This window comes from Cygnus atratus, chromosome 4 (genome assembly GCF_013377495.2).
Source record: "Cygnus atratus isolate AKBS03 ecotype Queensland, Australia chromosome 4, CAtr_DNAZoo_HiC_assembly, whole genome shotgun sequence".
Classification (NCBI taxonomy): Eukaryota; Metazoa; Chordata; class Aves; order Anseriformes; family Anatidae; genus Cygnus; species Cygnus atratus.
The window spans coordinates 51,096,773-51,239,419 of NC_066365.1; the positions used below are offsets into that span (position 1 = coordinate 51,096,773).

Here is a 142,647-nt window from a genome sequence, read left to right on the forward strand (position 1 = left end):
AACTCAGTGTGTTACATCCTTATATAAGCAGGATTTCTTTTTTTTTTTTTTTTAAATTGACTCACATTTTTGCTTACCGTGTGTGCTTGAGTGCTCTTGCGGGCATGACTCTTGTGGCAAGTCAAAATGTATAAGATTAAGAGGGTGATATAAGATGTCCCAGAGAGGTTGCAGAGATTAGTTTAAGATTCTTAATAAGCTAATCACAGTCCACCAGTATTGGTGAAGGTATTCATGCAGATGGTTCTAAAATGAAATTCATCATAAAAGTGGATATATTTTTGGTTTTCTGATTTCATTGCTTGTGGCCAGTTTAAAACTGACATAAATTCTCTGAAATGGTTCCTGAATTATTATATCCCTTTGACATATTTTAAAGCAGCTATTACATGCCATTTATGAGTCAAGTAATTTGTCTACTGGATTTCATTGTTCATCTCCAGCCACTAACAATCTCTTAAAAAAAGAAAAAAAAAAGAAAAAAAAGATATTTCCTGTGTGAGTAAAAAATTAATTGATTTATACATGTATAACTTACTTATATACATTTGTGTGTCAGAACAAATTAAAGAATTTAATCTGCATAGAACTTATGCTTTTTAAATTTTGTTTAATGTTCCCAGAGTTGCTTTCTATTCAGATTGGAGTTTGAATGTTTTGCTTTATCCAAATGCCAGTGCTTAGTGTGAAGGTTTTATATGTCATGTAAGTATCCCATCAGAAATAAATGCTTATTGTGGAAAGGCAGTGTCAGGAAGGTACGGATGTGCTGTGACTCCAAGTGAGTTACAGGCATTAGCCCCAGGTAGGCGTGGCACTGCTACCAGATGCAATTTAGCCAAGCAGTAGTGCAAAGCAACTTGTTTCCCTCTCACATATTATGGCTTTGCAATAAACTTTTGCCACAAAACTAAATATTTCCTTGCATGCCTTGAAATGAGAAGTTTTTCTACATGGCAACACTTCCTTTCATTGCTACTTTACTGTAGAAAATAGAAGTAAGGTGACACACAAAAATTGAATACAGCAATTTTAAACAGCCAAATAATCCACTATTGAAGATAATACGAAGTTTTTTCTTAATTAACAGCTATTTATGCTGATAGTTGCCTTGTTAGAACATCATTTCTTTATACAAGCATGTCAGATCTGTCTCAGTAATTTCAAAGTTGGTATGTCTGCCAGACAGGGGTCATTAAGCACTCCAGAAGTTTAAGAAAAAATTAAGAGAATACTCTTTATATCCATCCTGATTATAAGGATTAGCTGTATGCATACTTTTCTTTATCTCCTGCAGTCATGTTGCTTTGATGTGTGTTGTATGGATTAGCAAAACATCAGAGTCTCAGACGAACTGTGAGTTTTAGGTGAAACACATACAGTGTTCTGTACTGTTTGCATCCTTTCTGTTGTTTGTACTGAGGTGAAATGAAGCACCCAAATGGTCTCTGGTGATTGCCCAATGTTAGGGCGGCCACTCTTGATTTGTGCCAGATAACACCATTGCTTTCGAGTATTTTTTTAGTTTTATTTTTTCCTTTCTCTGGCAAAAACAGAGAAAACCCAAGTGAGGGAACTTTGTGAAGCTTCCTCGTAGAGGCTAGTTCAAAGTAGTCCAAAAGCTGTGAGTGCATTTGTGGTAAAACACACCACCCTGAGGGACTCCTGGGCACTGGTTTGTTTTCCAGACTTCTAGAGTGCATAGGCTTAGTCCATTGGAAAAGAATGGTGTTAACACTGAAGTTTTAAAGGACTGACTTAAAAGGACATTTAAAAGATGGGGAAAGGGAAGTGACACCGGGTAATGATCCATCCTACTTAAAGGAGCTGTGGTGATTTGTGTTGTATAAATATTTATATATAAAGAATGGAGAGAAAATGATAAATGCAATGGCCTATATAGTAAATGCTAAATAAATCAGTGGCTGATGAGTTTGTTTAGAGGAATAATAAAATATCAGTGATTACTTTGGTTAAAAGACATTCAAAGGTTCTCTAATGCATTTGAGGAGTAAAAGAGCCTCTGCAAGGCACATAGCTATTATTATAAATAAATAATACTGCAGAGAGGCAAATTATTCAGTAGCAGATCCTCTTCTGAAGCAGGCCAATATCTCCATCATATGTGGTGTTTTAGGTAGATTACCATTTGTAGTAAGGGGATCTGTGAGGAATTATCTATTAAAGCTGGTCATTTTCAAATGACAGATCATACATATTCCTTTTAAAGGAACTCATTAAGGGTATATTTCTTTTTCCAAACTACATTTCTTCAACCACAAACTCAAAGTATGTTAAAACAACTAACTAGTTAATTAACTAGATAATATTTAAAAACAAACAAGAAATAAAAGGTTGTATTCACATAGTGAAATAATACTTAGAATCCTCTGCTAGATGTCCTTGTATGCTCAGGGTCACAATGTTCATCACCTGAGGTTTTGTGTAGCTGGTTTCTTTAGGTTTCACTGGCAGGGTCTTCGTCTTGGACCTGAAGGGAGTGGGGCTTTGGGAAATGTCTCATTATTTCTTTGCCTTAGGCATCAATATCTCTTATTTGTTGCCACAAATATCTGATTATTCACCTGAGAAATGAAAAACTTCTAAGTCAAGTAGCAAGATTCTATGTAGGTGTGTCTGCAGGAAATTACAATGGTCCGTGACAGTTATTTATCCAAGTTTTGAACATGTACGTATCACTGAAGGTTTAGATCTGCTTGTACTCTACCATGAAAGTCATAAACAAACGATGAATTTGTACATTTCATTGTTTAGTGTGCTGTGCATCTAATCAGCACTGACCCGAAGGCCATACTCTCAATATAGGTAATGTAGTTGCTTCAACTTTGTTTAAGCTTTGTGAACTTGGTATGAATTCAGAGTTTTCTGTATTTTGTGTAGTCACTTAGTTGACTGTTTTCTACTCCTCTTTCAGTCATCTTTGCTACTTATCACTGCAAGAGCCTTCTGTGTAGATAACTAAACTAACATTAGTAAGAAAATTTGCTGATCATTGACATTCTTTCCAATGCACTTGTTAGTATTCTTTGAGAGGAAAGAAGTGTCTTCCTCAAACAAATTCATTTAGTTTCTTTACATCTTATAGAAGAAGTAGTACTGAAACATCTTTGATAATAAGGGTTCAGTTTTTACTTAGCAGAAGACTGTGTGTGGGAAGGCATTGAGAAATATTTATTGCCTGAAAGATGAGAAAATACAGGAAAAGCTGTGATCTAGTGCAAGAACAGAGAAAATGAATCATGCTTTCTTTCTTTCCTTTTTTTTTTTTCTTTCCTAAATTTAGTATGAAAAAAGAGAAACCAGATAAACTTATTGTTAGTCTTTGGATAAAATTCTGAATGCCAGGCTTCCAATTAGTTTTATAAAAATTACTATGACTCCAGGAGAGTTTATATATTTCATTTAACCCAGGATGGAAAGTTATCCCAGAATGACTTCTCATCAACTAGTGTTTATCGAGACATTTTCCAGTTTAAAATGGTAAGTTAAAAAAAAAAAAAAAAAAAGGGCTTGTCATCTTTAAGTAAATAAATAAATAAAATTGTCCTTTCTTATTACTTTCACTCTTCACTGAAGCATGTTTAAGCTTTTTTTTTTTTTTTCCTGTTGAAGGTGGTATTTTACATACTAAAATTATGCAACTGATCTTTAAACGATGTGATTAAGTGTTTTGTAAAAGTAAGTCTGCCAACTGTGTACAGGCTATTTTATCTTGCATGCTTGATTCAGATACATTTTAATTTACGTAGAGCCAAAGGTAACTGCTTGACTACATATACTCTAATTAACTGATACATGTACTTGTATTCCTGGATCACTGATAAAGGGTAGTTAATCAGCAGAACCAAAGTCCTGCTTAATTTGAGTCTGAGATCCTAAAATGTGTTATGACGGCAGCCCTGCCCTCTGCTGTGCCTGTTCTACTGTCTGTGAAGCTTATGGGAAGGATTCTGTCACGGTATCATAGTACGAGAACTGTTATGGTAGTGTTTAAGTCAGGAGTCTCTTACAGTCCCAATGCAATAACTGTAGTGGTGTAGTTTTTGGACTCATCAGTAATGAAGCCCACTATGTAAATCTGACTTCTTCATAAAATAGTGAGATACCTCACCTTTGGCAACATGGCCACAGCCGTCAAACTTCACTGAACACAGGGAAAAGCAGAGCTTTGTTGTTCGGAGCTCCTTCAGAAGTTTGCCTTGTACTCTTCACCAGCAGATTTAATTTTAAAGAAAATATCTGTTGCAAATGCAAATTTATCTGCTCTGTTTTTAATCACCATAAAAGTAATACGGAGGAAAAATAAGTTCAATTAACGTTACATGTTTGATTGAATTTGGGAAATGAAGGGGTAAGACTCAAAACAATTCTTGTTTTTATGCTGAACCATTGTACCTCATTTAGTGTGCAAGATTTCCCTTTCTGACAGACCATAACGGCTGCAGTAACAACTTTTAATGAGATAAGGACTGTTTCAGCCTTGACTATAAATGCTTCTTATTCAGTTTATGCTCTCCTGCATTGGTTATATCCTTGATATGTGTCCTTTCATGTAAAAGAGTTTTAGAGAGTAGATTGAAAAAGAGTACGTACATTTTATAGTTTGTTAAGAGGTCTTTGAATTTCAGCCTTAACTGTTTTGCTAGTATCATGGATCATGGAAAATTACACTTGAGCACTCTTTCATTGCAAATGTGGTTTCTGACTAAATGAAGATAGGTGCTTTCCCAAGGAGGAGAGGCTGATCTACAAAGGACACACAAACTATAAGGCACACAAACTTTCCTGGAAATGCTGTTACAGTTTTTTTCCAAACCGAGACCAGAATATCTGGATTTTTTTCATTCTCTGTATATAATCCAATGCTTTGGTTATGGTCATAACCTACAGAATGAATTCAGATTCACTGGAGAACCTAAGAAAGAAATACAAGAATACATATGCATCATCAGAAAACAGGTAGCAATGAATTGCACCAGCAGTGAACAAAGTGGCTGTTGGAGAGTGGATTAGATTTGTTAGTGAAAAACTGGAAGTGCTCTGAGTGCTGAAGCTATCTAGCGTGAGAATGAAATTCTTGGGTTTGTGTATGGGTCTGATTAATAAATGGAACTGGAATAAGAAACTTATTGCTGCAGGATTTGTGATTTGCCACAGACTTCTTTTTGCTTCAGTACAAATATATGGGGAAACTGGCTCAGACTTTCCTGGTAACTCACTCAGGGCTTGTTCATCTTGTTAGATGAGTAAGAAATGTTAGCATGTCCTTGGTGTTGAATAGGTTTTGACCAGGCAAGCCAGCTTTAATCCCAAATACATTTGAATGGGACTATGCTGAAGACAATAGCCAGTTGTTTTTTTTTTTTTTTTATCATTTTTATTATTACCTTTGTATTTTGCTTAACCTCCCCAACAGATTTTTCTGGGAAGATTTTTACTCTTCTTGAAGACAAACCTGTCCTTCTGGTATTCTCTTGTAGAAAAGCCAGCATAATTTTTTCTGGATGTAGATTAAGAAAAAAAAAAAAGAGCTAACATTATACTTAATGACAGTCAGGAATCATGGAATGTCACTGATAGTATAGGAATAAGTGAAATGATTTACTGGAATGGTCCACTTTGTCAATAATAAGCCTAATGGGCATTATTTGAAACTTACAAAATTAAAGATATATATTTTTTTTTAAATTAAAAAAGGATTTTTTTATCCAGTCAAGTTTGTTCACTATACATAACTTAAAAATGAAAATTCACAATCTATGGAATCATTCTAGTTGGGGGTAAGTTGTATTTATGCCTCATGGACCTCTGAGAAGTAGCTTAATCTAGAGAATTTCATGGGATCTCTATTACTCCTTCATGGTCACAGTTCATGGGTGCTGAGAGCAAGAGAGAATTCAGTCAGTTTAAACATGAAACTGAGTAAAAAATACATATATTTTTACAATGTATAATTAGCCTTCATCATGCATTGCCCCGCAATGTCATTGCAGACAGAAGGTAAATGGAAGTCACAATCTTAAACTTTTATATATCTCTGCTTGATATTTACAGTTGCATTAGAAGTGGGAATGATGGAAGGTGTATAAACATTTATGCATCTACTTGTTTACAAAATGGGAAGAAGAAACAAAATTGGTTAGTTTCAAACTTTTTTTTTTTTTTTTAAGAAAGCCATGCATTGTTGTATATGAAACAAATGCTCCAGATTGGTGTGCCAAATTCTGTACTCCTTAATTGAGTGATGGCTTTTGCCTGACAAAGGCCTGTGGAATTGAGCCCAGTTATGTTATTTTAGTTTCATGCCATGCTGTGTGGAGTAAATTAGGATGCAGTACTATGACAGTGCAAATCCAAAAAATTCATCTCTTTTCATGGGTACCAAATTATATCTCTTGCCCATCATTAACCAGCAAACAGCTACCCCTGTTCAGTATTTGAATCACCACTGAACAGTTTGACACATCTTTAAACAGACATTTTAGTGTGTCGAGCTTAAAAATCTTGTTGCTGGCTGAGCAGTTGCACAGCTGGCTGGCTGGCTGTACTTGAAGCAGTAATGTAGCCGGTGCACAGCTGTGGTGAAATAAGTCATGCAAAATACTGACTTTTAGGGTTGACTTGGTTTCTAATTGAGTGAGGAATATGTTCTAATAAGTTCAGGAAGAGGGGGATTTTTATTAGTGTGGTAATAATACGGCACTAGGTTTCATGAAAGATCTACATTTTTTTTTCCCTGTGATGAATGGTTTCAAACAATCAGTTCTGCATGTGGTTGCTTTACACTATTGAAATGAACAAAAGTAGAGTTGTCTTGTATATATGCACTCCATAGTTCACCTGTGTACTGCACATGCTGAGTACCAAATTCCACCAGAAATCCTAGTGCGCTGTTTCTCAGTGAAATGCTTTGTATTGAGGTTAACCCACACTGCTGAGAGAAGGATTGTTGTTGTAAGGAAACTGTTGGGACAAATTGGATGGGAGAAAGCATGAATTTTTAGCCTAAGTTTTATAGTAAAGAAAAAAGGAGTCAACTGTTTCTTAATGTACTGCTTTGCAATAGAATATACAATCGGCTTTAGGCTTAAATAACTTTGTATTTTCCAAAGCGTGTGATAGTTTTGGTGATTTTAATGTTTTCCTAGGGTTTAGGTAACTAAATTGGTATAATTTTTTTAAGCTCCCAGGGCTATTCCATCAATTTAGTGACTATTCCATGAATCAGTCAGGGAATGTGTAAAAATATACCCAGATTTTTGAACAGAGAGAAGATCCTGCTAATTTCAGAAACAACTTTCAGATCTTGAGAAAGGTTCTTAAGTCTAAACAAATTCTTTTTTTTTTTCATTTTCATATGATGTTTGAACTTTCAATAATTGTTGTAGATGACCTAAAAGGAATAGAAATGCAAAGAAATCTGTTATGAGGATGACACATGCCTCATCATGCTGAGGATGGCATGCCACTTAAATCTGGTTAAAAAGCAGAAAAGTGCCATGGAGGGCTCTAAACAGGTAAGAAAATAATTATTTCTTAAAGTGGAGAAGAAGTTTGTGTTGAACTTTTAAGCTTCTGTAGGAGTAGTTCAGCTGTAGAAAATATGGATAAGCTTCTGTGGTTATTAGCCCAGAGAGAGCTGTCAATCATGTTGACTCCCTTGAACTACTCACTGCAGACCCAATTACAGTAGTTGCTGGTGTTGTTGCCTGTACTTTGGGGACATGAAAGGGCTTTGACTTAAAATTTATTTCAAAAAATAATTCTTTTCAGTAATAACCACCCCCAAGACAAAAAGGAATAGGAGGAAAACACTGTGTGCATACAAATTCTGGAGTGCGAAGAGCTCCACAAAACCATGCTCAGCAAATGCTTCTGTAACTTCAGTTGTGGGGCATCTTCTCTCCTAGCTGTGCCAATATAAAATGAAAATATTACAAATAAAGAAACAGATTACCACAAACGTGGTAGTGAGAGCAGAGCCAGAGAGCAGAGGAGACAGGAAAACTTCAGGAGGGTCAAGAAAGAAGAATGGACTCAAAGTAGGGAGCAAACTAAGGTTACCGACAGGGCTGGAACATCTTTTAGCTATTCAGTTCAATATTTGGCTTTCTGCAGCTTGGCTTCTCACCAGTGACACACAATCTTCCATTCCTATTGATGACTGGAGACTCAGCAAGGTCTTCTTTTTTCTCAGTCTGTTGTGAGAACTTGTTGTTCTGCCCTTTGCTCCCAAGTGCAACAGGACTGAAAATGCTCCTGCTCCATTGAGGGGGTGTTGAGCATGTTTTTGGGTCTTGCTTTTGAAACCTGCTCAAAGAGAAATACAAGCAAGATATGAGTTTCAGTAACTGGCAGTGCTGAAGGAATAGAGGAACTGTCATCTATTATTAGTTATTGTAATTATTACAATTAACTATATTAGTCACCAAAACTCCGGTCTTTTGGCTACCAAAGGAGAAAGTCCTTCCTGGGCTTTCATAAGGGAACTGTTCTAAGATATTGATGGATTTTCTTCATTTACCCTACCTTCATGAGCTAACAACATACTGTGCTTAGTTCAGCAGTGTTTATAAAGCACTGGAATCCTGGGATGAATAACCAGATAAACTTTACAGATATTTCTGAAAGAGCTAAGTATTTCCATTTGAAAAGGATGGTGTTCAGAGCTTTGTAATCTGTTGAGAATGTGACTGGGACAAATATTGGCAAAATAAGGGGGTGAGTCACCTTTGACAAGGGTGGCAAGAAACACGTCTAAACATAACTAAGATTTTCTATGTTTATGTGGCAAACATATCAGAAGGTAGGTTGGCATAGCATAGCACAGCTCCGCTATACCTGACTTTGTAAGAGATGGCAGCCAGTGCCTGTATTTATATTTATATATAAATGTTTTCCCTTTGTCTTAGTTGCAAAAACATATCCATGAACCTTACCCATAATTTGTTTCTGTAGCTTGTCTGTAGGCAAATGAGTTTTTGTAGATTAATGTAGATTAAATAATAAAATTAACAGTAGTGAACACTACCTGATGAAGAATAGTTTCACTGTTAGCTATATGGGTTTATTAGTACTGATAATTCAATGGTATTAGATCTACTTGCATAAAGAGTCATTAGTACCAAGAATTAATTATTAAAGTACTCAAAGCCTGAATTAGATTTACTAGGAGAGGACTAGAATAATATATCATTAGTGAAGATGGTGAGAGGTTAATACTTGTAGTACTGCAGCTTGCTAGAAAGAAAGGGAAAATTTGTCCCTAGAGATGGAAAACTCCCCAAATTTGATGAAGTTAAATGAGTAAGAATTTTCTTGCTATTCAGATGAAATAAAGCTCCTTACAAAATTAATGCTTGACACCTCACTGGCTGAAAAATATCCAAGAAATTTAGACCTATCTTCTTGCATGTAGTAGGACTTAATATAATGTCCTTAAGTATCTTTTTCTAATTCATTATTTCATAAAAATAATCATTTCAACAATAAACTTAAATGGCATTTGAGCTTAAAATTGTAAGGAGTATATATATATATATATTTTTGCCTGAAGACATGATTGTAAAAAGACTAGTTGTCTTACAGAACTTAATAATTACTCTAGAAAGATGAAGACCTCTTTCAAAATTAACGCTTAAGATCCCGAATTATATATGCTTAAGGTTTTGGGAATACGAGCAGTATAATAAAAACACAATTAAAAAGTACTTTTTTAGTTTGAAATTTATTAAGGTAGAATAGAAAGCAAGCATCTATTTTAATTTAAATGCTTTAATACTTTCAGAAACCTTTTTTTGGACTATGTCAAGCTATTGAAGAACTGGATGAATGGCCTTGAAACTGTGCAGCCATAAAAAGACCATCAATGGCATTTTCAAAATGTGACATGAAGCTTTATTCTTGTTATACAGCATGCACACAACTCCCAGAAGTTGTGAGACGCAGAGATGATCCTGTTCCAGCTTATCCATACTACCTTACTAGGAGAACAGGGTGGGAAATGAATTATATGTTTCTTCAGCTACGGTGTCTTAATTAGATACATGTGAGGAATTGATTTATAATGAGGAAAACATAAAATGCTGACTTGTTCGACTTATAAAGCATTAGCAGTTCATGTAGTATTTTCACATTTAATATTTTTGGTTAAACTAACTATATTTTCAGAGATCCCTACTGAATTTCTTTAACTACAGTATGGAAGAAAAATAAGAATGTTACTTCGGAAAACTGATAAAGCACTACTGTTTGGTTCAGGTTTGAATCTTTTCATCTAGGAACAATGAAATTTGTTTAGCCACCATGTAATTGGACTTTGTTCTGGTAACAAACAGTACTTGGCAGGAAAACGCTGCCATTATCCTAGCAATGTGTGGTACACAAATGCTGTCCTTTCTTGGCTGCTTTCTGAAGCAGTAAGTAGCAAATTGTCCTTGTGTCTGATGATTTTGCTGCTAGGTCTATATAACCTCAAACCAGTGGCTATTTCCATGCTCTTTTCTTGACTTGTCCAAAAATGGAGAAGAAATAGAGGCACTGAATTAGTTGCAATGGCCACACAAAGCTTGAGGGACCTTCAATAGAAGGCTATGAGGAAGGTAGTCTGTGAGTATCACATGAACAGGAATAGGAGGAAGGATAATTTTAATTGTTTTCTTTCACAGACAGCAAATGTGGGAAAGCAGCCTGCTTATGAGATATTTCAAGTGCAGTCTATAGAAATAGTTTCAGTTATTGTGTTTACTCTAATTTATTGGGAACAGGTTCTAGCCCATGGATTTTAATCTTTGAATGAGAACTTCAAAAGAAAAAATGCATCTCAACATTAGATAAGAAACTTATTGATCTCAAGTTAGAGAAGAATTTGTGGGAACTGAACAGGGTGCAATACTGACAACAGGACCAACTTTTTGCTGTTCAATGTGCTTCTTTTGTCAGTTCCTTGAATTTTAACACAATTTAAAATGCTTTGCTGGAACGTGTATTCTCAAGGTAACCTTTTAACTCTGTGGTAGGAAATTATGCTTCAGGTTGTTTTTTGTTTGAAGGCTTGGCATTTTACAATGTATACTCAAGGATACATTAACTGGTAGCACTTAGTGTATGTTGAAATACAGGAAAGTTTTAATTCCATGCTTGATGTATAGAGAAATTTGCAAAATGTAAGTGGCTGAGAACCAGCTAGACTTGGTAAGAGAGACTGTAACGTAGGTAGCAAGTGACATAGTTTTTGAAACAGCTGGTACAAGTCTGGTGGAATTATGAGAATGCCAGTCTTGAATATTATTTTTGTTAATGACCATCAATGTTGCAGTTTGATTAAATATACATTTACATTTGAAATAACCTAATCTATATAGAGTTCATAAACTTGATGTAGGTGGGTTTCTGATTTCTTGCTTCCATAAAATTTTATGGAAGATATCTGTTATCATGGATGCCAAAAAAAGTGCTGGGTTCTGGAGTATCAGATCCTCAAAAACTAATTAATGTTGCAGGAAACAAGGTATTGCAATTTTATGTCCTTGATTTTCTACAGGAATGGACACACTTTCCACAATATATATATATTTTTTTCCTTTCATGAGTTCAACACTGATGGAATAACTAAATTTTTTCATATATTTTAACACATTTAATGATTTATCTGCTATTGGTAGATAATATTAAAGACTCATTCATGATTATAGATATAAATTGACTCAGATCTTAATACAATTCTAATTTAAAATTTGGATTTTAGGATCCAAAAACTTGTTTCCTTACCAATAGTGGCTGTGATCTCTCCTTTACAGCTTGTGTTTGTATATGGAAATACAATGCAAACCTTCAGAAATGAACCCCAAACCTTCTGAAGAAATCGGAACGTATTTAGATGACTTGAATCATACCCAACTCTGAATATAGCTGCAGCAGTCTGCTCTTATGCAGCTGACTTTGATTATAACTCTGATTCCATCCTCACCTACTCTCCCTCCTGCATTAATATGTCAATTCAAGTACTCTTTACTCTCGTCCTACATTTCATTAAAAAAAAAAAAGGAAGGAAAAAAAAGAAAAATCTAGGCTACATAATTTTAGAATAGTCTTCATTAATAATGATGACCTTGGTTGACCTTATTTTTGGTTTGAGAAATGTGCGTGCCACACATTTGAGTAAGCTAAAGACCTATTTTCTAAAAGAACATAAAAATGAGAAAGTAATATTAGGAAAAGAAAATTGAGAACCTCCGAAATCAATTTGTAACGTTCAATCAGAGAAGAGGGCAGAGAAAACATGAGGCATGTGAAATCCAACAGTTCTGCCTAGAGACATGCCACATTGAAAAACATGTCTGCAAGTAGAATAGATTATTTTCACTTACCCCCATTTCCCCTTACCTTGCAACCTTATGTTACCAGTTGGAAGCAACCTTCAATGTAATGGTGAGACAGTATTGTGGAGAATTCAGATACATAAAATGATTCAGGAAAGTGCAAATAAGCAAGGTCCTCACACTTGTCCACAATGAAAACTGCAGGCAAACAAAGAACCCTGTGTCCCCAAGGAAGGGTCTTGAAAGGATGATCTCTGTCAGGGGGAAAGGTGATCCAAACCTGAACAACCATGCTGCTCCAATGTGGGAAACATTGCACCGGGTCAGACAGTCTGCTCTGTCTTTATAATGCCTAAATTAGACCCTTGAAACACAGAGCTTCCAATTTCAGGATGTTCATGACCATAAAAGGTATTTTGTTGTCAACTGCAAACAACTGTTTTCCTGGTCTTGGGAAGATAAATACTAGCCCCAGATGTAAAGGTGGGAGGCACATTGTTAGAAGCTGTGAAAAAGATTTTATCTGAAGATGATTATAGCAAAATGGTTGAGGTTTTCCTTTCCTTTTCTTTTCCTCCCCTTAAGGATCTAATCAGACTTAGAGGATTTAGAAAGAGGCAAACAAAAAATCCCAGAGGAGTGCCAAGTCCCAACTTTCCTAAATATACAATTGTTGTTGTTTATTGTTTTAGTTTGTGGACCTTTCTAGGCAGTGGGCCCCCAGAAGACCCTTCTTTACTAATGTGATGGAGACCTTCATGTACTGCAAAACTTCTCTTTTTTTTCCTTTTCTAGTAACTTTAACATTAGCAAGAAATTAGTTCATTAATAAATGAAGAGGAGTGAATTAATTATGAATTTAAAATGGCAAAGATTGAGATTCTCTGCAAAATTTCTTTATTATATGTGCACACACAAATGAGAAAGAGGAAAGGGTCATCCAGAAATAATTTTGGGGGTTGAGGGAAGGAGGGAGTATGTGAGGAAAAGCTAGGTGTAGCAGAGCCCAGGGGAATTGCTGCTCTAGAGAATTTATGGTGTGTGGTTTTGGAGAACCAGGTAACCAAATATACAAATCATGGGCTACTTTTGAAGGGTTTCCATGTGCAAATTCAAATGTCCATTGAAGATGAACTGCTCATTTTGATTCCTCCTTTGTCTTCTTCCACACCTGTATCTCTTCCATCCTGCTGTGGGATGGTGTGCACCAAACCTATTGCCTGTGCGTGACACTAGGATGCCAGAGTATGGGAGCTGAAGTAGCTCTGCAACTACAATAAGGTTTTGCAGCCCCTGTCACTTGGTTAGAAATGGGAAAAACCACATTTAGCTGTACTGATTTGTGAGATGGATATGAAAAGGAAAGTGGGAAAAAAGATAGTAATAGGGCTTCCTTGTATTTAACTTCTGTTTCCAGAAGCAGAATAGAATAGTAAGGAAAAATATCTCTCTAAGCATATAAAAAGATTCTGAGCAGGAATTATCCTGATTCTTAGAGAAGTTATTTTTTACCAAGCATGTTTTTATTGTTCTTTTATATTGAAAGTACAATAGAAAATCAGTGGCTGTATAGATTGCAGCAGATGAAATGTCTTTGGATTTCATTTCAAAACTTTATCTCATCCTATGGAATAAACTGAGAAAATTAATTCACATTTGCTTGAACAAAAGTAGTACCACTTGTTCAAAAAGTGCTGAAAGAATACCACATATATTAAAAATAACAATACGTCAAGAGAGATAGGAGATGTCCCAAGAGTTCTCTTAAGGGATGGATAATTTGGTTGCTAAAGTAACATAATTCTGGAAAAGATAAAACATATCCATGATTTTCAAACAGACAATTCATATGTTGGAGAAATACATTGATTTAGAATCAAAAGAGTGGATATATAGAAAAAAATACAATAAGAGTGCCAATGTAGAAATTTGACTGTTAAAATGGGTGAAATAATTCTGTAGTTGCTTTAGACATGATGAAATACAACCTACCCTCCTCAAGATTATCTTTAAAAAGGAATAAATGCACAAGGGAATATTGCACAAAAGAAAACATGTCCAGAAACAGGTTTCTCTGTGCAATTTTGGCCTTAGGGACTATTCTATTTATTATGCTAATTCCACAGGATTTAGACAGTGTTCTCCTAGAAGTGGAACGCTTTGGAAAAATGTCCTTAGGGGAAACTGTGAAGTTCTCCTATTCCCAACTGTCTCTCCTGCACATTTCATCATGGAGTTTGTCCTTACATGGTTACAGATGAATCAGGCTTCACTGGAGAGTGAATTACAAGATATATAATCGGCTTACAGGTGAAGAAGAGCAACAGAAATAGAAGGAATGACATATGGAAAAAGATAAAATGGCATTAAAAATGCATAGCTTGGCTTAAGAAATGACTTAGGCTGTGACAGGCTCTGATGATAGCTTGCAGTTATTGAAAAAGTGTGAAACAAAAAGGAGGAAAAGAAATTGTGTGATACTTAGAGTATTTTTGTTTATACCAAGATTGAATTCAGCCATATGTTTTCTGTAGAGGTGGCTGTACATTCCTTTCAACCTATACCCATGAGATTTTAAACCAGACAGCTTGCATTCTGAAAATAAAGAGGATATATGTACCTAATATTTCACTAGCTCTTTGCTGTAGTATCTCTGTCCTGTTCCCACCTTTATAGGATAAGGAAGGTCATTATCTTCATTTCACAGATAAGAATGCTTTCAATGTGAGTACAGGAGCATGCATGCATTGTGAAGGCTCGCACATCACCTGCAGAGCTCAGTGGAAAGCCACAGCAAGGCTCTGAACCATCATCTTACTGGAAGGAGCAGACTTGCTTAGTGACCTACAAAAAGTTACTCCAAAAGTGTGTGGCAAGTCAGGGAACGGAACCTGCTTGGCTTCTCACATCCCAGGCCAATGATGCAACATTTGGGTCACTCTTACTTCCCCCTTCTATTCAGTTAGATGCACAATTTTATCTGGGACTAGGAATGATAGGAAATACTGCCAGGGTGTGAATGGGATCTTGTCCTATGAAATGGGTAACCAGTTAGTCAGAACTGGTAAGTAATTCTGTTCCTGTGAAGATGATACCTCACATTCTCCAATATGAGCATAGATTTTCCAGCACCTGGAAATCACTCAATTTCATTCTGAATGCTTCATTACAACTGTGTGAGGCTGCAGTCAAAATTGAGTTAGTTTCAATTGATGTCTGCAGTGTGGCCAAGATCTTCCGGCAGCTTTAGCTTCAGGCTTTTTCTCTTGCTGCTTTTTCCACTCAATAATTCTAGTAATTTTGTTGGTATGTACAATAGGCTATTGTTTTCTTTTCAGTGGCGCCAGGTGGTCACCTTTGCTTTGTGGTAGTTTCATTCCAGGTAGTTGGCTTCCTTGATAGCAAGACATCTTTTCCCATTAGCTGGCTGTTTCATAATGATTGAGCTGCTGGTTCTTGTTTACCATTTTCTTTTCACAGCTCTCAGCTTGTTGCTTCAGTTGACATGTCAGTAGACTCCCTGACAACATCAAGCATCTCCTTCTGTTACCTCTCTTCCCCCTGCCGCTTCTGCTTTTTGCTGTGCCTGGCATTCTGCTTCTTGCTCACCAAGACTATTTTTTGGAATAAAAATCAGCATTCCCTCAACAAATTTCCCTTCCCTTCCCTTCCCTTCCCTTCCCTTCCCTTCCCTTCCCTTCCCTTCCCTTCCCTTCCCTTCCCTTCCCTTCCCTTCCCTTCCCTTCCCTTCCCTTCCCTTCCCTTCCCTTCCCTTCCCTTCCCTTCCCTTCCCTTCCCTTCCCTTCCCTTCCCTTCCCTTCCCTTCCCTTCCCTTCCCTTCCCTTCCCTTCCCTTCCCTTCCCTTCCCTTCCCTTCCCTTCCCTTCCCTTCCCGATCTATTGTTGTGTTTTCCATTGTATTGTTGGCCTCAAACTCTAGAATTTTACTCAAGGGAGTACTATTTAGAGTTCTTTTATTGCATATTTATTGTACCCACTTAGACATCAGATAATTCTAGATAGGCTATGGTGATTATCTTCTGCAAGTTCATTGAACAAATGCTTTGCAAATTTGTAGAGTTTCTGTTCCTAACCATCTCTCTCTTAAGTATATTGGTTTGTGGTGTTGACAAAGACTTAAATTTGAGACTGGACTTTATTACCTACTCCAGAAATTCAATATAGGTAACATAATTAAGCATCTTGTTAGGGAACCAAGATATCTTTTTAATTGAAAGATATAGGTTAATTAGTGTGGAATGTGGGTCAGAGACACTGAACAGCAAGACTTTTGTTTTGTTTTTCAGACTCTGATCTTCAGAAGTCATTTATTTATTTATTTATTTATTTAACTATGTCAGTGAATGGATGGGTGGGATGTTTTACTTTAAAGACTTTAAAGAACCTGTATGCAGTGTTTGAACTTTATGAGACAAAGTTGAACCCAGAGTATTTACCTTGGTGTGGAGGATTACTTATGCATTAGTGTTCTAATCTAGTCTTTAAAATTTTGTATCCGCATTATGTGGTTCCATTTTTGTTGAAAAAGGCTCAGAAAGAACTTTGCCTACCTTTTGTCTGTGAGAAAGATTTCATGAAACTGAGACTACTTCATCTTTGCTTATCATTATTTCTATTCAAAGAAAGACTTAATGTATGTTCTTAGGCCACTAAACTGCGGCCTAACATGCTTTAAACATGTTTGTGACATAAAATTTATTTATAAACAGAAGGACATGATATAATGTTCTGGGATATAGCACTATTAAAAAAATGGTTTGAATTTCATTAATACTGTACATGTATTTCATTGTATTGCCACTGTTTATAGCAATGATATGTCAGCAATGGCTTATATTAAATCATTACAAAACCTAGATCTAGAAGGTGATCTCCAGCAGCAGTTTAATATGAAAGACTGTACATTCTCCATTGCCTTCCTGATCACCATGTGCATGACTAAAAGGGATTAAGGACATGAATCATCTGACATGAAATATTCATAACCTGTGCAGCTTGTAGGACCTGGATGACAAGGAAATCTCTCAACAGCCAAGTCTCAATTTTAAATTAACCGCTAAGCCAGTAAGTGTGTTGCAACTTAACCAGCAGCAGAATGTTTTTTAACTTGAGTCAGTGGGTACCAACCCACCATCTGGACTATGGATGGTTGAGTCCTTCTTGCCCTTTTCCATCCATTCTCATGCTCCAGACTGCTTAGCTCTTCCCACCCTATGAAAGTAAATTCTCAGCTACTCCTTTGTGCTGTTCCAGAGCTTTACCAGGACACAGGAGCTGTCAGATCTGTCTGCAGTCATTTGCGTGGGAGGTGTGTGAGGGGACTTATGCATTAACTGTGCTGAAATAATTACTGTATTTGACTTGACTAATAATCAAGTGGTATTTGTTGCCCCAAAAAAAAAATCTGGACAAGGGATAGAGGAATATTTTACTCATTAAGCTCTGTACTCAATAATTTCACAGAAATGAAAATATAAAATGCTTTGAAAAGAAGCAATTACTTCTAAAAGGCGTAGGAAGCACTATTTATGAAATAGGCACCATTTGTTATGATTTTTCATTCAATTTTAAACTCAGAATACCAGAGTCATCGGGGAATAAAATGTTAAGTAATTCTGCAGTCTTAATTTTTTTTTAGATGCTGCAGTTTCCCTGTGTTGTCATGGTAACATACTTTCCGTATAATTGCCAGGCTTCCTTACAGTGATGAAAATAAGTAAAGAAGTTGTCATACAGCATGACCCAGGCTTATATTCTGAGTGGAGATTTATTGCCCACAGAGCAGCAATACCACCCAGGATATCTGTCACCTGCAGAATAAGGAATTGCATGGCACTGAAGTGCTGTAGAAACACATGGCAGCAAGTGTGAAGTGCTGGACCTGGATGTTATGCAGGTCGACAAAGAGCCCTCCCCCGGGCCTACTCATGCTGAGATTATTTTTACTTATGCTTTACATGAGAATCAGAACTTCTCCAGCTATCAGCAGCCCTAAGCAAGTTATTTAGGAGTTTCATTTGTCTTGGAAATGCAAGAAGTCTGGAGGAAAGAGATGGTTACTCATACAGCCATCAGCCTCCTGTTCACAAAGGAGATTTGTAAAGCAAGAGAGTCATAATTGACACAAACAAAAGTTTTCCCTATCTCCAGAGGAATTACTGCTGGGATCTAGACAACCCCTTCCCTAAAATAAAATAAAATAAAATAAAACAGAAACATTAAAGTTTTCTTTAGTTTCCGTTTGAAGGATGCAGCTCTTACACCCCATGTGTTTCTTAAGGATATTTTTTATGTGAACCTGGGAATACACATTGCAGAAATCCTTCGCACAACCATGTTTTGCCCTCAGTCCTCACTGTATTTTGATGTATTGCTCCAGAGGAAAGGAAGTGCCTTGGGTAATTTTTTAATGATGATCCCTGGGCACCTCCTGCATAACATCTAGGCACCTGAGAGCTCTCATCACCACATTTAGTTCAGGCTGAAAATGAGATAAGTTTCTTGAATTATAAAATTAAAAAAATAGATGTCAGGCAAGTGAAAAGAAGAAGAAGGAAAAATAAATAGTTCTGTCTCAGTCTTGGCACAGCAAAGATTTTCCTTTGTTGCTCCAAATTACCCAGTCTGGGGACATGACAGTTGGCTCAGCTGTTACGTATACCACTTGCTCTGAGGTGTTCCTCTCCTGTATGTCATCTTTATTCCTTTGTTAAAGATAGATTCTGCTTAAAGCTCCCTCTGTCACTGTTTCGGCATCTCAGCTGGAATAGGTTTTGGGGGGTGACCCTGTTCTTCCTCATAAGACGATTTGAGTGTGTTTTGTTTGTTTGTTTCTTTAGCAGCAAGAAGTTTTTGTCTTTATTAAAGGTAAAGCTTCTCTATTTCTAACTTTTTTCTCAGTGGACTTTCATTGTCGGTTTTCTTAAGCATGGCTATGATGTTACTTCCTCCCTTGTGAAGCAACTTGGACACTTGTAATAAGCAGGATAGTTTCTCCTCCCTTGCTACTTGGGTTTTTTTTTCCTACCCTTTCCATCCAAATTCACTTAAAATTAATTAGAATTTAAATAACCTCACACAGATATTTCCACTGTGTTCCTTAACTAGTCCTTCTGGCTCTTTCTGAAAATTGATATAAGGCTTTAACAGAATTTCATCTTCCTAGATTAGGAGGACGATTCATTACTCTCGTGCAATGAAGGGCTTATGACTTCCAGCTTACCATTAATTTATTTCTTAAAGACCATATGTGTTGAAATGGTAAAAATAAAAAAATCTCATATTCAAAGTCTTGTTTTTCCAAAGTTAGTCTCCCTTGCTCGCTCTCTATCTGGAAATGTCCTGTCATTAGAATATGTAGCATTATAAATTGTGAGTTAGCATGGACAAATCATGACTATTATCTCTGTATGGGAAGCACTGTAGAATAAAAATATGACTAACAGAGAATACTGCTAATTTTTTCAAAAGAGAAGTTCACCAAAAAGCCTTTCACAAAGCCTTACAAGGGTAAGAAGAATATTCTAGTCATGAGCAGTCTATAGAAGAATGGGGAAAAGGGGATCTCTATCCATTTAAGAACTCAAACTGCGGGAACTGCTACACAAAAACCTACAATATATATTTAAATTAAATATAGCTTATAATAAGACAGGAACCACAGTTCCCTTCCCTTCCCTTCCCTTCCCTTCCCTTCCCTTCCCTTCCCTTCCCTTCCCTTCCCTTCCCTTCCCTTCCCTTCCCTTCCCTTCCCTTCCCTTCCCTTCCCTTCCCTTCCCTTCCCTTCCCTTCCCTTCCCTTCCCTTCCCTTCCCTTCCCTTCCCTTCCCTTCCCTTCCCTTCCCTTCCCTTCCCTTCCCTTCCCTTCCCTTCCCTTCCCTTCCCCTTTTCTTCTTTTTCTTCTTTTTTTCCCTTTTTTTTCTTTTTTTCTTTTCTTTTTTTTTTTTTTCCAGAAGACAAAAGTGTGGAAAGTGAGCGGCCATATTTCACATCATGATTGGATTTCAAGAATCACTTTTTGCCTTTGCAGGATAGTAGCTTTTTGTTCTACCTTTCCTGCAGGAATGGACTGTCAGATGGAACTATAGGATAAAAAAAAAAGCAATGCCTGAGCATATCTGATAGAAAATATTACCCCAGAAAAGCTGTTATTCATTGCTCCTGTGCCGAAACAGTGAAAGGATCACTGTAAACTTCTGCAGCATGCAAGGTGAAGTGCGTAGACTTATGACCAAAAAAAAAAAAAAAAAAAAGTTGTCTTTGTGGAAGGTATAGTATCTTCAACTGGGAAAATCACTGCAATTCAGAATGGTTCTCGTTATAACATTTTACGCATCCCATTAAAAAAACATGTAAGTTGTTTCCAGGAGGAATGATTTTGTTGTTGTCTGTATAATGACATTTTGGTCTATTACTCCTACCCAATGCTAGTATTAAAATAATAGTCTATAATTGGGATGTACAATAAAATGCTTTTAGATTGGAACACATAAAATTATTGTGTGAAGACAATAATCTTCATAAGGTAGATGAATGCTTCCTTATATGAGTCTGTTGGGACGAAAAGGAAAATATGTTGAATATATGTGATACAGGAATATAAAATTAGAAATAAGTTAATTTCCTTCCCTTTCTGATTATATTTTGCTTTATTCTCTTTCACATTCTCTCCATTTTGTTTTCAATTCTTTGTTGCTCAAATGAACCACTGATACTGAAAAAAAAAAAAAGTAAAGAAAATGAGACTTTTTCAATTCATGCCAGCTCTCTTGTCTCACCCTCAATACATAAGCAAACAAATATACTTCTCTCTCACTATTTCTGAAAACAAAAGAATTTGTTACTCTTCCTACTTTGTGAAATCAGCCTAAATTGCCATTGGTCATAGCACTGAAAATCGTGAAAGAAAACTACAGACTTACACCCTTATCTTTTCAGATATCTTTCTATGGGACTTCAGGATGTGATATCCACTCTGTTAGACTACAGAACTCCAAGACACAGACATGCACAAAATGTGTTGTTTTTTTTTTTTTTTTTTTTTTTTTTGTGCTTTTCTCCTACATAACTCTGTTCTGCCACTTTTGACAATGTGGACCCAGAAGAGAAATCCATAACCTCAGGAGTCCTTGCCCTGTCAATACTATCCAATTGCAATTTAGTTTGGGACATGTTAAAATGACAGCCTTTTTCCACTCTTGTTGGGCCTTCTGTAAGCTGACCTGGAGACTATTTCTTACCAAGTCATCTCCCTGGGATGTCTTAAGGATTAATTACTGTAAGTGCAGTTCCTGGAACACATAAAGTTCTCTATAAGTATCCATTATTAAATGTTATATCCCCTCAAGTACTTTTTCACATTAGTTTTCCTTACTTAAGTAGCCTCAGTGACATCTGTTTCTATTAATTATTTTTACTGTCTGCCACTCTTAAACACAAGCTAAATGACTTTGGCTGTGAGAAAGCAAATTTGCCAGACATCTGCTTTCTTCTGTATTTAAAGTATACACAGTACAGAGTTTTTCAGTTGCTTTATTCACTTCATTTGTCTTTGTCAACAATTTTATATAAATATATATATATATATATATACATATATATGTTTACTCTTGTGGTTTTCTGACTTATTTTTCCCATTAGGTGAAGTACTTAAGAATACTGGAATTAAAACCAAAACAAACCAACACCAATAACAGAGAAATAAAGCAGAGAATCAAGAAGCATCATAAACCTTTGCAACTTGAAGAAGTCTTATAATGCAACTTGAAGTCTCATAATTTTCATAACAGACTGAAACAAACGTTTACCTTTTTTTTTTTCTTTTCTTTTTTTCTCTAGGACTGAAAAAAGGCCAATGTATTAAAACAGAAAACAATACATGGTGCACAATGAGAAAAGAGAAAGTGACTGAAGATTTTGGAAAAGTCTAACTTCGTCTGTCATGCAAAAATAGGTATGTTTTTAAAGGAAATTTTATTAATTTTTAAGTAGTTTGGTATTCAGTTAAAAAACATCAAACAAACAAACAGCAACAAAAAATGCTCAGAAGGGTGTTCTTAAAGCTCATATTCCTTATCTGCCATTTATCCACTCCTTCCTTTCACTGAACCAGCCTCCTCTCTCCATGTATAGTTTTTAGCATGAAGACATAGAATTTGTCTGTTCTGCAGTTCTTTAGGCAGAGGGCTCATTTTTTCTGATTTCCTAATAGCATCTCTAGTGTATTAACAAAGGTGTCTAAACATAATTAATAAAAATAGAGTTGACAAAAGCAAGTCAACTTTTCTTCTTCTCTCCACCACTTTTTTCAATAAACAAATGTAATGACTGCCTCCATTAAGTAAATAGAATTTAAGCTACTCGTTCAGTTTAATCTATAAGAACAAATAAGTAGTGAGACCTAATGTAACGACCTAAATGAATTCTTCACCAACAGTGAAGTTTTTTCCATAGTGCCACCTTAGATTTAATTTGAGAACATAAATAGCAGTACTCCTCAGCCAATCTCACTTGCATGAAATGTACTTGAGCCCAAAGTGGTCTTTAAAGCAAAGGCTCTTGAGTGTGCTTTCACCCTGAGGGAAATTGTATAAACAAAACTTTTACTGTATGTATTTCCAGTCTCCATGCTGTGTGCATATTACTGTGCATGCAGCCTCTGCTTTGCTGTGGAGATACTCGTGTGGAATAAGGGAAGGTTTATACTTACATCCTTTCTCTGCATTTAAAGTGTGGATACTTGCTGGATCAGTAGTGTGATCAATGACATGTAGCCACAAATAACAGAATTTTTGTCTAAAAGACAGACACTATACCTGCATCACAGCTGGCTAATTAGAACATGCCAGCATTAAATTATGACCACATTTTTTTCCCAACGTCTATAACTAATTTTTGCGCCCTCCTATTTTGCCTTCCTTCTTTGCAACCAGAGGATCAGTTTTCTGGTAAATCATATGCACTTTGAATGCATTCGAATATAAAATTCTACCAGAATTATGTCTGTAGCATTAAATTGGTATAAAACTAGTAAATATAGCCTCTGCAGTTAATATTTTTCCTCTCCCCTCCCTTTTTTCCCCTCCTCATATCCCCTTCTTCTCTGCCCCATATTCATAGACGTAGATCATACACCTCTTCCTCTCTCTCCCATCACCCTCAACCCAGTGACCACACTCTGATCTAGAGATCATCTTAGTGCATTTGTCTTTACCGCCACAAGTTGGTACCTAGAGGTCTGTGAAAGAAACTGCAATGGGTCCTGGCTCTTTCACCCTGCAGCCTCAAGACCTAGCACAGCACTCAGATGATGCTTCCTGTAGTTGTGGCTGTGTACTCTTGTCCTGATGGTTTTCTTTGTTTTGTTTTCTCTTACGCTTAATGTCGAAACATTGTGTCAGGTTACCTCTAAGTTTAAGAGTCGTGTCCCTCTCCTTACTTAAAGTAAGTAAATACATAAATAAGCATCATCATGAACTTAGTTAATTACTTAGGACATTCATGTCCAGGCCAAGAAAGGATTCATCATTGTTCCCAAACACGTTCCTTAGCTGGGAGGCACAAGCAGTTCTACTGACTCCATGTACTTATTTGTAGACTTGAATCTGAGTACCTTGTTGAATTGGAACCTACTACAAAGGTAGTAAAAGGAAAAAAAAATGTTTGCTCTAAAGGAAAGGATAAACAACAAGTATTTTAATTTCAGAAAAAATATGCAGTCCTCTTCCACTCTGCTGAAAAAAGCCCCAAAGTATTAAGCTTGCCAACTACAAAAGTAATATTAAGGGCTCAATACTTTTAAATTTTAAATCTACCTTTGACTTATCTTAGTTCATAGCCCTGGAGCTGTAATAAATTTTTGAATGCTCTTATCTGGCCTCTGATATGTCCTTGACAAGGACACATACACTAATGAAATTCAAATCTTTTTTAAGGAGAACTCTTATCCTGGGAATCCTTAAATGAGAATTTTGTATGGGCATTTAAACTATTCTATACTCATGCATCAACTTGTTAATGTGCCAGATCTGACAAAATAGTGAGCACATGAAGCTGCACAGAAACTGAAACTATGGGTTTTTGCAACACCAGGAATCACAATGCACATTTTTCTCTTAAATGGTGATATGCAATTATGCAGCCAATTTTCTAAAGCAGACATAAAACCTCTCCACCCAAAATATAGCAGAAAGTAATCAGATGTTTTCAACAGTCTTCCCAATGCTCCATTTGCTGCATTATGCACAGCACCTGCATTCCCTCCCTTTTCTCCAGGCAAGAGTGTCCCTTACTGAGGCAAGGACAGCCATCATCTGGCTCCCAGCAGTAAAGAACACAAAGCAGATGGAAGCCAGCAAGCTACCAAGGCCAGCAAACACTGACCTGGGTGAGAATAGCCATGGTGTCTCATTTACTACATGCTAAGATGGCCGTGCCAAGAAGGCACTAATTACAGATGTGCAAGATGGAAATAATCCCAGTGCCCTTGATGCTTTTTGGAAATCTTATACTTTTCCTTGTTCTGACCCTTCTCCTTCTGCCTACCCCATGCCCCTGATGACTGACACAAGACCCTGAAATTAATCTTTCAAGTTAATCCCTTATTATTCCATGAAAGCTTTAAAATTGCCCTGTCTATGCAATTTTACTGCTCTCAGATCACCTTGTTTGAGAGTGGATGTGGTTCTTTTGTGATAGGCTAGTGCTAAGCCAAAAGAGCATGCACTTCATAGTTCTCTGACAAGATCTTAAGGTAGAGGTTTAGTGGCAATTCTGGGATCTCTGGTTAAATTAGTATTTCCAGTAGGAACCTCTACACACTCCACATATGTTCATGTATACTATCAGAGGTGAAAGATATAAGATAAAGATTTTAGAATCATAAATTAGAATTATTGTTACATCATTTTTGAGTTTGCAGTTTAAGCCTGTGCCAGTTAAATAGCTGTATGCAAATTTATTAAAGCGTTTGCCGCTGATTGTGAAGGGCTATTGTAAAAGGGTGGTCTGTTCTCTGTACATGTAATGGCATCTGGAACCAGCTGAATTTGTTCCAGACCTGGCATTTCTAAGAAAAGGAATTCTGGGAAGGATTGCCAGACTAGGCTGATGAAAGGAAAGACAAGTGTATTAAAAGTGGAATTAACTGAATGCAGAAAAACATGTTTTTAGAACAGAAGGTAGTTTAAGATCAGGAGAAAACTGGTGATGACTTTCCCTTTAAAGTACTTCATGCTTTAACCACAGAAAAGTTGGGTTTATAGATGATGACATATCAAGACTCTGCCTAATGGGCTATTTTTGATTTTTTTTTTTAAAGATTTATAAATTTTGTTATTATAAACTTACTTTCCTTTCAGCCTTTATGACTTCCTCATCCCCGTAGTTCATTAACTGATGACAATGATCATATGTCACCCTTTAGGTACTGAGCTACTCTGTCTGTAAATGTGGGTTTCCTGGCTTTTTCTCAACAGAACAATTAATTAAAAAAGCCAAATAGAAAAGATATGGTAAGAGCACCTAACAGTATAGTTCTTCTGATATCAGCACAAGAGAAATTATGACTGTGAAACTTGGGTTTGCATCCCAAGTAACTTTATCTTCGAGCAATATTAACCCCGTCTCTGAACATCTCCCTCTGGGGCAGTGATGACTGGTAGGAGTCCTAGATACTCCTGTGATCAGCTTGACAACCTTAACAAGCCCAGTAAACTCCATGATTGATATTAACAAAGAGCTGTAGACAGATTACAAGTGATTTTCCATTAGGCTAAAAATTTCTGAAACCTAGAAAAACACCAGGTGCCTGATGCTTTTTAGTAACTAATAAATAGAGTGTGGACCATGATGGTCAGGCTATGGTTAAACTAGTTACTAAGTCTAAAAAAAGTGTATGTCATGGTACCTTTGGGGCACACATTCCCTTTTGTTTTTTGCTTTTGGATATGCTGCATCTTCCCTTCTGGCAATAGATAAAAGAAACACTAATCACTTTATTTTTTTTATTTATTTTTTTTTTTCTGGTAGTTGTGAAAGAATGGATTCACTACCTGTATCTTGACATACAGCTTTCCTAAGTCTTGGACTCCATTCACAAAAGAGTTTCCTGAGCCTAATAAATTCAACATAGGATAAACAAAGCCAGCAATGTACACATTCAGATTATGAATGAATCATGTTCCTGCAAGGTATGGAGTCTTTTCTCCAAGCTGCCAGAAGCAGATGAATCATGGAAATATAGGATCTTTCTAGCTGAGACTCTGTCCTGATACCAGGTTTTTACTTATCGTTTGCAAGAGAAAGTTGATTGTGGCTAGCAATCAGTTAATGAGAAACAGATTCTCCAGACAAAAAAGTAAAAAAAATATGGTAGGTATGTTCCTTTTTAGACAACAGTTTGTGAACACGTAATTAAACATTTATTCAACTAGGGCTTGATTTATGGTAGACCATAAGTTCCAGTCTTGCCTATTTAATTGATCGATGGGAAAGTAACTTGCTGGAATTTAATAAAACTGAAAGCATCAAGGGTTTTCAGAGTGTTGTTATTTATCTTGGGAGATTGATCATAAAATATGCAAGGAGACTGTCATTACTTGCTGGTTCCATAGGTACAAGCTGCTTTTTATGCTTGTCTTTTAGTATATATATTTTTTTTCCCATAGCATTTCTGAAGGCCATGTCTTGCTTTCTCTTTCAGCATAGAGGCTTAACACTTTCAGGCCTGAAGTTATATGCTGTGAGCACTCAAGCTGCTTTAACGTTTTTTTTTTCTTCCCCTAGGATTCCCATCACCTTTATCTTTTCCCCTAAGAAAATATGCATCTCCTTGCTCTGTCTCTGAGAATCTATTATTGTTATATATAATATTATATATCAATATATAATTGATATTCAATATATATATGAATATCAATATATAATATTATATATCAATATATATATTGATATATATTATCTATTATTGTTACTTGCTCTTGGAATCCCAATACCCACTGCTTCCCATATCCATTATTCATAGCATTTTTTTAATGAAAAAAGTGGCAAAGAGAAAAATCATTACATTTCTTAAGAGTTAAAAGTTAACTTAAATCATTTGTGCAAGCATTTAATTCTTTGTATATATTCTTCTTTTTAATTCTTTGTATAATTCTTTGTATATATAAGGCTGACTAACAAAGAAGTCATTCAGCCAAAGGAAGCCTCAGAGCAGAAAACATAGATCCTTTGGTGTCACAAAACTCATTTTGTTTCTTAAGTGAACATAATGCAGTATCATTAGGTCATTATTGCAAAGTGTGGATGTAAGTTGTTCAATGACAGAGAAGGAATGTAAATATTGCATCTAGAGAGAAGTAGCTGAAGGCAAAGAGAAATAAGTTTGTCACTTTTGAAAGTTATTTTGTGCTGAGCCTTTTTTTTTTTTTTTTTTTTTCCTCAGCAAATTTCTTCTTTAGAATAGAGTTCACTGTTATAAAAACACTTGGTGGTAGAGGACAGCCCCCATGCCGACAGCTCTCTCAGATTAGAAGGGGCTTTGTGCTTTACATATCTTGGTGGTGAGGATAACATGCAATATATGCTAAGGCTCAATGGGAAATTAGCAGCATCTGTGGTGAGAGGTGATAGAAGTGAAAAGGTATGACTAGGGAAATGCAACAGGACAATTTCCAGATGAACTTAAATACTTTTTTAGGGAAAGATCCAAACAAGGGTGACAATAACATCTCCACCATGACAGTAGGGAGGATTAGCATTGCCCAGAAGCTATTTGTTTTGATATTATAGAGATATGGGAATTATGGCTGCATGGCAAGCTGCACAGACAGCAATTAGTGCTGAAGGACAAAAATAGCATATATCCAAGAAAGGTGGTTGGAATCCAGTCTTATCTTAGAAGCTGTTCTTCATCTAACTAGCTAAATTGAATCAATTATTTATAGTGCTTTGACCTGCTGAGAGACTCAACCCATAGATGTGGTTTACTCTCAATGTATCCAGAAAGAAATGTTCCAAAAGGTTAAGCAAAAGTTTCAGACTACAGGTTTTTGGCTACTTATGCACTTATAGATTCTTCACTGGAAGCAGGGAGCAGGTATATGTTGGGATCCTACTTTGATATGAGATTCAGGATGATCCTGGATATACATTGTATCCTGGAAAGTAGAAATCACTCCAGTTTCAAATTGACTCATGTGTTCGAGTCTATTTATTAATCATGTTTTCCTTTTTGGGGTCCAGCACAGGCTCTTTATGATGGGGTCCTGTTCAATGGTAATTTTTTTCAGGGATCTGAGCCCACAGAAATTAGGGTACAGTTACTATAGCTAGTTTAGTGCTTGGGACAGGTTCGCTGCAAGTCAGATGAGTGATAGTACTAGCATGAGGACAATGGTGGGAGCACCTGTTTGCACATCGGGGAGGGATTTCCTTAGCTGAAAAAACGAAACTGTGTGTTAATTGCTTATACACATATATATTGATACAAAACTACTAACAGGCTTTAAGGAAACAGCTGTATCAGTAGAAGTGGCCATTAGATGGACTTAGTTTCTCTGATTTTTTTACAGTCATTTCCCTTTTGCTATTTTCTTCCTCTTCTTCCCTGTGGCTGACACATTTCTCAGTGGTATGACTGAATCATTAGTTCCGTGTCCTGAGCCAGGTCTGGGGAAAAAGAGGTAGTCCTGTGTCAACCCTAGCAGATGAGGTTGTAGCAGAAAGGCAACCATTTGAAGGCTGCGACTTTAGTCACAGTCTTGTGCAGGGGATGGTACCAAAGTAGCCTGATTTTATTGGAGTCAGTACTGAATAAGCCTTGGGGAAATGTTCTGGCACCCGTGCGTACTAGTTACCTCTGTGTTTGACAATCAATCCTACAACAACTAGATAAGTAATGAGGACATGACCCCAAGGAAACTACAAACATCTGAGTTCTCATGAGTCTTTGGACATGCAGTTCTTTGAGATAAAAGCACCTCTAAAAAGTAAAAGTGCTAAAACTTTGATACGGTATTAGAGTTAGTATACTGTCTCTTGTTCCTTTTGTAAAGCAGCTGGGTAGGTTTGCATGAAAAAGCTGACTTTATTTTAATTGAGACATAGCAGAAGGCAGTGTTCCTCTGATGTTACTTTAATTACAGCAAAAGGAAAAATAGCAATAACAGAAAGTACTTGAGTAGTAATTTTAGCAGGTGCATCAGGAGTAATATGAAATATCTTTCTTGCTTACCATTGTCAACAGGGGGAAAATTGTTCCTTCAGCCCTTTGCAGTGAATCACCAGATTACCACAAATCAGTCCCTAAGTGCTATTTTGATAACATGAATTTGGGAGACCAGCAATTTTCTGATGCACTTTCTTTCTCTTCTCTTAAAAATGGTCTTTTCCAATGGATAATTTGGAGAAATTAACTTCCTACATCCCTGTGGTACCACCATCGACATATTATTCGTGGGGAGCAATATCTCCGTATGTACACAATGAAGTGATGTTCAACCACTAATGTCATCATGAAGACTATAATGCTAGCCATACTAATTCCTGTGCAACAGTGAAAGGCAAACAAGAAACTTGAGATGAATTGAGAGGTCAGAAATGTTAATTAATTGTCCATGTTAAAGGTTGTTCATCTAGAATGGATAGATGTTGTAGATGATTGAGAGATGTATGAAAGAAAGTATCTCTTCAAACGTCATTTGCTTATTGTTTTTCATTAAGATGCCAAAACATATGTCCTTGATGAGAGGGAGCACAGCATGGTCACCAGAGCTGAGCATTAAATAATGAAGGCATGTTCCAGGTTCATACCAGAGCTAAGTACAATTTAAGCTCAAAATGTCTTTAGTGGCTTTTCTGATTCTTCCAAGAGATGAAATTAAAATTTCAAAGGATAGAATTAATTTTGTTTTTCAAACTCTAGTAGTAAAACAAGCAACCAAAACCAAACCAAACCAAAAAACATCCCCAAAATATTCTCAAGTGAGAAAAAGAAAAGCTTTTCTCTCAGAGTATCCTGTCAAAACATACAGGGTGGAAACTATTAGAGCCATAGACTTCTGCATAGTATTTCCTGTGTCAGAGCTGTCTAATAACTCTTTGAAGAATCTGCTATGAAGTAGAGCCTTTTTTTTTTTTTTTTTTTTTTTTAGGCTTTGAAAAAGGTTTCATTTCTTTCTTTCTGAGGTAAAGCAGTTTCTCTGAAGGCAAGAAATGATTGCTAATGTCAATAATTCCTATGTTCCCACCTTTTTTCTGGTATTGAAGCTAACATCATATTTTACAGAAAAGGTAGTGACTTCTGAGTAGGACAAGGACAGTGAGTGAGCTATTGAGATATTTCATGGAGCAACTGATATTGCAGAAAAAAGACAAACTCCTGCTCATTCAGATGAATTCCCCTTCCTCCCTTGTTTTGATACCCAAACATTTAACGACTCAGCTGTAGGTATTTTGACGTGTCAATCAAAAATGTTAAAATTAATTTATTGGAAATTTTCTTTTAAATCTCTTGAATACTGGGCAAAATAACCCAGACTACACTTTTATAACATGGTATAGTGTTAAAACTATTTTACCCATAACTCACTTTTCTCTAACCTGTATAATTAGTTTGGTCTTTGCACAAAAAGCAGTGATTTATTTGTTCATTGCTACTTGTGTGATGGAAATAAATATTACATACCAGGGCTGAAATGTGCAGTCCATAGCACAAAAGTTCACTGGCAAAGATACCCATTAGATGGAATAGCTGTCATCCCTCTTGAAATCAAAGAGATAAAAGATTCCTGCTGGACCATGATGGCTGAATTTACTATATTACTTTTTATTCTACTTAAATGAATGACCTTTAAATAGTAAGAAACGCCCCAAACTAATGCACTTTACTGATGTACCTGATCTGAAAGAGAACTCGATATATTTGTGTCTTTGACTTCATAAAATTTCAGACTTGTTTTAACTCTATTTGTCTAAGATTTCTAAGCCTTTATATGTGTTAAAAAACTTATTGAAAAAAAGTCTTATTTATTTTTCCCTCACCTTAAAAATTCTATATCATGAATGCACCACAAAAAACTTAGAGGTAAATAAGAGAATCAGATATATAAGGTCAGAGCAATAAGAGCACAACAAATGCTTAGTTTGTCTCTTCTCATACTGATTTTAAAGACTGGTTATTTAACACACCCATTTAACATTATTAGGCATATTAAAACTTTACATAAAATCATAGGCACAGCAGCTTAACTTAATGTATTAAATTAACAAGGGATTAAATCTGTTTGAAATGGCTGGAGAGACATTTGCTTTATATTCTGAAATGAATTTTTATGTAAGTCCTACATGGGAATGAGGAGTTGGGTTAATGGCTCTTTTAAGTGCAATAGTGAACTACTTTTAAAATCTAGTGCTTACATTGCAATCACCTCTGCATAGCACAGTTTGTATTCTCATGCAACACCCTCCTGTGTCATGTTGCATAAGACACTGGAGTTTGCACTTTTTCTCCAAAAATGTTTTGTGTGACTTGGGTATTATACGCTTTTTGGTGATAGATAGAGAATAATATTTTCCTGCAGCACAAGAAATTCAGACATAAAGGCTTTATTTTATAGTATATATTAATTTGAAGTAATGCATTGATGGAAAAGATTTGCAGCAATGGGGACTAGAGTCTATCATCTGTAGGGAGAAGCTTGAAGATTAAGTTTAGTTAAACATTTACAGATGTTCATGTTTCCAGTTTTCTAGCTACTTACATGTTTTCTGTTCTGCTGAAAATAAAATAGATGCTGAGCTTTCACCTGCAATTGGAGCAGCTGTTCCTGAACATCCACACCCACTACTCTTCATCCAAATTAAACAATTCTGAAACATATAAGGGAAAAAATAGTAACCTAAATTTTCTCTATTATTATTTATTATTATTAAGCAATTTCTTCAGGAATATGAGTGAGAATTACAGAGAATACATTTTTTTTTTCCTTTTTCTCCAGATCACATCTTTTTGAGATAAAATGTACAAGTTTCTCCAGGCTGACTCCCCAGCTTGTCTTAATCTCAATACTCAGGAATTTTCTCATACTCTCTATCCCCAGGTGGTCATTCATTCTGCTTCTACATAACAGCATTGGTTTCTATAGTTGGAATGAGGTTTGTCTTCTTTTTATATGGTGATAGACAAATTTCTCTGGCACCACAAGTAAAAAGCTTAGTAACTGGTGTGCCATCATGGGAGAGGTGAATCAGAATGTCTTTGGCAGATCTGGCCAGCGGGTAAGATTCAAGTGCCAAGTGCACATGCAGAGGGGGAATTTGCTCTTCAGAACAGTACTCATCTTGCCCTAAAGAAAGTGAAACAGATTAACTTGATTTTTTGACTTTTTTATGTCTTCCCTTTCCTGATAAGAATAACGAGACTCTAGCTTACTGAAGGAAGATATTGTTTATGCATTTCATTTTAAAATGAATCACCACTGACAAAGATCTGATGATGAAATACACAGTTCTGTTCAATAAATGTAGCCCAGTTCTCACCAATTTCACGCTGTTTAAGTGGGAATTATGCCGCTCTCTGATTCTGTGTGATTCTGTGATTCTGCCTCCAGGCAGACCTGTGAAATCAAGCAATGCAATTAGAGCTACAGGACACATTCACTGGTTGGTTACAATCAAAATAAGGCTTGGATATTATGATGGTTTTTAATTTGTAAAATCTATGGATGTCTAATGGTCTGAGAAATGGAACCATGAAATGTAATTTTTTTAGTAGGTTTAAATTCACCTCATATTTCCACTGAGAGGTTTTTAGAGGTCTGCAAATTGAAAAAGGTTGAAACCAAACTGCACTAGTTTATTATACAAAAGGAATGACAGAAGGATGATAAAAGGATATATTTCAAAGCTGTACTTGTAAAATCTGGCCCTTTAATGGAAACACAAAATTATACAGATGATCGTTGTGTTTTCACAGGTATCAGAAGATCTAGTGGTTCAGTGTGCTTTTGTTAAATGAAATGGGGAGTTTTTAGAGAGGACCAAAGGCCTGCCTGGAGGGTATCAGAGGTAGAGGGAGGGAGAGGAAAGCTGGCAACGGGCTGGCAACTGGTGTCAGCCTACCTACAAATAACCTGCTTACTGTTGAGATTCAACTGTATGGTAATTGCAGCATAACCAATTCATTCAAGTCTTGGAGAAGTGCTTTTTGTCATTTTTAGTCTAAATAAATCCCTTCAACTGTTAGGGGAAAATGCAGCATTGTTTTGGGGTGTGTATTTTTTGAAAATTTGTGCACTTTTTTGAATCTCCAGGTGGATTGCTTTACCTCTGCGGTTCATTAACAAAAGCAAACCTTTTTAACTGGCAGCAGCACTGCCCTGGAGGTGCCTCTTCTGCGGAACTAACACAGTTTCTACCGGGCAGAACATGACTCGCTCAGGCTTCAGCAGTCCCTCTTCTGGTGAGTGTGTGAACAGCTATTTCAGGAGCTCGGGTAGACATTCCTTTAATTTTATCCCGATACTCTTTGTTGGATTGATTGATTTCTGCTGCAATGCATGCATTTTATCTCCAAGCTTTATGAGCACCGTAACACATTTATCTCTGCATTTTCTTCTTTAAATGAAGGGTGTCGTGTTTTATAAAATCACAGAAGAGTATTTTGCACAAACTTTTCTGAATTTCTAGTACTTAATTCTGGGTGAGGAACTGGAAGTGAGTTGGTAGTGGTTTCAAGCTACTCCATTTACTAAATCCCATATAAATAGCAGCCCAAAGTCATTGCAACCTTTTTTTGTTTTCTCTATTTAGTCTTATCACTAGATATTTTAACTAATAAAGATTGAAAAAGAAGGCTCTAGAGTTAATATAGGGGAATATACTTCCTTGTAAGAAAGGAGGAGGAGGAAGATTCCTGAACATTGAGAATGGCTTTGTCAGATGATCACACTGTAGAAACATGTGAATGTTAAATCTAGTTTTAATATAGCAAAAAAACAGTACCCAACACACCTAATAAGCAAACTTTTTCAGTAAATACTTCTGTCCTTCTTCCACCTCTGTACAACTGATGTGTCTGTACTATAAAGCATTTGTGTTCTACATTTTGTTGTTTCAGTGACATACAGTTCTATGTCCAGGTATCTCTGAACCTCCGGTTTCTACTTTTAGCCTTAGATATCAAAGTTCCTAACTGAATTCATGAGATAATTTTCTTTCCTTATTATGGTCTTCTTTTAACCTTTCTCATTTCTCTGAGATTTATTATCTATCCTTTGCTTGCCAGTGGTTGGAATACATTTGCCATTTGCTCTTGAAAGGTCTGGTACAGTAAGAGGGGTATGACTACTACTCCCATTAATTCTTCAATGACTTTACTAACCTTTTTCATTCATTTTTTACTTTCCTGATCCTTTTTAAGATGGAGATGAATTATGCATATCAGCTTAATCAAAATCAAGCCTAATCAATCATAGTTTTGTAGTGTATATAGACGATACACATAACAAAAAAAAAAAAATCATGCCTCGCTATCTGTGAGGGAGAAAGAAAAACCATGAAGAGTAACATTTTAAACATTGTAGTGATATAGTAAGTATAGTTTTACTATACAGTAAAACTATACAGTAAAACTGTAATAAGATGTTATATTATTAAAATATTATGTTGAAAATAGACTCTGTCTGTCATTTTCATAGAAAATGCTCTCCTATTTAGGAGAAAATCTCCACACTTGTTCTTGACCCATACATGCATTTTCATGAAACCAGAGAAACCCAAATTATTTCTGATTTATGTAAGCACGTAGTATACTCTTCTGAGGCATTCAGAACAAATACATATATATTTAGAAGATATAAAACTGCAATGTTACTGAATCCATATTGAGCACTATAGGAAAAATCCTAAGCTTATTAAACAAAGGAATGAGCTGTACTCTGTTTCCTATGTCCTTTGGAAGAAGGTAGTTCATCTCAACTAGCTAAAAAATCTTGAAAAAAAAAAAGTCATTGTACATTTAAAAACTGTAGGGTAGATAAGGTAAATGTTTAGCATAATAGAGATGTTTAACCAAGACATGGAAGGTTTTTTTTTGTTGTTGTTTTTTTCCTTAACCATAACCAGCAGACAGTGTGAGTTTTCATGCACACAGAGTGTGAAGTGAAATCAATATACTAATATGCTAATATAGTAATATACTAATATACAACCACCTGCAAGGACAACTCTGTCCAAGAACTGCTCTGTAGTGGTATTTAAATATTTGTGCAATATTAGTTATTATTGTTGGCAAAGTCTGACACTCTTCAAAAGTGTTTGTAGACTCTTACGATAAGATGTGCTCCTCAATTTTTTTCCAGGTATACTATAAAGATACTGCTATCAAAGTTGGCATTTTTTTTCTTCTACCACCAGGAAATAGTGCCAAAATGTTCAAGATGTATAGAGGTAAAACACTTTACTCTGTTCCTGCCAAAAGCTTTCCTAGTCAATGTTCTCTTTCAGTAGACCATTCTCCTGAAGATAATGAAAGAAAGGTTTCCAATCAATATTTGCAAAGTTTGAGCAAAGAATGAGAAACATGTCCAAAAATAGCAAATGGCCAGGGAAGGGAGATCTCTGTTTAAACTGCTGCTTTGCTCCCTTTTCCTTACTGGCTGTTTGTACCTCACACACTCTCCTGCTGCTGGTGTTCCACTCTGCTGGAAACCTTTTATTTTCTGAACTGCATGTATTCAGGACCTGTGGATACCCACTCTTGCTCTCCTGCTTTTGTCCTTCAACAGAAATATGTCTTTTTATTTTTATTTTTATTTTGGTGTTTTCTAGTGACACTTTATCATATCTTCCTTTCTCTCTTCACACCTCATTCTTCAGTTTTCATTATAGTAGGCACAAGAAGGCAAGTCCTGTCTTTCTTTTGCAATACCAGTAACCTCGCCATTTCAGCATCTCCTTTGGACATATTCCAAATTTTCCTTCCTCCTTCCCAAACAGCAGTTTAAAAACTGATCCTTATTATTCCTGATAGGGTCATACATGAATCTTGCACAAAGGTACTGAAGTTTTCTTTCTTCTGAAAAAACTTCCTGGTGTGCCTTAGGATCACATTTGGTTTTCGGTGCCACCTTACAACAGTGATGTAAAAACATCTTTCTTCTCTATTTCTGATTACTGAATAATGAATTTAGCAACAGTTTAAAAGAAGATATTTACAAATGAGGGACACACTAGACTTAGGACTCTGACAGAGTGGAGCAGCTACCTGGCACACCACCTAAGAGCAACCCAGCATCCCTGACTCCTGTACATGTTCCTTCGACAATCTCACCCATTCATGCCTCTGTTCATACTGCAGCAGTAGTGGTCTCTGTCTCCTGAGTAGTCTTTGAGGATCATAAGAGATCTTGCCCTTCTACAAATACAACGAAAGATTTTTTCTTTCCTATCACTTTGTACACAGAAATTTATTTTCACTCCCCTTGCCTTTGAAGTTTGCCTTCAAAATGCCTGCCGAAAAGAATGTAGTCATTCACAAGGTCTTAACTACTCAAGGCCATAAATGCTGCATTTTAAAGTGTTACCGTTGAAGTCTTTGAACTACCTCCAACTCAACATTAATTTTCCTGGGTTACTCGCCTTGAGTTAATTAGTTCTCTGTACTGTCTGCCCACACCTTTGATTTGTTTTAGAGGTTTCCTTACTTGCACGGAAAAAGATTTCTTCTTTCTGCATGTGAGTGAAGTGAAATAATGGTCTGCAGTATTCTGCAAGATTATTAATTCAGGAAGTTGAAAATCATATTGTCATTCTCCATGGGGAAACCTATTATTATTATCACCATTAAGTACTGATTAAATATACATTGTCCTTGTATAAATATATTATGTTAATAGTCCTTCCATGATCTTATAATACTTCAGGATAATTCCAAAACCAATACATGTAGAAAATCCCATTTTAAAAATTGATAACGTACTAATTTTCCTCTACATATACCACCAGATAACGGGTATAAGAGAGATTGTGGAACAAAGGCCAAACTTTGGTCTTGCAGTATGTTTCATAAAAACTGTATGAACATCAAACATTTTTTGTGGGAGGGATTCATCTCGATACAACCAATATAGTGTAATCTGCAGAAAAACCTGAATTAATAGTACTAAAAGTAAGGTTAGCTAATGCCACCTCCTGTCATATATTCATCCTGACATCTCAAAAGTGCCCATTTTATTGAACAATTTTTATAGCTCATATTGCCAAAGTCTACATTGTTAGCAGAGCCTGAGCTACTTTGAAACTTTCTCACATTTCTTGGTACCTCCCAAATAATTGCAAGATATGGATGGTCTTATTCAGGCATAACTCATTCAAATATCGTTCGGGTATTTGGGTGGAATAATGTGATAGTCCCTGCCATTCTTCTGTGAAACATATCCAGAGGACTCACCTTCAAATCAATCTCTGGAATAATAAGAGTCTTGGAAAGAATAATGAGCCTTGTGGAAGTCAAGAGGATTGATTTTGCTGTGATGACTGAGATTTTAACACTACAGCTTGGTTTGCTGGATGACTGGAATGCAGTGATACAAACAACTTGAGGAGATGTAGTAACAATGTGCAATTAAGATTAACATTTTAAAAAGAGACAGAAGTGTTGTGCATTTTTATGAGAGTTGAAGTGCAAAACATATAGTCATGAAAACTGCAAGCAAGCAGAGATTCTTTAAATAATATGTGGGAATAGTATCCAGGATCAATTTATATCTACTCTTTCTTTTTCAGCCAAATAGCATCATGTTGTGTCATTTGAGGAGAGTTACGTGGCTTTACATGTACTATTCACTGCTTTTGAGACATATGTTTTCAACACTGTTGGTGTATTAGTGAAGTGCAAAATTCTTCATTGCAAGAATATTTTTTCAGTTTCTTTTCAGTGATGGAACATCAAAGACTCATTTTCCATTTAAAATAATGTACACAGAATGAAATGAAAAGTACAGAATAACATTTAACTTTGAAATATTCATTTTTCCAAACTATTTACGGTATAACAGAGAAGCATATTGAAGCCTATGATTTTTTTTTTTTTTCCTTTAAGATGGAACAGACTGGTAGAAAACTCAGGAAGCTGAGAATAAAGTCACCCAGAAGAATGAAGGCAGTTGGGTAAGAGATATGTAGTTAAAGAAGAAAAAATATTTATGGTCTCTTTGTGCAATTTGATCCATTTGGTTTTTAGTTTTGCTAAGAAGAAGTTTGAGGAACCCTATGCTTAAACCTGAATTAAAGACAGACCTGCTGCTAAATATCTGTGGGTGAATTCGTTCTGGACAAATATATAATTAAAAAAATGCACAAATAGTCAAGGATATGAAGTTCCTGTTAAACCACTGCCTGTAACAAATGGGAAACAAACAAAAGAAGGGAGTGAGAGTGTGGAGTAAAAAGTTGGAGTTATGTGGCTTGACAAATAAAAATAATAATAATAAAAAAAAACTTTTTTCCTCTCAGTTTTTCCAGTCTCTTGCATCCTAGGTGACTGCCCTCTTCCTTTGGTGTTTGTGCAAACAGATTCAAGCTTTTAGTGAGAGCCAGCACTAGGGAGGAGCCTGCTCTTGCTAAAAGGTGTGTTTGAGACTTCTTCTATTCATACTTGCTTCACGATACAGTGGCAATTCAGGCTGAGCTAAAATACCCCTTCATCAGAGGCAGTGCTGTATTCCTGAGGATGGGATGAGGAGCTGCTGGAGCTGCCCCTGTGCTACAGCATCCCTTGGGTCTTGCCAGCAAAAACAAGGGACATGCAATGTGCCAGAGCAAGCCTCTGTAGCAGGATGGTGCACAGAGATTCTTGCTTTGTTGGCCATGAAGGAAGAGAGCCTGTTGTTGTGTTCCCAAAAGCTGGTGTGCAACTTTGACCCCCCACACCAGGGACTTGTCAGTCTGAGGTGAGGCTCTTGTCCAGGGTCTTCAGCAGCAGTGTCTTCAGCACTCCAGGTCTTGTCCAGGGTCTTCAGCAGTAGCGAAACTGCAGAGCACAGAGCTCAGAATCAATTAAAAAGGGCATAACAAGTTCCCTCTTTTCATAGTCTTGATGTTTCATAAAATCTTGCCCATGGCACACTTTTTATGTGGTGGATTTGAATAGCACTGTCCAGAGCTTTTGGGTAACACAGAACTTGCTTTGTAGATAGCAGCACAATATTCTGCTAGCAGCTGCTCATTTGCGCTCTCCTGTCAAGCAGTTGCTACCCAGATGCTTGCAAGTACAATGCTGTGTTGACACAACCTAATTATCTGCCATGTGCAACTATTTATACATTCTCACTATGTTAGTGAGATATGAGGGCAGCTCTATTTTTCCTTAAAAATCCCTTTGCACTCACAGGCAGTATTGACTCAGTGTTGTGGAAATGAATATTAAAATGTAGCCTAGTTTTCTCCCCATTTAGAGCATGGAAGGCTGCTGCAAACTTGCATGTGAAAGAGAAGGCATGCTTTGGGTTCCCTTAGGGAGTCATCTCTGTTTCATTGGTGATTCATTTCTTGAAAGGAGAGGAAGGAAGATATAGCCTGCTAACACCAAATGCCATCTTTTTATCTTTTTATTTATTTATTTCAGTCCAGGGCACTCTCAAAGCATGTAACTACTGGAGTGTGGCTGGACTGAGGGATGCTGAAATCTGCTTTTTTTTGGGTTGTGCTTGGCACTCACTTGCACTGAAACATGGGGAGGTGGGGGGTGGTAGGGGTAAAGGGGGATAGGATCCATACTGCCAGCTTGCTAGGAGCATTTTCGATTTGTGCAGCATTGTGTACTTTAACCTCCTCCCATAGAGCTGGTTAAGAACCCCCCTAACCATCTCCTCAGGAGCCACCTACCCAGCTACCTACCCAGAGTTTCCTTACCTCTGTATCTGTTGATGCAGCAAGTGACCCTCTAGGAAACTGCAGTATGTGGAGAGGGTATTGAAATTGATCAGTTCGTTAATGCAAATGTCTTCACCATCATCTAATTTTCATCCTGTGTAATGTCATCTGCAGCGTGCAGAAAAGCTGAATTCTTCTTTTAAATGCATAAAAATACTATAATGGCAATTACTTAACCCAGATATGTTTATAAATAGCTCAATGTTTTTGCAAATTGTGAGCAAGCTGTCACAGGCTAGAGCTACATCCACAAGCAATTATGTGGTTTATATTTTTTTTAACAAACACGGGACATAGCACAGCATTCATTTTTTCCTCTTAAATCTTACAATCTAGTCTCCATAGGCTAAGAAGCTACATTTGTGTAGTATGGAGCAATGCTTTTGTTGCTGAATTTAGGCAAGACACTTCATGTTAGAACTGTCTTTGGATTGTTTGTGGTTAGTGATAGAAGAAGACATTCACCTGTGTTTTAGCTAACACTAATCAAAGATAGCAGGAAATTCTTTGAAGTTCCAGGAGGCAGAATCATTTTTAAAATGCAGATTTTTGCCACCCAAGATAAGGTAATCTCAGTTCAGCAACAAATGTTTTCCTGACTAGGAGCAGTTATTGGGCTGTTAAGTGGATTCTGGCCTTTCTTTTAAGCATTACTAAAATTAGGGTGAGGGCTGAATTTTTTATCAGGACTCCAGAGTAAAGACTCTTTACCCAGAGTAAAGGTTGTGTTTTTTTGTAAAATCACTTTCAGCCTGCTGTGATATGTGAGCTCCCCATAGATGTGAAAACAAGAATATGTAGCTGAAGAAAACTATCGTTCTTTATAAAAGCAGATCTCCTCTTCCATTCACTCAGACCAAGAGTTATGAGCCAGTTTTATTCATCTGAGCGTTCCTGTCCCAGTGGGTGCATGCGTTGCTTTGCCCTCTGCTGCTTGCCTTATGTTTGTCCTGTCAAGGAAGATCTACTCTAAAAAGATGATGCAGGTCTCGCTGCTCCTGATAGATGGCAAAGACTCTCTGCTCATTCCCTGTGTTGATCTCGGTGTGTTTGGAGAAGACTGAAAATCCTGATATGTGTTTTAAGGTTCAAATATAGGGGATGTATAGTCCTGGAAAAGAAAAAAAGAAAAAAACACTCATCAACATGTAAGATGAGAATCTGGGAAAGCTCAGATTAGTTTCCTGATCTTCTGAACTTCTCAGTGTGCTTTGGCAAGTAACTTAAAGCCAGTCACAAATAGTTGAATTAAAGATGGCAATGGCCATTTACTTCTGCTCTTCATCCGGTACCCTAGCTGAAGATTGTATGATAGTTAGGCCTTTTGAATAAGCACAGAAAATGTTCCCGGTCTTGGAGTTTCATAGATAAACAGAATATCCCAAAGATTAAATTTGTTCAGGCACTTACAAGACTGGGCACCACATAAAGCCATAAGATTTGGCTTGCTGTCTTGCTTGTTATACTAGCCTTTATTGCTGAATGGTGCATTTCAAAATGATATCACCTCTCTGAGGGGTTTGTGGAACTTTCTTGCAGAAAGTCAGTGACTGGAGGGGTGTTGGAGACCTGCGTCTTCTTTTCTTACAGATTTCTTATTTCAAATTGTCAGTTCAATGTGGCATAACACAGAGATGATCCTGGAAGAAAGGGAAAGAAGCGACACCTTTCTGCTGCAATTAGCATCCATGTAGATATGTGAGGAACCAGTCTAGGGACTGACTCGGTTGAAAACTAATTTCCCCCTTTGACTTTTTATTTTGTCATGATTCATATAGATAAAATTAAATAGCATATTTTTTTTAAATTGCATAGCCAATTGTACCTTGATTACATATACAAATTTAAGATATGTAAAACAGTCTTTCTAGTTATGAATACCATATTGATTGACAGATGTGTATTATGCCTTTTAACAGATTAAAACATTTATAAAAAAGCATGCCTCATACTAAAAAAAAAATAAAAAAAGTCTGCTGCTATGTTACACCTAAAAAATTCTGACATATTGCTTCGATTTTCATATATATGCATCACTTTAACTGAATCCCAATGATTATTTTTTTTATCCTTACAGGTAAGACTCTAGCTGGCCTAGATATAAGGCTGAAGATTATTCTCAGGCAACACAAAGTATATGATGATTACCTCAATCTGCCAAAAATTTTGTCTGGAGGTAGTGTACTCTTGAACATACCCCAGATCTTCATGCTGTGTTAATCACTGCTTGGCATTACTTGATTATGTCCACAACTGAAGATGTTTACTGCCACCTCTCTAATGGCTACAAAAGTGAGGTACTGTTTTTCTGTAATTTTTTCTCCCCAAAGGATGGAATAACTTTGTCATCTCATTTAAATGATTCTTACAAGCAAAGGAAGCAGTCAAGTTAGTGTTTTGCAATCCAGAAAATGACTAACCTGGGCTTCACCTCCCCTGTGCTTCTATTACCTCTAAGCTGGAAGAAGTACTTACAAAATGTCACATACCTGCACTGCTATTCAATTTGTCCTCACAGGGGAAGTGTTTCTAATCTCAGAGAGGTATTGTGAAACACCATTTATCAGCGTGTGCAGGGCTTTGAGATCCTTGGTAAGTGGATAATATAATGTAAGGTCCTATTATAAGATACTTTAAAATATCAAAATAGGGATTGAATTCTAGTCATATGTACCAGCAAATAAAGCAGAAAATATATAAAGCCCTTTAAGTAAAATAGTTAACAAATTACAAATAATTAAAATTTAAAATAAATGCTGGAAATAACTCTTTGTGGGCCTACAGTTTCCAGCAGATGCATTCAAATCTTCAGTTCAGTGGCATGACTCTCTGCCTCCTAGGGTGCTTGCATCAGGGCTCAGGAGAGTCTCACCAACCCAGATGATGTGCTGGATGCTGCGTATGACTCATGGCTAACTAAAATTCAATAATAAGAAATAGCATTCAATACCACTTGGCAAATAATAAGGCAGAAAGGAAGAAAGAGTTCCCTGTTGACCGTGGATCTGAGCGGGCCCAAGTGCTCTGCTGCTAACCGAGTCGTAACATATCTGGTGTTTGTGAAACCTGAGGCAGGCAGGCACGTCACCCAACAAAACACAGCAGTACCACTCTTTTATCTTCCAATGCTTTCCAGTTCATCAGCATCGTGGGTTATAAGTGTGTGCGTCTATCATAAAGATCCTTCTCTCTGGTTGTAATTATATTGCCTCTGATATCTTATGTACTGCCTCAGTAACCTGCCCCTGCACTCAGCTTCACTGCAACTTGAGATGCCCCATAGCTCTGTCCAAATTGGCTGAGAATAGGAATAAGGAGTTATTTTCAAGTTTCTAATCCTTTTAAGGTATGTGCTTTATCTGAAGTGTGACTTCAATTTATAAAACTATGTTTAAATCTCTAGGAATATCACCAGTAAGTAAGTGTAATCAGAGCCTAAAACCCAGCACATATTTCTGGGGGAAGGCTTTGAGCACTATCTCGTTATAAATACATACCTTGCCCCATGTGGCTTTTGAAGAATGACAATATGCTATCATAGCAACAAGAAGCCACTGTGACTGCTTTCCTTAATAAATATGTTTTTCTATTTTTTGATGCAAATCACATACAAAAACCAGAATCCAATTTTGTGTTATGGTTAATTGAAATTACTTTTGGGAAGGAATGCCATGAATACCTGTGGGGAAAAAAAGATTCTGCTTTTATTATGTAACATATTTCAAATTAATCAGAAAGGGTCTTTACTTTTGATGATGTTTTCTTTCTGCTTATTGATATTTGTGAAGTCACCCTGTCTTAGGATGAGTAATTCAAGCTAGTTTTCTTTACTGCGAGGGTTGATGTTTCCTTCAGTATCAGCTCTTAATTCTGCAGAATCATTTACAACCAGGTTTTTCTGTTCTTTCTGCTAAGATGTGAGGACTTACAGGCAGATCCAAAGAAAGCTTGAGATTGACTGCAGAGGTGATCAGATACCTGATCAGATAATGAGGAAATGAGAGCATTTTCACATCAGGGGAGATGAGGCTGTGGGATCTTAGGCCCAGGGTGAGAAGGCTGCTGAATGAATGATCTTCAGATTGCAGTTTTTGCATTCGTGTCCTTACCATTGTCATTTTACTGGTTATTTAATATCAAAGAAAAACAGCTTGTTCCCTCTCTTGTCCCATTCTTGCTGCAGATTATGAAAAAAGCTCAGAGCCGGAAGAAACAGAACAACCTGACAGCCCAAGCACTTCTCTTCCTTCTTTTGTCTCAGGCTCTGCTGTGGAGTCGCTCAGCCACTAGAGGAGAAGGAAAACAGGAGGACCTCTGGTTGCAACCAGCAACAATTAGGAAGCAAGAAACTGAGGGAAAACAGCAGAGAGTAGGAAAAGGAATCCCCAGGTTTTTGCAGTTGATTCGATAGATAACTGAAAAAAAGTAGCAATTCTTCCTTTTGCTCCTCCCCCCACACACCATGTCTGTGCACGCAATTTCACATGTTCATTCGGGAACTGGTCATGATTCAGAAGCAAGCAAAAAGCCTTCACTCTAAATGCAACAGACAGGTAGGCCAGCGATGTTAAGAGGGTAACTGAAAACTGTTTTCTGCAACTAATGGTTCGAAAGGAAAGGAGATAGACATTGGCTTAAAAAAAATAACGCAATGTTATTGCTGGTGCTGTTTTCAAGTTAACAACGCAAAATGAGGGCACACTAAATATAAACCCTTATATTTGTCAAGACTGTCCTCATCCACTTGCACTGGAAAGCCTAAAATTCATGGGAAGGGATCCTAGCATAGGGCCAGCTACTACTGAAGGAGCACCGCGCGTTACCAAGGAGGGCAGCGCGACTGAAAAGACAACACAACAGAAACTAATAAAAAAAAAAAAAAAAAAGGAAAGAAAAAGCCAGGTTCGTTTCGTTGTCTTGGCTGCCTGCACCCTCCGCTCACTTGCAATGACAGACTTTTCTTCTTTCCGCATCTCAATTAGGCTGTGCCAACGGGCGGGGAAGGGAATGGCGATGAGAGGGGGCCGGGGGGCGGCCACTTGCCCGCACCACACCGCAGGCCATACCCACGGCGCGCTCAACAAGCGGCGACCGAAAGGCCGAGGAGGGCCACCCAAAGCGCTGTTTGTCGTTTATTTATTTATTTATTTTGGGGTGGCGGCGTTCCGTTGCGGACGCGAGGCCACCGCAGCCCCCCTGTCAGGAGCGGCCGTTTCAGCAGGGTGACTTGCATCTTCCCTGCCCCCGCGCCGGCACCGGGGCCGGGGGGGGCCCGTTCCCTCACCCTCCCCATCTGAAGCCCCCCCTTCCCACCCCGGCTGCTCCCAGGTAGGGTCCGTGGGGGTCGCCGCCGGCCGCGGGTAGCCCTATGGCCGCTAACGGTCGCTGCAGGGCCACTAACGGGGGCTGCCCCCCCCCGGCGGTGGGCGCTCGGCTGGGGGCGGCTCGACCGCGGTCCCTTCGCCGAGCCCTGTGACACCCCCGTGGCCCCCCTCCCTCGGCTGCGGTGTGCCGTAGAGAGGCGAGGAATGGTTAAACCCCGGTCTTTTTATACATGCGTCTTTTTTTTTTTTTTTTTTTTTTTTCGTCTTGGGGCTTTCAGCTTACGGAAAAGGAAAGCATCTGATGCGTCTGCTCACATGCCACTTTTGGTCATACGTTGCCTCTTTGCACAGAGCAGGATCGCTGGGAAAGATGGAGATACAATAAGTTGCTAGTAGTGAAAAGTGCTGCAGAAATAACCCGGCGGTTTCCCTTCTCCACCGAAGTGACATATTTTTTTCTTTGGGTTAAGTTGAAACCGCTGCCTGGCGGAGCCTGACTGTAGCTGAGAGTGGGTTTGTGTTTTTCTTGCACCGTTAGGTTTTGCAAAGAGCGGCGATGAAGAGGAAGCTGGCACTCTCCAAGATGCAGTTGGTTCTTCTCGTTTTATTGGTGTGGCTACCAACAAGGTGAGGGGATGTTTAATTGTGTCGTTCGGTGCAAACATATATGTTGTGATCTTCTAAGGGTAAGCTTGTGTGAGAGGTTATAGAAGTGGAGTGTATAAATCTCTCTTAGCTGTTCGAATGCAGTATTACATAGTTTCCAGAGCAAATGTCGTGGGAGAAGGCAGTCCGGGGATCATATAAATGTTAACGACTTGTCCTTAAACAGTTTGTGAATTGATGCTTTATTTCATTGTGTCAAAGAAGAACTAAATTTTAAATGCCTTATTGTAAAATCTGATTCTTAAAGATATATTGGAGTTACCCTATCACAATGATTCTGTACCATACAGAACAGTTAAGATGTAGAAACAGATTATTGTGGTCAAATAGCAAATCATAGTCTAAAATAATGCTGGCTTTTTTTTTTTTTTTTTTAAATACGGGCATGTCTTTTTTTTTTTTGGTCTCTTTTTTGGTCAACATAACAGAATTTAGAATGATACTTAAGCTTTACACCTCTAGGTGGAGATAGCATACAACTTCACAATCGCATATAATAAAACAATAGCTTCATTTATTAATCAACTTTTTTATTTTGTTTGAAGTTCCCCATTTCTAAAGTGACAACGTAAGAGAAAGTAATTTTAATCATACAATTAGTTTTGTGTTTCCCACGGTCCCTAAACATCCCTAAATTGTAGTTTTTAACTTTGGTTTACTTGCTGTGGTTCTCACTGCAGTAGGTCTTGACCTAATACGGTACTGGTCATAAGCTAAACAATGCAAGTTTCAGATGATTTAAAATGTCTACATTCATCTTTGTCTATTTCCTAGTGAACAAAATATTTCCTGAAACTATATTTCTTATTTCACTTTATACCTAACAATGGTGCAGTATTAGTTGAGTCACAGTGGGCCAGATCCTGCAAGCCCTACTCAAGTGAGTAATCGCACTGACGTCAAAGAGGCTACATGCGTAATTAAGGAGTTTATGCCTGAGTAAAGTTTGCAGGATGAAACCCTAATTTGATACAATTGTATGATCTAGTTTTTTTCATGGTATCCTGACTTCAAAAAACTGTGATATCTGAAAAAGAAGCTTAAAAATGGCAGATACTTAAAGCACAGAAATACATTAAAAAATAAAATAAAATGTGAATCATCCAGTAATTAAGAATAAACTCACACATCAGTAATATCACACATGATATTTTGGTATTTGTTTTATAAGTTATCTGATTTGGGTTGATTATGTGGTTTGTATAATGGAAAGCACAGACTGCAATGATTTACATGTAAATACTTCCTCCATGCTGTTGAATTGGGGACCAACAAAAAGCCATGTCTTTAGTCATTTTATATCTTGCTTGAAAGAAAATGTCACCTAAACCCACTTCTGGTTTAGAGTAGGAAGAAAACATGTTCGTTTTTATGGTGTAATTAGTCATTCAGAATGCCTTGAACAGTAGTTTATTTAGGGATGATAACTACCCAAAATTTCAGATTAAACATGTAGATGGCTAAAAAAGCTATAAATAATAGTGCATGTAGCAAATGATGCTTTGCTTCCTTAATACCTAATGCTCTGGTATTAAGTAGGTACAATAGATGAGCTCGTGCATTTCACATGCATGGTACTTAAAATTGTTGGTACAGTAACATTTGCATGTGTAAGGGTTTCTGCAAGGTAGGGTTTTCCTAGTGTGCAAAACCTTTGGTTTGGGTGTCCAGGTCTGGGAGGACTGTTCCTAACCACCCCTGTCTGGGCAGCAGGTTCATGCTCCAGCCCCTAGTCTATTCCACAAATATATGACCCATAAATACTGGAACATCTCTTTCTTTGTTGGGAAAGTTTGAAGCAATTGATGACCTATAGATTCTTCTTGACACTACATATATGTTTTTTTCTATCTAACTTTTGTAAGGTTTGTCTGCATCTAGTGGAACCTCAGATAGTGTGCTTTTTATAACAAAACAGCATTTAGAAACAGGAAGGCTAACCGCAGCTATCCTGCAGCTTGCTAGTCAGCATCGTTGTTCCCACCCACCAAATACTGACATCAGAGGACTCCCTGAGCATGATTGCTGGAGTTTTCCCTCGTTAGTTCTTCTGGTCATGTACTTAACATGACCATTGGGTGGAGGCATATCCACAGGATTTATCCAGAGAGTGCACTTAGGTGCGGACTGATAGGATGGAGCTTGAAGGAGACGGTTTTGTGTGTGGGAACTCAGGTTATCAGTCTGGGAGTGACATGCCACTGGGACCTGGGAAGCTCTTTCACGTTTTTGTACCTGGACAGCCAAATGTGTTAGTGCAGCCTCACTGTGATGTAATACTGGATAGAAGTAGAGGCTACTGGAGAATCACTACCAGGAAATTTTAAGTGATATGCCATAGACTGTTATGTTTCTGACCATGTTATACATAAATTGTGTATTTGTAGACTCTTAATTGCACTCTTCATGTTAGAAGGCAAAAAGGTAAATATTCAAGGCCAGCCGGCAAAAACTGCATGTTGAGTGTACATAAAAACATATCTAGCACTTTCTAAAATGTAAAATGTCCATTTAGATCAGTGCTGGCTGACTCCCTGGAAGACGAAGCTAAGAATAACATCACCATCTTTACAAGAATTCTAGACAGACTTCTGGATGGTTATGATAATCGTCTTAGACCTGGATTAGGAGGTAAAAAAAAAAACAATTAAAGATTGATTTTAAAAAGCCAGTTTTACTGTACAGATTTTATGCGGTGATATTCTTTTTTTTTTTCCCTAACAACTGATATGTATTTTTATAAATTATTTATAACTCTATATTCACACAGTTGAATCATTTGAAGTTTGAGGAAGATAACATCTATGAATGGAAAGGAGGCACTTTCACACATTTATCTTAAGTAAAGAGAAAAAAATCTGGAGATTTAACATAGTAAAATGGAATGAGAACAAAAATAACATCTAAATCTGTTATTCCAGTCAGGATTTTATTTTATTTTTTTTTGAGTTAGGAACACAGGCTTGATTGCCTGCAATGTGACGAGTGTATGTTTTCAGAAATATGCACAAGTGTGTTGTATGGTATGTAAAATTCACATTTTAGATTCATTCCTTGGCCTGGTAAATCCAATGGAATGTTGTATTTTTTACTTCCTTGAAAATTAGGGTTTGACTCATGAATAGAATTTGTTCCTGGGTACCTTTGGTCATTTAAAAAAAAAAGGGGTGGTGGTGGTGGTGAGAGAGAATACTAGAGGACAGAAATCCCTGCATTTGTGCCATGGCTGTCATTTTTTTTTTTCCAAAATGTCGGTTCACATTATCTTTTTCAAGCTGTATGCCAGCTCATGTAAGTATGTAAGCAAGGAATTTAAATAATTTGTTTGGTGTTGCAAGTATTGTGCAGAATGATCTGTGTGGTACGGGGAGGGGCACGATGCCTTGTTTTTGACAATGCTTTGCCTACTGTTATTATTTATGTGCTATTTATACTGAGTAACAAATATTTATGCATTGATAATAACACTATTATTATTCATAACAGTTTTGGTAATGGTAGTTTTCAAGCTGGAGAGTGTTTCAGCTTACTAAAGCTAATTCTAGTGCAAAATTCCTGGGAGCTGTTGTTGCTCCTGTTGATTTCAGTAAGATCAGGATCAAAGCTAAAGATCCTCTGACCTCCATGGAAATTACCCCAGGAAACTCCATTTGATCAAATTAGGAGTTAGTTAAAGCTCACAGCTTTAAGAAACACTCCTCCATCCTGACCTGTGGCTCTGCTGCTGTTCTAGTTCTGGAGAATCTTGACTTGCATCTGACGCAGCATAAAGTGGGAGCTAGCACTGGCTGGCAACAGCTTTCTCATTTTACATTAGTCTTAATCTGAAATATCTTCATTTTTTCAGTTCTGTCCTCTGATACACTTGAGACTTGTGAAATAGTTTATATTAAGGACTTTTTATTTACATAATCCATAAAATGAGACTTAAAGCATTGTAGATGTGAGAATCCATATAATGATATTTTACATGGAGATTCGATTTCTCTGCAAAATACTTGATTTTAAGAACTTAGACATAATATGAACATACAGTGCTTTGCAGGTAACTTGCAGAAACATTTCATATCACAAGCTTGAGTTTAATTTGCAGGGCTTGTAATCATGGTTTTTATTAGAAAAATAATGATAAGTTCTTTTCCTGTTTACAGAAAAAGGATGTGCTATTTAATGAGAGCAGTCTGTAGTTCCTTTGCATATCATGTGTTCTTTTGAATATTAAATTTTATATTGTTTATAACATGAATTTTGAAAACAAATTTGCTAACATATATGTATTTTATATTTTCCATTAAATCTACTTCAAAATATCTTCCTCTTTTTCTTTGCCAGGCCTTCTAGGTAATTAAAATATACTTTGGGAGCATAAAAATCAAAGAATTAACATCTGTTTGGTATTGGCATACATGGCAATCAACCCATGCAGAACATGTGTGAAATGAAACTATGTCACGCATATTAAACCGTGATGATTCATGATGCATTAATGTTAATCTGCAAGAGTCCTTCAGTTGTGGATGGACGGATAGTTTAAGAGAATACTTGTAAAATTCAGTCGTGATAATCTATGATATAAAATACACCAAACAACGCTTTTTTAGATAATGCTTAATAATTATGGAGATTTCTATTTCAGAAATTTTGTAGCAATTTATTCCCTTTTCTTTGTTAACCTGTACTCTAAAGAGGAAAATGGAAATTATTATTGTTTTCCTTTTTTAAAGACACTATGTGCCTAGTGAGTCCTGATAGTTTCTGAAAGTGCTTTTGCATAGACTACAGCACTTTGACCATGCTGCATGTCATTAATTTAATATCCTTAGGTTCAATTCTGTTCCAGTTACATTTATATGATTCTGAAATAATTCAATTGAAACTAGCAGAGCATTTACTTTGGCATAGCAGCTTGCATTATCCTCCTAGGCTGCTATGACTGAGATCACAATCTGGCCTAACGTGTGGCACACCAGAACAGTCCAGGGTCTGAGATAGATTCTTTTAAAGTCTTTTCTGAAAGCAAGAGTTGTTCACCAGCTCACTTTCACCTGTTGTGAAAGACATTTTTAGAGATGTCTTATAGCAAAATTCAGTTCATTGTAAAGAATTACTCAGCTCACAGACGTTATTAATAATGAAAAGTGCTAGCTTAACATTGGTTATTTTAGCTAATTATTGACCAGTAAAATGGAAATTTAAAGGTTTTTTCAGAGGCTGTATATAAATTCAGCCAAGTAATTGCTTGAGAATTTGTTCTAGATTTTAGGGATAGATTTATAATGGATTTTACTGTGAGACTTTGCGTGAGTGTTTTCAGTGGGTAACTTGGTGCTTTACTGATACAAAGATACACTGGAGAACTAAATTATTTTGTATGCACTGTTAGGGAAGCTTTAACGTTTACTGTTGATGCAGTGCTCTCACAAAACAGGTTTTGGCTATTGGAAAGTCTTCCTAGCATCTGGGATCCTTGAATGATGTATGATCACTACAGCGATGCAGAAGCTTGCAGAATGGATGTGGGTAGGGAACGGAAGACACTGCACTGTCCCCTGAAGTCAGAGACATCTCATAGCACTTAAATAATACTCAGACATACTACGTTGAAATGGATATGCATAAGGATACTCAAAGGGAGATAAAATTTTCTCTGCACTCATATTATGCTAAACACTGGATTGTAGCTGGAACTGTGTTGACTACCCTCACATTTTTGACATGAACTATTTTACCTGAACTTCACATGCAATTTCTGTTTAGTAATCAAAATAAATTCCAACGTCTGTTTCAAAACAGATTCCTATTCAAAACAAATATGACATTAGCACTATTTTGGAAGAAACACAGCCGTGCAAATGACAAGCCATAAAAAGTTCCATTGTTTATGATATTCTTCAAAATCATGAAGGTATTTTCTTCTATTTATTTGCTGCAATGTTTGTAAGATGCTTGGATAGAACTTTTTCGTAAATCCTTTGATTTTTATTATCATGTAGAAAAAGCAATCTACAAGCAATGAGCACTAAAAGTGAGCAAGGGAGCAAAAGAGACTTTAGATTTTTAAACAGTGAGACAACAGAATGTTGAAGCTGAGATACAGCTACATTCAAACCGGGAACTAATTAAATTATGTATGTTCTGTCTGCTTTGCTCTGCCCTATGGACAGCCATGATTAAAGGAAACTGAGCCATAGAATAAGGTAATCCCTTCTTGTAATATTTTGATACTTGTTTGTATTAGGTATTTTAGCAATAGCATACTTTTTATTTAAATGGTAGCTTCTTTTTAAATACAGAAATGAGAAGTAAAGGAGAAGTGATGGAGATGGTGCTAGGATTTTGATATTATGTTGGGTACTTCGATAGGCTTACTATCTCTATGAGCTAGTCAGCCTGCATTCCTTTCTCGTGTTTGAAATTGCTTTTTTGCAGCATCTGTAGAATTCCTGTTAATTTTACTCTCCCAAATTTATAAAATATGATTGAATACAAGAGCTAATTAGGAAAAACAAAATTTAAACGTTGAAAAAAAGTAGTGGGAAGTAGGAAGAAAAGACAGAGGACTGGGCTTCATAGCCTAGATGCTAAATTTTCAATTAACGTGTTGACATTGAAAATAGCTACACAAATTTATACCTCTTGAGAATCTTTCCACAAACTGTGATCAATCTCACCAACTTCAGGAATGGCATTGGAGATAAATGTTGGTTATTCAAAGAACTGAAGAAGATAAGACAGTAGGTACACACCATTGGAGGTCCCATTTTGAAGGCTCCAACTCCACTGCAAGGTGACTTTCAGATGTTTGATCGATTTATACAAGAATCTCTGTTGCGTTTTGTTAGAAACATACAGAAATATTTTTTTTCACAACATTTTAGAAATAAATTGAACAGGAAAACTAAAGAGAACTGAGAATTATTGCTGATGATTGTTATCAAAGAGATGGTGAACAGTGAGCGTTTAAGGGCTTGATCATCCATCTTTGCAGTGGTGGATATATTGTTGCCTTGAATTGGTGTAGTAGTGTAGAGAATCAGACTGATTAAAAGTTGTTTGATGTGCTCACTAATACGAGCTAAAAAGGAAGACTTTTTTTTTTTCAGAGAACTTCATTTTCAATATCAGGAGAGCTATATGCGTTCAGATATGTATGTATCAGAGATATGTATGTCTTCGGTTACCAGGAAGCAAAGCCATCATCATGTGCTGATAATCTGGAATATGCTAAGTTTAGGGCAGTATATTTATATGTCACTGTGATTCAGAGAGTTTTTAATCAGCTTCAGAAACATCAGTAGCTGTTTTAGCAGTCCTTCAGCCAAGAATTCAAAACTTCAGAGGTTTTTGGTAGCCTCGTTGTGCTTGATACACACTCAGAGCACCTTAAAAGAAGGCCCTTGGACTCTTTTTGTTGCAGAACACTCCAGGGAAGCTATCACTACTGTTTTTAAAGGAAAGTTTCACTACTGTTTCTAAAGGAATGTGCTCAGTCTGTTCCCTTGCTCAGTCTGTTTGCTACCTTAGTGCTTCTTTGCTTCAGTTTCATCTTTTGGAGAAGGTAGTGCCTCTGCCTGTATGTAGTGCAGAGTAGTTCAGAGCAGCAGCTGCATTTTCTGAAAGCCCACTATGTATGTAGTTATACTGGGATGCAAAGGAGTAAATACTGTATGCTTTTCTTTAAGGTTCACATGGAGTCACATAATGTTAGTTATTGTTAGTTATTAACATAATGTTAATTAGGTCCTAATAGTTCATTCAGAGGAGTCAGTGAGAAACTCAGATTAATTTATGTTAGACTTGCTGATAATAATAATTATAATAGTAGTAATAATAATAATCATCATCATCATCTAGGGAATAAATCAGTATGGGACTGGAGGGATAAAAACCCTCAGAAACTCTTGTGCCACTGAAGAACAAACCGGTGAAAATGTTACAGAATAGGTTACTGGCTGAGGAGCTTTTTTTTTCAAGGTGAAAGTCTGTGAATAAAACAACAGTGAAGATGTGAAAATAAAATCGTTACAACTGTGAGAAGTATTGCAATTATGGAAAATGTTGCACAGTGCAAAGTGACAAAATGTTATGCTTCACAATGTTTACCAAAAATCTGGCTATTTTGCTGTAAAGATTATACGCCTATAAAAGGAACTTGTCTGAAAAGATCTCCCAGTTCACTGAACATGTATATTCTATATCTTTTTAATTTACTTTTTCCTGGCAAAGTATCAGCATTTGCTTATAATACTAGAAGTGCTGCTGATGAAACCAAGACTTTATTAAGGATATTAAGATGTGGAAGAAGATACTGCAGTATCTTCAAATTTCTGTGGGGCTCATTGTAGCTCATTGTAAATCAGACTGACAGGATTGTTTAGTTTTTCAGACAGTTTTGATGGGCTAAGACAAACATTACCTTTTTTTTTTTTTTTTTTTTTTTTTCCAATATGTTAGTAATACATACCTAGAATAATAAGTTATTGAGAAACTGTTGCAATCCAGTGGCCTTGCTGGTCTCTGAGGTGTTCTGCTGTTGGTTGCTTCCCTGTAAGACCTTTTACCATGTTAAATGAATCTTGCAGTCAGTTTGCTATCTGAAATACAGATTTATTTTTCACTCAGGTAGACTGGTTTTGATAGACAAGGACCAAAGGATTGCATTTCTGTTGTTCCAAAATTCTTATTACTCTTATGAAATGATACCATGTATGTACTTGAATTAGAAGCATAAGTATTGTTTAATTAACTAACTCGGAAACATTTTCAGAAATATTTAAGTATATTAGAAATTCATCCAGGATATGTTTACTGGATTTTAATGAATTTCATGGATTTTATCAGTGGATTTTATCCAAGCATTGAGTAAATTTAAAATGTAGAAATCAATGTATATATTGCTTACAATTAAACAAACAAACAAACAAAAACCACATTAGTTATTCTGTAGCAATAAAGACCCATTTCATAATACAAAATTAATAGTGTTCTGGCTTACACTAACAGGTGTACTTACAAACAGTATCAGGAAGTATCAGGAATGCTTATTGGTATGATGTAGCCTTGGAGTATTCCATTTTGTATATTCTTTGTATAGTAGACATACAGAAAGTTGTCAAATCTTTGTCAAATCTTTGTCAAATGCATGTCAAATCTTTTCTTTAATAATGTATACCAAAAGAGTGCCAACTGAGGAATGTAAGAAGGAAGCTGTTGAGATCTCTTATTCAACTGTATAAACACCTAAAGGTTTAAAAGTTTTGGTGAAGAACCAGCAGCTAATAAAAGCATTGATCTAAAAATAAAAATGCACAGAGCATATGTAGGACACTGACAATATTTGGAGTAACTCTGCCCTTCAGAGAGTTGGCAAAATGGACCTTATGAGTATGCTGAATTTAAGAAAAAATGGTAGATACATCATACAGTGTATGAGTCAACATCACTGTTTTGTTTATGTTTTTGGTCATGCAACAGTGACCAATCTTTAAGCAAACAGTTGTGCGTAACTATCTCTTTCAAGACAATTCATTAGCAAAAGTCGACATTTTATTTTCAATGGCAACTTAAATAGACATCGTAACTCCTTCAGCTTCTTTGCATAGAAAAAGTGTTTGTTTTTTTTTTTTTCTTTTTAAGCTTAGTTCTTGCAGCGTCTAATGGCAAATATATATTTAATTATACTTCCTGTATTTTAGAACCTCAGAAAAAGCTGCCATGAGACCCACCTCTTACTACGTGTTTATATTCTTCATAATGTAACAGGCTTCTTCTCCATACTAGGCCTGATTGTGGTTGAAAACAATGTAACAATATTATTTTTTTACGAGCCATAATAAAAAAGAGAAAAAATGTGACTTTTTTGCTCTTTAGCTTTAGGTCATAACTATTAGGCCAATGGTAGCGATTTTCAACACAGTCGCAGAGGTGATGGTTGCTCAGAGAAGTGTTAGAATCTCCCATCTTTAAAGACACAGATTAAAAAAAATGACAAAATATGTCCTGTACAACCTGATCTGTCTTCAGATTTGGGTCTGCCTTGGACCTTGCAGAGGTCCTTCTAAACTGAATTATTCTAAGATTCAATGACTTGAAGACAGCAATACATTGAAATAATGGCTGAAGTTTTCCATCTTAATTGGCAACTGTGAAAAAATGAATTTTAGAACATCAGTTCTGGAAGACAGCTGAATAAAAATATATGTGTTGATCAAGCGCTGAAACTGCCTATGGACAGTAGGATGCACAGTGTTGCACAGCTTCTGAGTTTATTATTCAGAGTAGAAGATTTGTGTTAAACAGAAAAGGTCTGGAGAAATGCAGAGGATATATCCTTCTTATGGTCTTTGTCTTGAATTACTCAATGTTCAGCAGAAACTGGGACTTGACTAATAGTCTAAAAATGACTATAGCCATCTTTTTCCCACCATCACCATAACCTAGAGTCCTGAAGACTGTTAAATATGGGAAAAAGTATCTCTGAGGAGAGGTACTGTATTTCATTGGACATTCGCAGTATACTTTGTCATCATTAGATAGGCAGTGTATGGGGAACTGGAAAGTTTTACAGTGCTGTCTGTGCATTCTGAAGCCTGGCACTTCCTCAGGGAACACCGAGGAACATGCTAAACTTTGCCTTTCTCAAGTGTTTTCCTGAGGGAGATCTGCCTTTTTTCTTCTTTATCTCTCTCTCTCTATATATTTTTTTTTCTTCATATTTGCCCCTCTATCCTTCTGAATATCAAACTAGGAGTATATCTACCTCACAGTCCCAGGACTCCATTTCATGCATTCTTCTAGAAAATACCTAACTCTCTTCTTTGTCAAAATTCCATCAATTTATTTCACTCCATCTAAATACAGTTTTACCCAGATCCAGGCCTGATGTGCTGTACAGAAGCAGTTGCCTAATTTTGGATTTTTTTGTGGTGTGAAACTCAGACTTGCTTTAGCCTCCTACCAGATATGGTTCCTTACATCCAGCTTCCTGAAAGATTTCATATCTAATGAAACCTGATTGAGGAGGTTGAGAATGACGCAAAGGCAGCTTCCTCACTAAATAGAAAATAAAGATCCTTCTCTACCCACAGTTTGTGTGGCCTTCCTTTTGTGCTGGTACATTTTTGTTGGAATTGTTTAGTGGTCTGTGATAGATCTGTTGCTTCTGGCAATATTCCTGTCTACATATTATGCTTCTGTTTTCTTGAGAGTCACAATTTCATGACCATTTTTAATAATCTTTTTAATGCACAAACTAGTGTATTCAATTTCTAGAATTAGTAGCATGTAGAGAGAAAGTTATGTCTTCAACAAGGATCATGCAGGACATTTTAATTGCCTGTAGATTAAGACTGCATTTGCTTTGTTTTTTGCAATATTTCTTGAAGTAGAGAGATAAAATGGCAATTGGCTGCTTTTAAAAAAACTGGCAGATTAAGACAGCTGAATGATTTATTTTTTTTTTCAAATACCCACTGGAAACTTGGAAGTGGAATAAAAAAATCAGTTTTACCATTAGAGGATGTGCATAATTTCCTACGTAAATGTTTTTCAGCGATGAGTCATCTGTCTCAAAAACAGCTATAGAAGGTATATCAGATAAAGTTTTGTCTTTCTCTATAATTTGGCAGCTTGCTAAATTAAAATATTGGTAGAAGCTTTTGAGTTAATATTGTCAAAAGTCTAATAAATTCTGATTATTAGAATTAAGGTACTTGAATATGTCAAGGGTAATCTTTAAACACATTTTAATGTCTGTTTTTTTCAGGTTAATACATGAATTAAATTAGTCACAAGCTGAAGGAATTTTTATTTGCCACTGTCATCCTAATAGCAGTTTGCTTTTTAATGAAAAATATGTGAGCACTATTTTTATGAAATTGTCTTTACGTTAGGATAGTATGATTCTGCTGACCTTCTGGAAGTGTTTTTTTCTATTTGGGAACCATTTATATGATTACTTTGTAGCAAATAACTCTTGATTTAAATTCCATGATTCCTTGCCATATGTTGAGAGCTATTTAATAATTAGAGCAGTTAACCCTGTGAAAAAAATATAAATCAATCTCTCTGTTGCTTGGGATTATTATGCACCTCAAAGAACACGAAACATTTTAGTAAATTGTGTAGCTGCCGTCAGAGATTGAATTTACTTGCATCAGACCAAATTACATTAATTTGCCTGTCAGTACATTCATATGTGGTCCTGTGCATGCATTTCTTGTTGAACCAGTAGAAATCCTGCATCAAAAGTCATGATCTGCAACTTGTGCAGGAAAAAATGTGGATGCCCCATGTTCAGTCTGCTTAGTTTTGTACAAACTTTGTTATGTATCTCATAATCTTGTAATGATATCGCTATTAGAAATGATTGTAATACAAATTCAGTGCAGTGGACCACTGACTATCATTATGTTCTAACATATAGTTCAATAATTATTGGTTAAAAACTGATGTATGCTATAAAATATACATGTCTATTGTATGTTCATCATGGCTCTCAGAGCAGTGACACTGAAAGTGTATTGGAGAACTTGTACTACTTTGCAAAAGAGGTAACCTTTCCATTTGCGTAAGTACTAAAGGTACGCGAGGGTGAAATAACTGGGAAGTATGATCCAACTTGATCATCCAGTGATGGAACAAATCCACGTTTTCAAGTCCAAATACTGTGCTGTTTTACAGGTCCTATAATTTCTAACACTGATTTGACTGGAATGGAGAGGTTTATACAGAAAATATATTCTAGCTGGAAAGATGACTTCTAAATGCTCTGTTGTTTTTTTTGACACACTGTTTTTCATCGAAGTGTACAAAGGTTTCTTGCATTTGGGATCTTTCATGTGAATGTAGTTTCCCGGAGTTACTAATTTGTATTTATCATGGTTTTTGTTTTAATTTCAAAACTGACATCTTCCTGATCCCTTAAATACTTGAATGGCAGAAAAATAATGAATGACTGAAAGATTGCCCTGTCATTAGGAATGCTTCATCTCTTTGTTGGTCTCCATTGCTCGGCACTAATGCTCTCATCCAGGAGAGGTAATTATCTTCCTACACATTCCCTGATTTTTCTTTCTTGCATCCATTTTTAGTTGTCCTGAAATTACAGATTCTTCAGACCACTTCTGTGAGAAGATTGGGAGTGATTAATGTCATCCCTTTCCGTTCCCTCTAGTGTGCAAGACTTTCAGCAGAACACCAGAGAGCAGGAGGAGAAAGGATAGTCTATTTGTCTTTGAGAATTTAGATGTGGGCTGGAGGGACAATCCCTGCCCTGAGTAGATCAGCCTAATGTTCTAGATATTTCCTCACTGGCAATCTAACAGCTGCTCTGGATGCCTTTTCATTCTCATTATTTGAAGTCACTAATATTTTTCCACAATGAATCAAAGAATAAGGAAAAAAGTCCCTTTGAATAAGAAGTTGAGGAGCAACAGTAGTATAGAGTATATAAATGAGAAAAAGCAGAAGTTTGAGCCTTACATTAAGTTCTGTGTTGATAAAAACCCTCTGTCATCCTGAGGGTATGCCATGGTATTTCACTGACTGTCTTTATTAGTGTCCCCAGTATTATTTGAGTACCAAACCATTAACTTCTTTATACTAGATCTTAAATGTGAACTTGGTACTGCATTGCCTCATATAGTTTCTGAACAACAGTTTTCCTCCTGGAAAAATTAATCATTAAATAAAGATGAGAGGGAGAAATATAAATGCCTGTTGTTTGAGATAAGGGAATGGTCGCATCCTGAATAATACCTTTCAGTCTGTGGGGTGTTAAAGAAGTTAGAGAATTCTATATTCTTGTTGCCAGGCATTTTGTCTTCAGTTGACCGTAAGAAAAATGAACAGATAATCTTGTTTGCTACTGCATAAAAGGCTAATTTTAAATTAACTAAATGTTTTAAGATAATATTCTGTAGTAAATGCTGTCTGCATTCTCAGAAAGCCGAAGTATCTGCTTAGGAGAATATGTACATTAAGAAATTGGGACTTCACTGATTCTAATTAAACTCGTGTTACCATCATTTAAAAAAATTAATAATGCTGTTTTGTGTAGCCAAGACAATCATTTTGTATTTTCTGCCTGTACAAAACTTAATTTAATATTAAAGGAAAATCTTGTCCCATATATATACACCTGTCCACATATAGAAGCTTGAACAGGTTCTGAAAGTCCCATGGACAGCCAGACGGGAATTCTTTTGTCCGAGCAACCATAAAAGACGAATTGGAGGCTGCTAATCCAAGCTCTGGGAGTACTCTGGGAGGATGCTTTAGAGGAGATTCTGGGAAACACTGCTATCTGTAAAGTAGCTTGGAGACTCAGCCATGGTACTTTTGCGGCCTTCAGTATACTTCTTGTAGGCACATTACACAGCCTTAATGTAAGACCATTTTTATTATTAACTGGATAACAGAATAATAACTGACAAGTCTGTATCATGTTGAAGTGGGATTAAAAAAATACATAAAAAAAAAATTGCCCCCATAACTGTCCATATTTTTAACTCATTCAGGGTTTACATGTTTGATTTAAGTATTAATATGAATAATCTCTGTTGGGCTAAACCAGGAACTCATTGTTTGTCCTGTTTAGCAAGAAGCTTATTATCTGTGGTCATCCCATGAGTTGTCCTGCTAAACAAAATATGTTAAGAATAAAAGAAGGCATCTCAGCAGCCAGTCTGATTAGTGCTGTGTCTCAAAGCCCATACCTCTGTTTCTCCTTTCCCTTCATATCAGCAATTGCAGGGATTAGGAAAGCGTAAAGAATGCTTGTCTGTTCTCATGCACTCCGGGTATTTTGGGGTGTTAACATACAAGCTACATTCAGCTGATTTTAGTAAGTCCACACTAACTTTTTTGAGAACATTAGAATAATCTAGGTAAACATTAATCGCCAGTACTTTATAGTTATTTCAGCTGGTTTAAAATAGGATCTGCTGACTGGTTGATAGATGGATTAGCATGGTGTCTATTTTTTTTAATTGTGTCACAATCTTCTGAAATATGATTATAGTATTTTAGACAGCATTACCTATTAAAATATATATTTGAGGCTCCTGCTGCAAAAAAAAAATAAAAAAAGATAACAATCATTGAGTGCCCACTAATATACAGCTCTGTTAAATAAAGGCAGTACCTTTTACTACCATTGATTCCTCTCAAGCTTGGATGCAAAGTGCAGATCTAGCAAATGAAAAAGAATTGTAGCTCCATTTTTAATGACTGTATAGTATATATGTTTAGTAACTGTGTACTCACTATAATTGGATCTGAAAGAATCATAATTTTCAATGCTTCTTAAGTCTTTCGATCCCCAGAGGAACTCCTTCAGCCTCTGGGACTTAGGAACATGTGAATTTCATACCTTGCTCTAATAGTAGCAAGCTGTGGAAAGATGCTGATAGCTGATGAAAATGAGTGTTTGCCGCAGATTAGACAAGATTTGTTTACAGAGCTTCATCCCAATTTCTTTCAGCTTCAGGGTTCCAGCTCTTTGGATGTAGCTGATCACAGAGATAGGTATTCTCCACAGGCTTCCTCTGAAGCCTGCAATCATCATGGAAGGCCTTTTTCACTGATGTCAGTGGCTTGTGGCATGCCACTCAAATATTCATTATGTAATTAATAAGGATAATAAGCACTTGGGACAGTGTCTGTTTTAGCTTAGGAAAACAGCGTGTAGCCAAAGGGTGCAATCTTGTATGTATTATCACAATTCTTTGGTCAGTCCAGTGTGTCACTAGAGTTTTGTGGCCATCTCACATCTCCTTGGTGCAGAAGGGATCTCTCATGCTCTTTCAGGATATTATGAGAATTTGCTTTTGTTGAAAGGTACTGAAGGAGAGACACCTCTCAAACCGTGTACTTTCACTGTAAAATTGACATGTTATCAAACATAAGACAAAGTGGTTCCTGAAATCCAACCTGCAGAAAATCAAGGCTGAGTGATCTTGGTGAGAATAATGCCTGGGCCTGTATTACAGGAGATGAGGAACATTAAAGGCATATCTGAAAAATTTCAGACTCAGACACTTCATGACTGTAACGAGAATGTAAAGATGCTGCTGTTTTAAAATTATATACTTTTATCGGGAGATGTGTTTTGGAGTACAGAAGGGGCTGGCAGTGCAAGTGTGTCAAATGTGATGATCTGTAAATACTGTGACTTGGAATAAAGTACAGAGGTTAAACCTGAAATCAGCCTAGAAGAGTTTGACAGGATGTCCCATGACTTTAAGTATAAAGGTCATCAAATTCAAACATTTTAAAAAAGAAAGAAAAACTTTAGAATATAAGTTTCTAAAATCTAAGTTTCTAAAATTAATTAATAATTAATTGCTATTTTAATCGCTTGGCAGTTGATACTGAGATTGTAAAAATGTTGCTTGAGGTGCCAAATGTCTGTGAAGTCCAACAATAATGGCCAAGAGTATCTAGTTTTTGCACTTCTGATTTGCTTCAAGCCCTCTCTTGTGCTTAAGTAGCAGCAGGATTCAAGCTAGACACTGTTTCATTGGCTGGCCTGATGTGATATGGGTTGCGCCAGACAGTACAATAGCCCTCTCATCAGGAGTGCAGTACATTCTCGCTTAAACATCTTATTTATTTTTTACCTGATTTGGAAAATTTATCTGAATCCACATCTCCTACTTTCCAACTGTGTTAACTAGACATAGGGCTTTTGGTTGCTCTGGGAGAGTTGTCCCTTCCAGTGGGGTTGTTTCAAGCACAGATTGAGAGCTATATTTTTTACTGCTGGACTGTAAAGCCATTCACAGTCTTTGGCCAATTTGCCCCATATAGACTTAGATTTGGCAATGCCTAGCTTTTAGCTTCCACACGTACAGTGGAATTAATTGCTTCAAACATTCAGGTTTCCTTTGTGGAACATAGGTAAAGCTAGACATGTTGTCACTCCTTGGAAATGATGTGGACATACCCTTAACTGTTTGTAAAAGCAGCTTAAAAGCCAATAAACTCAGTGTGGATCTGTCAAGATAAGCAATTAAAAGTGCTGAAGAGAGGCATGCAGCAGAAGCTATTTCTTGCCAACATAGGTGAAAAATTTAAGTTTGAGTTGGAAAATGCTACCAATCTCTACTTTTTCTGTTCACATTGTTGTGCCCCCTCTAGAGCTCATGCTATTCCTCATCTCCTGAAAACAGAGCTGTGAGATGAGCTGATAGCTTGGGATGATGAAAACTTGGGAGAGAGATAGCATCTTTATCATGTGCTTTTACTGATGTAAAGCAGAGACATGAACTCAGTTACTGTGTATCGGGGTCTGTCTTGGCCACAAAGGTGAATTTTCTAACATAGGGCATGTTTCCTTAGTCTTTGAAAGGAATTGTTCTGCTTTGTATAGATAATTAGATATTGAGCAGAGACTTCAGTTTCTGTCTGCTACATCCCATGAGGGTGTGGAATCGGTCTCTGTTTTCTAGCTTTCTTTCTAAGTGTCTTTCTGGCCCAGTAAATTTGTAATTATATATAATTTGAGGAACTCAATGGGACTTGGTTGAGAGCCAGTTCTTTAGGCTGCTTGGCAGCATCAGGATATTTTTGCCTTAAGGTGGAAATATAAGCAGTCAGGGAATTTTAGGTACGGACAATGTTAGACAGGAGTTTGGGACTAAGGGGGATTCAAACAAATATAAGTGCAAAATGTAGTCATTATGATCTGGACCACTGAGACATTCAGATTAACTTTTATTGATTTCAGTGGAAACTCGAAGTTTAAACAGCTTTGCGGAGCTTGTCCAATGTACTTAAAAGAATAATTGGGCACCAAGGTCTGTCGTTAGCCCTACCCTTCAGTAACTTTCTTAAACTTGAGTAGGAAGCCCACAATAAAGTTAAAACTGTGCCTCAAATATCACTTGGATCTAAGCTTTTCATTTATAGATCCCTTTGGAAATATATTTAACTTTGCTTCTTGAAGCAATGAGATTTGTAAATTAAAGTTCTATTGGTAGAGAGAGAAGGGAAATTAGTAAGGATAACATTTGTATATGTGATCTATGTTCTTTTCTTCTTTTTGAGTGAGAGTTAAAGCCCAAATCTGTCATATGCATGTGTAAATTGTCTTTGTAATGTGTAAATGTATCATCACAAAGAGAACTTCTAATTTTTATTTTGCTAGGTGGAAACAGTTATTTTACAGTTTGCACCAGTATCTTACATGCAGGACAAATCCCAGTAATTATCTGACTATGGAGACAATATCACATTATGTGAATTGCAGATATGCCTACATTTCATTCTGTGCACATTTTGTGGGTAACCTATACCTAAAAAAGACGTCAGCTAAAAACATACCAGAAAAATGTTATACCAAGTCATATATTTTTCTCCAGAAGAAAAGGATGCTGACAGTTAAGTTAAATGATTTTAGCCAGGATAATGTATATATGTCTCTAAAGATACTCATCTCTAAAAATACACCTACTTTTAATTGAAGTTATGTATTACAGTAAATCTCCCCTAGAGTTTATATTTTTCTTCTATTTCAGACACGCTGTGTTCAATTTCAGAATCATAAGTATTACTTTGTATAAGAAAAATTCTAAGTCAAAAACGGGCTCTCACTCAGGACCAGGAATTCAGTTAGTCTGAATGACACAATGGTATTTATTTCAAAGGTACTGTATTGCTTTTATGGGTTGTCCAACTTCATGAGTTCTGTGTAGGCCATTGTAGGGTCTCTGACAGTCTTTACATGTAGCTGTGTATTTAGTGTATGATATAATGTCTGTTGATAAAAGCTCTTCAGAGGGAAGTCTGTTTGTGTCTGTTGGCTTACTGGCTGTCAGTTCCTGTGTCTTTCCAGCATGTCTTCAGTATATGTTTTCCTCCTTTCTTCAGATTTTCCACTAATGTCCTACTAAGTGATTGAGAGGATGGAGTTCTTTAATCCATAACACAGGTGGATTATATGTGAATAAAACTTCAATGATCTCTTGAAGAAAAGGCATCTCTTACTGGGTGTAGCAGATTATTGCTCCCTCACCACTGCCCAAAGTGTCCGTCTGGAGCATAAACCTCTGTCCTTTTCTAGGTTACTGTCAGATTATCCTTTATACTGTTAAACTGCTACAGATAGTGTTCAAACAAACCACTGTTTTGCCACAGAAGTAGCAGAGAGCACATTCTTGTTTTGGTTAACACCACAAGAAATAAAATACAGGGCCTGATTCTGTTTTCATTTATACCAAAGAGAACAATGAGAGTAACTGTTAACAGTCACTCTTCTAGGTATTGCTAGGTCTTAATGAGAAGCACTCTACATACACTTTGTTAAAGATGGAGATTTGAAAGAGGAGTTTCCATATATTAAGAAATTGTCTTGCCAGTAGATCAAGGATAGAGTGAAGCTATTGCAAGTGAAACACTCATGTCAAGGAGAGAAGTGAAGTCACTTCCTCTGCAAAGCCCACTTCAGTTTACAAACTGGAACTGTATTTGTGTATGTCCATGAAGCTTTGAAACTGTTCTAAGTTAACAGTGGATAATGAATGGAGATGGTAAGTAGTTGGCTAGATAAAACTGTCATATAAAGCGCCAAAACAAAATATAAACAAGAACTGGCAGAACGGTATTCTGAAATATCTGCATTCCTATGGATTTTACTGCTCTCACGGCTCCACATTGCTTGACCTTCTTTGACCCATCATTCTATTCCAGCCGGAGAGTGACTTGAGCTGTCAACAGACACACTAAAGAGCTTGTCAGATAAGGCCAGCATGTTGAGTTCAAACAGTGTTTGATGGATTAAGACCCTGGTTGTTTCACCTGTGCAATTCCTGACTTGCATTACGAATGACAATTTCAAAGCCTTTGGGCAACACTGCCAAGCATGTCCTTGGAGACCATATTACAATGTCAGAACAATGTCAATTCCAGTTAAATATTTTTTAATAGCAAAATAATTAAACTAACATCAAGCTTTTGACAACATTTCCACAAAAACTCAGAAATCCTCCATTAATTCTCCCACAGCACTCCCAACTCCATCTCCTTTTTTATTTTTCGTTGACGTAATTAAAGAACAATATTTCATTTTCACATTTTTATGCATGCTGTAGCAGCCCTTCAGTTAGTCTTGCAGTGTTCTCCTGGGTACTATTTACTCTACATTTAAAATAATGTTTTTAAGAGAAAGAGAAATTGTTTCATGCCATGCATTAAAACTGCATATATATATATATATATACTTTAAAAGCTCTGTCCCACCGAGAAGTATTTTTGATGGTTTTGGATTACTTCAGGTGGATTGGCTTTTATTTTAGCTGTCCAAACCCTGAACTTACAGTTTTAGTTCTATGACTAAAAGTTTGAATACATAAAAATTCCAACCCAATCTACTAGCCTGTTTTCATGTGAAGATAGCCCTTTCATACAGATGGATAATGTGGCCATTTTTTTTTTTTTTGCAACGGGACATCTAGAACCTTGCTGATGGTTCACTCCAAAGAATTCAAGATGAGCACACTCCTTTCTTCTTTGATTTTAGATCCAGATCTAGAACCAGCCATTCATGTTTTCGTTCTACTCTCTGTGAAGAAAGGGTTGTAGATTATTATGATGTGAGGAGAGAAGAAATGAGGAAAACAATTATTATTCTCAAATTTGATAAATATTTAGAAAAATTGTTTCAAGAAAATTCTGCCTCAAAGTATGAGAAAGGACATTTGAAAGAAAGCAGAAAGGTTTTGAAAACTGCCTGGCATGTGGTGTTCCAAAGGATCTCGTTCAAAATTGAATTGACTGTGGAAGTTTCTGCTTTTGACAACTGGTAAATGTTGATGAGGAACCTTTTCATATGACTTTTCTGACCATCTGCATTACTCAACTTGTGATTGATTTACATTTCAGCCACTGCAAATTCTCTGCCAAGTGGTCTACTTTAGCTGAGCCAGCTCTTCTGCTAAGGAACAAGTTGGTAGTATATCATACCACCAGAGAGGGTATCGCAAGAACAGGAGAGCTGGTGCTGTGAAGTGGACAAAGGTACTGATACCAACTCCAGCTAGGCTCTGAACTCCTTTTATAATTTCTGACAAGTCAATGAGCATTTTTCAATGTGGATATTTAATGTTGGACAGCTAAATCCAGATTTGGTAAACACCTATATTTCGTATTATTTATACTTTGCTTAATCCTTCTGCTTCAGCTTCCCGAGTATGGAAAAACGCAGATAGCAGAATTATTGTCTTCAGAGAGAGGTTATTATAATTAATGTTTATAAAATCCTAAATGTCATTCAAACACACAATAAACCTTCCAGCTAAGGATACATATGATCTATAAATCTTCTGCTGTTTGGTGTATTTAATACTTTTTTAATTTCTTGATTATTTTTTTTTTCAATATCGATAGCATGACAGATCAAATAAGGAAAGGGAATCAGAAGAAACCAGTGTTTGAGAATCATCTGAAACATGATCTTAACAGTTCTTGCATTTACTGCTTTTTTTTAGGATGGGCGTTTCTTCCTCTCTTTATTATTAACTGTCCATTTCTTTTCAACTACTTTTGGCTTCTGTCTTCTGAGAAATTAGCCTAAGCTAAGTCAGATAAGGCTATATTTCTCTTTTAACAGCTGTGGCTGCTTTCATTAAAAAAAAAATTATTTTAGCTCAGCTATATTTGCTGAATTTCATGGCAGTCTGTGTAATGTTGGCATGTGTAATGATAGAATATATCATATTCTATACCTGAGATTTTTTTCCCCTTAATGGGAACATCGGAAGTGGAAACTACATTTTTACCCTTTCCTGTTCCTGGTTCATTTTTCAATCTTCAAAGGAAATGATTCAGAATAACTTAAGAGATCACAAGTATAAATATTAGCCACCACTCCTCCCAACAAACAGTTCTTTAAAAACTGGACTGTTTTTCAAAAGCACTAGGTTTCCATTGATTTAAGTACTTTCAAAATCAGGCCTTTCAGTGAGGTGTTGACATATCAATTTAAGAAAAAGACTTTATACTGGAAAAACCTTGACCTTATTTTTTCTCACAAAAATAGACTGTAAATGTGTACACAAATGCATGTTGCGTTGAACATTTATTAGCTGAGTACATTCCTCTGGCTTTTGCAGAAGTACTTATGATACAGAACTGTTTGAATCTCCAGTGATTTAAGAGGGACTGTGATAACTAGTACTGTTCTTAACAGAATGTGAGTTATATAAAGCCTGTAGCTGTGGTGCCTGCTGGACGAATTCTCATCTGAAAGTCTTCTGAAACTGTCCTTTTTTCTCTGAATTGTTTTCAGTAAGTTACTAGTGGGACAAAATGATATGCTCTAATTCAGAGTTTATTTGAAAACCATGTATTCTTTCAAAGTGAAAACTAGAATGTTTGTTGCAAAAAAGGATTCTCTTTTTTTTCTACATAGATAATGATTACGAAACACTGCATTCAAATTTGTAATTCAGATGAATCTTTGTTGTAACAGTAAGTAGACTAATAAATGAAGATGCACAAGGCTCAGTCTGCTAATAATAACAGATTATAACTGGAATAATTCAAGATTTATTACATTTCTGCTTCTTAAGGACCATTTTCCTTGTATGTAGGATATGAATAGAAATGTAAAATATGCAGAATGTTGAGAGGAGGCAGAAAAGAGTCTGCCAGTTCCTCTTTTCTGTTCTTCAGTCTTTTTTTTTTGTATCTTCTTTTGCTCTGTTTTTGTTTATCTTTCCTTTTCCCTCAGTCTTCTCATCTGTTGTAACTTTCCAACTTCTCTTGTTCTCTTTATACCGTGTTTCAAGATGTTCTGCTCACTCCCTTCATTCTCAGCTGCAATGTGACTCTCGCCTGAGGAGAAGCAGCCTGGTGGAGTGCCTGCAGTTAGGATGAACCCTCACTTCAGGGAAAAGCAACTGGTTGCGTTGAAACTTATTTCTGTCATCACTACCTGGAGCTATGATGGCTTAAGGGCAGTTTTAGCAGACAGAAAATAATGGTTATGATTAATTTGTATTCATTCTTATTCCTGAAGCTATCAGGGATGAATTTGCCCCAGTACTTTTTATATGCATTGAAGTACTTCTCTTAATTATGATGACCTAAAATGAAGCTCTTACAGCTGAGAATCTCTGGATAGCATGCCTCGTCTTTCCCCCATCCATTCCTCCTCCTCTCCCTCAGTCTTAGTCCTTGACTCAAGGATAATTGGGATCCCTGATTTGAAGTGGTTAATGCACACCAACAGGAGGAATCTACAGGCTGTTGTAATAACAATTCAACAATTACAGGAAGTATCCAGAAATAGAAATAATGTGATTGGATATAGTATTTATTTATTTATTTTTAATATAAAAACTTAAAGTGCAAGGCAAACATGAAGATTTTATGTCCTTTAATTTACTACATGCAAATTGTAAAGCCAAATAGTATGTCAGATGCAAACAACTGGTATCATTAGGGTGAAGTTACAAGAGGACCATGCTTCAACCATAACTTTTTTTTTTTTTTTGGGGGGGGGAAGGGGGGGGGAAACAGATTGAGATTCAGATTTGCCAAGTGATTTTCTTGCCTCTGACAGAGTTCCTTCAGATTATACCAGTATAATTGAAATTAACCCTGGTTCTTTGCTGTTGGGATACTTGATTGTCAGTCATATATTTGTAACAGCACTGGTTTTCGTGGAACTGTAATTAAGATTGTATGTTGTCATTACAGTACAGGCCAAATTTCACAGTTAGTCCCTGCAGCACTGTTTTACCCCCTGAAGAGTAGTCTGTCTTGTCACTTCTCCATTGCATCTCACCCTGTGCCAGGTAACCATTTGGAGAGAGTAATTCTTTTTCTGGAGAGTCTCCCACAGGCACCATGCAGTCACTAGTCTTCTGAACTGTGCCTGTTGTTTCAGTATTATACTTCAGCCAGACACATATTTATGTTTGTTGAATATTAAGAACAGTGCAGACACAGCACTTTCTGTTGTCCATTGACTTAAAATTAGTTTGTAAACTCTTTGGAGTAGAAATCAACTCTGCTTTTTTTGTAGATGCTGCAGAAGAAATTACTGAGATCTCTATCACACAAATAAACAACTCTCAAGATGTGCAGGGAAAATGTGCTTTCTAAACTTTCAGAGTGCCTGAATGACACATAGTGACAATCAGCCTTTATTTATTTGCTTGAAAAGCAATGACAGTCCTGGAAAGAAGATTCTTTTTTTTGGAGGGAAGGCTTTACCAAGTCTTATATTCTAAAGAATATGTGTCTAGTGTTGGTCTAAGGAAGCAAATTCAAGTTTCCTTAAAAGTGAAAGTGCAGGAGTGTGCTCTCATCATGCTCCAGAAGTTCACTGAAAGCACTGTATCACCTCCATCTCTGCTTTGGGTGCAGCTACATCCCTTTGATAATACAGTGCTCTCTGTGCAGCCACACATTTAACAGTCTTGCCTTTGCCTGGTGGCTGGTAGAGCTCCTCCAGTCATGGGTGAGTACTGCTGATTTCTTGCAATAGAGGGCAGTGATTATTGGCCTCAGTACAATTACACATAAAATCTGTCTGTGCCACATATTTGTCAAAAGGTAGCTTTTAGCAATATAAAAACTATTAACCATCCATTTTAAATGATGCTTAAATATAGAAATGGTAATACCATAGCAGGATCAGTCATGTCACAGGCATGTATTTTTTTTAGGAATGGAAAATTCTGGGTTGAGTCAAAGTGCAGCTAGTTGTATTCAAATATTTCTTATCCAGCCAGCAACTGGCTTTAAGGCAGAGAATTCCTCGTGTTGACTGTCTTGAATGCAGACCGCAGCTGGCAATGGCTGTGAGAAATTTCCTGAGTGTGCTATCCCTCTTAGTGAATATCATTCAGTTTTGAGTCTAATTGAAAACTGAAGACAGAAAACTCAGCAATTATTTTTCCCTGCAGTACAATATTTAATATTCTGATTTCATGGCTGTCTGGCTCCAATGATTGGGAAGCACTTTTTTTTTTTTTTTTTTTTTTACAGTATTTACAGTACTGCAGCAGTATCTCAAGACCACCACGTGTCAAGGGAAAGAACTATTATGCTAAAGCATGCCACTTAAAAAATACCCAATTCAAATATAGAACACAGTCGAGTGTTACATTTGGTGTAGTCTGTAATTGTTTTGTAACCTCTTTCTTGTCTTTGGCTTTGAAAAAAACTGTTCAGGATGAAGAAAACAGCCTTGAACTAGAAAGGCTTTAATAGGAATTATCTGCAAAAACAGAGATAATACCTCTGCAAAAAAGGCATTATATGTTTAGAACTGTACTACCTCGTTCAGTTCAATACAGTGTGATCATTTTTGCTGGTAGAGATATGGGAAATATGTTTCTGATAGCTGTATAGTCGTCTAAGTGAAGTGAACTACACAGTGGGACAAACTCTTGCCTGATAACCTCTTTGTAATCACAGTGTAATTAAGTGGGGTAGAGACCCCAGGTATTTACCACAGGATTCTGGTTCAGAGGAATAAATAAGGGCATAAACTTGCTCAAAATGTTGCATAATTTTGTATAGAGAGTTTGAAGTACTGTAGATTTAAAGTGATTACTTTTTTTTTTTTATCAGATAGTATTACTGAAGTCTTCACTAACATCTATGTGACCAGTTTTGGACCTGTTTCAGACACAGATATGGTGAGTTTCTGAGTCTTTTGCATGTGTGGTAAAAGATGTAAAGAGATATGCTATAAACTTGCTTTTAAAATTGTATTCTGCTTTCATTTGTTGTGGGAAGATTAGGAGCAATTTTCCTGAAGTCAGGAAGTACCAAATCTCAGAAGTTCCAAAGATGGAAATTGGTTTATAGACCCTAGATGATAAGTACATCTGTATTAACTGTCCAGTTTGTACCAGTGAATCTCCTGATTATTGTCCCCCTTGACTGTACTTATGGTTCATATTCTGGAGCAGTCTTGAGGTGGGCAAACTGGATTCCTTTTGGATGAAACTAAACTGGAAAGTGCACTGTAAGAGCACACAATGTGGGACTTGACTGGAGTTAGTTTGCAAAAATACTCTTGAAATTTAGCTTGGAAGTTGGCTCATCAGCACGAATTGTGTGGTTTTACCAGTCTGTCCTGCATCATTTGCACTGTTTAGTAAACTAACATTGTGGAAAAAAGGTTTATCAAAATTTCCACTATTTTGGTAAGTTTTTTTTATGGATTTTTTTTTTTTAATGAAATTCATATAAATGTAGTCATCAGTGGATCACCTTGTGAACTGAATTTTAGCAAAAATTTCTGTAATGATAACACATGAAAAAATATTTCAGGGAAGCAAGATTTTCTGGCCTTATATTCTTACGAGCCCCAAACCAAGAGTTTATAGTTTTTGTTGAGTGCTTAGGGTTTTCATAGTCCCTGGGTCTACTAGTGTTAGCAGGGACCATCTAAATGAAGTCAGTGACATTATAAAGAAAGAAAGTATCAAAATATTGCTCTGGATCACAATTTTTCATGAAAACAGCAATAGAAAAAAACTCTGAGACAAGGGGTCCTTTGTAGGCTCACTGCAAATCAGATGCAGATTAGGGAGAATGTGTTGCACTGGTAAGGAAGATCTTCATGGATAAAACACCTCTGATAGGAAAGAAGGGAAGGATGACATATTCAGAAAGTTCATCTAGCTGCCCTTACCACTCCCTGCTGGTCCTTTACAATATGAGAGCCCTATGAGTATCTGGGTTGTTATGTTTCTAAGACGTACACCAGATGAATGGACATAGGACTAAGTGAGATACACAAAGCAGGTTATGTGTAATTGTGGTGAAAAAGTGATAAAATTATTTATAAAGAATTTTAAACATCATTGATAATATATGAAATATAACACACTGTCTTTGTATATGCATAAGAAGATTAATATTTTTAAAACCAGTCTATATTTACTTTTTTTTTTTTTCCTGTGAAAACTTTCACATTATGCATCATACAAAACAGGAAGCATTTTGATTCTACATGCTAGGTTGCAATGGAACTGAATATTATTTATAGTGCAGTGTGTGTTTTCAAAGGTATTTGTTCACTGACTAGCAATCACAGCTTTTGAGAATACATTCTGTTATTTTATTTTTTTATTTTTTGTGGTGGTTTCATTTTTGAGCTTTGTTTCCACTGCGAAGAATAAATTACTGATGCTTCACATGAAAAGTTGTTTTCATAGAAAAAAAGGCATATTTGTTTTCTTTTTGACACTGCATGTGTCAAATTCTCTTGAGGTGTTTTTCCTAATGATGTTAAGTTTCTGAATTGATTCTTGTTTATCATGAATTATAAAAAATGGGTATCCACACTATATGCAAAGGTGATATGAACCATCACTTGACCTTGTTACTCTAGTATAGCATGACTTCACAGTCCTCACATCTACAGCATTCCTGAAAAATTGGGAGATGAAGTTAAACCAATTTTAAAGATGTGATGTTTGTGGTACAGGAAGATTTATTAAAGGCTGTGCAGGTCACTTGTGGTGAAATGGGGCATTAATGGAAAGCTCCTTGACCAAGCTCCTGGAACACTTTTGACATCAGTGTATAAATGTATGGAGAACTCTGGATATCCATTTACACAGGCAGATATGATAACACAGTAAGCTCTCAGGTCGTTTGATGTCACTACTGTAACTGCTGTATTCAGAGGTATTATTGAAGCAGACTGTGGTACATTAGAATGGCAGCTGTTACTGTAATGGGGAGGTTTATTTGCAAAAAAGTAGATAGATAAGAGCAGTTTAATACCTACTGCTACAAGTTTCAGGGTTAATTTAACTTAAGTAGCTAATTATTAAATCATTTTGAAATGTATGAGCAGTAGATTAGAAAATTTCAACATATAAATTTTGAAATAATAACTTCCAAATTATCCCATATTCTGTCAGATGCAAAGGTAACAGAGTTTATACGAGTACTCTTTCATTTAGGTATTGCATTACTGAATTGATAATGTAAACTACTATACAGAGAGTTCAAGGATATTTTCTTCTGTAAATGTTGTGACCACTGGTACATTTTAATTTTTTTTAAAGTTTCCTCCTGAAAGCTTTCACTTGAAAAATAAGTTTGGCTTTTGCCCATGTCTTCCTAAGTCTTCAGGGGAGCCCAAACTGAACTGCAGGGCTTTTTAGGAAGGTTGGGTTCCAGCCCCTGAGGTTAAATGTTTGCACAGTGTGAGTGAAGCCTTCAGTCCCATCTGGGTTTCAAGCTGGGCACTGCTGTTGTCCAAAACTTTCACAGTCACTGCTGCCAGCAGAATTCCTTCCCCTGGGATTTTTCTTAACAAAGAAGGTCAGCAGACATATGACTGTACCCCTTTGCATTATCTATTTGCCCTTTTTTTTTTCTTCTATTTTTTATTTTTGTAAATATTCTATTATTTATTTTTGGCAGTTAGCATCTTATAAAAAGCAACAGTACTTAGGAAGAAAGCTTATTGAAAACAGGAGGGGAACTCACTACTGTTGGAGATGGTTGATATGTGATTATAGCATGGAACAGAGAGGTGGCACACTGAAAATTACAGGTTGAATTACAGGTTGATTGGGTCTAAGGACGCTGATGTTGCATATCAGTGTTGATTCAAAAAGCTAATAAAATGTCATCCTAACCTTAACTGGTTTTGGGTTATTTGTGAGGAATTTGTGAGGTTTCTGTATTCCTCACTAGGTACAGTAGTTCACATTAATGATAGTATGTTATTGTGTACAACCTGTGACTCAGTATGATTGCTGTAGTGTAGAATTTCATAAAAATTCTCTGTATTTTTCCAGTAGCATGAAGTAGTTGACATAAAGTAGTTAAGTCCAGGCAAATTTGATCTCTGACCATTTTTAGACTAGCTGAAGTTGTGGTTGATAAATTCAGGAGGTAAAATCTGAAGCTCAGATTATTCTGCAAACATGTTTCGAGTCAAAGTTTTTGATCCTCATTGTGGATTAACATTTTGACTAAATAAATAATAATAGAAAATGCTACTCTCTGTTCTGCCCCAAGTAGTAATCTACCAAATCTGTTTAATCTTTGCTAGAACTCTTTTGCAACCTGCAATTCAAGTGAACTGCTGTGACTAAAATATGGCTGCACCCATATTAGCTGTGTTATAAAAATGCTATTGTATATTACCCACAGTATGTAATGTCAAAGAAAATGCCAATATACAAAAGGATTTTTTTTTTTTTTGCAAACTAATGAGCATCAAAGAAGGCAAACAAAAATGGGATTAAACAGGTTTTGTTTTCACTGTTCTGTCTTTTTGAGATGTTATTTCTCCAAAATGTTTAAGTTCAGTATTATGATGCTATGCCTTATGGGCTTGCAGCCAGATCAGTGATACAAATTTACTTTGACATTAGCCTGAGAGAATAAAAGCTGCATTATTTAAAACAAAACAAAAGAAAACAAAACAGAACAAATCCCCTCGAATTAACAGAACAATTGAAAAACAAAGCATCTCTTAATTTTCTAAGGAGAATTATAAGGTTAATTTATGATCAGAGTGGCTAATTAAAACATTTTTAATTAAATTATTTCATTTCTGAAAATTCTAAAGTGAAGGATAATTTTGGTTGGAATATGGTCCCCAGGATGACAAAATGGACATGATTTAACTTAAGCAATTAAAATTGATTATTTTTTTTTCAAAATTAGTAAATAATATTAATCCCAGTCTGATAGAGTGGCATAGCTTTATAGATATGCCAATAGCTCTGGTTTTAGTACTCCAAGCAAATTACTTTTACATATTTTTCTCAGAATTACTTTCCTTCCAGTCTCACCTAACGCTCCGGCTTCTAAAATTTCCCAGATAGCTATATAAGTGCTGATCTGCTTGAGAGGAAAAAATATATACAAAAATTGAAAGCTTATTTGCTCCTCCAGCAACAGTTACTGTATATAAGACAGAGCATATAGCCACTGAGAACCTTTATATGATGTCTGCTGAGAGGAAAACTCTGCCAAGCTTTTGCAAAGTATTGCCTCACAGCAGGCTTTCTAATTATCACTGGGAACTGTCTTTCCTACTTCCCTACAATACATAGTTAGTAGGTAGCAGGACCTAAATCAGTTTTGCTTAATATTAAAACTAACAGTCTTTCTTACAGTTTTATATTTCAACCTATAACCTTAGCTTTTTATTGTATTTGGAGAGTTTTGTTTACTATGTTTGTCTTTATTTTTTCTTTGTGTTTCTACACAATATTTTTTCCTAATCTCTTGCTGATAGACTTCTTGTTTTTCATTCTAGCATCGAGAAACGTGAACATTTCTCTGCATAGATGGTTATACCTAGACCATCTATGAGTTCATTGCAACACAGCCTTTCATATTGTCAATTTGCAATTAAATTTCAAGACTCATTTCCGATTTTTCAAATATAGCCAGTACACAATTTTTAATGAAGACTGAAGGTCAAACCAGAAATGACCACAAGGAGTGTTAAAACATCTCTTGCTGCAATTGAAGATTGTTCCTCAGAGAAGAGGCTGAACTCCAGATCACATTTATTTTTCTGTGTCTGCTTTTCAGATTTCGTAATTCCATTCTGTATTTCATTTTTTTTTTTAACTTAATGTTTTAGCTGCTTCAAAATCTGATTATTAGGTATGGTTTCATATCTGGGAAGAGGCTCTAGAGGGGATGTGTGGTCCAGACAGAATAAGGGAATGCTCGATTATGATTTTTTTCCCAAAGATTAAAAAAAAAAAAAAGTAAAGCAATTATTTTACTGTAGATTTTATTTTAGTTCAGTTACAGAAGTGTAAATTAAGACTAAAATGCAAACAGAAATGGTAAATACAATTACTTCTCTAGGGCATTGGGGAGCATCTAGGTTGTCCTTTTATTACGGATATATTTCTGAAAAGTCAGTAAATTGGTAGCTCTATTCCCTTTTATTATAGGCCAAGATCATTGCCTTTGCAGGGAAATCCATAGGCAGTTTTTAAGGAGGATACCTCACATGATGGTCTGCACAATTTCTGTCCTTTTTTCCTCTTGGGAAGCATTGTTTTCCTGTGCAGTATCCTGTCAAGTGGATCAATATCAGAGTTTCATTTGTCAGAGACTGTGCCCAAGCACTGATATTAGCTCCCAATGTACTTTCTATTTGGATTCCTGTCCCTGGCACCAGGTATCCATTGTGTTTCAGGGTTGCTCTTTCTCCATGTCTGAACAAAAAAGGGTAACGAGAAATGTTTGTATTTTCAGTGACAGTATTGTGAATAATGTTCAGTCTCTAAGTAAACCCAATTTATATATTTCCCATTCCTCTCTTATCTCTCCTCAGTGCTTATTTTAGACTCAGAGTTCATTCTCTATCAGATCCATGGAAAGAGAGAGCCATTCAGAGAATCACCTTTTCATAAATGGATATGAATAAGAAGACATTTTCTTCCCTTAGACGCTACCATTCAAACTGGTTAAACACATTTTTTTCCAGACTTTTTTCAAATACTTAATTTAGATTAAATGCTTAGACAAAAATGACTGAAGTTGACAGAAGAAGCAGAAATAAAAGACTTGAAATAAATTCTTCAAATAGAGGAAAATCATGCTACAATTCCCTAGAAATATACCACATTTTCTTTATAGTACTAAAAGTCAAAAATATCTAGCAGACATTTATATATTTAAAAATGAATGAAGGTTTGTTTGAAATGGAGTGATTGTTAAGAGAATGTTTAAGATTTTAATGGGGCTGTTGAGGATTTTGTTAAAAAATAACCAACAGTGCAGATCAAATCTCAGCCCTGCTCCATGAGGGTGTTTATTTGTAATACTTTCAAGATTTCTATTCACCAGTGTATAAGACTCACCTCTCTCAAAAACCTGAAAGGAGTATCTGTCTGTCTGCTATTTTCTTCTATGTTCTGTGTTTTATACACGTCAGAAGATAAATTTTGGGAAAGGACAAATTAACTCCTTTTATAAATCTGTGCAGTGAGTTTTACTGTTAGATACACAGCTAATGTACTAATAGTACTTCTACAGAGCCTGAGTAGTCAGTGTTTGTGACTAGAGTGTTGAGGGATTTTGTGAGAGTGAATTGCATCCAGAAATCTTTCAGTTCTAATACTGTTAGATGAGTGAGTTTTTTTGGACATATTTATGATTTATTTATGATTGACATATTAGAAATATTATTTGTCCAATCTTCTAGGCAGGCCAAGGTCAAGACAAAACAAGCACCATCCAACTGTGTACTCCAAGAACTATTGGGTTGTACAGAACGTTGTTGGGTGTTAGCCCTTGTGTATTACATTTGTACCATGGATAAATCTGTCCCACTGAAAATTAAATGACCAAGAAAACAAACTAAGATTTGTTCTTCCTGCTGTAAAGCTGATTGCAGTTTTCACTCAAAAGATAGATCTAAATACTTACTGAGGAAGTTTGGAAAATTAATTTGCAGAAGTTACATTATGCATTTGCACTCTTCAAACACACAAATATCAAATTATAACAAAAATTCAGGTGTATCCAAAATGCTCAGGTTCCAAGCAGATGAGTTTGCTTTGAGCAATTGCATTTTTAGAGTTGCTTTTCTAAAACTGCTTCTTTGGTTTCTTGGAAGTGGTTTTGATATTTGGCTACATATCAGCCATTCAACAATACTAGTCTCATGATAATGTCGTTAATGTTTTTAAACTAAACTAAAAGACATACTTGCCTCGAGGTAGATATGAATTATGCTTTTTGAGAAATAAAATCAACAAGTTATGTAAAATTTAATATGAAGTCCCTACGAGCTATTCAAGATTTAGGTCCGTGAATGTCCTGTGTTTATATTACCAATGTGTTAACTACAGTATTTTTGTCTGTCTTTAAAAAATCAATAAAAAGATATATGTGCTATTTTCGATTCCTTTACTTTTTCTTCTTCTTCTTCTTTTTTTTTTTTAATTTACCTTTTAATTTTTTTTGTTCTTTTATTTTACAGTATTTAAAGCTTGCTTTTGTGGTTATACGTGTCAGTTGACAGCTTCAACAGTTGACAAGAAAAGGCCAAACATTTTAGAGAATTTACTCAGAAAAATCTTTACAAGTAGGGAATGAGGAACTCCGGCCTGAACTATTCACTAAAAAAAATGCTGTGTTCCAGGAGGTGATTTAATAAAATGTTCAGTCTGCTTCACAACAATACAGATTGCTAATGGACACTTGCAATTTTGAGATGTTTGGAACACTTCCATCTTTACTCCAGATACAAACACTGACAAAATCCCAAAACCATTATCTGAGAGGATGGGAGTAGATTTTGTTTTTGTTTGAGCTTTTCCCAGACAAATTTAGCCTTAGCAAAAAGAAAATAAAAATAATAATAATAATAAAAAGATGACTGTCATATAAGAAGAGATTGCTTATACTCAGTTAAAGCTTCTCTCAGAGACACTAATATATATATTTTTTACTGTGCATATTGTTGTGCAAAACTACTATGCATTACAAGAAGAGTTCCTTCACCATTTTATTCTTTTGACCAGTGAACTAGCAGAGCCTCAGTGCTTCTTAGTACTATTACAGTACTATTACAGAATCTCATCCTCTCCCTAAAATTATGTGTAAGCTAGTAAAATACATATTTGAATTGTTATGTTTAATTGCACAGTATTAGAGTTCAGCTATAAAAGCACCATTTCAGACATAAATCTGTAGGAAGCATTTGCTTGTCTACAAGAGATCACAGAAGTCCTTTGTACTTCTGGAAGTATGCTGCTGTGATTTTGTGGAGATAGTGTACTCAGCACTGGACAAGAGTTTGGTACTGTCCAGAGACATGGTGGTCTTTTTTCATATAGGAGAATATCTGCAGGTTGTATTAAATGAATATCAGGTATTAATTTGAGTCTTTTTTTTTCTATAATCCAGATTTGCATTTCTAACAGAATGTTAGTTTTGATTGGAAAATAAGCACTACACAGCATTTACCACAAAATGATATATAGATGGAATAGGAAATAGTTACATAACCTTTATGTAGAATCTTTGGGTAAATGCTGACTTTTTATCATACTGATTAGATTCAAAATATTTTATTAGCTTCCTGTTTTGGTTGCATGGTAATCATCATAGTGGTATTTGTGATCATAAGTAGAATAGATTTGGTTCAGGAGGGAGCATGGATGAGTGAATACAGCACTGGGATTCAAGAGGCATCGATTGTACTTTGCTTTTTGTAATCATTCTGTAAATGGACTGAAACAAGTTAAGGTCATCTCAATGCTTTAGTTTCCCTTTGTATAAAATTGAGATCCCAATACTCCCTTTGCAAATGCATTGATGTCTAGAAGAAGAAAAATTAAGAGCTATGTGGGATTTTATTGCTTTGTGGTGAATGAAAGGAGGTGATATTCATGATCATTCACACCAGACCTTGGGTAATTCCCTCTTTCCGTTTTCTAAATCAGATGTTCTGACAAACAAAGTTTTCTGGCATGATTTGGTTGGAAATGTGCCAATAGAGAGAACAGAATTACTTGTAGATAAATTGGGATTTATCAGTGTAAACTTTCAAGTCTGCAGATCAGGTTTTCTTCTATTTGTTTTGCGTCCTAAGCTGTGTCCAGACATCAGATGTGCTTTTTTTTTCTTTTTTAAGTGTTGCTGTTTTGATTTAGCGGCATTTCATGTCTGCTTTTTTTTTCTCATATCTCTAGTAATTCTTTTTATATATGATGGAAGACGGTGAAGAAGTGGGACCTTTGAAATTCTTTTTTGATGGACACATTACAAAAACTTTACATTCTAATAATTTGTGTGCAGGAGATATTTTTCAAAGGAACTTGTAGAACTTACCACTTATTTCTCTTGAATTTTAGAGGGATTTGAAAGACTTACTCCCTCAGGCTCTTCTTTCCACTTCTGTATACCTCAAACATCAATCTTCTCATGCATAGCAATGATTTATTGGCAAAGTCCCTCAGACAGATATTAAAAGGAAGCTTGCAGTTTTTGCTGCTCTTGGTCTTCCATTATTTTATGTGTTTTGTGACTTTCCCTGGTCCATAAGTGAACTGTTAGATAACTTGGAATTTGAAAATGGAATTTTAAGTCAGAGGATAGTTAGCAAACAACATATAAATTAGAAAATAAAGCAGAACTATGCAATGTCGTATGTTACAGAGAAATGGGCAAATTATTTATCATGAAGCAGTGTCTGTTTACAGATATGTTTACTCAACTATTATTATAGGTAGTAACAACTGATGTTAAAGAAATCCAAACAAATTAATTTTCAATGTATGGTAGTATTAGTTTTGTTTAATATTTGTTTGAGTAACTATAATTTGAATTAGAAAAATAACAAAAGTTGTGTTATGGAATATAAGGTCTCTTGATATAGCTAAAAACTGGGCTTGTGTGTTTTGTCAAGTGAGTTTACAAGTACCTCATTATATCATTCCTAAAGGATCCTCCTTTCACAGCACCTGTCACAGTTCTTAATTACAGCTGTTTTCTCCCCTATCCCTGTCATGATCTTTCAGATAACAGAATTTTCTTTCCTTTATTCCACATAAAGATCTTCTTAGCTTCTGTCTCTATCTTGGAAAAGACCCTCTGAGCTCCTGGGCTCGCAGAGAATAGAGTCATAGAATCATAGAATATCTCAAGTTGGATGGGAGCCACAAGGATCATCAAGTCCAACTCTTGGGTCCTAAAAGGACCACCCAAAAAATTCAGACCATGAGGAAAAGGAACTGAGATGGGCTATCACTTCTTGCTGTCTGCTCAGCACACAAGGGAGACAGCAAGAAGTGATGAGGACTGTTAAGTTCCTTCCAATCACTTCTGTCTGGAAATAACTTGAATATTTTATATTGGTAGAATTTTATTAGGACTTGTCCATTCAAAGATAGTATACTCAAAGATGGGTTGCTTAAGTTGCATCATTTGCAGAGTAATTGTAATAGTACAGGCTGTTGTAATGTTTTGAAATCAGTCATGTTTTGAAATCATGGGCCCATTTTGCACCTGTCCAACAAAACTGAAGTTGCTCCAAGGTAACATTTGCTGGTACACAGAAAGCAGCTTATTTCCAACAAAGTTTTTATGGTCTTTGATTTCCAATTTATGTGTTGTGCTGACAATAACAAACCACTAATCCATTTACAGTTTCAATTTAAAGTTAGTTAATGAACTTACATTATCAGTGTTTAATCAGCATCTTTTTTTTTTTTTTTTTTTTAAGAAAAGCAACAAAAAATAGCAGATGGAATATCTAGCGCTGTGTGACACAGGCATCTGGTCTAGGTCATCAGTTTTTTTTGCTTGCATACTTTTCTCCTTCCTTCCCAAGATTAGGCGTCAAAGCAGACAGTTCAGCAGACAGTGCGTGGGTCACTTGTTGTTCATCAGCTTTGCTCCTTATCTAAGTATTTTTGCTAATAAAATCTATACTTCTTTAGGTCTTTACTTTTCCAAAAATCTTCCTTATACCCATCTGCCTGCATATATTTTACAATTTATGGATAGGCTTGTTTTCTTCCTTCCAGTCTCAGCCCTCCTCCATGCTATTGAAATGCTGGATTATTCTCCTACAGGTGCATCTGCTACATGAGTAATGCCATATCTTTCTGTGGATTTTTTCTTATTTCTTAATGTAAAAAACTAAGTTTATTGAAATTACCTTTGTCACAGATACTATATGTATGAGGTACAGAAATCTAAATACTGGAAGGGTTTGATATACAGACAACATTTAGCAGTTGTGAAGGACAATGTCATACCAATAGTACTTTGAGTTCCTGTTTATTATTCTCAGTATTATACAATTTCACTTGATAGTTGTTTTTCCCTGACATAATCTTACCAAAGGAATTTTGCAACCACAGCTTTTCTGTTTTGGTCCTCAAAAAGCAGATACATTTTTCATTGTGTCAAAAAGCATATCTTTATTCCATTACAGGAGTACACAATAGATGTTTTCTTCCGTCAGAGATGGAAGGATGAGAGATTAAAGTTTAAGGGCCCAATGAACATTCTTAGATTGAACAACTTAATGGCCAGCAAAATCTGGACCCCAGATACATTTTTTCACAATGGGAAGAAGTCAGTGGCTCATAATATGACAATGCCAAACAAGCTTCTACGAATCCAAGATGATGGAACTCTCTTGTACACCATGAGGTATGTATTTTCTTCTGTTCTTTACTCATGCTATTTCTTGATATGACTTTTCCAGGTAACAATTAAATAAGATTCCAGGAAGACTTCCCTTTGTTCCATTTGTAGCCCAGCAGAAAAACACTAGGAAGATGTATGTTTCGTTTCCAATTCTGTTACAAGTCTGTTGGTTGATTTTGAGTAGATTAGTTTTCCTATGTGTTCCTCCATTTTCATACCTGTATAGCATATTAAAAGATAGTGACAACCTGCATTAAGTGCTTTGAGGCCTTCAGATGGGAATTACTGTGCAAGAGTTTACAAGCTCCATCTTAGAAGGATTAAACAAGCATATGACTTCTGCCTGTTACTACACACATTGTATGTAATGCCCATGTGAGCCATTAGACAACTTTATTACTGAGATCAGTGTCAACAAGAATGTTAAGAGGAAGTGAAAGGGGTTAATACAGCCTCAAATTCTTCCTTTTAAGAACTATATGGAAAATATACCCTACTTGCTAATAACTATGTACTTACATCTAAATACAGTATTTTACTTATAGTTTTCATTTTTGCTTCCTGGCATGACTAGAAGCTAAGATGAACATTTAGCTGGTAACATATATTAAATTTGGTTGGAAAATAATTTATTTAAAAATTGTAAACATCACGTATGCATAGGCATAAGCAGTGTTTTTATAAAAATTGATTCTGAATCAGAAAACTGATTTCTTCTTTGATTACTCATTTTGTAATAATGCTATCTATATGAGATTTTTGGAAATATTTTATCCAAATTTCCAGAAACTTCTGACTTCATTTATTTCTTTTCCTTTTATTTAACAAATTGAATTGGTTGTGAAAGGAGACTTAAAATCCCTGGCCTAAGTAAGATATAAAATGTGAGCTGTAAAAAAAATGTATACTGTGCAATCTTTTCCATGCAGCCATACTGGCATCCCTTAAGCCTGATTTACTGTACAGCTCCCAAGCCCTTGTAGTACTGAGTGTAGGTTGTAGGCTGCTAATCATATTGAATTATATGGTAGTTGGAGAGGTTCAGAAAAGTGTGCTGGAAATAGAGAACCCTATTTATGGTATTGTGCTCAAGTCAATATTTCTAATTGTTTCTCTGTAAACTAAATGAAATTCTCTTCCTCCAAAAGGTTTTCTAATTATATACCATAAACAATAAAAAATACCATTTGAAACTGTTTTTCAGCATGAAGAAGAAGAAGAGAAGGCTTCAGGGAGACCTCTTTGCAGCCTTTCAATACTTAAAGGGGGCTTATAAAAAAGATGGAGAGCAACTTTTTACATGGGCAGATAATGATAGGACAAGGGGGAATGGTTTTAAACTAAAAGAGGGAAGATATAGATTAGATATTAGGAGGAAATTCTTCACTCAGAGTGTGGTGACACATAGGAACGGGTTGCCCAGAGAAGCTGTGGATGCCTCATCCCAGGAGTTGTTTGAGGCCAGGTTGAATGGGGCTTAGTCTAGTGGGTGGCAGGGGGGGTGGAGTTAAGATGATCTTTATGATCCTTTCCAACACAAGCCATTCTATAATTCTATGATCTATGATTCTATGAAACTATTATGATTTTTTTTAATAAAGTGGGTCAAGTCAATTAGAATTAACTAATTAGTTCATGACTTGTGAGTATGTTGTTTCTGAGGCTGTGAGATTCATGTGTAAACAGCCTTCATTGCATGGATTTTAAGCAACCTTTTTATCTCTTTCTATTTAAAACGGTATTGTGACTTCTTTCCTGTGTCTTCAGCTGTTTGCTGACTTTTTTCTGTCTTTCCCCCCTTGATTTCAGAAGCTCTTTCTTGGGGAATGGGAAAATAGAAACATAGAATATTTTTGTGTGTAAGGATGGCAAAATATAGTGGGGAATACAATGACTGTGAACCACTGGAAGTACAGGAAAATGTAGCTGATATGTGAGGATGGATGAAGAGGAATGAAAAAGTCCAGAGAAAATCTTCACCCAAAGGGGACTTACAGAATAGAAAGGAGAAAAAGAACTTTAATTAATTAATTAATTGAGTTACAAATAATGGGAAAGAAAAGTATGTCAAAACTCATTCAAACTTTTTCATTGTATTATTCCACATATTTTATACTGTGATACTGCTGGGAATTTTTCACCAAATGCACAAAAGTGAATGCATTGACAACATAGTCATGCCTATAAATAAACAAAAACAGTAATCAAAAGTAACAGAGACAATGAATGGCAACAGTGTTTTGAAAAAAAAAAAAAAATGCTTTTTTCTACACCTTCCATTCAAACTCTAAAAAATATCAGAATACTATGGAGCACAGTCCTTTGACAAATTAACTGCATTTTATGTGCTTTTGTAATGAGCTTTTGAAAGCCATATAATCACACATGTACCTCAGAATATTATGAGAAGAAAATGACTGTTCTTAACAACCTGCAGTTACATAATTTATATTTTCATTTAAATGGCTGTTCCTCATAGTTTTGAGGTCAGCTGTTTTAGTTTTCTGATGTGATAAGTCAATGCCTTCCAAAGGAATACATAAAAGGGAGGAAGCAAGAGCTGATTTAAATTTTAATTACTTTAATATAACATTTCGGTTTCATCTCCTAAATCAGCATTAACTGTTCATTTCTGTGGAATTGATTTTCTTGTCCTGCTGACTTAAATGCATAGTGCTCTTTTGCCTTTTAGGCTTACAGTCCAAGCTGAATGTCCAATGCACTTGGAGGACTTCCCTATGGATGCTCATTCATGCCCATTGAAATTTGGCAGCTGTGAGTATATAACCAGAAGTATAGTCTTTGGTTTCTAACATTACTCAAGCATCACTTTATTTCAAAAAGTAGTTACAAGAGAGGTTTAAAGCACAAGACTACTTTTTTTTTTTTTTTTAAATTGTAACCTGACATATGGAAATCAATTTTCTCCATTGAGTGTTTTGCCTTGTCATGTATTTTAAAGCTGTCTGGGCACCATTTAACAATAAGTGCTATGCAGTTTTATCACTGCGTTGATCTGCTTTTATTCCAGAATGCAAACCATACTGATGAGTACAGACCTGGGTGCACACAGCCTGTGTATAATGTACATATTGTATTAATGAACAGCACAGTAAAGACTTTGAAAAAAGTTTGTTTTCATTTTATTGAAGCCTATTTTCTCTTTATTTTTAATGGTATTTATTTTTACATTCTTAGTCAATGAAGGCAACAAATGGCTTCTTGTGATAAAAAATTTGCTCTTAGCAGATCAGCATGTTAGATAGGTTAGATAGAACTTTGATCTCACTGGTATTATTTTCAAAGCAGTATAACCTCATTCACCTATATAGCAGTCTCTTTTTCTTCCTTGTGAATTAGAATTTCATTATATATGTATTTCTTGGATTTCATACATTGAAGAGTTTTCTATTTTTTTCTTTGGCTGTAGCCTACATTCTCTGCTGTGCCCTGGAAATGGCATGGTGTGTTGTTGTTGTTGTTTGTTTTTTAGGAAACTAGCTAATACCAACAAATTCTGTCTGTTTAATTCTAATACCAATAATTTCTGTCTGTTTTATTAACTGTAGCCAGCACAGGTTGCAAAAGAGATGATGGGCTGCCAGTAACATAATTCACCATATGAACACTGTCAGAGAACTGTGCACAATCTTTCCATAACCCAAATGTATCCCCTTTCCCTAGAGGTTGGAGGAGTTGGTGGTGAAAATAGGAGCAAATTAAACCAAGTCTGTATTTCTGATTATGCTGCCACACTAAAGGGAATTCTTAGCTGTAGAGATAAAATATGGTTAGAATTAATGATATTTTTGTCATGAAACCTTTTTTCCCCTAAATATTATATTAAATTTATGTTACATAATGAAACATAGCTACATAACACCAGAGATCTTAGCCCAAACCAGCTACTGACTAATAATGTTTATATATATATATATATATATGTGCACAGCAAGATACGCTTGATTTATAAGGTATGGGGGAGAAAAAGACTCATATGTAGCCTCAAAAAAACTTAGAAAAAACAAAAACAAACCCACAAACATAATAATGAAACTGATACTCAGGCCAAGCAGAGACTTCATAGCATGACTTGATCTTCATTTCTATGTTGGAAACCCTTCAGATGAGGTATACTGGACTTCTTGTGACAGTTTTTTTTCCCTTTTTTTTTTTTTTGGTTACTAATTTGTTCTTTGTTTTCTGCCCATGGTTTCTGCATTTCTGTCAAACAGTAGAATTCAAACTGTGAGCAATGTGATGTTAGAAAAGCTGTCTTTCTTTTCTCAGTGAAGTCACCTGTGCTCCAGCCAGTTGGCTGGACTTATTCTTTACCAAAGACTTATTTCTGTTCATTTTGAATAGCTTCTCACTCATTTCTATTTCTTTATCTAGAATTTATTTCTAGGCTACTATACATTTTTCAGCTTTTATTCTGGGGTAGAATTTGAATGATAAATAGTCTTGAAAATAAGCCAGAATCCTGAGGATTTTGGTTTAGCTGAGGCAAGTCTGCCAGTGGTAGATATTTATCACAGCTCTCCACATTCTGCTAATCTTACTTTGCTAGGAGGATCATCAGCCTGCAAGATTGTCTCAGTTTCTTTGTCATACTCAAGAGAAGAGCCAAGCTGAATGCACTGGAGAAGCTGTAGTTTAATAAATTGCCTTTCTTCATCCTCATCAAAAAGTCTAACTAACAGTGGAGAGGATAAGGGGTAAATTGGCAATTGGCAAAAGTACTGATTTTCATTAAAGTAGAGGTCTTCTTGTGGGAATCTGAATAGTTTGAAGCGAAGTGTTAAAAATTTCTGCAAGCTACCACTCTGCTATATTTTTTTAGTCATACAATTTATGGCTAGCTGCATGAAGAAGCTTCTTTCAGGGCCTCCAGAGATTTCTCAAGTGAAAATGTTTGCAGCCCAGCAGAAATGTTGCTTTTCTTTTTCACTTCAGTACAGATATGGATAAGATTTAAAATGTACTTGTCTCAGCTAATCAAAATGAACACACAATTTCTTCCATCAGTGGTTTACCCTTTTCCTTCATACTGCATTTAGTTAGTAGGGTATTAGACTGGAAAAACTTGCAGGACATGTTCAGGTTTTTTTTTTTTTCTTTTTTACTTTCTGGAGAGGCATTAGTGCTTTCTAAAATTCGGTGTTGATTTGCTTCCATTTTAGTTTATTTTGACATACCTTAAGCTAAATTTATGTCTTCTCATGAATGCAATGACAGAGTATTGAAGCAGCCTGCTTACTGTCAGTATGTCCCACAAATAGATGTAATGATAGGGAGTGAAATTTAAGAGGATACACAGACCAATGCACAGAGCTCCTAAAATCTTTTAAGGGCATTGTCAGAGGACCTTGCCATATTTAGGTATGAATTTCAGTTAGCAGTCAAATGTGTGTATATATATATATATATATAAAAAATATATATATTTACCATATTATATTATATTATATTATTTATCATATTTACAATATAATATAATTTTTTTTTAGCTTTTTAGGTTTGGGGATTTATTTTTGAAAGGTAACTAAGTAGTTTTTCTAATTTGATGAATTTTGATGGAAGCTGTTTGGTTTAAATTACTGACAAAATATTATATCTTATTTCCCACAGATGCATACACAACTTCAGAAGTGACATATATTTGGACTTACAATGCTTCAGATTCAGTACAGGTGGCACCAGATGGTTCAAGATTGAATCAGTATGATCTTTTAGGCCAAACAATTGGAAAAGAGACAGTTAAATCCAGTACAGGTTAGTAAAAAAATATTTGAGGAAAAAAGCACTCACTTGGCTAAATAGAACATAGGCATTGCTGATGGTGGTAGAAGGCTACTCAAAAAAAAAAAACAACTTACAAAATGTGAGATATCAGGCAGAGCTTATTAATGTATGGTACATAGAGCTCATAGCAGCACATCACGTCTTCTGATTCTCTGTAAGTTAATAAGTAGTAAATGATATTAGAAGCAAACTCCCCAGTGATTTTTTTATACTAAATGGAGCTCAGTCTTGAATCCTAATGTTTTTAATGCAAGCTTTGGATAATTGTTTAATTTCAGATGGTAAATGACAATTTTAGTCTAGTAGATGGTAAAATATGCTGGTTTCAACCATTTTTTTCCTTTCATCATTCTTTTAGTATTAAACACTGGATTATTCTACCTGGTTTTAAACTGTGTTCCTACATGTGCCAGGCTGTGATGGACCTCCATGATTGTCTTCTCATTGTAGACTTAGTGTGTTCTTAGCGTGCCTACCATTCTCAGAGGGTGGTGAGGCACTGGAACAGGTTGCCCAGAGAAGTTGTGGATGCCCCATCCCTGAAGATGTTCAAGGCCAGGTTGGATGGGGCCCTGAACAATTTAATCTAGCACGTGGCATCCCTGCCCATGGCAAAAAGATTGGAACTAGATGATCTTTAAGGTCCCTTCCAATCTAAACTATTCTGTGGCTCTATGATTCTTTGTGTGAATGCAGAGGGTTGCTTTTGTGCAGAAGCCTGCAGGACTGAAGTTCTCCTCAGGGCATACAACAGTTCCCGTAAGTCCTTGAACACTGATCTTTACTGGATATCAGTGGGAGTAAGATGTAGTTGTACCCAAAGTTAAAAACATTTTTATATATCGTACTACAAAGTAAATTTTGTGCAATTTAAGTCCAGTGCATTTGGTTCACATAAATATAACAAACTTTTTACCAGAGACGTGGACTTTCTTAGGATGATAACCCTTTTTTTCATTGTATTTGTTTGTTTGTGGCACCTTAGGTGAATATACAGTAATGACGGCTCATTTTCACTTGAAGAGAAAAATCGGTTATTTTGTCATTCAGACTTACCTCCCCTGTATCATGACTGTCATTCTCTCCCAAGTGTCATTCTGGCTTAACAGAGAATCTGTACCTGCCAGGACAGTCTTTGGTGAGTATACCAAGTAGCATGTGTTGTTTGCAACAGCTAAAGCTGTTAGAAACCATTTCAGAAGTCTGCTTGGTAAAGGCCTTTTTTGTTCAAGTTTATTTGTAGAATGTGATACTATTTCTAGTTCAAACAGGTTTCAACAGCAGCTTACAGAACTACAGAGAATCCTGAAGCTTTTTGAAATTAGAACATGTGAAAACTGTCCTTATATCCTTGACTCTTTTAAACAGAAAAAAAAAAATCACAGGATGGAAGATGATGATAATGTTTCCATTTAAAAATTAAATTCCAATGTTTTCTGAAATGTCTTTCTTACGCTGTTATCACATTACCCAAGTATTTTGGTTAAGAATATAATATATAGTCAATAATAATAGTTAAGAACATTTCTAAATAAGTTTGCAAATTAAACAAATTAAAGACTTGAATTATTTGAATGTGTTAAACTTTGCAAACTGCAGTTCTTTAAAAGAAACTTTTCTGGGGGTCTGGGCGAATCTTTCTCACTTATTAAATTGGAATGTACTGTAAAGTAGTGAACAGCTTCAGCAGTGCAGGATGATGGTTCTTGTCTTACATGAACGTTTTGTTCTCTTTTTTATTAAAGCAAAACAATATCTTACATGTATACAACTTAGAGCTATTTTAATTTGTTTGATTTTAAAGGAAAAGAGACTAGCACAACAAAAAATAAATTAATGTCTGTATGGAATCAGCCATCAAAAATGCTGCATAAGATCATATTGTTAGTCATCAGTAAACACCATGCACTCTTCAAAAAATAGGCCAAACTTAAATGCATATTAAGTGATGCACAACAAAGCACTCAAAGTCTCTCCTGGTGGAGAAAATGCCACACAAAGTATCATCAAAATTGCAGGTTTGAATGTGAGCCTTACTGAAGTCAGATGAAATGGGTCAGTGGTTTTAGTGGAACCAGAATTCTATGTTTTCCTAGGCATTTTAAAGGCAGATACAATATTTTTTTCTTTCTTCAAATTCTTCCATCAATTTGTCCATTTCTGCTTATCAAAAGGCATCTCTAAATGCATTTTTCCTGCACCTTCTTGTTTGCTAGGCTTGCAAGTATACTGTCAAATCCTACTATTATCTCCGTCCTTGCCCTTTTCTGTACCCCGTCCTATATGCTTAGGACACTGTAGCTGGTTTGTCCAAAAAATCTGCCATCTTCTCTTCCAAGAATTAACTGTTACTTTATCACCAATAACAAGGCACTAGGATAATTTTCCTGGAATGTTATGTCCTTCCTGCATACCTCTTTCTTGTTCTTCATTTATTTTTTATTTAATTTATGTTCCGGGGAAAGAAGTAATATTTGCATAGCAGCCTGCTGCTTTACTCTGCTGGGGCTTTAGCATAATCTAGATAATGAACAGTATTTATTAGTGAATAATGTGATATGTGATCATTTTTCCTGTGTGAGGATGTCTTGAAGAAACTGGGTAAGGTGGCTGCAAGAACAGAACCACACCGTCCAGTAACATAAAATCTGAATTACATTTACTAAGGACAATGGGTATAGGGAGCAAATAGCAATTTATATTCTAGTATTTTCTTACTGCCACGCACACATGCACCTCAGGCACCAGTCAGGGCTTCATCCCTTCCAGGCCAGCTTGGCCCGGCACCATGAACCCAGGACACTTGCTGTGAGTTTCTGATGTGTCTGGGCTCTGCCCGATGGAGCAGCCTAGACCCTTTATGCAGAAGTTACACCACATGCTTAGCCTTCTGCACAGGGTTGGATGTTGCCACAGGAGCTGTTTTCTAAAAATTTTTTTACACTCTAGATGAGATTGTCAGCATAAGCTGCCGATGGTTGCTCTAATCATGTAGCCCAAGGCAAATCTCCCAATCTTTCTCCATAAATACTGGCAGCAGTTGTCACTGGGATTTCTATTACCCTCTTGTCTCATGCCTAAATATGTTATAACAATGTGAGGTTATCCACATTTTTATAACAAAGTTCATCTATTGCTTCTTAGAGTCTTCTGGCTTTTATTGAATTAATCTTGACAGAGCTGCACAGGTGTACTCACTGTTTCCTTTGTTTGGGTGGTGCTTTCAGGTAGACTCTACCTAGTGATACAGGAAACCCATATCATAGCTAAGGTAATAAAATAAACTACTTCCAGCATGAAATATAATCACTTGCGGGACAGCTTGTATTGATTATACTGTGGTGGTTTTACCCCACCGGGATGATGAACTCCACCACAGCCACTCTCACTTCCCCTCCTCAAAGGAAAAGGGGCAGAAAATATGATGGAAAGGGCTCAAGGGTTGAGATAAGGACAGGGAGATCACTTACCAATTATCGTCATGGGCAAAACAAACACAGCGTACAGAGATTAATATAATTTGTTGCCTATCATGAGCAGACTAGCACAAAGAGAAACTAAAAGCAAACTGAAAATACCTTCCTCCCTATCAACCCTCTTCTATCTCCTCTCCCCAAGTGGCACAGGGGAATGCGGAATGATGAAGGGGGACTGCAGTCCCTAACTCTTTGTCTCTGCTGCTCCTTCACAGTCACTCTCTTCCCCTGCTCCGTGTGGGGTCCCTCCCACAGGATGCCATCCTTCCTGAACTGATCCTGTGTGGGCTGCCCACAGGCAGCAGCTCTTCAAGAACTGCTCCAGATATGGGTCCGTACCATGGGGTCCATCCATCAGGAGCAAACTGCTCCAGCACAGGTCCCCCGTGGGTGGCAGCTCCCCCCAGACACCCTGCTCCTGCGTGGTCTCCTCTCCACGGGCTGCAGCTCCAGCCCGGGGCCTGCTCCTGTGGGGGCTCTCCATGGGCCGCAGCCTCCTCTAGGCCACATCCACCTGCTCCACCAGGGGCTCCTCCACGGGCTGCAGCGTGGAGATCTGCTCCATGTGGGACCCGTGGGCTGTAGGGGGACAGCCTGCTCCACCAGGGGCCTCTCTTCAAGCTGCAGGGGAACTTCTGCTCCATGCCTGGTGTACCTCCTTCTGTGCTGACCTTGATGTCTGCAGGGCTGTTTCTCTGACATTTACTCATTCCTTGCTCTCCCAGCTGCTGTTGCACAGCAGTTTTTTTCCTTTTCTTCAATCTAGTCTCCCAGAGGCCCAAACAGTGTCGTTCCCTGGCTCAGCTCTGGCCAGCAGTGGGTCCCTTTTGGAGCTGGCTCCGATCTGACCTGGAGCAGCTGCTGGGCTCTGTGAGCAGAGGCAGCCCCTGCAGGCCTCCTGCTACTAAACCCTTGTCACGTAAACTGAATCTACATACTTATCTTTTATATGGAGTGGTCACTTGCTGGATACCTATCTCTGCATTGTTTCGTAAATATAACAATATTAAAAATAGGATTAAGTAGAAAGCATTAGTTTTGATAAAGTGTTTTTCAGAATTGGTGAGATTTATTTCAAGTATCTTCTTAAGAGTTACCAAGTCCTGGAAAGGATTAATTGCTTGAGTACTGTTCTTTCAAAGTAACATAACTCCCAGTTATTCAAAGCACTGCTTAGCATTTGGTATTTCATGTTTGCAAGAAGTTACTTTTTCTTTCTCTTTTCTATTCTCTTGCAATGTACTTTCAAGTTGTAGGTTAACATTAAGGGCTTGGTATAATGAGGCTTCTTTTATTGTTGAGGTCCTTAATCCCTTTCCTTTATGGCATCTATTTAATATTGTTGACCTAAGCTATCCCAAATGAATTATATCCTAATGATATGTTGTTTCAACTTTGCTTTAAATTATTGGAAGAAGAAAATTTTATCACTGTTAATTAAATAAGTGTTGAATGTGTTTTCTCTAGCAGATAAATTTGAAAAGTATTTGACTGCCTTTTTAACAGAAGGGAATAAGCCTGGTTCATAATACCTTAATTTAGTGCAAGATTATGATCCGTTTCATTTAGTAATATTTTTATTGTTACGCATGTAGTATCAACAATATTAGCAAACCTAATCTTATGCAGGTTATTGAATTCTCACTTCCTTTTTAATGAGTCATTACATTTAGAAGCATCACATGTATTTGAATAGCAACATTAGATGCAGGTGACAAAAATCAGAAATTAGTTTTCTTAGTTCCACATTTATCTATGTGTTTTAAATCACACACAGTACGACTGAGAATGTTAGAACAGATGCAATTAGATTTATATTTCTTGATCTCTGAGTGGGCAAGAACAAATATAATAGTTGTATTATTTTTTTAGTACATTGTCCAAGATACAGAATTTTAAATTAAGAACTCTATGATCAGTTTATTCTTATGCTCCATTCATTTCCCTGTGCTTTTTGTGTTCTTGATTTATCTTTTCTGAACCTCGATGTATATTTTGAAACAAAAAGCCATTTAGACCTTAAATAGGCAGTTTTTTATTTATTTTTAATTCTGCATGTACAGAAATGGGATCCTAAGATGAATTCAGACTTCTTCTCTGGTTGTTTATATATGGGAATTGAATGAGGTAGACCCTAAGTTTTGAACAATTCTGTATGTACAAAGTTTCTTTTTCCTATTTTGTTGGAAAAAAATAAATCTCATCTGTCTTTATTTATTTCTTTCATAGGCTGCACTTCCTTTTGTGCCCTTAGAGTTATCCCACAATTCTGAACCTGCATGCTATAATTTCTTAATTATGGATTTTTGTTAACTGTAAGCATAATATTCTAGTGGTACGCAGTGGGCAAGCACACCTGCTAAACTGTACCACTTGGTTAGAGGCTGAGCTGGCTGCCAACAAACTAATGTCTTCCCAGCTCATTGCTGTGCCAAAACTCTAGCCCATGTGCCAATGACAGTGTAGTCACATGAGAGCAGTATGGAAGCTGGGGTACATAGCACTTGCCATTCAGCTTTGGGAATTGGCTTGGCCTGTTGGAGATCTCTGTTCCATTGCTCAGTATTGATACAGTGAAATAACATGTGCACCAGCTTTACTATATGTGTATACATAGCTTAACCCACTGGCTGAATGCAACTTCTCTGTAAATAGATAATGCTGTGATTCTTGTCCTTTCATGCTATTTAAAAAGGCTTCTGGCCTTTTGAGTTGTTCCTTTAGTAGGAAGGGTAGACAGGGCACTTGAGCTATTTTCTGCAATCTTTCTCTTGATGGTCATTCAGATTTGCCAGCCTGTGTCTAGGCAGAATCAACATACACTCTGTTTGTATTGTATTCTGAAGTAGTATATATATATACATTTACACAGTATGGTGTGTAGCCAAATGACATAATGCTTTAAAATTACACTACCTCCAGAGGTTATCTACTTTTGTTTAGGCCTTTGGACTGTTACACTTGGAGTAGTAAGATTAAGCAGTAATCTGTGTTTCTGTAAAAGGACAAGAGTCTTTACTTTCTTCTATATTCATGTTTATTAATCTATTCAGTTTTTGTACCAGATTGAGTGATTTAATTACCTATCAACATTTACAATTACTGTTAAAAAAATGGAATAGTAGAACAATGGAATTATCTCCTTAATAAAAAATAATTCATTTCTTAATCCTTCTGTGGTATGTTCTTCAACAGTTGTGTATATCTTTGCAAAGTGTTGTGATGAAAAGATAAAAGTTGTGGAAAGAGCAGCATATTATAGAACTATATATACGACTATAGGATTTAATACAATTTGTTTGCAAAGCTGAAGTATTTCTTTTGTTACAGAAATGTCCTTTGGTAATTTGTTAGTTAGGCCTATTGCCTTCATTTTCAAAGATGTCCGCATTCAAACACAATAAGGTTAGGATGTGATTTAGACTACTAAATCTGTTAAAATTAGAAAAATCAGTTGATACACAGGACATAATATTAGGATATGAAAGAACTTGTCCCTCTGAAGGAATAGGCTGACTTTCGTCATGGGCATAAACCTAGTCACCACGACAGACTTTAACTTCAGTATGCATGTGCCAGCTCCCTTAATTCCATTATGTGTTTTTAGTTACATGTTTTCAGTTTTTCAGTTTCACTCTTCAGCTGTTGTGTGGCTGTGCTCTGTACTGCTGAGTACGAGACATTGCTGAAAGGTGTCTGCCTACCTTTAAACACATCTTGAATGGTATCCACGTATCCTGGCATCAAAATATGGCAGAGATGGTATTTTTCATATATGTAAATTTAGTGCCAGTGAAAGGTGTTGAATTTTACAGCCCAGTAGATGGATATCATCTCTTCAGTGAGCAGATGAAGTTTCAAAAGCTGTACCATAAATCCTAGGCAATCAAATAGTTCTAATCTCATCCTGAATGGATAAACCCATAGTGCTAGAAGATATTAATCTTTTACAGGCGTACACATTGTTGAGAAGAAAAGTTGTAATCATGTTGTGGTATATTTACCGTCAGGTATAAAATGCTTGGTCCTCTTCAGGGAAATGAAATATTATCAAAAGGATCTATTAAAGGTTTCTTTTCTGGACACTTTTTAAAGACAAACTGATGACTGCTTGTTGCTGCTTACAACATAATGTTGTCCTTGTCTTTCTGACACCCATTCAGTGCCACATCTGCTGGATGCTGAGCTGTAGAAGATAGTTCTTGACCTGTATGTAAACTTTGGTGTTTCTTCACCATAGTGAGATAACATGCAGTCTTTACATAAACTGTGAAATTATTTAGGCTGTTCAGAGTAGTATATGATTTAAGGTAGAAGACTGTTTTCCTCTAATATTCTGACTACCGCTTATTGTAAGAGGACAGTTTATTTACTGATTTATTACGATTTTAGTTCATTGGTGTTATGAATTAGATAATGTAGTGGGGATTTTTTTTTTTTTAATCTGGTCAGTGTATGGGTTTTGTGGGGTTTTAAATTAATCTCTGTGAAATAAATGGATTTTATTTTACAACAAGTTGACCATATTCCTCTATATTAATAATTTTTCAGTCTTCTCAGGTTAAGCTGTCACAATGAGGCAAGTTTTTTCCATTCAGTTCTTTTTCTTAAAGATGACTTGACAATATTGCTTTTTGAAATTAGCTATAGTATGCAAAATAATCTGTCTTTTGAAAAAAATAACGGGAAATGCAAAAATGCTGGAGATTCCTAAGATGACAGGCATCACAGACTAAATTTTCTGCCCATTTTTTTCTGCTCAGTTGAGGTTAAATTAATGCAATAGCTTGACCATCATTGAATTTATAGAATGAAGGAATACATGAAAGATACATTGGCAACTGTCTGACAATGTGCTGTTTGATTAGCATTTGAGTGACAAAGTAGCATGGCTTGCTAAAATTTTTAGAGAAATTGTCAACTGGTAGCAAGACACAAGATGTAAATTCATGGTGTTTTAATTGAGACTAGAAAAGGTGAGCAGTTAATCTTAAATTAGGTTTCTAAAGAAGCCAATGGAACATCAAGAAGCTTAGTTTATTCTAAAGGGCAGGACTTAGAACAGTACCTTAGCAACTGTATATATATATATGGATAAGGTCACCTTATCTCTGAGAAACAATCACTTCACTGATACTTCTGTGTAATTAAATTGATTTATGAGCGTCTCAGTACCTGTGTTAAAATTTGCATGTGATAATTTTAAATGTAAGATAGACTGCATTTTCCTCTGAGGTATGGGAAATAATTAAGCCATATATTATGTAAGTGTAAGAAGATGATAAGTTTTTCAGAAATACTTTGTCTACACGTTTTCATACAATACAATGTTATAGCTGCTTCCTTGTTATTGTATAGGTTTTTAGATCATAACAATGTAACAGCTGATTCCAGATCAAATCTTCTTCTTTCATATATGGAGGCTGAAAAATAGCAATTAGTGAATTATGTTTGCTTAGGTGTGTGGACACTGCATAAATCAGTAGGATGCTTCTGTGCCTTGTTTTCCATTTGGAAGCATGGCCTTTGGAAACATTTCACCATTTCAGCACTGAGGCTGAGTCCACTTAGGTTTGCTCCGTCATCCTGTGTACCGCAGGATGATTCTTTATAGAAGGAATGGAAATTGCAAAGTCTGAAGAGGACTGAGTAGGTGTAATTGCCAGTTCTTTTCCATTTCCCACAGTGGTTAAAAATGCTTCTCCTGTAGTAGAAAAAAAAAAAAAAAGAGCTAGGTTGATCATGCAGAACCTAGGTAACAGATTGCTAACAGTGGAGGATCTGATTTAGAGAGAGCAACTTTTCTCTGTCTTGGGAATCCTATTACAACAATTTTATGAGTTTGTACTTGCTGAAGCTATGATCTGCTGTTACTAATATTTCTGCTGTAGAAGCTCCTTTGCCTGTCAATGAAATGTAGGTTTGCTGATCTATGATAAGTATATCACTTTGTATTGCTTTTCATTCTGGAGACATATTTAGCAGGTGCCACAAAAGGAATAGTTTAGTTTGTCTAAGTGTGATTGAGCCGGGGATGTAAGAACTGATTTGCTTAAGGAATGGAGATTGCATGTCTATCTGTGGGTTTCTACTTGCTAAAACTGATTCAGAAAAATATTCTCTTTCTTTCTTCCTTTTTTTTTTTGTATTATAATTTCTGGCTTCTTAGTTTTCATTAAGCACTGTAAAATGCTTTTAATAACTGCCACAGTAAAGAACAGTCTTCTTGGATTATCAAGTCTTATTTTCTGACAGGTCATATACATGTGATGTATGTATTGTATAATAATCTGACCATTTCAAATCAATATAATAATCTAGAAAAAAATCCATGTTACCTGAATGAAAAGTAAACCTGTTTACATTTTCAAGTAGGTTGCTGGATGGTTAGTGAGAAAGGTACTGGCAGAAAAAAAGAAAAAAAGAAATCATTATTTTTAATAAAAAATGGTCAAGTTGTGTGATACTGTCAGGAAAAATGTCAGACCTGTAGCCACTGCAATGAAGCCAGAAGCCAGCCACCAAAGATGTGTGGTAGGCAGCTGTCTTCAACCTTAAGTAAGAATCTATACCTGTATGGTTAGGATGTAGTGGAAAGACAACATTTCATTAAAGAATTGTTAATTTTCTCCCTTACATATCCTGATAGCCAATAAATAAATAAATAAATAAAAGAATAAAAGAGTGTTTATGTGTAAATAAAAAGATCTGTAAATAAAATCTTCAGATGATTAAAAAAGTGACTTTTAGACAATGAAGTTGAACTAAAATACTTCAAAGGAAACTCCAGATGCAGCCTTTAATAAGTCACCACATTAGACAGGCAATATTTTCCATTTTGTTTCAAAAACATACCATCATAATTTTTGCTTTGCATTTTGTTAACATTCAAAATCCAAGTAAAATTGTTGATGTTCTGTTTTTTTTTTATCCCCCTACAGGAGTAACAACTGTGTTGACAATGACAACACTGAGCATCAGTGCTCGAAATTCACTCCCCAAAGTAGCATATGCAACAGCTATGGATTGGTTTATCGCTGTTTGTTATGCATTTGTATTCTCTGCATTAATTGAATTTGCAACTGTAAATTATTTCACAAAACGAGGATGGGCCTGGGATGGAAAAAGTGTAGTGAATGATAAGGTAAGTCCTAAGGAAACAGTCTGATTTCCAATCAGCTATAATAAACTGTTTTGATAAAATTGGCTATTACTAAAAAATAGATGATGTTTTAAATCAGAAGATCCTTCTAGTCCTCTTAACTGAGAACACTTTAAAGATCTTGTAATTCTGTTGTAAGGAGTTAGAAACAAAACAGAGTAAGACGGATACTTTTCCAGTTATTCTTACAAACACAGTAACAGACCTTTAATCATATAACTTCAGCAGGGCTTTTGATGGACAGTGTCTATGTGTTTAGAACATTCTTATGTTACCTATACCTTCTTTTTGGATAAACTGCAAGCATGTTTCTTCATATTTGAATTGATCATTATGGTATTCCTGGCACTTATTTCAACATACTCACTTGTTTATTTCACATTTGAAATGTTGTTTTATTAAGTCTGATACAACAAATACACATTAAATATTTAACTTCATGCTGTTTCCAACAGAAAAAAGAAAAAGCATCTGTCATTAAGAAAAACAATGCCTATGCAGTAGCTGTTGCCAACTATGCTCCAAATATTACCAAGGACTCAGTGCTGCCGACCATCTCCAAGAGTGCTACAACGGCAGAACCCAACAAGGCAAAACCAGAAGCGAAGCCACAGGAAGCGAAGAAGACATTCAACAGTGTTAGCAAAATTGACAGAATGTCTAGAATAGTGTTTCCTGTCTTATTTGGTACTTTTAATTTAGTGTATTGGGCTACATATTTAAACAGGGAGCCTGTCTTACTTGGCTTTGCGCCATCAACCTAAAAGCTGAATTGCACTGAGGACTTAAAACATCATTCTAATCAGATAGGTTGTTTGCTATGTACAGTACGACTAATAACTGCTAATCTGTGAACCATTATGTACAGAGTGTATATAGATGTCTTATCTGTGTATCTCCAAAGGAGGGACACAGTGTTAATTCATGGGTCTGTAAACAGATACCACCCATGGCAAATATAGCCAGCTCTTTAAAAGTTATACCCAGGGGAGTTCTGTTAAACTAGGATTCAAATATACAGAATTATATTCTCTCCATACAGTGAAATGAAGATATGATCCTACTTAATTATTTAGGAACAGTATTTTTTTAATTTAAAGTTAAGATATTTTTCTATAAAGTAACTAATTCTACTTTAATGAAAGAAACTGTCATTTAGAAAAGTGATTTTTTTAAAAAGGGTGTAATTGTTTCATACAATAGCGGTACCCATGTACATAAGAGTACGGAGGTCATACAGTTCTATTGTTCACAATCATTCTGGATACTAGTTAGGCTGAAGAGGTAGTAAAGGCTACTACTATATGGCAAAAGCCACAAGTTTCTTACTTCTGTCCTGTTCGAAGTTGTTAATAAACTATTCCAATTGATTTCAGGGAAAAGTAGGTGTTAATCAAATTTCTAATATCAGGCAACTTCCACTTATATTCTTTTCACGGTTTTCTTTATGTGATGTTGCTAAACCAGGTTGTCTGGTTCAGCAAAGTTGGATTTTTCTGCTTCTTGACTTTGTTCTTAATTACATTATTGTTGGGTTCATAAAAGCACTCAAATTTTTGGGGATTAAGTTTATCAGTAATATAATATACTCTTTTCCTTGCTTAGTGATATGCTAAAACCTGCCATTGAAAGATTTACCTGTATTTGTCCCAGAAAGCATATTTTTCAAAGGAAACAAGAATTCATGATTTAAGTTCAGGAAATTGTCCATATGAATAAAATTTACTGCTGCTTTTGTAAATTGCAACTTTACATTTCGCTGACATAAATTTCCAACAACTTTGTATACTAGAAATGGTTTTGCTAAGATTTGAATGTTATTTTTTTAATAAAAGGTCATGCATCATCAGTAGGTATCAATTGTATTTCATATATACGATTATGATAAAATTGGAGCTGCCATTTGCAATTTTATATGAACATTTAATACTGATCACTAAATTTTTTTTCCTTCTAAGCCTTTGCAAACATTCTTTATGCCCCTAAAGGCCTGGTAAATGATGACATAAGTAATAACTGTGTACTGTATTTAGATTTTAGTATATGTGGCCAATCAAAAATATTTTGATTCACACATACATTAGCAGTTATTAGTTGATCTTTAAAAAAAGATACACCTTTATGATGATGTCTTCTAGTAGAGACATATGTAGTCGTATAGTGTCATTTATTGCAGTTTTGTACAGTATTTGAGTATAGTGCATAAAATAGGTATGTTCAGAGTTTAACAAAGTTGTACAAATATTTCTAAAATCAAATAAAAGAGTATCTTAAGACATGGCAATGTGCTAAAATCAACAAAGAGAAACTGCTTTCATTTGCTGTTTTATTTTCTTGCATTTTCTTTGCTTTTAATGTGATTCTGTTTTGTACTTTGTGTGACAGTATAGATGTCAAGGTCACAAATGCATTTTAAGAACAGAATTAATAGTTAAGACAGAGTTGGCATCGACAAAATAAGTCAGCAAAATAAAGGGAGAAGCATGGACAAGGTGTGTATCCCTTTAAGTCCCTCTAATTAAACTCTCAGATTAAACCTTTCTCATCAACAGTAGTTAAAAAACGAGCACTTTACTTAGAACATTAAAATAAAAATATCCTTATTTTCATATATATTTATATATAAATGTAGATCTTCCATGTAATATGGAGATGTGTGCAATAGTGTGATTATGAGCATAAGGCTGGAAGGCAAGCAATAAAAAAAAAAAAAAAGTTTTTTTTCATGGTATAATTACACATTTTAAAAATGTTTCATTTGTAAATTTAAAATTTTCCCTTTAATGTCACATTGTCCAGGTATGAATAAATATATAAATATGTACATATGTACAAATAATTGTAAATATTAGAACTGTAGAAAAATCCCTTCACATTTAACTCTGTTTTTGGCAAAGGGCTCTGACTGTATAGTTTAATGGAGGCCCATGCTTAACTGCTCTTGGACTTAAGTAGCTTGATTATGTTTTCTGTAGCTGAGGTCTGTGACCTAGTGAGAGTTCTTACCTTCAGTTCACATCAGCAAGATTTAGGGACTCTGAACCACATAGAACTCGGGGATGAGAAAGAGAGGTTTGTGTTTCACCCTTGGCCACGTCGCAGATACTCCCAACACTTCACAGTATTTAAATAATGTTGTGCATTACTCCACAGATGACACCGTGTAGTCAGAACTCTCCCCACTACAAACATGAGTGTTCTTGGAGGCATGTTGGATAACAATGAGGAAAGATTTTACATCCTTATCTAAGAATGGGTACTCTGAATGTTTTATAACTGTACAAGTCTTCTTCTCCAGCAAGTACTCTTCTTTTCTCTGGTAGATAACATCTGTGTAATTTTCAACTGCATGCAAAAAGCGTATCTTCAGTTTGCACAAGAAGCCTGATGCTGTTTCATGTGAGTCAGCTCTGCTGCTACTACTTTTATTGGGTACAATTATTTTTTTGTTCACTGACCATTTTCTCTATGCTTGTATTATGCATAGAGACAATCGAACAAAAGAATGGGTGCTTATCACATGCTAAAGATATATTTTTCACACACTAATATAGAAAAATAAGCATACTATTATGCCTATTATACTATTATTTATTACTATAAATTCACTCTGTAAAAGTTAATCATGTTAAGTATCTCCATTCAGTTCCTGTGGGCATCAGCAAGGTTTTAGAGTGTATACACTACAGAAAAGGTTTACTTTTAAATCTAGTTCAGTTGGTCTGCATTAAAGCAAACTCCTGTGGGAATTAGGAGTCTGCTTTATTATTCACTACCAAAATATCTAAAATAAGTAAACTGGCTACACATAAATTGCAAATTTTTAAGACTAACAACTGGATAAGTGAATTTGAATGTAAACATTAAAGTGAACACAAGCATCATGCAAGGAACACTAAAATACTATAGTTAGGCCTTCTTTCCATTTAGCAGTATGGCTACTCTGTCTGGGATTTTAATGCTTGTCTCAGAAATGTATGTGCCAAGCAAAAATTTCTTTTATTTTGGGTAAGACTTGCTGATATTAAACACTTAAAACAAAGATAGAGCATGAACGAACAAATACAAGTTATCTCACTATTAGGGATTTACACATGGAATCTACCTGTGAAATTTTTGGTTGACATAATAATTAATTTATTTTTTCTATTCTTGCAGGGTGTCACGTCATATTCTATGTGACTTAAGAAAAAAATAGAATAAATGCAATGATACAACACTGTAGTAAACACGGATTGAAGTTATTGTAATTCAGAACAAAGTTGATGAAATAGGTTTCCAGTGTAGTACTGGAACATGTAATTCTGGATGCATGTGGTCAGTAATTTAACAGTAATTTATAAATCAGCATGGGAAGAATATAGAAATCAGCAGGGTTTATCAGCCAGGGTTGTCTGCTGGAGACTTCTTAAGATATTGCTTTTAAAACGGGTTTCCAAAATTTTCGATTATGTTGTAGGCAATTAAATTAACTTCACTTTCTGTATGTGGGTAAATCAAATAATAACTGCTGCATTACTGAGCATCTTAAAAATTACGGTAGGTAGGAGCTTTAGCTTGGGACACTACTCATACTACTATAGTTATGCTAAATTAAGGGGATAGTCTGCCTGTATTGTTACAGGAGAGCAGGAAAGAGCTTCATTAGACACCAAACAGGAATATTACAAAATGACCTTATGAATATACTGGGGAGGAAAAGGGTAAAGAGAATAAAATGTCTGTGTAACTGTGCCTGTGAATTGCAAAATTATTGATGAAGAAGCCATTGAAGGAGGTAATGTGTATTTTTGTTTTGGGTTCAGTTCTGAGCTTTCATTATGGGAGTTGTGGTAAAGTAACTTTTAGAGCGTGTGAAATTGGAATACTTCTTGTATAATTCCACTGAATTTGAGGGAAATGATTTGTGCCTTTGAAAGTGAGAAGCTTCTGCTGACAGCTTTATGAAAACCATGCAAAATGTTGTATGCTTTGTGTCATTTCTGCCATCTAAGGCAGAAGGAGGAAAAAAACTTCAGGAATAGAGCAGAAATTTTTTATTTCCAGGTTTTGTTTTCTTAAGAGCTGTGACTTTCAGTTATGCACATGGTCATCATCCATCCTCCATACCTCTCATTCCTATTCTGAAAGCTTAGTGGTGCACAAGTTTTTGCTTTGGCCTTTTACAAAATAGATAAAAGACTATGCTTCTGAATATTTCCATTCCTAAAAAAAATGCATGAAAGAGAATTTCAGTATGGATATGAAGAGATCATCAGTCTATGGCCCATTGTGTGCAAACATGCAATGTTAAAGTTTAGATAAGTAATGCAATGAGTTTTGAAACAGAGTAAGAAAACATTCAAAAATGAGCCAAGAAAGTTAAATAGCTTCACCAAAACAAAAACAAAAATAAAAGCAAAACAAATCAAACAACAACAACAGAGCATGATAAATATACAAGTGTTTAAACAAATCTAAATAGAATCTCTGAGTATGGTATAATTTGACTTTGAAACATTAAAATAAATGAATTTAAAGTCATGTCACTCTCCAGCCTCCAAAAAAGGGAGTAGTTCTTTAGAAAGAAGAGTTTTTGGATTCCTTTCACCCCTTCCCAATGACAGTGTATCTTCTGGTAGAAGGCTGTCAATTTGCAGTGTAACTTTAAGTATCCCTTTACCATTACCTTGTTTTGTAGTTTTTTTCTACTCAAGGCGAACTTCTGCTGCTTCATTTCTGTAGATAACCCAAACTTCCTACCAATCAGAATGTTTAATTTTGCTGTTAGGAATCCAAATGTTAATTCTAGCCTTCTGAGGATCCACAAGTTGCTTCATCACTTTAGAACTTCAGTAGTGAAAGCTAAAGGCTCAAAAATTTTTTTTCAATGAATGACATACGTTAATTATATTAAAAGTTTGTTTTCCTCTACTTCATTTAATTTTCTTTCTTCTAGATTTAGATCTCTCTAGGTGAGTCCTTGTGCACATGTTTGAAGTCTGTGATTATATCTTACTGGAAGAGATTAAGCTTTGAGGGTTTGGCCTCTTTGACTGAGATTGGGGCGAAACTTGCACTGAATTTAAAGGAAAAATGTTTGGGATCCTAAGGATATTCCTCTATATCACTGAAGTCATTAAGTTTTTTTTTTTCCAGAAGGGCAGTACACCTAGGAGTACACCTGGACTCTCCTTTGGATAGAGGTGTTTAGTTCTTTAACGCAAGAGAAAAGCCTTTAAAAGAAGAAACACTCATACTGAAATATGAGACTTGATGTCTTAGTCCTGGTACATATTAATGCCTTTTAAGAATATCGTGAAAGTGCTGCGAGTTAGGAGTGGGTGATAACACTCACAAAAAGTAATTTGGAGGATGTTTTAAAATATGCAAGATGATGTATAATCTTCTTCTAGTGTTGGTGTCTACATAAATATATATGAATATATTTTTATTGTTGGATGATTTAGAAGTTATATTTTGCTTTCAAACTTATATTCCTTATACAACATTTTGAATTCTTCCCTTGATCAAGTGGCCTGGAGCACGTATTTATGCATTCAAGGTGTTTAATGATTGCACTGAGTGGTTTCATTCATCTGATATTCAAAGAGGTGAGCTTCAACAAGTTGAAGTGTTGTTTTGTTTTTCAGTACTTCATCCATTTATCTATGCTGTTGGGGATGGATGCAAATAGAGAATGGAATGAGATAATGCTTTGATCAACTGCTTTTGATATTCTTTAATAGATGTTCATTTTGGCTGAATTTGTCAGTTTATAGGCTACTGTAGCTTAGCATTAGCACGGAATGCAATGTAGTTCTTTACATCTATTAGAATGCACATGTACAATGTGTACATACACATGTACGGTACATATGCACCGTATCTATAAACTGTTAAAAAATCTGTTCCTAAACAGCACCCTTTCACCTTCCAGAATAGTCACTTTGTTAAGAAACATTTGAAGGCACTTTGATTTCAATGCAAGTGATTACACTAAATCTTGTTATACTTGATTAAAAAAAAAAAAAAAAAAGTAAAAATAATGTGAAGTCTGATTCAGACATTAGCAATTTCTCAGCTGGACTGCAGTCAGAAAACATTTATGCATTGAATGACATATTTATTTCAGTGAGTTACTTAGATGTGAAAATGTATAGGAGTTTGAAAATACATGCTTCCACTATATTAACAAGAAACATGGCAAAAGGAAGAATGGAACCAATAATTCTAAAGAAAATTAAACAGCAATCAAATATGCACATTAAGAAACTGCATGATAAATGTAAGTATTCTTAACCTTGAACATCAACATCATATAAGATCTTCTGGGTGATAGTTCACTTATTTAGTAGGTTTCATAGTTACAAATAATTAAAGAGGATGATAATATTCTGTAATTTGTGACCTTGTTTTAACTGGAAAAAGTTGTTACTTTTCTAAAATGGAAAAGAAATAACTGGATTTATGTTTGAATGTGTCACTTTGCTTGCTATTGAAGAATATTTATTAATCACATGCAAAATATTGCTTAACATTATCTTTTTGTACTTCTTATTAAAGTTAATTTAAATATAGCACACTGTATTTTTGTTTTTAATGCTTTGACAGCACAAATGTTTAATTTTTCTCATGGCTTTTCTCTCAGGATTTGTGTGTGGGTTTTCTTGTTTGTTTGTTTTTATTTGTTTGTTTTTAAGCAACCCATTAAAGCCTCTGCAAAGGTGCTTATTTATTGCAAGTAGAATTTCCCAAAGGAAGAAAATAATATTTTGGAAAGAAAATATTCCTTAGCTAGGTGATGGTTAGGTTTTCTATTTATGTAATGAGAATATCCTCATGTATTCATATTACACATAGCAATGTTTCATGTTTTCAAAAGGTTTTAAAACATAATGCTGCAGGGTATACACTAACCCCCAGTTGATGGGCAACATAAGAAAACTCCTAATAGACAGTTTAGTTCATCACTGGTAGTAGGTGGAGTAACAAAGCTTAACTGGAAACAACTCAATTTGTCAGCTACCACAGACTGTTAGCAGCCCATTGTTCTGCTCTAATGTGATATTGCCATGTATGTTTCAGTCAAAATCCACACTTGCCTTCTTTTCTTTTTAATATACAGTATACATATAGCTCAATATAGATTATATGCATATATCTATCTATATATTATAGTATGTATATAGAAAATAAAAATACCCAATTATGTGCTCCATGAAGATATCTGGGTTAATGCACATTGTAACATCTGCTGTGACAACCCCAAGTGCAAATGCTTTGAGTAGGGTGTTCTGTTGTTTTTGTTTGTTTATTTATTTATATATATATATTTTTTAAGTGCCTTCTGAGTTCCAAGTCTCTCAGTGGAATTAGCTATACTTTAGGATGGCCCCTTTCTTTTCCTGTGTAGCTGTAGCTTCAGATGACAGGCACATAAATGCTCTTCAAGGAAGATGGAAGTGACATGGCTGATAAGCAGGGATGTGGGGCTCCTTGTGTCAGGGCTTGGGCTATACAACAGTCTCATGGAATACCTGCAAATGTGAGGACAGTGTATGAGCAATCTATGTTGAAAATATATAAATATAGTAGAGTTCTAGTGCTCTACACTGGAAAGGATCTCTGGAGGCCGTTCTGTCAAATTCTCCATTGAAAGCACAGCTACTTTCACAAAGTTCTATGAGACCTCATCCAGTCAAGTGTTGAGTACCTCCAAGGATGGAGATGCCACAACCTCTCTGGGTCTATGTTCCTCTTTTACCACCCTCATGACAAAGAAACACATTTCTTTGCTTTTTATTGGAATTTCCCATGTTGCAACTTGTAGTTGTTGCTACTCACTCTATCACTTTGGACCTCTGAGACAAGTGTCTCCATATGTATAGTCCAAGCTATAGCCATCGTGACTGAGCACAATACCCTTTGCATGTGTGTGATGACTTCTGTCAATCAAAGTGATGCAGCAGAAGAGCCTTGCTATTGCATATCCCTGGAAAATAATACTGAGTGATTGTGCACTTTCTTTGGCACAGCAACTTCTCAGGTATTGAGGTGCTAAGAAATACATATTATACCAAGTGAGGAAAAACCTCTGTTTTATACATTGATTGCCTTTGGTCATGAGGTAAGGGTCATAATGTGGTTGATGGACTTTTTTTAAATTTCAACTGTATGTAGGTACTTGGCTACAGAGAGCTGTGTTCTTAATACAAACCATGAAAGATGGAAAGATACCACCACATGGAGGAGAAGAAAGGGAAAATTCAAATTTTATCACTTTCTAGACTAGTTTTGCTGCCATTTCATATGCAAGTCTGAGATGGGCCATTTTGCCAGTGCAGAGACTATTTAATTCTATCCTGAACTTGTAATGGCTGTTAACTGAAAGAAGGAGCAAGGGATGTGTTCAGGAGGTAAAGATTTTTCAGGATGGAGGATTTGATGAGGTGGGAAAAGCTACAAGGGATTTTAGATCAGATAGTTGCAACTCTCAGCTCAAAGAGTGGCATATCCCTGTGCTGGAACAAATGCATAACACCTCATAGCCAAACGTCTGCTCTGTCAGCCTTGGCACTTCCTGCATGACAAGCCCAGTCAGAGCAGGATTCTGTGCTAAAAATGCAGGGAAGATTTGCAGGCAGCCTGCTCAGACAGCATGCTCTTTCCTTGGGGAAAACGGCCCTGTACTGCTTATGCAGTCCTTTGGTCTGGAAAGCCCCATGCTTCAGTGCCAGCACCTCCCAGTGGGAAGCCAGGAACCTGTAACTGCAAGGCTGGGTAGTGGTCCCAAGGCAATGTAGCACAGCTCCGGCTCGTGCTCTGTATGCCAACAGCTGCTGGCAGGACAGGATGCACCAGCTGTGTGCCCGGTGTCTGCACCAGTGACAGCCTTCAGTTCAGAAACACCTCTGAAAATCCTCCTGCTCCTTGTGGCCCTTGGCAAGATCTCTTTATGAGGTCTGTGATGTTACTCGTAGGTTTCAAGATATTATGCTGTGCTAGTAGATTGCATTATATTGGAAGGTTCATCTTGATTCTTTTTTCAGGCTTGTAAACTCTGAGTGGGAAAGGTACCAACAACTCCCAACAAATGCATTCATAGGTGTCTGTCAGAGAATACAGCCTGCTATCATCCCAGTCTCCTGGTTTTGAAAGGAAAATCAAAATGTGAGGAGTAAACAAATGTCAATGAAAGCTGACTTCCTTTCTTCAGGTCAAAATGCTATTTACAGCATAGCTCTAACTGTATCCTGCACTGGGAGGTACACTCCACCTGCAGATGGGTACATGCTGAATGAGGGCATTGCCTTTCTGTTAGGGGGACTTGCTCTTTCTTTGATTGCTTTGGGATAGCTCAAAATTGTGTGTGTGTTTGTTGTTTGATTATGTGGTTGGTTTTGTTTGCTTGTTTGTAGTGCACCTTGCACAGTTGTTCTAGTCTTGATCCCAAGGTTCCAAAGAGCCTGTGTTAGAGACTGAAGCAGCAGTACAATATTGCAGAGAGACAATATGTGACCCTCCATCCTGATGTAACAGCCATTTACAGGATTACCTTTCCAAGTGGAACTGCACTCAGTCATGGGCAATGGACAACACAATCACCGAGTGCTTGCAGTAGGGCAGCCATACCTCTACTGAGTGAATTAGTGACTCCTATATGTTGTAATCCTAAACTATACATTAGCTCACAACACGCTTACACTGACTCCATTTTGCTGATAAACTGAGTTTGTCATCCTTATATCAATATTTATTGAAGCTCAGTGAGCTTCAGTCCTTGTACAACACAGTCACCAACATATTTCAGGGAAAATCCTATGAACAGGACACACGCTGCATATTGGGCAATACACTGGCCAATGTGTGAGACTGATTCTTGTTGCCACTTCCTAGCTTGCCATTTCTCCCAGAGCTCCAAAACAAATGGTCCTCTGCTGGAGTGGTTTTGAGAGTTTGGCTGTCTCTAGGAAACACCAGGGTGCAGTCAGGAAAAAGCTGGAGGTGTTTTTCAAATGCATTGGTAGATGTGTAGCCGTGCCATTTCTGCACTGCTCCCTGCTTTTTCTTAGAGCTGTAAATCAGTATCCTTTGAGTCTGCACAGACAGGGTCCAATCTCAGTTGCGTGACCAGTGTGTTTCTTACATATCTATTTGTTGTAGTTTAGCCCCAGCAGGTAGCTCAGCACCACCCAGCTGCTCCCTTGCTTTCCCCAGGTGGAAATGGGAAGAGAACTGGAAAGCAAAGGTACAACTCATGTGTTGAGATAAAGGCAGTTTACTAGGTAAAGCAAAAGCCACGTGTGAAAGGAAAGCAAGACAAGGAATCCATTCACTGCTTCCCAATGGCAGGCAGGTGTTCAGCCACTTCCAGCAGAGATCATCACATGCAACGTTTCTTGGGGAGACAATCCATCACTCCCAATGTCCCCTTTTTCCTCCTTCTCTACCCCAGCTGTTATTGCTGAGCATGGTGCCCTGTGGTATGGAATATGTCTTTGGACAGTCTGGGTCAGCTGCCCTGGCTGTGCCCCTTCCCAGCACCTTGTGCACCCCCAGCCTCCTCACTAGCTGGGCAGCATGAGAAACTGAAAAGTCCTTGGCTCTGTGTAGGCACTGCTCTACAACAACTAAAAACATTGTTGTAGTATCACTAAAGATCCAAACACGGCATCATACAAACCTCTACAAAGAAAATTAACTCTATCCCAGTCAAAGCCATGACACTATGGTATTTTCTTATAAAAAGATTTACTGATTTATTAGGACACTGAAAATAACACTTCCTGGAGCAACAGGATGAATTTGACTTCCTCTTCATTTCTTCCCCTGCACAGACAATATTGTAATATAAAACAAGGCAACATCCTAATACCAAGATAAAAATACAGATGAAGTTATTGGTGAAGAAGCACTCTGTTCTGCTTGTCTGTTTATGCATTTCCTTCTTTGTGGATGCAAAAATGTATGCAGACAAAATATGGTTGGAGGGCAAAATATACTTGTAATACTTTCTTATTAGCAACCTCTCAAAGATGACTATTCTTCCACTGGAAAGTGTTTTTCTTTAGTTTGATTTTTTTTTTGTTCCCCTGAACATTTCACTATCATCAAAGAGTGTTTTTGTGCTCTTATAGGATGCTAAGGAATTAATAGCAGTACAGAAAGTAGTCTAGAACACAGTATTTTTTTCAGGAAAATTTGAATCATGAAACCAGATTCTAATGGGTAAGTTTTTGTTTTGTTTTGTTTTTTAAGTATGTAGTAATACTAAGTAAACAGGAGACCTGAGTAATATTTGCAGACTTGACAAATCATATGGGAGAAGAGAAGCATTTAGCTAGATACAGCATTTAAAACATTTTGAACACTTGTCCTTTGCATTTTGTGGTGGATAAGAGCCACAGTGAAAATGAAGGTTGAATATTCATAATGTTTTAAATATTGAAAGCAACTCTGCTTTCAATTTATTTGCAGATCTTTTGAGACTGGTGTAAATTATTAAAGAGGAAGAAATTCAATGTCTCTTCCACTTTCCAAAGACTAGCGTCATTTTTGCTAATATGGTACATGAGTAGCAAATGCAAAAAATGTGGCATAGCTTTATGAAGACTGCTATTTTGTGCAGAGCAACTTGTTTAAGTGGTGCTCTCCTCTCCCTTCCCAAATCAGTTGTCAATATTTCAAGATAGTGAGAACTGGCAAGGAAAATTCTTCTTAGTTGCTGTGGGTTTGCGTATTGCTGTTAAACCTTCTGATGAAACACCTTTCCCTTCAAAAACCCTTTCTCCTTTCTATTGCAGCCCCCTCACACTAAGCAGGCTAGAGTTTGCAGAAATGACAGTGACAGGAATTTAGAGTCAAGCCATGCTTCATGCTGCATTTTAGGTAGAATTCAACTGCTTTTACTGTGGGCTGTGCACAGCAGTCAATATTTCTATTTTTGAAAAACAAAGTCTGACAGAACTAGTACACTGTAACAAAGATCCAGCAATGAGACAGTGGCCAGGTGGTACTGGCACCATCAAAGACTAGACCCTTCTGGTCATGCTGCCATTTATCAAAGGTGAGAGTACCTCACACCTCACATCGAAGCACAGGTTAAAAAAAAAAAAGAAAAAAAAAGAAAAAAAGCAAAGCAATACATGAGGCTTCTGGAGTGCCTTGATGACAACTTCTGGCACAGATGATGGAGTTGCCAATAAAGGACTGCTGGATTTGTTTACTTTGGCTACAGTAAGGCTTTTGTCACTGTCTCCTATAACACCCTCATAGACTAACTGATGAAATACAGGTGGAGTGAATTGAAAACTGGCTGAACAACCAGGTTCAGAGGGCTGTGATCAGCAGCTCAAAGTCCACCTGGAAGTAAGTCACTAGTGCTTTATTACTGGGGCCAATAGTGTTTAAAATCTTTGCTAATGACTTGGTTGGTGGGACAGAGCATGCCCACAGTAAAATCACAGGCAATACAGAACCAGGAGGGGTGACTGGTATATGAGAGGGCTGTGTTGCCATTCAGGGTTGGAAACCTGGGCAGAGAAAAACCTTGTGAAATTCAACAAAGGAAGATGTCATGACCTGCAACAGGAGAAGAATAATCCTGTTCACCTGTACAGTCTGGAAAGCAGCTATGCATAGTACATCAGAGTCCTTGTGGACAAGAAGCAGAGCCAGCACTGTGCTGTTGCAGTAAGGAAGACCAACAGTTTCCTGGGTTGCAATAGGAAGGGCATTGGCAGCAGGTCATACTCAGCCCTGGTGAGACCACGTATGGAATATAGTCCATGTGTGCTGGAAGCAAGAGAGAAATTGACATATTGGAGCAGATCTAGCAAAGGGCTGCAAGATGATGAAGGGCTTGGAAATTCTGAAATCTGAAAAGCTGAGAGGACTGGGACCGTTCAGCCTGGAAAAGGCTCAGGAGGCATCTTATCAAGGTATACATATAGCTAATGGGAGGGAGTAAAGTAAACCAACCTAGACTGTTCTCAGTTTTATCCACTGAAAGGACAGGAGGCAGAAATACAGAATGTTCCAATTAATCATACAAAAAAAAAAAAAAAGTTTTACTGTGAGGGTGAGCACTGGCACAGGTTGCCCAGAGAGGCTGTAAAGTCTCCCTCTCTGGAGAACTTCAAAAGCTTCCTGGACATTGGCCTGGGCACCCTGTTGTGGGTGGTTGAACAGGTGGCTGGACCCGATGGACTCCAGAGGTCCCTTCCAACCTCAGTGATCCTGTGAATCTATATAAAAGCTGTCAAAGCTAGTGTTGGAAAGAAGGCTGAATTTGTAATTTGCTTCCGAAGGTACCAAGTAGATCACTTTGTACATCATAGCACAAAATTAAACAAGCTCTAGGTTCAACGTTATTTCTTCTTCTGTGAATGTGTTCTTGGCTTTCTTGGCCTTATGCCTTGGAATTTATCAGCTCCAGGTTCTGTGTTAAATCTGAGCAGTACAGTTCCACAAGATGGGCCATTTCCAGTGGTGCAGATCTCTTCTGGTGTTGTGGTTTAGCCCGGCTGGCAGCCAAATACCACACAGCCGTTCGCTCACCCTCCCCCCTCCCTCTCCGGGATGGGGGAGAGAAACGGGAAAGTGAAGCCTGTGAGTTGAGATAAGGACAGTTTATTAAGACAGGGAAAATAATAACAATAATAATAATAATAATAATAATAGTAATAATGTGTACAAAGTGATGCACAATGCAATTGCTCACCACCCGCTGACCGATGCCCAGCCTATCCCCGAGCAGCCGGCCCCAGCACCCTGGCTAGCCACCCCTATATATTGTTCAGCATGACGTCAGATGGTATGGAATACCCCTTTGGCCAGTTTGGGTCAGCTGTCCTGGGTCTGTCCCCTCCCAGCTCCTGCTGCACCCCCAGCCTGCTCGCTAGCAGGACAGAGCGAGAAGCTGAAAAGTCCTTGGCTTGGTGTAAGCATTGCTCTACAATGATTAAAACATCAGCATGTTATCAGCGCTCTTCTCATCCTAATCCAAAACATAGCACCCTGCCAGCTACTAGGAGGAAAATTAACTCTGTCCTACCTGAAACCAGGACATCTGGCCAGAAGAGATCATTTTGACCTCTCAGATTATGCAGCCCTACTGAAAGTTTTTTTCTGGGGTGGGCCCTGGGGCAACCTGACACCAGCAATAGCATTCCGTATAACACAGGGCCGCAAATGAATGCGTTCATCCCTTTTTCACTTTCAAAGCCCAAATCTGTAGGAATAGCAGCCAGGTTTTATTCATATCCCACTACAAACACAAGCTATGTAAAGAAAATGTGAATAAGTTAGAAGTCACACTGATAACCCTTTAGCTCTAGAAATAGACTGACTTGAATATAAATCTGTTACTAAAAAAAGTGAATACCTACCTTTTTAAAATGGAGCCTATAGGTACACTGAGAACTTAATTTACCAAATTCCTGAAGGTATTTTGAATCTTACAACTGAGCCTGAGGCAGTATGTGACTCATCTTGCTTTCTGTCACCCTCTGTGTGACCTAGCCAATCTGAAAGGTCCAGAATTTGGTTGTTGAAGAATTATATGGTAATAAATATATATGTCTAGCCATTATATATAATACATAGCCTTCATTAAACAGCAACAATAAAAAACAAAGAAACAGCAGATAATTAAAGGTAGGAAGGTATATGTGGATATATACAAATACACGTATGCATGGATATATTGCTATATTCAAATTCTAAAACACTGAATGAAATGGTTGTGCACAAGAGGGAATATAGTTCATTTCTATATAGGAACAAACACGGATTGTTATAGTCCAGGCAGTGATTTGCTTCTTTAGAAAATAAGGAGCCTGACATGAGGGGACCATTGAGTGTGACTGAAGAAAAAGGATTCAGCACAGCTTGAGCTAACGTGCACCCTGTCACTTTACCAAACCTGACCAAATTCCTAGCCTCTGCATAGTCCTTGGGTTAGTGCCTGCTTTTGAATCTCACATCACATTGTAAAGTGTATGTAACATCAATTGGCTCAAAAAACAGAATTTAATATACTCTGCTACACTGTAATTCAGTGTCAATCCATGTGTGTTTTACCAGAAGTAATACTCATATTTTATAAATGTGATACAGCCTGTATTTTGTTATGCACACCAAACAGCATGAGTTATACCTGATATTAATGCAGCATACATTATTAGAGAAATGTTCTGCATAAGACATGGGCCTAAGCCATGTCTTTATGGCAAGTATATTTATGTTATAACCTGTGAATGAGTAAAAACTGTTGCTTGGATCACATTTATGGAAACCTAGAGAAGAACAGTTAATATCTATAGAACAAAACTGTTACATCAATGTGGAAACTTCCTAATCTAGCTTGATATAATACTTCAAAATGTTCAAATAATTATAGAATTAAAAACCTAGGCTGACATTCATCACTCTCAGGCTGTGCTTTAATAATGTGTACAATGTGATACCAGACCATGGTAATAACAGAAGTCCTGCCCCTGCCTCACCTTTGATGATGCACTTCTGCTTCCCTGCGACAGCTTTGTGGTGAGTTGGGAACTGATATGGAAAACAATCAATCTGTGAAAATAAACACTGATTTTATTTATTTATTTTGGCTGGACTAGCTCCCTGATTTCACCAGCTGAGCTACAGCAGAAAACAAGTGCCGGCTGAAAGTAAGAAATGGGAAGGAGCATCCAGAGTTAAGACAAGGACTTAGGACAGCTGTGAATCCACACCTTCCCGATTTGTTTGCTCTGTCACAGTTTGAATCCTTGGGTAAAATCCTGGCCTGATTCCTGTAAGTTGGGAAGTTCCCTTTGTCTCCAAGGTTTGTCACCCACCTTATTATTAGCACATATTTTGTCTGTAATTTAGCCTTTTGGCAAGTATGTCAAACTTATTTGGTATTTTTCATAGGAGACATCTTTCCTGTCTATCAGCAGCTTCTTTATTTACTTGAGTTCTCTTTATATTCAGTGTCATCCTCTCAGAGCCTGTGTGGTTAGTCAGCCAGAAAAGCAGAGTCCACTCTCTATGACCACGATCCAAATCCTGCTATAGAGATGAATGACTTTACTGATGTCAACAGATCTGTTTAACTCCTGGAACAATGTGGGTGTGGTGTTATGCATTGAAGTGCTGCATCAAGGACTGCATCTTTTCCAGAATTAGGAGCATATAGCAGGACATTGCCATCAGGGTTGTTAGGATTTTTGCTAATTCTTCAGATATTTTTCTCCTACATTAAGGGAATTTAGGAAAAATGAACTGTATCTCTTGCATTCCCATGACAGTCAACACAATATGTGACCCGTTGTCATTGCTGCCCCCCCCTTTTTTTTTCCTACCTAATATGCAGATGTTTCAATTTTCCTTAAGAGAGTTTGTATTCCTTACACTTTTAAAGAAAGTCTCCGAGCTATGAGCTCAGCATCAAAAGATATAACAGCCTCTGTATCTCCAGACAATCTGAGTCAATGGATCACTTCTGAGAAGTGTCATTTGTGTGCTGTGGACTAATCAGTTAATTATTTAATTGGTACTTCAATTAGGATAATTTAAGTAATTTGGGCAAGGAAGAGGTTTGTTTCCCCTACTAGGCTACAAATACATATTTTTAACTGTCTGTGGTGCTAAGGAAATGGAAAAGAGGAAATCATAAAAGAAGAACAAACTGAAGTCTCTATTGCACCAACATTCTGAATCAAATAGAACTAAAAACTGCAGACTGTAAGGCAAGGAAGAACTTATTTAAAAGTTCATACAAAAGCTACTACAGAAGCAATAGATTTTATCAACAATACAAACACTTGCCCTCTAATAAGGAAATGGGAAATGGTGGGACACAGTCTAGAATTGCAGCTGCACCTCATTTTGGTGATAGTGGCATGGAGAATTCTTTTGTCCACCACAGAAAAGCCAGTATGTGAGAAGGCTTTTCACAGTGTGTTTCAGGTTGTCAGCAGTTTCATCTTTATCACATGGTTAGATCTCTGATTACACTTTAATATCTTATGTTTATTAGTCTAAAGTTATTTGGAATAATCCTTTTTATGTTATGATACTGCAACTGACTCAGTGTCCTGATCTCCTGCTATTCATTCTCTGCTTTTGCAATGAAAATTTCTAAATTATCCATTCAGTCTTGCAGAACATTAATGACAATAAGATGATTTCCAATTATTCTGAGCTTTTCACAATGTCATAAATAACTGACTACTTGAAATTATTCCCTTTCTTGCTATTCACACATTATACTGGTTGCTAAGGCCTAAGTATTTATGCCTGAACAGTAGTTGGTTTGTTGCTAAGTTATAATAATGATAACAACATGTTAACTTTCAAGTTTAGTAAGCATAACACACACATCAATATTTTTTAATTATTTAAATATTGATGAAATAGTGATCATCAATGCTGAAGAAAAATAATTATGCTAATGAAAATTTGCTACAAATGATATTTTGTTAATATTAGCAATGTGTTTAGGTCATGATAGGATGTCTTAACCATTGTTTCCTCCTGACTCCCACTGCAGATCTTGATTTTGTTGTTGGTGGTGTTCAGACTTTCCACTTGTTTTTATTAACTGGATTTTTTTTTTTTTTTTAAAGAGGTGGAAAAACTACTCTCTTTCCACATATGAGAATTACTTCTGACATTTGTTTTTTTTTCGATGTTGACATTTGATTTCTCATGTTAGTAATTATACTTGAATCCCTTACAGCTGCTCTAGTACCAATTGCATATTACATCCCTGCATCCAATTACATTTTCTGGTAACAATTTATTATTATTATTTTTCTCATCCTGGTATGTGTTGCAATAACACACTGAGTACTGCTGTTCAGAACATTCATAAGTCTCCTTCATTAGAATTTATTTTGATCAGTTTTGAAGGACCAGAGAAGGCCACAAAGATGGTCGAGGGGATGGAGCACCTCTCTTATAATGAGAGGCTGAGAGACTTGGGACTGGAGGAGGCTCAGGTGGGATCTTAGGGTTTATAAATACCAGAAGGGAGGGTACAAAGAGGATAGAGTCAGGCACTTTTCAGTGGTTCCCAGTGCCAGGATAAGAGGCACAAACTGAAACACATGAGGTTCCCTCTGAACATCACAAAGCACTTCTTTACTGTGTGGGTGATGGAACACTGACACAGGCTGCCCAGAGAGCCTGTGGAGTCTCCCTCCTTGGAGATCTTCAAAAGCTATGTGGACGTGATGCTGTGCACCCTGCTGTGGGTGTCCCTGCAGGGCTTTGGACCAGACGGCCTCCAGAGGTACCTGCCAACCTCAACCACTGTCATTCTATGAAGGAATCTTATTGGTTTCAAGTCTTTAATTAATACATTATCCACAAATTATTCCCATTGATTAATTTGCAAGTTCACTTACTGATTACAATTTCTAAAATGTAGACCATATATAAAAACTGAAACAAAAGGCTCAGTTCATCTAAAGATTTCTTCATTGGTGTAACGTGTCGCTGCATATCAAAATTACTTAACTATTTTAGTAGAAATTAACATTCAGATGACAAAGTCTGCCTTGTACCTACTCCTTGAGGAAAGTCATAGCATTTGATTAAGAAAATAGGTACAGTATTATACTGTAAACAACCGAGGAGGCTGAAGTTGCGCAGGCAAATAGGTGAGCAATTGACTTACTGATCTACATCATGTTCTCATATATAATTGTTTACATTTTAAATTTAATTTAAGGAAAAATCATACCAAATACTACTAAGTAACAATCCCTCACCTCATGTTTCACCAGCTTGAATTACACTGGTGTGGGTTTTGTTCCTGCCTTGTTGAACCAGTATCACCCACTCAACCATGTCCCTAAGCACCATGTCCAACCTCTCCTTGAACAACCCCAGGTATAGTGACTCCATCGCCTCCCTGGGCAAACCGTTCCAATGCCTGACTGCTCTTTCTGAGAAGAAATTTCTCCTGATTTCCAACCTGAACCTCCCCATGCACAATTTGAGGCCATTCCCTCTAGTCTTATCACTAGTTACCTGTGAGAAGAGGCCAACCCCCAGCTCCCCACACCTTCCTTTCAGGTAGCTGTAGAGAGCAATAAAGTCTCCCCTGAGCCTCCTCTTCTCCAGACTAAACAACCCCAGCTCCCTCAGGTGCTCCCCATAGGACTTGTGTTCCAGGCCCTTCACCAGCTTCGTAGCCCTTCTCTGGACACACTCCAGGGCCTTGATGTCCTTATGGTAGTCAGGGGCCCAAAACTGAACACAGTACTTGAGGTACAGCCTCACCAGAGCAGAGTACAGGGAGACGATCACCCCCCTGGTCCTACTGGCTACACTATTCCTGATGTAAGCCAGGATGCAGTTGGTCTTCTTGGCCACCTGAGCACACTGCCAGCTCATGTTCAAGCAAGTGTCAACCAACATCCCCAGATCCCTTTACTCTGCACAGCTTTCAAGCCACTCTGCCCCAAGCCTCTAACATTGCGTGGGGTTGTTGTGGCCAAAGTGCAGGACCCGGCACTTAGCCATGTTGAACCTCATTCCATTGGCATCAACCCATCCTGTCCAGGCCCCTCAGCAGGGCCTTCCAACCCTCCAGCAGATAGACACTTCCCCCCAGCTTGGTGTCATCTGCAAACTTACTGAGGGTGAACTCAATTCCCTTGTCCAAATTGTCAATAAAGATATTAAAGAGGATGGGCCCCAACACTGACCCCTAGGGAACACCAGTCCTGACCGGTAACCAACTGGATTTCACTCCATTCACCACTACTTTCTGGGCCCAACCTTCCAGACAGTTTTTAACCCAGCAAAGAGTGTAACTGTCCAAGCCATGGGCTTCCAGCTTCGTTAAATTTAAATTAATGGAGCTCAGAACAAAGCACTTTCCTGCCCGGGTAGCATGCAAAGGTAGATTCACGTTCATTCCTAAACTTAATTGCAGTCCTGAAAGAAGCAGAATGGTGTGTAGTGAGAGTGAGGCCATTGCTCTCTCCTCCCATTGCAGTGGAATATAATCTGGTCTTGTTACAGGAAAGACAATGACTTTCTTTCATAGGAATTGTACCACGATTTGTCTTCATTCTACTTAATCAAGGAATGATGCTAACAGTTGAGCCTGAAGGCATTACCTAGTCTTCAGGGACCATTATTGTTCATATTTTGCCATTTTGCATAAAAGCTTTTGAAATAAAATGCAATGTTGAGGCTGTAAAATAACCTCAATATCTGTTTAACATCCCACTCATATGATATCTCAGTGAAATCCCTACAAAAAAAGAAAAGTGGTTTAAATGAAAGAGGAAAAAGCTATGGAAATCACATCTGTTGTATGATACAGTACCATAGGGAGTGAAAGAAAAGGAAAATGTGCAAAGAAGCTAAGAAAAGAATTACTTTAATTGGAAAATAATTGGAGAGGGAGAATCATCCAAGAAAAAAAGTGAAGAACATGACTCATTATTTTCATAGCAAGTTACAAATAAATTGCTTAGAAATGTGTTATGTTATTTGGATGTTTAATTATTCAGAATAGATTTTAAAGAGAAAATTTTAGAAAATCTTATTTCTTACCTGACTGTCTTTCAACCTGATCTACCTTTAAAGAATTGATGCTTTTTATGTTCTTTTGCACTTTAGAAAATCTGACTAAATAAAGTAACATGATTTATTGATACATTTGTTTTAAGAAGTAATTCAGTAAAAAGCACAACGGATTTTTATTTTTTATTTTTTCTTGCTAATCCAGATATATGACCATTTCAGTAAATTGTTAAATTAGGGTTAAACATGGTGTTTGCACAAACCACATTCTATATATAAGCACAAAAGTAACATTTGTCAGTCATAGGAAACATCTATAACCAAAATAAGTTAGAAAAGTCTTCTGTAAGAGAAATCACTCGTGCTTTAAGGATTATTTTAAAAGTAATTGTCACTGGTATTTAGAAAAATAAAAGATTTTATAACTGTTTCATCCTCCCAGCACATACAACTGTATAAAACTCTTTAAAGCATAAAAATGTTTAACAGACACCTGGATTTCAGTAAATTTAATGTGAGATGAGAATTGTATTTTCATTTCATGGTATATTTCCCTAATTCTAAATCAGAAACTTAGTCTAGGCAATAGTCATTAGCTCAATAATTAGGGAGTGACTCAAAGATACCTCAACACCCAGCGTAGCAGAATGTGAATGTCAATATCTGCAATATTTGTGAATAATTTAAAGTAAGCATTTGAGTGTTTGGAAAATTATATTGCTAACTGCTGTGGTGTCTTACATCTTGTTGAAATCTCTGAGTAAATCTCTGACCCTTAAGCAGATGGCGGTGCTTGCTCTTGGTGAAGGGGCACCTTGCAGGTGGATGAGCCTGGGAAGAAACCTGCTCTTTGTGCTAACAGTGAATGACCTAGACCTTCAGCTGCCATAGAGGAAAAGATCAGATTGCATTACAGCTCAAGTTTCTAACTACCTTTTAATTTTTTTTATTATTTTATTTTATTTTTTATTTTATTTTATTTATTTTATTTATTTTATTTTATTTTATATTTATTTTTTCCTGGATGTAAAATACTGGTATTGAATTGACTTCCGTGTGGCTATCTAACTGCCACCTCCTCCCCTCATGTCAGCTGGTGGCACAATGTGGCCTCACAGAGTGCAATGACAACCAAAGCTCATTTTGGTGGTTGCAACAGCAGATTGGGCAAATGAGTCTGGGGTTTATGGCATGACCACTGGCTGGCAGAGGAATGATTGGAAGGATGGTGTCAGGTGCCTTGTCTTACTGGGGCAGCTGACAAAGCATATTTCTTGTGGTGCTCACAAGGACGGGGGCCATTAGGGCTTTTTTTAGAGGTGGGAAAACTGTGAAAGCTGGTATGGATTGAGCTGAAGAGAATGATCAACAACCTCTCAAACTGTCCTTCAGCTATGTAGCTCTTGCCTCAGAAAATGTCCTAGCAATACAGGCACGTGAGAAAAGAGAAATACAGATTTTCTTTTTTCTTAATTCACAAAAAGAAAAAAAGTCAATTTCTCTGATTTTGAGAGTTGCTCTTTCTTCTCCTATAACTTTTTCTTTCAAAAAAGATTAATACTTAGATGTGTCTTTTATTCAGAATCCATGACATTGAGATCTTGGTAGAGGGGGACCTTGTACTCAACAGTGAGCTCTCATTGCAGTCGACTTTTAGAAAACCTTCCTCTACTTAAAGTGCCTCCCTTTCTGCTCTTGTAGCCTTTGATCAGGTTACAAGAGGCTATATAACAAAGGGTAGGTTATGTAATAATGTACCGCTTCAAGTAAAATGTATTTTATATTCATTCCTCAGTACTATATATCCCTTTCATAGTCATACTTGAGAGTCACCATAAATAAATTCGGGGTTAGATTCTACCTCTCAAGGTGACTTGTGCAGAATAAAGGCAGTTGTTATTGTGTTTCAGCTCTTTGTAATATATGTAGAAGGCAAGGAGGGTTTTATCACAACAAAAATATTTCAGTTTCCTGCTTTTTCCTTTTTTTTTTTTTTTTTTTTTTTAACAGCAGAAAGTCAGAAAAGCAGAAAACTATTGAACTTGCACTTTCTCAAAGAAAACTTGCTGAGCAATTGAGGGGGAATAGCTTTCTTCAAAATCAGCTTGTTTGAATTTCAGTTGTTTTAGGGATTTCTTGTTTTCTTTGTTAACGCATTTAATCCTCATGATTTTTTCCTTAGCTTAGTGAAAATAATTCTTCCTTAGCATTGGTCTTTTCCAGATCTTTTCCTATCTTTTCTAGCATCAAACATTTCCAAATTTAATTTCTTTAAATTCTGTTTGTTTAGGGATTCATTTTAGTTTGGATTTTGGTTGTTTTCCCAGAACGTGGCATTCTAGTGAATTCTTTCTTAGCTTAGTAAAAGGAATTTTTCCCTTAGCTTCAGTACTTACCATTGTATTTCCTTTTTAAAAAGTGTGGGAGCTTACAAGAGCATTTCTGAGTCCCGTATCTCCCCACAAAACCACAGAAGATTAGATGCAGTGTACCTCTTCTCAGGCACAGAACTCTGAGGAAGAAACAGTTTTATTTTCAGAAACGTCTGCATGCATTGGAGAGAAGTCAATAACAGGCAAACCTCAACTGCATAACACCCTTTGCAGTTAGTCTGAAAGTATGAAGGCGTAAGGATTTATAATGTATGTAAAGCCATAATCCTTTCCTTAGCTTTTCCGGATCATCTGAGAAATTCTCACTCATTCCCCTGTGCTGGCTCAGGGTGGGGATAGAGCTGGAGCTGCAGGTGGGTGCAAAAGGCATGGTGAGCCCCCAGCTCTTGCAGTACACCAGGGGCAGAGGGTGATTGCCACCAACTTTGCATGGTGTATGGTGGAGATGGAAGGCAGCTCGCATCAGAGACCAGCTTTCAGCGGCATGCAAGCCAAAAAAAAGAGGGCTTGCAGAGACAGCTCAGCTACAAGCAATTGGCTGTGGGTGCCAGCAGTTCCAGGGAAATTCTCAACAACTGGAAAGGGCAACCATTTTCTTTTCACTCTCCTTTCATTCCTGTGAACAGTCAGGCTGTTGGCTGTCCCCTTTTTCTGCTTCACCCACATAGATATATAACCTGGCATCAGGCTGTGCAAGGTGGGATGTACGTGAGTGTGTCCCGTCTTGCTGCAACAGAAGAGAAAGCTCGAGTAACATGACAGAGCAATAATAAAAGAGTTATTCCAAAAGTCTGTGGTAAAGTTCCTGGAGGGTATGAGAGAACTTACCAAAATGTAAAAGAGAACATACACTTAAGTCAACTAGAGGATTCAGATCATACAATTTTTTTTCTACAGAAACAAAGTTCGCCCAGAAAAAAAAAAAAAAAAAAAGGCCTTGAGATATTTCAAACCAATATTAATTCCCAGAAAATCCCAAGCTAGTACTCTGTAAAAAAAAAAAAAAAAAAAAGAGAGAGAGAGAGAGCATTTGTTCTGATAATAAGATAGTAGGTGCCTTAGAAATGGCTTTGAGAATAAAATTCCCTCCACATGTATCAGATGTTAGCAATCATTTAACTTGAGGTCTTTTGGCATCAAACCAGACCGCTTTTTTTTTTTTTTTTTCCTATTTAGAAACAACCGGGATGGTTTAATTATTAAAGTAATGTGAGAGAAAAAATTAATAATTGTAATAACTATTAAACAGCTTCAAAGGAACTTGGTTCATAAAACTCACGATAACCTGACAAGGGATATTTAACTCAAGTTTATTTAAGGTATTTTCTACCTCCAACTTGCCTGGTGCCTCAAATTATTTCTGAAATATAGAGTATATTAATTCTTTCACTTGAATGCCTTGGACTGATCTCCAGGGAATTCTCTTAAAGCAGATCACATTGTAGCCTTTGATAAAACGCAGGTCAGACTTTTACAATTTCCTTTCCTTCAGCATTTCCATTCCCAATTCAGTTAGCCTGAGTTGCATGAAAAATAATTATATTTTGCTTGTCCTTTAACTTGCCTCACAAAAATTCTTCTCCCTTACTTTGCATGCACAGAGCACCCATCCATATTTTCTTTTTGCCTGGGTACGAAGACTGAAATTGTCATGTCATCTCCTTCTCTGGAAATTATAATAAAGAAAGGTTATTTTCAAAATCTCATTCTCTAAGGTATGTCATCTTAATTTTGATTCTGAGGTTTGTGAGGCTTTACCCTACAAAGCTCCTGTGGGTCTGCCTACAGGCAGTGTTCTTCTGCTTGTGCTTAGGTCCCCAAAGAGTAACTGTTGGGGTAATGTGTCACAAAACGTCATTCCTCAGTTCTGTTACTGATTTCTATTACTAGCAAATTTCCCTACACGATTTGCCTGTATTTTAATTGTGTTTTCTTTGGCACAAGCTTTTTTTTTTATTATTATTATTATTTATTTATTTATTTATTGGCAAAACAACATTTATAACTGTGGTGCCTGTAAACAGATAGACAATTATCAGGATGTTAGAGATAATACATGATATCCAGGCACCACGGCATCTTCAAGATGCTGTGTTTAAAGCTCATCTAGTGACTTTGTAGTGAATTTTAAGTGGGAATGGTTTGTTTTCCATTAGCACAGTCTCTGCACAGTGACAGGTATAGTGGGAAGATAACTAAGCAGTAGCCATGTTCAACACTGAGTTGTGTAAATGATGAGGGAGCACACACAGCCTTTTCTTATCACAGGCACTTCCATTTAGAGCATATGAAAAATGATGTGAGACATATATTAATATCTAGGTAGCTACTGTGCTCTACAAGAGATGTCTTTAAAAGGTTTGTTTGTCTACTAGAGTATCCAACTGTTGTTTTTTTTTCCTAAAATATGTTTTCACACTTAGATGTCATTTCAGTCCTGAAGAACTACTACTTTAATCTGCTGAATGCTGGATGGTCCCTAAGGGATTTTAGGACACCATTTAAAGTCAGCTTTTATAGCTCTTTTATGCTTTATGGCTGACACAGCTATTTTGAAGTGGAGAGAATGTCTACAAAGTAGATAAAGGGGAAAAAAAAATGCTCAGGCAATTCAGAATAGGAAAAGGAAGAAGCAAACACATTAATAATTTGCTATATTTAATCACAAGCTACAGTATTACTCCCTTAGAGGGAGATTTCCTGAAGACATTCTGCTCAAAAATTATTGAATTATGTTAGGATGAGTGATTATTTAAGAAATTCTGTGAACTGAAGTAATCAGACACATCAGGGAAGTAAAAAGACCCTAGAAAGGACTTTTGGGGTTTTATGTGTTTAGGGGGCTGTTATATTTAAGGATACAGTAAAAAGATGTGCTGTGGCATATTAAGTGATTCATTGTTCTTCAGTAACTGTGTCTGATGGGCTGTGGTTTTTATCAAGGACTCCAGCAGCTCATTTCATAAGCATTTACCGTTATTTTATAAACATTTGTTTTCCCTAAACTGCCTCTACTAGTGAAAAACCAATTATCCCAAAATAAATATCAGATATACAAGGAACTTTCTCTTGGTTTTTCTCACTTGTGTCTCTGAAACTTTATAATTTTAGGCAGAAGCTTCTGTAGCTGGGAGGAAGTAGGGCTTTCTGTGCAAAAGGAAAAGTTTCACCTTCACAGGTACTCTTTGGGGCCATCAGAAGATGAATTGTGCCCGGAGAAGGCTTCGACAAATGAAAGCTCAGTCCCATCCTGATACAGTCTGACCAATCTGGTTAGGAGCAATTGTAGCAATGAAAGCATGCAGACAATTCAGAGATGGCCAGGAGGTCAAATGGTGCCTGTACAGATGAACTGAGGGCACAATTAACTTGTGTGTGTGAGGTGGCTCCTTATTTGTGTAGTTCAGGGAGCACTGTTCAGTGACTACAGTTAGCCAATGCTGCAAAGGTTTGTGCTTTAAGGTCTTGCAATCCCTGCATCTTTCCGGAGCGCTAGGGGTTAGGTGGAAACAATGACACAATCTCTTCACCAAATTGCTGCTATTCTTGTTTCAATTGTTGTGACATAAAAGGTGATCAACCATTCCTACTCAGTAGGCCCTTATATATACAGAGCACTTCATTAAAATAAAAACTATCCTATTAACCTATCTATGATTACAGTAGGTGCATGTTTTAAGAAATGAAAGAATAAAAGATACTTGAGATACCCTACATATCTTTAAAGAGTAATGCATCCAAATTGCAATCACAATTCAAGGGTGGAGCACCAGACCAATAGCTTGTGCAGTCTATGTGGGCTAAAGAAACACACCTTCTGCAAAGTCAAGAATTTATTGTTAGTCTAATTAACATATGAGAAATCTAATCAAAGACTTATTACTAATCTTGTTACAATGATACTGGCACTTACTGTTCAAATTATCCAATTACAGCTAATTCTCATTTATAACAGAGATACAATTGTTGAACACAGACTTCATGTTTATCCAGACAGTGTTTATCCTTGTCTCTTTTATGTTCACTTTTTCACTGATACTCTGGGTCAGAAGATTGATAGTACGACTCTTCCTTAAAGAGAATATGGTAGGGAAAGTGAGTTATTCTGGGGATCTGTCATCTCAGGTGTTTCACTAGAAGGAACACAGTGTTGGTGGTTGGATTTCTTCCTCCTTATTTCTGGTTTTGTTTGAGATTATTTTTATAAGTTCTCCAACAAATTCACATGCTTTATTTATTTATTTTTTTTCCAGTGGTCTGCAAATTCCATGTTATTTTTTGGGTTTTAGTACATATGGTTTTTCATGTGTTGGATACCTTTGCTGTTTTTGTTATCCCTCGGCCCTGTACTACCCTGGTCTCAGGGTTGCATTTCTTTAGGAACCAGTAACTGGTTGTCTGTGATTTATGTATTTAGCCCTGAGGTTTCTGGTATCATCCTGCACTTGCAGTTTCAAGGCTATAATATTGAACTTTTGGAGGCTGCTGTACTTCTTCGTGAGCGTTGAAGGTGTTCTTTCCTGATAAAATAATTAACACTTCATTAGCACAATCTAGTCAAGCATACAAGCATACATCCTTGTTCAAAGGTTATTAAAGAGTTCAGTCCACAAAAATAATGCTCCAGAGATACATCTATTTGTATATAGATATGCTCTGGTAACTACTTGATATTAATACCTATTAGTTATGGCAATATCACTGTTATCAAAATTGCTTTACAACAGGAGGGATTTCAGTCACTAGAATCATAGTAGTTATTTAAAATATTTATAACATGTTACTTTTGGTCACTGCCTTAATGTAATTATATAACTTGGTAGTGCAATTTAGTGGCTTCTATAGCTCAGAGAAGATTTGAGAAGTTAAACTCAAATCCTCAGCATATTTCACACATTGTGAAAAGCTGTGTAGGAAAGAAGATAGAGTAATTCTTTTTAAATGCAATGAATATGCAAAATTCATTGGTAGGTAGCACTGGGACACGACTCCTAAATCACTGATTCCAACTCATTGTTATTACCAACATGAATTAAGTTTCTTTGTAAACTTAACAGTTCTGTTTAAAATCCATTTATGTTTTGCACAGATAATGACATCACCTTAAGCAGGTTTGTACAAAGAACAAAGACAGCTCAAAATGCCTACTAGCAACTCTTCACCCATCCAAGACTGGATATTTTGACAGTTACATATTCTAAATAGGATTTGTAATACTATACTGAAAGCTGTGTACTGGCTTTGTTAGGAGAAAGCAGGACCACAATATAAAACATCCAGTTACCATGAAAAATCCTGGTAAGAAGTAAAACTAGTTGCAGACAGGAGAACAGGGAAGTAAAACTCCTAGGAGCTATATTAGTGGGAGTTCTTCTACGGCTAAAAGTTTGAACTGATTTATGAAAAGAATATTTGGGTAAGTTCAGCAAGTTGAGGAGGATTTACTGAAGGACTTAGAGGCACTAAAAGGTACTTAAACTTACAAAATCTCATGGAAAAATACTGTCTGAAGACGACGTGTGATTTCAGAATTCTGCTTAAAAAAAACAAGTTTTCTTTAGACCTTGCAGCACCAAACATAATTCTTTTCGTTCAACAACCAAAAATTCAGAACCATGTTGTGAATGGATCATTAAACCAATCTACCTTATCTCCTACCTCCTATACGTCTTTGTTCAACAGGTGCTAAGTGCTCTTTGCTTTCAACTTGTCTGTTTGACAAATAAAACTATGTTAAACTGAAAGTAACTGTATTTAACCTCTATTTTGCTTGGAATTGTTCACATTTTTTTTCCAGACTTGGTAAAGACATTTTGTAGCTGAAGGTCTGTCTGCGTTCACCAACTATTTCAGCTGGTCTTAGACAATATCTTACCTTTTGTTTCCCTGAGAAAAGACAAAAATCATCACAACAGACTTGATTCTGGTAACTTGTTGATAGAGAAATACGGGGATAAAGATGGATCATCATCATGCAGCATAAGATTACAGACCTATAAGCCTGAATAATACATTAGGCTCCTATAAAAAAGCCACAAAACCAGGAATAAGATCTGAAATTTAAAACAAGATTGAAAGGTATCTAAAAGTCACCATTATTTAGAGGGATGAAGGTGACAAATATTTCTATAGCCAAGGATCAAGGACTAAATCTGGAAAAGGCAAAAGGAAACATGTCAATGTTGTTCATACCTATCTCAATTGTTGGAAACACAATCTGCTGTCAATCTAGATACACTAGGTGGGCAGTTTCTGACAAGAAAGATAAAGCATCCTGCAAAAGGTAATGAAGCACTGAGTTTAGTGAAAGCAAAAAAAAACTATACAGGTACTTCATGATGAGGACGTAAAGCCTTCTGCAGACCAGATGTCACACAACAGGGTGAAAGTTTCTTAGTTTAATATTTGGGTTTAGTTTTTATACCTAAGATGATGATAAACTTGGAGATGTAACATGGTGTCTGTTACTACGGTTAGTCTTGTAGCTAGCAGGGTGATTTTATATTTTCCTTACAGAGAGAAAGAAAAGTAGCCACAGACGTGTATGATGAAATGGGGAAAAGACTACCGACCTTCAGATGATAGGTTGAGACAGTTTGGTACATTCATCCATGGCTAAAAGATTTTCAGAAAAGTTAATTAGAAAAGTAAGGGATTTCTTTTGGTTATGGTTAATTGGATAAATTCTCAATGATTAATATAGGCAGCATTAGCAGCATGAAATCTGCAAGCTCTTGATACACAGTGATTTGTTTTGGTTTGGTTTTTATTTGGTTTGGTTTGGGGGGTTTGAGGTGTAGTTAGCACCTCAAAACTCCATATAGCTGCACTGTGGATGAAAGAAGGCAAGAGGCTGTACAGTGGGGCATAAGGCAGAGGGGAGACTGATTATATTGAGTTTCTAGGAATTGAATACATTCTACTAATTTGTCAGAAACAGTAATTAGCAGTAGTACAGCTACAGTGAACTTCATCTGAAGGAATGGGAGGGAAGGACTAGTCACACAGCTAAATTGTAGACTCTCTGTGCAGCTGAGAAAGAGAAATTGAATCCTCCAAAAGAATTATACCCCTTTCCATGGACTACTTAGTGATCCTGAGAAGTAAATCTCTTAGCCTAAGCACTCCACAACAACATCAGAAGTAAATTGGGTGTCCATCTAGGCACTTGCTAAACTTTCATCTTTGCTGTTCACTTCCCAAGAGTCTAACTATTAAAATAACTATAACATTCTAAATGTATCTGTTTTTATGGACACGAATGCAAAAATAAACCCTTCTGAACTATTTTTATAATTGGTGAGCTAATGCAGAACTGCAAGTCAAAGAGCTAAACATACTTATATGACACCAAGCTTTGTAAAAACAATCACCTATTTAGTCGCCACCAAAGTAAGAATAAGAAATTCCTGCTGGTGTGTAATAGAAGTCCTTCTGAAGAATGACTTTCCTAATTAATGTATTGTTCAAATTCAGAGACAGCATAAATATCTAGGCCAAAAGAATGAACTAGGCTTTCACTCTTTTACATACCATAACTAGGAAGATATTGTGTAATAGGATTATATGTGCTATACCTTTCTTGCATCTAAATAGAAGAATTAAGTGCGCAGAGTTACCAGTTCAGGTCCTACCATCATCTCTACGTCCAAACCAGAACCAAAGATGTCAGAGCTATGTCTACAGCAGCAAATACATTTTTCCTAGTCTTTTCTTTCTTAAAATTTCTACAAATGTAAATAAAAAAACAACTAGATCAACTTGTTCATTATTAAAAAATATGAGGAAGCTCAGAAGCATGGTTTTCTCTTAATCTGATAAGAAAATTACTACTAAAAGCCACCATCAAAATTTAAAACGTGGAAGTAGTGTTTAGCAGTATAATAATTACTTTACTTTTTCTGACCTTTTCCTCCCAGAAGCATTATATTGTTGGAGTTATAATACCATATTTATGGTTGAGAGGACAGGATCACTGCAATACAGTACTCCTAAGGTACATGTGCTAATAAAGTAACGTGGTAGCTTAAATAACTTAGAAACAAATCAGTTTAGTTCTGTCTTAGCACTTGGCTACTGACATAATTTTGCTTATTCTCAGCATCTTTCCACTCGTAGACCCTGATATTGTCAAAGTTGTGACTTTCTGAAGTTCAGCTATAACTTGGAATTTCCGGACACATTCTAACAAAAGAGATTTTAATTTTTAATTTACATTTAAAAATTTCTCTCCTCTCCTCGATAAGTAAAACAGGTAAAAATTATTTCAGTATGTATTTTTTTTTCACCTAAATTACTTCTCAAAGGAAAATGTGACAATATTTCAAGGAGTATTCTTACAGGATAAAAGCATATCTTGCTATCTTTAAATGCCTTTAAATAAGATCAAAATGCAATCACAACTACATACATTATGTATGATGACATTAGGTACATCTAGTAAGATGTTGCACAACTTTATATTATGTTGCATTTTAGTCTATGCAGTTATTTTCAATACATTCTTAATCATCAGAGACTCAAACAAGATTAATGAAGTCATCTCTCCTCAACAGATGTAGTGTGTAGGGTCACCCATTTTTCAGAAGTTTTAAAGATGTTTAAAAGCAGCTTATTCTGAGCCCAAACAAGAAATATGCACTTCTGACTAGGACATTCATATAAGGCTTCAGCAAGAATACTTGCTGCAAGCAAGAATCTCCATCATCCCAAGAAGGCAAGTAGCTTTACTTTTTAAAGAGAGTGTTTAGTCACCAGGAGAAAAATGTTCTGTGATACCTATTTGGCAGGGGACTACACCACTGCTATTCAAAAGTATTTTGCCATTGCAGTATGCTCCTGCAGTCCCTGGTATTCATACAGCTGTGACTCAACTTATCTGGGTCTTATACAGGGACTATGGTTTAGCATAATATGTTGGTGACTCGTGTCCAAGAGATATCATGAAAATGTCTTTTCCATTTGTGTTACTTTTTTTTTTTTTTTCCTCCCTTCAAGGGCCTGATCTCAGTCTGCTATGGACTGGATCTGTGGAGTTTTGGCAAAGTCTGAGACTGGCTAAAAGTAAGGTCTCTTGTTCTTGCCATGATTCACCAAGAGAGTGCAGCTGGACTCCAGGTCCAGCTCACAACACAGACTCTAAATGTTAAAACCTGGAGGCAGGACTTTATCAAAAGAACAATTACTGGAAGAAATCTGTAGAACGAGCAAAGACAAGCAGGGTTCATAATGGACAGAAGGCTCTGCAGAAAGACAAAACTGAGAAGTGATTGTCTCTTTATCTTTCTGTCTTTCCAGAAGGTTTTCACACTCAAGATCTATGTTTTTATTAACTGGAATGTGTGCACCCCACACTGAAATTTGACAAGGCAGTTAAAGAAATTTAAAAAGTCATTGATATTATGGTGGATATTTTGAAGAAATTCAGTGGAGAGGAAGAGACAAGCTGGAAAAATGGAAGTAGGGGTATGGTCCTCTTAAAAGAGATTTTTCTCAGCAGAAATAGTGTGACACAAGAAGAGCTGCAAGCTGCCTTGTAAATAGTAACCTGGGTCCTGGTATTGATCCAGAGAGAAGTGAGGACTATGATAAAGAGGTGTACAAAATGGAGATTCTTCAGCTACAGTATGCATCGTCAAATTCTGCATGAATGGCAGCTTTTACTGGACACCTGTCATAAACCTGTGACACACTGAGATTGACAGCTATTAACATATTGCAGTCTTTGCAATACTTCTCAAGGAAAAGGGCTAGCCTCTTGGTGGATGACATTTTGCCAGCAACTAATGAGTGTTTAATAGAGAAAAAGAATTGGTAATATAGAAGAAATAATTTAAAGTAAAGAAGTAAAACAATATTAATTAGAAAATTATTTTTAAATTGCATTTTATTTTAGTAAATCAGATTAAATTAAAATGATATTTTTCAGACTAAATAAAGAATCTCTTTTACATGGCTAATACAGTTTGGTAACTGAGGTGAAACTTCTCAAAAACATGCAATACTTTTAGCTGCTATTAAAGAAATCAAAGAATATAACAGAGTACCAGCTGAAGAACAAAATAATATGAATATCACCAGTCTTGTCAGTGGAATTATTTTAGGAGATACTTTCAAGAGAATGGTTGAATTACCCCAGGGAAGGATCATACTCAAGAATAATAGAGTCATCAATGATATAAACTGAAACAGCTGTTCTCTTAGTCTCCAATCAAAAGGGTGAATTGTTATTGATAATCATAGCTGCTAATGACTTTCCTGAGAGCATACAATAAATCGTAAGACAATTCCTTCATATTTAAAAATAGTTGATTTCTGAGTCATTCACTAGAACTACCTCTGCACAGCAATAAATTTTGGTCATGCTGGAATGATGAATTTTCATCATATACTAGAATATGCAAGTCAGTGATTAAGAATGACTGCAAAAACAAGTTTGTCTAGCAGCAAAAGTCCCAAGACTAAGGGTATTCTAGTCTTACCTCTCTAGTATTGATTGAAAGAGAAAAATAACCTTCTCTGGGACTTGTTAAGAAAAAAAAATCAAAGCACTTTTGTATTGATGATGTGATGGAGTTTTGAAAACACTGCAGACTTCTGCGTTTTGACACAATGGAATATGCATATTTATATCCTTTATCGTTTAACTTCAATCTATATCAACACTCCTTAATGCTGACATGTTTGATACCATCAGGAAATGGTTACTGGTAATTAATAGTATTATCTTTATGCGATCTAGTGAGGACTTGTCATGACAAACTACTGAGGAAGGTTGTTTTTTTCTTTTTGTGTTTCAGTAATTAAGCTTGGAACTAATGCAGTTTTTACATTATGTATTTTGACCTATTCCTGACACTGCAAATAAATCTATTGACCTGACAGTTGACTTTACAGCAAACTATTTGTATAATTTGAAGCTCAGACAGATCTCTCCTTATTTCCCTAGGAAACATGGGAGATACTGATGATTGTGATGGATTAAAAAATGGAAATTGAAGATACCTTTTTAACGTGTCCTACATTAACCAATAATGGGAAGATGAAAGAAGAACCATAAGAAGAAAAATGGAGATGCAAAAGAAAAGGGGAAAATTAGTGCAACCTCAAAGAATATATACCCTCTGCAATAGGCAGGGAAATGTAATCTAATACACCAAAATGCAATCTCCTAAATACCTCAGGTTTTTGTTACAGTTGAGAGGTGTAGAGGTCAATTAATAACAATTATAGGAGAAGTTCAGTAAGTGACATAATATATTACAAAAAGAGTGCTCATGTTCTGGACAGCAATTATATTACTCTTCATTAGATTTGCGATGGGATTCTGTTACTAAGAGTTCAAATTGGCATTCTGGAGAGAGTGTTTTTCCATTATCAGACAGACCAGTCTTATGAAGAGGATTCACCTTTTTATGTCTTATACTTTGCAGATTAAAAAACTTCTTATACTCTGAGGAGGATTTGTCAGGATAAGGTATACTAAAAAGCCACTTTCAACAGAGGCTGAACCGAGTACCAACCAAATCTTTTTGAAACTGGGAAAAGTACAGACCACACTCTTTTGCCTGTCCCATTATTTTTCATTTTCACATCTTTGTCCTCCTGATCTGGCTGGAACAGTAAGTGCTCACAGCAGTCAGATAGAACAGCTGCCCTGTTAGCCTCTAACAAAATAAGACCAGACAGATAATCAAATATTAGTCTCCTGAGAGCACCCTATAAGCTGTGAAACAATTCTTATTCTTACCATTTTCAGAGAATTTCCATCCTGTGTGGAGACAAGAGGAAACAGCAAAAAGAGAACTTTGCTATACGATTTGAAAATATGAGAGCAGGTGCTTGGAAGGCTGATTTGCCACAGCTGATGCCAGGGTCCCTGTCTTCTAATTATTTAATGTGGCTTTAGCTACATTGGCAAATACTGTGGTGTAATAGGAGAAGGTCTTCAGAGAAAATTAGTTGGTGCTGAGGATTCACCACAACTAATCTGGTCATGTAGATTGAAGACCTATTAGGACTGGAATACAGTAGGTTCCAGCACTTCTGGAAGGCGCTTTCTTGTTTAGTCTCCTCCAAAAAGATGCTACAAGCATCATCATATGCTTCAGGGCCTCTCTGCTTTGCCAATAAAATCTCAGTACATGGGCATGATTGGGAAGTTCACTTTGAAAGTAAACTGTATATGCACATCTGTGGTTCACTGGGGTGAACTGTGTTGCTTCCTTGCCAGGGAAAACAGCATAAACTGGAGGAGTCTGAACCAGTGTTCACCTCCTGCCTGCAATACCAACCTAGTCCAAACTGGACTTACGTTCCTAAACCACTGGCCTGAGATACCACAGGCATCATTGCCCCATTCCTGTGTAAGACTCCTCATCCTGTCTGCAACACAAGTGCCTCGCACTTGCAAATATGATGCAGCCCTCTTTCTGTTGGTCACTGTGTTCCATAGGAAAATCCACCATCTTAAAAGATGGGAAATCCAGGTCCTGAGAAATCCAGTACCCATGGCCTCCATTTTCTGTGATATTTCCAGGAAGGTGAGGGAGATGCAGAGAAAAAAATGTACTCTTGGGGGGAAGAAGAGACAGAGTGTTGATTTATATCCTGAAAAAGAGGATGGGGCAAGGAAGTATTTACTTCTGTTTTCTGACTCAATATATTGAGAATATTTCAAGGTCTAGTGAAAGGCAATGGTGTAGTGGGTTTACGTGACAAGGTTTTGGTAGCAGGGGGCCATAGGTGTGGCTTAAGTGAGAAGGATCTAGAAGCTGCCTCATGTTTGGTAAGGGCCCCGCTGCTGACCAGAGCTGAGCCAATAAGCGATGTTGTTTGCGCCTCTGTGAGAGCATATTTAAGACAGGGAAAAAAAAAAAACACTACCACACAGCAGCTGGGAGAGTGAGAGGAGTGAGGAACAGCCTTGCAGGCGCCAAGGTCAGTGAAGAAAGAGGGGGAGAGGTGCTCCAGGCGCCGGAGCAGAAGTCCCCTGCGGCCTGTGGTGAGGACCATGGTGAAGCAGGTTGTCCCCCTGCAGCCCATGGAGTACCACGGTGGAGCAGGGTTCCACCCTGCAGCCCATGGAGGAGACCACGGTGGAGCAGGTGGACCTGCACCGACAGAGACTGTGGCCTGTGGAAGACCCCTGCCGGAGCAGATTCCGGGCCAGACCTGTAGCCCGTGGAGAGGAGACCACGCAGGAGCAGGTGACCTGGCAGGAGCTGCTGCCCATGGGGGATCCAGGTTGGAGCAGTTTGCTCCTGAGGGATGGACCTCGTGGTATGGACCCATATCCGGAGCAGTTCTTGAAGAGCTGGTGCCTGTGGGCAGCCCACGCAGGATCAGTTCAGCAAGGACTGCATCCCATGGGAGGGACCGACCGCACAGCACAGGGGATGAGAGTGACCGAGAAGGAGCGGCAGAGAAGAATAGCTATAGACTGACCATAAACCCCATTCCCCTGTTCCCCTGCACCACTCGGGGGGAGGAGGTGGAAGAGGGTGGATGGGGGGGAAGGTGCTTTTGGTTTCTTTCCTTTGTTTCTCGCTTCTCTAGCTTATTAGTAGTAGGCAATGCTCCCTATGCTGACTCCCTATGCACAGACTCCCTATGCTGAGTCTGTTTTGCCCATCACGATAATTACTGTGCGATCTCCTTGTCCTTATCTCAACCCTTGAGCTCTCTTCATCGTATTTTCTCCCCGTTCCTCTTTCAGGAGGGGGAGTGAGAGAGCGGTTGTGGTGGAGCTTGGCTGCCCACCTGAGTAAAACCACCACAAATAGCAATAGTTTTTAGGAAGGCCAAGCAAATTAGTGGGATTTGAAATTACCTTTCTGTACCTAGGCACTTCAGCCTTGTCACCCTGTATCTGCCTCCTCTTCAAGATTTTTCATTTTGGCATGGCATAAAAGGAGAAGGGTAACAAGTGGTAATTGTAGAGGAATACAGTTTTGTATGATCTAACATTTCTCCTCTCCCCTGGATGCAAAGATGTGTCTAGTCTTCTCCCTTCCCACATCCGTCGCTCTCTACTTGAGATTACTTCTCATTTAATTTTTAAGTGCCGCTATAGTTGCACTGTTAGTAATCATTTTAATGAATAACATAAGTGAGTGAGCAGTTAAATCAATGTATCAGAGATGAAATCATAATTAAAATGGTATTTAGCTATGGGAAGTGAGAGTTTTATAATTTATTTTCTATTAAGATGTTGTCTGTTTCACCGAACACAATTATTTTGTGGTTTTAATCATGATATGAAAGCTTCACTGAAGTTATTTTTCCCCATCGTTCTGTTCTCCTCCATGAAAAATCCACTAGCCTCATCTTTAAGGATACATTTTAAAAGGTCAGTGCTAAAATGTTTGCATTCATTTTCTTTGTTCTTGAAATTATTTATTTATTTATTTATTTTACAGCAATTGCAACAGCAGGCTACCATACTGTTTATCATACAATTCTTGAATTTTATTACAGGGTAAACATTCAGATGGGTTTAAGCATGAAAGATTTATTGCATATTTGAAACAATTTTTTTTTTTATTTTATTTTTTTTCCCCTGATGTGCCCTAAGAAGAATGTAAGTGTTTTCATTTGGGCTGCAGTTACAAAATACAATACATGTGACTCCGCACTCGCATTTCTGGTTACTCAAGTGCAAGAACATAAATCACATGTGTATACTCTTTGCAATCTGAGGGGCAAGGTACCCACAAGTCCCACAAGTAATTACTTTGTGCATCCACAGTTAGGATCTGCATATGTAACTTCACTAAAAATGTGCTAAGTAAATTTGAATCTACCGTTCTGAAGACATGGCTGCAATGGTCCTTTAGCTCTTGCTATTATATTCACCTTTATTTTTCTGGAGAACGGAAGACCTAAATCATTTTCTTTTCCTTCTCCACACATTGGATGTCTTTGCTCTCAGTGGGGTAAGTGCTCCTTACACAACAACAAAAGTGACGACCACCAACTTTTCTCAAGCACAGTGAATGCAGTTGGACCACCTATTAGTGCTAGCTTTTCAAAGCTCTTCAGGTACTCAAAGTGGTAGGCAACACCCAGACCTGCCTTCAGATTTAATTTGTTCCTGTCAGGAAAACAGTTATGTCCCAGAGAAATAAAGAACATGTGTGATACCAACTATGTGAAATTACATAGAGCTGCTTTTAGGTTCCTTGGTGGTCTTGAACAATGAAACGTTGAGGACTCAACATGCTTTTGAATACTAGGGGTGAAAGCTCCCAGCTGCAAAATACAGTTTTGTTTTTTTTTTTTTCCTCCTCCTTAGATTTGGACTTGGACTTTAAGCATGAAAATTCTTTGTAATTGTAGATGCACTACAGATTGTAGGTACCTTGAAGTTGAATAGGTGGCATCCAGACTGGAAATCACGAGCTTGTGCCAAGTCTTACAGTGCCCGAGGGATAGGGGTATTTGCATGGAATCCAAATCAAACCTCACAGTTATAGGAAAGGAGTTATCTACCCTGGCTGTGTATTAAAGGACTTTCATGTTGCATTAGATTATCTTATTATATTGCACTCCTGAAGGATGGAGTGTAGAAAAAGATTTCAGATGAGCTTAGGCAGAATCTTGGTCCCGACCTATGTAAACTAGTGCCCTTCTAGTTGCTTATAAGGGTGCTGTGCTACAATGCTCGAGCATTTAATGGTTAAATATAAATGCTTTCTGTGGATCTTCTACTATTAGGTAGCAGCATTGCTGAGGGCTGAGATGCAGTTTCATATTTAGGTACTTCAAATCTTTACCAAATTCAGTCCTTGAATTATCATCTGTTTGCCAACATCATCACTTCCCATTTTATTTTTCATTTTCTTTACTCTAAGTAATTTATCAATACTCTTTATTTTCCGCAGTCTTAAAAAACAACAACAACAACAATAACAAAACTTTCACTTGCAAATTTTGCTATTTCTTGTCTTTAAATCTATTACTTCAGTGAGGAATCAGTTAAATAAAATAATCTCAGGAACAGACCTACAAAAAAGGTGACCATGCAAGGTGACTCAAGCAATTTGTGAAAGATTACATTAATGTCCTACCCAACCTGTAATTATGCAGCTCTTTTAACAATTAACTGATAGACTTTAAAAGGTCTTGAAAGACAATAAATTATGTAGCCCTATTCTTCTATTCGCAGACTCATTAAATATGACTGAAGAATTTAGAGAGACGTTGGTTTTCCTTTGCAGAAGCCATTCTGGTTTGTTTCTCTTTAATAACAACAGTGATCTGAATCCTGCAATTTTGTTTGAGCATTAGCATTGTTCATTTTGCTGTTTCTGAAGTGATGCCTACTAGGTCTGAAATTGCACTGGCGATCCCTCTAATGTTTTAGTCGTTTGTTTGTCTGAAGACAGCCCTTCTACTGTCAGCTGGAGAAAATGATTTTAACTGAGAATTTAAATATTGTTGTTAGGTCATCTTCACCAATACCAAGTGATTGAAGAGTATCAGCAAGTCCTGGTTAACACACTGTCCTTTAGTTTATTATCCTGCATCAACATCTCCTTCTTTTGATACTCATCTGGGCAAAGTTAACCTCCCCAGATTTCCTTCAATATCTCCTCTCCCATTTTGCAGTTTTCCTTTATTGCTTCTTTTGTTTCTTAGAAATCCAGAAAATCCAAGAATTTTTGTATCCTTGGGTTTTCTTATTCTGATAGTTTACTATTATTATTATTCTTTCATACTTGCTTTTCAAAGTTTTTATAACATTTTTTTCATCTATTGTTTGATGATGGACTTCTGTTGCTTACAGCAAAAGTCAGATTAGCTACTATCTGAATCCAGTGTGTCCTGATACCATTCTTGTTCTTGTGTCATTTGAGAAATCTCATTGGTGCTGATTTTATTTTAAACTATTTTTAATGTCAGTCTTCTGTGCCTTAGTATCCTAATCCCAGAAATCTAACAACAAAAAAAAATTTTGCACTATTTATTCTACATGCTATATTAGCTGTAATCCTCTACCTCCTTAACTGCTAGCAAGCAGGTGGTCCTACACAAGGCTGAAATTATGTGTTTTTAAATCTTTATTGTAAACTGCCTCTGTAGAAAGAAGTTGTCTTGTAATCCTGCAAGCACCCTTAAACTTCTCATGTCAAACTTTTCTCAATAGTCACATTAATTGTATAACATTTCATTGATGGGATGAAATTTTATAGAATAGTAAGAATTTTAATGGCTCCATAAACATCAGAATGCAAAGGCACAAGAATTCATTGCATATTTGTGAAACACGGTCCATTTGACAGATCAATCCATAACGAACCTAAAGACCATGGTTGTTTTCAGGGCAAAAGGACTTCACAGAGAGAAAGGGACTTGGAGATGGGCTGGGATTACTTTATTGCTTAGGGGTACAGCAAACCTGCTCCTTGGAGCCAGTGCCACAAGCTGCAGCAGGAGAGCTGCTCTTTAATAAACGCATGTTCTCTCCTCTGAGCTCATGCCTCTGCCATCATGCTAGGATGCTGCCTGCTGTGTTAATCCGCCAATAAAGAGACCTCAGGTCATATACTAATATGTGCCTTTACCTTCTGCCAGCACCCCCAGGACTGGCTATTAATTTTCAAGTCGTTGAATTTTCACTTAATGTACTGCAGCTCTCTGAAGCGTGGTGAATTTCTTTAACCATTAAAGCAGCTGTAAACTGTGCGTATGGAATAATAACTGGATGATGATGCATAAAGAAACAGGAGAACCCAAACCAAAACAATACCTTTCATTGGAATAACCACTGAATGGGGCATTAGTTGCATTTCTATACAGTTTTGACTCAAAGGAGGATGATGATGATGATCACAACCAAACAGGTTGCTCCATGCTGAGAATCAAACAGTGCAGTTACTCCAGGAGTGCCCCATAGACAGCTGCAGTCTGGAACACCTCCAGAGCCAGGGAAGAGTTAGGGGGAGAGACTGGGGGGCCACCCGACCTGAAGCACAGGAACGCGCGTAGTTTCCGCGCTAGTCCCGCCGGAGGAAAGGGCTGCGGGCGCGCAATGGTGGCCGAGTTTCCGCCACTGCAGTTGCCTCACAATTTATACAAATCGCTTTTCTTTTTTTTTTTTTTTTTCGCCTACTCTTCCCCGCAGGTCTCCCGCGAGGGGCAGGAGGAAGAAGCAACAAGGGGAAGGAGAGTTGAAAAAAAAAAAAAAAAAAAAAAAAGCTCGTTTTGCATTTTATAGCAAGCCCCTATGCGTTTTGTAGCATCGTCGGCTCCAGCCCCCGGCCTCCCTTCCCCACCCCGGGGGCGCTCCGCGGCCGCGCAGAGCCGCCTGCAGCCTCCGGGCTTGCGCGGCTCTCGTTTTTGGGGTGCACGCAATTCCCGCGGTTGCACTTGAGCGCCGCCTGCCTCCATCGCGGCTCTAGGGGGCCGCGGTTGGAGGGGAGGGCCCCTGGGGACGGGCGGGGGGCTGGAGTCTGGAGGCTCCCCCCATGCCTGCAGCTGGTGCCGCCCTCCCCCAAAATCGCGGTCGAGCGGGGCCGCGCAGTTCCCGCGGGTCTCCGCGCAAGGGGACCCCGCGCATCCCCTCCCGGCGGCGGGTCCCCGTTTGCCAGGGCCGAGGTGCTGCCCCTCAGGCTAAAAAAAAAGATTAATATATATATTAAAAAGCCTAACATATATACAATACGTAGCTTTAAATATATATTAAATATTTTATACATCACACACATATATATTAAAGATCTGTTTTATTTCCCTCTTTGGAGAAAATAGCAAATCAATGCCTCTCTTTCCCCCAAGCATGTTTCCCTTCTAGTAAGGAAGGCTCCACCTCTGCTAGGGATTGATTCGTCCGGCGGTTTTTAGGATAATTTATGGAGCAACCT

At 36.8% G+C, this 142,647-nt stretch overlaps 1 protein-coding gene across 1 annotated transcript; it reads left to right on the top strand.

Moving 5' to 3' along the window:
- Positions 1-45,966: 45,966 nt before the first annotated feature.
- GABRA2 (gamma-aminobutyric acid type A receptor subunit alpha2) lies at positions 45,967-102,138 on the top strand. The gene is made up of 9 exons (XM_035553492.2): positions 45,967-46,244; positions 48,799-48,914; positions 71,871-71,938; positions 83,206-83,426; positions 86,116-86,198; positions 89,055-89,198; positions 90,214-90,366; positions 99,646-99,848; positions 100,322-102,138. Exons 1-9 carry the CDS (start codon positions 46,174-46,176, stop codon positions 100,628-100,630), a joined length of 1,368 nt encoding a protein of 455 aa, XP_035409385.1. The 5' UTR covers positions 45,967-46,173; the 3' UTR covers positions 100,631-102,138.
- The last annotated feature ends 40,509 nt before the right edge of the window (positions 102,139-142,647 follow it).

Coding starts and splice junctions, on each gene's coding strand:
- GABRA2 (XM_035553492.2), top strand. CDS start 46,174: ATGAAGAGGAAGCTGGCACTCTCCAAGATGCAGTTGGTTCTTCTCGTT. Junction 48,915..71,870: donor TCTTAGACCTGGATTAGGAG/GTAAAAAAAAAA, acceptor TTTTTTTATCAG/ATAGTATTACTGAAGTCTTC. Junction 90,367..99,645: donor ACCTGCCAGGACAGTCTTTG/GTGAGTATACCA, acceptor ATCCCCCTACAG/GAGTAACAACTGTGTTGACA.